This window comes from Eschrichtius robustus, chromosome 7 (genome assembly GCF_028021215.1).
Source record: "Eschrichtius robustus isolate mEscRob2 chromosome 7, mEscRob2.pri, whole genome shotgun sequence".
Lineage (NCBI taxonomy): Eukaryota > Metazoa > Chordata > Mammalia > Artiodactyla > Eschrichtiidae > Eschrichtius > Eschrichtius robustus.
The window spans coordinates 104,175,124-104,319,302 of record NC_090830.1 but is presented as its reverse complement, the minus strand read 5'-3'; the positions used below and the strand labels follow the sequence as shown (position 1 = coordinate 104,319,302).

Sequence of the window (144,179 nt, the reverse complement as noted above, 5' to 3'; positions counted from 1 at the left end):
CGGAGCAACTAGGCCCGTGAGCCACAATTACTGAGCCTGTGCGTCTGGAGCCTGTGCTCCGCAACAAGAGACGCCACGATAATGAGAGGCCCGCGCACCACGATGAAGAGTGGCCCGCACTTGCCACAACTAGAGAAAGCCCTCGCACAGAAACGAAGACCCAACACAGCCATAAATAAATAAATAAATAAATAAATAAACAAACAAACCCAAAAGTTTAAAAAAAAAATTTTACTGTTATTTGTTCTAGTTCTGTGAAAAACGTCATGGATAATTTGATAGGGATTGCATTAAGTCTGTAGATTGCTTTGGGTAGTATTTTAACAATATTCTTCCAATCCAAGAGCATGGGATGTCTCTCCATTTCTTTGAATCATGTTTAGTTTCCTTTATTAATGTTTTATAGTTCTCAGTGTGAAAGTCTTTCATCTCCTTGGTGAGGTTTATTCCTAAGTATTTTTCTGGATGCAATTTTAAAAGGGATTGTTTGTTTACATTCCCCTTCTGATATTTCAGTGTTAGTGTAAAGGAATGCAACTAATTTCTGTATGTTAATCTTGTATTCTGCTACCTTGCTGAATTCGTTTATCAGTTCTAGTAGTTTTTGTGTGGAGTCTTTAGGGTTTTCTATATATAGTATCATGTCATCTGCGTATAATGACAATTTTACCTCTTCCCTACCAATTTGAATACCTTTTATTTCTTTTTCTTTTCTGATTGCTGTGGCTATGACTTCCAATACTATGTTGAAGAGAAGTGGTGAGAGTGGGCATCCTTGTCTTGTTCCAGATTTTAATAGGAAGACTTTCAGCTTTTCACCATTGAGTATTATATTGGCTGTGGGTTTGTCATAAATAGCTTTTATTATGTTGAGATATGTTCCCTCTGTACCCATTTTTGTAAGGGTTTTTGTCATGAATCAGTGTTGAGTTTTATCAAATGCTTTTTCTGCATCTACTGAGATGATAATGTAGTTTTGTCATTTCTTTTGTTGATGTGGTGTATCACATTGATTGATTTGCATATGTTGAACCATCCTTGTGACCCTGGGATGAATCCAACTTGGTCGTGGTATATGATCATTTTTTATGTGTTGTTGGGTTTGGTCTGCTTATATTTTGTTGAGAATTTTTGCATCTAAATTCATCAGAGATATTGGCCTATAATTTTATTTTTTGGTAGTGTCTTTGTCTGGTTTTGGTATCAAGATGATGGTGGCTTCTCATTTTTATTTTTTTCTTCTGCTTGTATTTGGTTTATTTTCTTTCTCTACTAAAGTGGAAGCTTAGGTTTTGATTTTGTATCTTTTGTCATTTATAATATAAAATATTACAATATTATTATAAAACGAATAGTTGTATTTTCGTTTAGTTCAAAATATTATTTTAATTTCTCTTGAGATTTTTCCTTTGGCCCATGTGTTATTTATAAATGTGTCATTTAATCTCCAAATATTTTTAGAATTTTCCAGCTATCTTTCTTCTATTGACTTCCAGTTTAATTCCATTGTGGTCTTAGAGCATGCTTTGTATGATTTCTATTCTTTTAAGTTTGTTGAGGTGTATGTTATGGCCCAGAATGTAGTCTATCTTGGTCAGTGTTCCATGTCAGCTTGAGAAATATATATATTCTGCTGTTGGGTATTGTTCAGTTCTACTATATCCTTACTGATTTTTTGCCTGCTGGATCTGTCAATTACTGATAGAGATGTGTTGACACCTCCAACTATAACAGTGGATTTATCTATTTCTCCTTTCAGTTCTTTCAGTTTTTGCCTCAGGTATTTGCATGTTCTCTTGTTAGGTGCATATATCTTAAGGATTGTTACGTATCTCTTGGAGAATTGATCCTTTTATCATTATATAATGCCCCTTTCTATCCTGGACAATTTTCCTCGTTTTGAAGTCTGCCTTGTCTAAAATTAATGTAACTACTACAGCTTTCTTTTGATTTGCATTAGCATGATATATCTTTCTTCATCTCTACTTTAAAAAAATTTTTATTTTTAGTTGTGGTTAAAAAAAAAACACGTAACACAACAGTTACCATCTAAACCATTTCTAAGTGTACAGTTCAGTAGTATGAAGTATACTCATTGTTGTACAGTGGATATCCAGAAGTTTTTCTTCCTGCAGAACTGAAACTCTATACCCATTAAGCAACAGCTCCCCGCCTTCTTCCTCCCCAGCCCCTGGCAACCACCATTCTACTTTGTTTCTATGAAGTTAACTACTCTAGATGCTTCATTTAAGTGGACTCATACAGTATTTGTCTTTTTATGACTGGCTTGCTTCACTTGGCATGATATCCTCAAGGTTTATCCATATCGTAGCATATGTCAAAGTTTCCTTCTTTCTTTCTTTATATTTTTTTAATAGATCTTTATTACAGTATAATTGTTTCACAATACTGTGTTAGTTTCTGTTGTACAACAAAGTAAATCAGCCATATGCATACATATATCCCCATATCCCCTCCCTCTTGAGCCTCCCTCCCACCCTCCCTATCCCACCCCTCTAGGTCATTGCAAAGGACCGAGCTGATCTCCCTCTGCTATGCTGCTGCTTCCCACTTGCTAACTGTTTTACATTGGGTAGTGTATATATGTCGAAGCTACTCTCACTTTGCCCCAGCTTCCTCCTCCACCCCCGTGTCCTCAAGTCCATTTTCTATGTCTACATCTTTATTCCTGTCCTGGCACTAGGTTCATCAGTACCGTTTTTGTTTGTTTGTTTGTTTGTTTAGATTCCATATATATGTGTTAGCATATGGTATTTGTTTTTCTCTTTCTGACTTACTTCACTCTGTATGACAGACCCTAGGTCCATCCACCTCACTACAAATAACTCAACTTTGTTTCCTTTTATGGCTGAGTAATATTCCATTGTATATATGTGCCACATCTTCTTTATCCATTCATCTGTCAATGGACACTTAGGTTGCTTCCATGTCCTGGCTATTGTAAATAGTGCTGCAGTGAACATTGTGGTACATGTCTCTTTTTGAATTATGGTTTTCTCAGGGTATATGCCCAGTAGTGGGATTGCTGGGTCATATGGTAGTTTTCTTTTTAGTTTTTTTAAGGAACCTCCCTACTGTTCTCCATAGTGGTTGTATCAATTTACATTCCCACCAACAGTGCAGGGGGATTCCTTTTTCACCACACCCTTCCCAGCATTTATTGTTTCTACATTGTTTGATAATGGCCATTCTGACCGGTGTGAGGTGATACGTCATTGTAGTTTTGATTTGCGTTTCTCTGTGATGTTGAGCATCTTTTCATGTGCCTCTTGGCCATCTGTTTGTCTTTTTTGGTGAAATGTCTATTTAGGTCTTCCACCCATTTTTTAATTGAATTGTGAGTTGTTTGTATATTTTGGAGATTAATCCTTTGCCCGTTGTTTCATTTGCAAATATTTTCTCCCATTCTGAGGGTTGTCTTTTCATCTTGTTTATGGTTTCCTTTGGTGTGCAAAAGCTTTTATGTTTAATTAGGTCCCATTTGTTTATTTTTGTTTTTATTTCTGTTACTCTAGGAGGTGGGTCAAAAAAGATCTTGCTGTGGTTTATGTCAAAGAGTGTTTTTCCTGTGTTTTCCTCTAAGAGTTTTATAGTGTTTGGCCTTACATTTAGGTTTTTAAACCATTTGGAGTTTATTTTTGTGTATGGTGTTAGTGTTCTAATTTCATTCTTTTACATGTAGCTGTCCAGTTTTCCCAGCACCACTTATTGAAGAGGCTGTCTTTTCTCCATTGTATGTTCTTGCCTCCTTTATCATAAATTAGGTGACCATATGTGTGTGAGTTTATCTCTGGGCTTTCTATCCTGTACCAACAGATCTATATTTCTGTTTCTGTGCCAGTACCATACTGTCTTGATTACTGTAGCTTTGTAGTATAGTTTGAAGTCAGGGAGCCTGATTCCTCCAGCTCTGTTTTTCTTTCTCAAGATTGCTTTGGCTATTCAGGGTCTTGTGTGTTTCCATACGAATTGTAAAAATTTTTGTTCTAAGTCTGTGAAGAATGCCATTGGTAGTTTGATAGGGATTGCATTGAATCTGTAGATTGTTTTGGGTAGTATAGTCATTTTCACAATATTGATTCTTCCAATCCAAGAACATGGTTTATTTCTCCATCTGTTTATGTCGTCTTTGATTTCTTTCATCAGTGTTTTATAGTTTTCTGAGTACAGGTCTTTCACCTCCTTAGGTAGGTTTATTCCTAGGTGTTTTATTCTTTTTATTGTGATGGTAAATGGGATTGTTTCCTTAATTTCTTTCTGATTTTTCGTTGTTAGTGTATAGGAATGCCAGAGATTTCTGTGCATTAATTTTGTATCCTGCAACCTTACCACATTCATTGATTAGTTCTAGTAGTTTTCTGGTGGCATCTTTAGGATTTTCTATGTATAGTATCATGTCCTCTGCAAACAGTGACAGTTTTATTTCTTCTTTTCCAATTTGTATTCCTTTTATTTCTTTTTCTTCTCTGATTGCAATGGCTAGGACTTCCAAAATTATGTTGAATAAGAGTGGTGAGAGTGGACATCCTTGTCTCGTTCCTGATCTTAGAGGAAATGCTTTCAGTTTTTCACCATTGAGAACGATGTTGGCTGTGGGTTTGTCATATATGGCCTTTATTATGTTGAGGTAGGTTCCCTCTATGCCCATTTTCTGGAGAGTTTTTTTTTTATCATAAATGGGTGTTGAATTTTGTCAAAAGCTTTTTTTGCATCTATTGAGATGATCATATGGTTTTCATTCCTTAATTTGTTAATATGGTGTATCACATTGATTGATTTGCATATATTGAAGAATCCTTGCATCCCTGGGATAAATCCCACTTGATTGTGGTGTATGATCCTTTTAATATGCTGTTGGATTCTGTTTGCTAGTATTTTGTTGAGGATTTTTGCATCTATGTTCATCAGTGATATTGGTCTATAATTTTCTTTTTTTGTGATATCTTTTTCTGGTGTCAGTATCAGGGTGATGGTGGCTTCATAGAATGAATTTGGGAGTGTTCCTCCCTCTGCAATTTTTTGGAAGAGGTTGAGAAGGATGGGTGTTAGCTCTTCTCTAAATGTTTGATAGAATTTGCCTGTGAAGCCATCTGGTCCTGGACTTTTGTTTGTTGGAAGATTTTAAATTACAGTTTCAATTTCATTACTTGTGATAGGTCTTTTTATATTTTCTAATTCTTTCTGGTTCAGTCTTGGAAAATTGTACCTTTCCAAGAATTTGTCCATTTCTTTGTGGTTGTCCATTTTTTTGGCATATAGTTGTTTGTAGTAGTCTCTTATAATCCTTTGTATTTCTGTGGTGTCAGTTGTGATTTCTCCCTTTTCATTTCTAATTTTATTGATTTGTGCCCTCTCCCTTTTTTTCTTGATGAGTCTGGCTAAGGGTTTATCAATTTTGTTTATCTTCTCAAAGAACCAGCTTTTAGTTTTATTAATCTTTGCTATTGTTCGTTTCTATTTCATTTATTTCTGCTTTGATCTTTATTATTTTTTTCCTTCTACTGACTTTGGGTTTTCTGTGTTCTTGTTTCTCTAGTTGCTTTAGGTGTAAGGTTAGATTGCTTATTTGAGATTTTTCTTGTTTCTTGAGGTGAGACTGAATTGCTATAAACTTCCCTTTTAGAACTGTTTTTGCTGCGTCCCATAGGTTTTGGGTCATTGTGTTTTTGTTGTCATTTGCTTCTATGTATTTTTTAAATTTCTTCTTTGATTTCTTCAGTAATCTCTTGGTTATTTAGTAGTGCACTGTTTAGCCTCCATGTATTTGTGGTTTTTACAATTTTTTTCCTGTAATTGATTTCCAATCTCATAGCGTTGTGGTCAGAAAAGATGCTTGATATGATTTCAATATTTTTCTTAAATTTTCCGAGGCTTGATTTGTGACCCAAGATGTGATCTATCCTGGAGAATGTTCCATGTGCACTTGAAAAGAAAGTGTATTCTGCCACTTCTGGGTAGAATGTTCTATAAATGTCAATTAAATCTATCTGGTCTGTTGTATCATTTGAAGTTTGGGTTTCCTTATTTATTTTCTGTTTGGATGATCTGTCCATTGGTGTAAGTGGGGTGTTAAAGTCCCTTACTATTATTGTGTTGCTGTTGATTTCCCCTTTCATGGTTGTTAGCATTTGCCTTATGCATTGAGGTGCTCCCATGTTGGGTGCATAAACATTTATAATTGTTATATCTTCTTCTTGGATTGATCCCTTGATCATTATATAGTGTCCTTCCTTATCTCTTGTAACAGTCTTTATTTTAAAGTCTATTTTATCTGATACGAGTATTGCTACTCCAGCTTTCTTTTGATTTCCATTTGCATGGAATATCTTTTTCCATCCCTTCACTTTCAGTCTGTATGTGTCCCTAGGTCTGAGGTGGGTCTCTTGTAGACAGCATATATATGGGTCTTGTTTTTGTATCCATTCAGCCACTCTGTGTCTTTTGGTTGGGGCATTTAATCCATTTACACTCAAGGTTATTATCGATATGTATGTTCCTATTACCGTTTTCTTAATTGTTTTAGGTTTGTTTTTGTGGGTCTTTTTCTTCTCTTGTGTTTCCCGCCTAGAGAAGTTTCTTTAGCATTTGTTGTAAAGCTGGTTTGGTGGTGCTGAATTCTCTTAGCTTTTCCTTGTCTGAAAAGCTTTTGATTTCTCCATTGAATCTGAATGAGATCCTTGCTGGGTAGAGTAATCTTGGTTGTAAGTTTTTCTCTTTCATCATTTTAAGTATATCCTGCCCCTCCCTTCTGGCATGTAGAGTTTCTGCTGAAAAATCAGCTGATAACCTTATGGGGATTCCTTTGTGTGTTATTTTTTGTTTTTCCCTTGCTGCTTTTAATATTTTTTCTTTGAATTTAATTTTTGTTAGTTTGATTAATATGTGTGTTGGTGTGTTTCTCCTAGGGTTTATCCTCTATGGGACTCTCTGTGCTTCCTGGACTTGGGTTGACTACTTCCTTTCCCATGTTAGGGAAGTTTTCCACTATAATCTCTTCAAATATTTTCTCAGACCCTTTCTTTTTCTCTTCTTCTTCTGGGACCCCTATAATTTGAATGTTGGTGCGTTTAGTGTTGCCCCAGAGGTCTCTGAGATTGTCTTCAATTATTTTCATTCTTTTTTCTTTATTCTGCTCCTCAGCAGTTATTTCCACCATTTTGTCTTCCAGCTCACTTATTCGTTCTTCTGCCTCAGTTATTCTGTTGTTGATTCCTTCTAGTGTATTTTTCACTTCAGTTATTGTGTTGTTCATCTCTGTTTGTTCTTTAGTTCTTCTAGGTCTTTCTTAAACATTTCTTGTATTTTCTCAGTCCATGCCTCCATTCTGTTTCCAAGATTCTGGATCATCTTTACTATCATTACTCTGAATTCTTTTTCAGGTAGATTGCCTATTACCTCTTCATTTATTTGGTCTTGTAGGTTTTTACCTTGCTCCTTTTTCTGTGACGTAATTTTTTGCTGCCTCATTTTTTTTTCCCTTTTTTTTAATGAGTGGGATTGTTTTCCTGTCTTATTGGTGGTTTGGCCTGAGGCTTCCAACACTGGAGTTTGTAAGCTGTTGAGTAGAGGTGGGTCTTGGTGCTGAGATGAGGACCACCAGGAGACCTCACTCCGATGAATATTCCCTGGGGTCTGAGGTTCTCTGTTAGTCCAGTGGTTCAGACTCGGAACTCCCACCACAGGAGCTTCGGCCTGACCCCTGGCTCGTTAATGAAGATCCTGCAAGCCACACGGGGCGGAAAAAAAAAAGAACAAAAGTAAAAAATAAGATTAGACTAGGAAACTAACAGATATGTTAGAAAAAATATAAAAATAAAAATACAGATGAAACAACAACCAGAAGGACCACAATAGTAAAAAAGAGGAGGGAAAAAAAAAGGTGGAAAAGGCCTTGGATGTGGGGGGAGGGGCATAAACAGGGGTGAGGTTTGGGCGGTGGGCAGGGCCTATGCTTAGGACCCACAGGGCTGGAAAAGGCCCTGGGGGGTGTGGGGTGTAGGGCTTAGGCTCAACAGAACAGAAGGGGCCCAGGCTGCCTCCCGCCTCTGGTCTCAGAGGGTGGGGGACCCCACCCGGAGGGCCCCTCCCGCCTGCCTGATCTCCCCAGCCTCCCTCCTATGCCCCCAGGACCCATGTGGCCTGGAGGGGGCTTTGCAGGGCCTCCTTCATTTTTTAAAGCTGAGTAATATTCCAGTGTTTGTCGATACCACAATTTGTTTATCCATTTATCCATCCATTGATGCATACTTGGGTTGCTTCTACCTCCTTGGCTATTGGGAGTATTGTTTCTAGGAAAATGGGTGTGCAGAGGAACCAAGATGGTGGAGTAGAAGGACGTGCTCTCACTCCCTCTTGCGAGAACACCAGAATCACAACTAGCTGCTGGACAGTCATCGACAGGAAGACACTGGAACTCACCAAAAAAGATACCCCACATCCAAAGACAAAGGAGAAGCCACAATGAGACAGTAGGAGGGGCGCAATCACAGTAAAATCAAATCCCATAACTGCTGGGTGGGTGACTCACAGACTGGAGAACACTTATACCACAGAAGTCCACCCACTGGAGTGAAGGTTCTGAGCCCCATGTTAGGCTTCCCAACCTGGGTGTCCGTCAACGGGAGGAGGAATTCCTAGAGAATCAGACTTTGAAGCCTAGTGGGAATTGATTGCAGGACTTTGACAGGACTGGAGGAAACAGAGGATCCACTCTTGGAGGGCACACACAAAGTAGTGCGCACATCGGGACCCAGGGGAAAGAACAGTGATCCCAGGGGAGACTGAACCAGACCTACCTGCTAGTGTTGGAGGGTCTCCTGCAGAGGCAGGGTGTGGCTGTGGCTCACCGTGGGGACAAGGACACTGGCAGCAGAAGTTCTGGGAAGTACTCCTTGGCGTGAGCTCCCAAACTCATTCTATGAGGCCACCATCACCCTGATACCAAATCCAGACAAAGATACTACAAAAAAAGAAAATTACAGACCAAGATCACTGATGAATATAGATGCAAAAATCCTCAACAAAGGGCTTCCCTGGTGGCGCAGTGGTTGAGAATCTGCCTGCCAATGCAGGGGACACGGGTTCGAGCCCTGGTCTGGGAAGATCCCACATGCCGCAGAGCAACTGGGCCCGTGAGCCACAAGTACTGAGCCTGCGCGTCTGGAGCCTGTGCTCCGCAACAAGAGAGGCCGCGACAGTGAGAGGCCCGCGCACCGCGATGAAGAGTGGCCCCCGCTTGCCGCAACTACAGGAAACCCTCGCACAGAAATGAAGACCCAACACAGCCAAAAAAAATAAATAAATACAATAAAAAATTAAAAAAAAAAAGAGTCTTCCTGAGAGGAGGAAACCTTTAAAAAAAAAAAAATCCTCAACAAAGTACTAGCAAACAGAATCCAACAACACATCAAAAGGATCATACACCATGATCAAGTGGGATTTATCCCAGGGATGCAAGGAATCTTCAATATACGCAAATCAATCAATGTGATACACCATATTAACAAATTGAAGAAGAAAAACCATTTGATCATCTCGATAGATGCAGAAAAAGGTTTTGACAAAATTCAACACCCATTTATGATAAAAACTCTCCAGAAAGTGGGCATAGAGGGAACCTACCTCAACATAATAAAGGCCAAATATGACAAACCCACAGCAAGCATCATACTCAATGGTGAAAAACTGAAAGCATTTCCACTAAGATCAGGAATAAGACAAGGATGTCCACTCTCACCACTCTTATTCAACATAGTTTTGGAAGTTCTAGCCGTGGCAATCAGAGAAGAAAAAGAAATAAAAGGAATCCAAACTGGAAAAGAAGTAAAACTGTCACTGTTTGCAGATGACATGGTACTATGCATAGAGAATCCTAAAAATGCCACTAGAAAACTACCAGAGCTAATCAATGAATTTGGTATAGTTGCAGGATACAAAATTAATGCACAGAAGTCTCTTGCATTCCTATACACTAGTGATGAAAAATCTGAAAGAGAAATTAAGGAAACACTCCCATTTACAATTGCAACAAAAAGAATAAAATACCTAGGAATAAACCTACCTAGTGAGACAAAAGACCTGTATGCAGAAAACTATAAGACACAGATGAAAGAAATGAAAGATGATACCAGCAGATGGAGAGACATACCATGTTCTTGGATTGGAAGAATCAGTAATATGAAAATGACTATACTACCCATATCAATCTACAGATTCAATGCAATCCCTATCAAATTACCAATGGCATTTTTTAACAGAACTAGAACAAAAAATTTTAAAATTTGTATGGAGACAAAAAAGACCACAAATAGCCAAAGCAGTCTTGAGGGAAAAAAATAGAGCTGGAGGAATCAGACTCCCTGACTTCAGACTATACTACAAAGCTACAGTAATCAAGACAATATGGTACTGGCCCAAAAACAGAAACATAGATCAGTGGAACAAGATAGAAAGCCCAGAGATAAACCCACGCACCTATGGTCAACTAATCTATGACAAGGGAGGCAAGGATATACAATGGAGAAAAGACAGCCTCTTCAATAAGTGGTGCTGGGAAAACTGGACAGCTACATGTAAAAGAATGAAATTAGAACACTCCCTAACACCATACACAAAAATAAACTCAAAATGGTTTCCAGACCTAAATGTAAGACCGGACACTATAAAACTCTTAGAGGAAAACATAGGAAGAACACTCTTTGACGTAAAACACAGCAAGATCTTTTTTGATCCACCTCCTAAAGTAATGGAAATAAAAACAAAAATAAACAAATGGGACCTAATGAAACTTCAAAGCTTTTGCACAGCAAAGGAAACCATAAACAAGACAAAAAGACAACCCTCAGAATGGGAGAAAATATTTGCAAAGGATTAATCTCCAAACTATATAAACAGCTCATGCAGCTCAATATTAAAGAAACAAACAACCCAATCCCAAAATGGGCAGAAGACCTAAATAGACATTTCTCCAAAGAAGACATACAGATGGCCAAGAAGCACATGAAAAGCTGCTCAACATCACTAATTATTAGAGAAATGCAAATCAAAACTACAATGAGGTATCACCTCACCCCAGTTAGAATGGGCATCATCAGAAAATCTATAAACAAGAAATGCTGGAGAGGGTGTGGAGAAAAGGGAACCCTCTTGCACTGTTGGTGGGAATGTAAATTGATACAGCCACTATGGAGAACAGTATGGAGGTTCCTTAAAATACTAAAAATAGAATTACCATATGATCCAGCAATCCCACTAGTGGGCATATACCCAGAGAAAACCATAATTCAAAAAGACACATGCACCCCAATGTTCATTGAAGTGCTATTTACAATAGCCAGGTCATGGAAGCACACTAAATTCTCATCGACAGACAAATAGATAAAGAAGCTTTGGTACATATATACAATGGAATATTACTCAGCCGTAAAAAGGAACGAAATTGAGTCATTTGTTGAGACGTGGATGGATGTAGAGACTGTCATACAGAGTGAAGTAAGTCAGAAAGAGAAAAACAAATATCGTATATTAACGCATGTATGTGGAACCTAGAAAAATGGTACAGAAGAACCGGTTTGCAGGGCAGAAGTTGAGACACAGATGTAGAGAAGAAACGTATGGACACCAAGGGGGGAAAGCTGCTGGGGGGTGGGGATGGTGGTGTGCTGAATTGGGCAATTGGATTGACATGTATACACTGATGTGTATAAAATTGGTGACTAATAACCTGTATAAAAAAATAAATAAAGTAAAATTCAAAAATTTAAAAAGAAAATGGGTGTGCAAATATCTCTTTAAGATCCTGTTATCAGTTCTATTGGATACTCAGAAGTATAAATTGCTAGATCAAGTGGTAATTATATTTTTAATTTTTTGATGGATCACCATGCTGTTTTCCACAGTGACTGTACCATCTTATGCTCCCACCACAAGGGTGCGCAAAGTTTCCAATTTTTTCACATTATTGCTAACACTTGTTATTTTCTATTTTTTATTTTGTTTTGTTTTAATAATAGCTACCCTAATGGGTATGAGGTGATTCCATCCCTTTACTTCTAATCTATGTCTTTGTATTTAAAGTGGGTCTTTTGTAGATAACATATAATTGGGTCTCATTTTTTCAGTATCCTCTCAGTCTCTACCTTTTAATTGGTGTGTTTAGGTAATTTACATTTAGTGAGTATTCATATAGTTGAATTAATACCTATCATATTTATAGCTGTTTATTATACATTGCTCTCATTTTGTTTTCTTTTTAAATTTTCCCTCTTTTTCTGCCTTCTCTGGATTTATCTGAGCAAATTGTTAAGATTCTATCTTCTCTCATTTCTTTTTTTTTTAATTAATTAATTGATTTGGTTGCACCAGGTCTTAGTTGCAGCAGGCGGGCTCCTTAGTTGTGGCTCGCCGGCTCCTTAGTTGCGGTATGTGGACTCCTTTAGTTGCGGCAGGCGGGCTCCTTAGTTGTGGCTTGTGGGCTCCTTAGTTGCCACTTGCCGGCTCCTTAGTTGCGGCACGCAGGCTTCTTAGTTGTGGCATGTGAACTCTTATTGTGGCACGCATGTGAGATCTAGTTCCCTGACCAGGGATCAAACCTGGGCCTGCTGCATTGGGAGCGTGGCCTCCACTGTGCCACCAGGGAAGTTCCTTTTCTCTCATTTCTTAGAACTTCAATTATACTTCTTTAACAAATTATTTTTTACTAGAGGCCCTAGCGTTTGCAGTTTTCATTTACACTAATCTATGTCCACTTTCAAATAACACTATTCCATGCTTCATGGGTAGTGCAGATACCTTATAATAGAGTATTTCCAGTTCCTCCTTCTTGTCCCTTATAGCATGGCTGTCATTCATGTCACTTACATATAAGCTATAATCACCAAATATATTCTTGCTATTATTTTGAATAGTTACTATTAGATTAAGAATTTTGAAAGTAAAAGGTTTTATTTTATCTTCCTTCCTTTTCATGTTCTTCCTTTCTTTATGTAGATCTGAATTCCTGACCTATATCATTTTCCCTCTCTCTGAAGAATTTCTTTTAATACTCCATGCAAGGTGGTTGACTGGTGACAAATTCCCTCAGTTTTTATTTGTCTGAGAAAGTCTTTATTGCTCCATTTTTGAAGGATAGTTTTGCTTGATACAGAATTGTAGGTTGGTGGATTTTTTTCTTTCATTACTTTAAATATTTCAATCCAGTCCTTTTTTGCTTGCATGATTTGTGAAGACAAGTCTGATGTAAGTTTTATCATTGTTCCTCCATAGGTAAGGTGTTTTTTCCCTCTGGCTTCTTTCAAATATTTTTGTCTTTGATTTTCTGCAGTTTAAATATGGTATGCCTAGGTGCAAATTTGTGGGGGGGGGGGCGGATTTATTCTGCTTGGTGTTTCAGAGCTTCCTGGATCTGTGTTTTGCTCTGTGACGTTAATTTTGGAAAATTCTCAGTCATTATTACTTAAAATATTTCTTTTGCTCCTTTCTCTCTCTCTACTTCTGCTATTCCATTATGCATATGTTACGCTGTAATTCTCTCTTAATTCTTGAATAGTGTTGTCTTTTTCATTTTTTTTCTTTTCATTTCAGTTTGGGAAGTTTTTATTGACATATCTTCAAATCCACTGACTCAGTGTCAAGTCTACTGTGAGCCCATCAAAGGTATTTTTCATTTCTGTTACAGTGTTTTTGACTTTTAGCATTTCCTTTTTTAAAAAAATTGTACTGAAGTATTGTTGATTTACAATGTTGTGTTAATTTCTGCTGTACAGCAAAGTGACGAATTATACATATATATATATATATATACACATTGTTTTTCATATTCTTTTTTTAAAAAATCATTTTTTATTTATTTATTTTTGGCTGCGTCGGTTCTTAGTTGCAGCACGTGGGATCTTTCGTTGCGGTGCACAGACTCTCCGTTGAGGCACGCAGGCTTCTCTCTAGTTGTGGCGTATGAGCTCCAGAGTGCATGGGTTCCGTAGTTGCAGTGTGCAGGCTCCAGAGCACGTGGGCTCAGTAGTTGCAGCGCATGGGCTCTCTAGTTGTGGCAGGCGGGCTCCCGAGCATGTGGGGGCTTTCTCGTTGTGGTGAACAGGCTCAGTAGTTGCAGTGCACAGGCTTAGTTGCCTCATGGATTGTGGAATCTTAGCTCCTCGACCAGGGATCGAACCTGCATCCCCTGCATTGGAAGGTGAATTCTTAACCACTGGACCACCAGGGAAGTCTCTCATATTCTTTTCCATTATGGTTTATCACAGGATATTGAATATAGTTCCCTGTGCTATACAGTAGGACCTTGTTGTTTATCCATTCTATATGTAATAGTTTGCATCTACTAATCCCAAACTCCCACTCCATCCCTCCCCTACCCCGCCCTTTGCAACCACAGTTCTGTTCTCTATGTCTGTGAGTCTGTTTCTGTTTTGTAAATAAGTTCATTTGTGTCATATTTTAGATTACACATATAAGTGATATCATATGGTATTTGGCTTTTTTTTCTGACTTCATTTAGTATGATAATCTCTAGGTCCATCCATGTTGCTGCAAATGGCATTATTTCTTTCCTTTTTATGGATGAGTAGTATTCTGTTGTCTATATGTACCACATTTTCTTTATCAATTCATCTGTCAATGGACATTTAGATTGTTTCCATGTCTTGGCTATTGTAAATAGTGCTGCTGTGAACATAGGGATGTGTGTATCTTTTTGAATTATAGTTTTGTCTGGATATATGCCCAGGAATGGGATTGCTGGATCATATGGCAACTCTATTTTTCATTGTTTGAGGAACCTCCACACTGTTTTCCATAGTGACTGCACCAGTTTACATTCCCACCAACGTATAAGGGGGTTTCCTTTTCTCCACACACTCTCCAGCATTTATTATTTGTAGACTTTTTAATGATGGCCCTTCTGACTGGTGTGAGGTGGTATCTTACTGTAGTTTTTTTTTTTTTCTCTTTCTGACTTACTTCACTCTGTATGACAGTCTCTAGATCCATCCACATATCAACAAATGACCCAATTTCGTTCCTTTTTATGGCTGAGTAATATTCCACTGTATATATGTACCACATCTTCTTTATCCATTCATCTGTCGATGGGCATTTAGGTGGCTTCCATTACCTGGCTATTGTAAATAGTACTGCAATGAACATTGGGGTGCATGTGTCTTTTTGAATTATGGTTTTCTCTGGGTATATGCCCAGTAGTGGGATTGCTGGATCATATGGTAATTCTATTTTTAGTTTTTCAAGGAATCTCCATACTGTTCTCCATAGTGGCTGTATCCATTTACATTCCCACCAACAGTGCAAGAGGGTTCCCTTTTCTCCACACCCTCTCCAGCATTTCTTGTTTCTAGATTTTCTGATGATGGCCATTCTAAGTGGTGTGAGGTGATACCTCATTGTAGTTTTGATTTGTATTTCTCTAATAATTAGTGATGTTGAGCAGCTTTTCATGTGCTTCTTGGCCATCTGTATGTCTTCTTTGGAGAAATGTCTATTTAGGTCTTCTGCCCATTTTTGGATTGGGTTATTTGTTTTTTTAATAGTGAGCTGCATGAGCTGTTTATATATTTTGGAGATTAATCCTTTGTCCATTGATTCGTTTGCAAATATTTTCTCCCATTCTGAGGGTTGTCTTTTTGTCTTGTTTATGGTTTCCTTTGCTGTGCAAAAGCTTTGAAGTTTCATTAGGTCCCATTTGTTTATTTTTGCTTTTATTTCCATTACTCTAGAAGGTGAATCAAAAAAGATCTTGCTGTGATTTATGTCAAAGAGTGTTCTTCCTATGTTTTCCTCTAAGAGTTTTATAGTGTCTAGTCTTACATTTAGGTCTCTAATCCATTTTGAGTTTATTTTTGTGTATGGTGTTAGGGAGTGTTCTAATTTCATTCTTTTACACGTAGCTGTCCAGTTTTCCCAGCACCACTTACTGAAGAGACTCTCTTTTCTCCATTGTATATCCTTGCCTCCTTTGTCATAGATTAGCTGACCATAGGTGCGTGGGTTTATCTCTGGGCTTTCTATCTTGTTCCATTGATCTATATGTCTGTTTTTGTGCCAGTACCATATTGTCTTGATTACTGTAGCTTTGTAGTATAGTCTGAAGTCAGGGAGTCTGATTCCTCCAGCTCCGCTTTTTTCCCTCAAGATTGCTTTGGCTATTCGGGGTCTTTTGTGTCTCCATACACATTTTAAGATTTTTTGTTCTAGTTCTGTAAAAAATGCCATTGGTAATTTGATAGGGATTGCATTGAATCTGTAGATTGATATGGGTAGTATAGTCATTTTCATATTACTGATTCTTCCAATCCAAGAACATGGTATGTCTCTCCATCTGCTGGTATCATCTTTCATTTCTTTCATCTGTGTCTTATAGTTTTCTGCATACAGGTCTTTTGTCTCACTAGGTAGGTTTATTCCTAGATATTTTATTCTTTTTGTTGCAATGGTAAATCGGAGTGTTTCCTTAATTTCTCTTTCAGATTTTTCATCACTAGTGTATAGGAATGCAAGAGACTTCTGTGCATTAATTTTGTATCCTGCAACTTAACCAAATTCATCGATTAGCTCTAGTAGTTTTCTGGTGTCATCTTTAGGATTCTCTATGCATAGTACCATGTCATCTGCAAACAGTGACAGTTTTACTTCTTTCCAATTTGTATTCCTTTTATTTCTTTTTCTTCTCTGATTGCTGTGGCTAGGACTTCCAACACTATGTTGAATAACAGTGGTGAGAGTGGACATCCTTGTCTTGTTCCTCATCTAAGAGGAAATGCTTTCAGTTTTTCAACATTGAGAATGATGTTTGCTGTGGGTTTGTCGTATATGGCCTTTATTATGTTGAGGTAGTTTCCCTCTATGCCCACTATCTGTAGAGTTTTTATCATAAATGGGTGTTGAATTTTGTCAAAAGCTTTTTCTGCATCGATTGAGATGATCATATGGTTTTTCTTCTTCAATTTGTTAATATGGTGTATCACATTGATTGATTTTCATATATTGAAGAATCCTTGCATCCCTGGGATAAATCCCACTTGATCATGGTGTATGATCCTTTTAATGCATTGTTGGATTCTGTATGCTAGTATTTTGTTGAGGATTTTTGCATCTATATTCATCAGTGATATTGGTCTGTAATTTTCTTTTTTTGTGGTATCTTTGTCTGGTTTTGGTATCAGGGTGATGGTGGCCTCACAGAATGAGCTTGGGAGTGTTCCTCCCTCTGCTATATTTTGGAAGAATTTGAGAAGGATGGGTGTTAGCTCTTCTCTAAATGTTTGATAGAATTCACCTGTGAAGCCATCTGGTCCTGGACTTTTGTTTGTTGGAAGATTTTTAATCACAGTTTCAATTTCATTACTTGTGATTGGTCTGTTCATATTTTCTATTTCTTCCTGGGTCAGTCTTGGAAGGTTATACCTGTCTAAGAATTTGTCCATTTCTTCCAGGTTGTCCATTTTATTGGAATAGAGTTGCTTGTAGTAGTCTCTTAGGATGGTTTGTATTTCTGCAGTGTCTGTTGTAACTTCTCCTTTTCCATTTCTAATTTTATTGATTTGAGTCCTCTCCCTCTTTTACTTGATGAGTCTGGCTAATGGTTTATCAATTTTGTTTATCTTCTCAAAGAACAAGCTTTTAGTTTTATTGACCCTTGCTATTGTTTTCTTTGTTTCTATTTCATTTATTTCTGCTCTGATCTTTATGATTTCTTTCCTTCTGCTAACTTTGGGTTTTGTTCATTCTTCTTCCTCTAGTTCCTTTAGGTGTAAGCTTAGATTGTTTATTTGAGATTTTTCTTGTTTCTTGAGATCGGCTTGTATTGCTACAAACTTCTCTCTTGGAACTGCTTTTGCCGCATCCCATAGGTTTTGGACCGTCGTGTTTTCATTGTAATTTGTGTCTAGGTATTTTTTGATTTCCTCTTTGATTTCTTCAGTGATCTCTTGGTTATTTAGTAACGTATTGTTTAGCCTCCATGTGTTTCTATTTTTACAGATTTTTTGCTGTAATTGATATATACTCTTATAGTGTTGTGGTCGGAAAAGATACTTGATATGATTTCAATTTTCTTATATTTACCAAGGCTTGATTTGTGACCTAAGCTATGATCTATCCTGGAGAATGTTCCATGAGCACTTGAGAAGAAGGTGTATTCTGTTGTTTTTGGATGGAATGTCCTATATATATCAATTAAATCTATCTGGTCTATTGTGTCATTTAAAGCTTTTGTTTCCTTATTTATTTTCATTTTGGATGATCTGTCCACTGGTGTAAGTGAGATGTTAAAGTCCCTCACGATTATTGTGTTACTGTTGATTTCCTCTTTTATAGCTGTTAGCAGTTGCCTTATGTATTGAGGTGCTCCTATATTGGGTGCATATATATTTATAACTGTTATATCTTCCTCTTGGATTGATCCCTTGATCATTATGTAGTATTCTTCCTTGTCTCTTGTAACATTCTTTAAAGTCTATTTTATCTGATATGAGTATCGCTACTCCAGCTTTCTTTTGATTTCCACTTGCATGGAATATCTTTTTCCATCCCCTCACTTTCAGTCTGTATGTGTCCCTAGGTCTCAAGTGGTTCTGTTGTAGACAGCATATATATGGGTCTTGTCTTTGTCTCCATTTAGCAAGCCTGTATCTTTTGGTTGGAGCATTTAATCCATTCACTTTTAAGGTAATTATCAATATGTATGTTCCTATGACCATTTTCTTAATTGTTTTGGGTTTGTTTTTGTAGGTCCTTATCTTCTCCTCTGTTTCCTACTTAGAGAAGTTCCTTTAGCATTTGTTGTAGAGCGGGTTTGGTGGTGCTGAATTCTCTTAGCTTTTGCTTGTCTGTAAAGCTTTTGATTTCTCCATCGAATCTGAATGCGATCCTTGCCGGGTAGAGTAATCTTGGTTGTAGGTTCTTCCCTTTCATCACTTTAAGTATATCCTGCCACTCCCTTCTGGCTTCTAGAGTTTCTGCTGAGAAATCAGCTGTTAATCTTATGGGAGTTCCCTTGTATGTTATTTGTCATTTTTCCCTTGCTGCTTTCAATAATTCTTCTTTGTCTTTAATTTTTATCAATTTGATTATTATGTGTCTTGGCATGTTTCTCCTTGGGTTTATCCTGTATGGGGCTCTCTGCGCTTCCTGGACTTGGGTGGCTATTTCCTTTCCCATGTTAGGGAAGTTTTTGACTATAATCTCTTCAAATATTTTCTTGGGTCCTTTCTCTCTCTCTTCTCCTTCTGGGACCCCTAAAATGTGAATGTGGCTGTGTTTAATGTTGTCCCAGAGGTCTCTTAGGCCGTCTTCATTTCTTTTCATTCTTTTTTCTTGATTCTGTTCTGCAGCAGTGAATTCCACTATTCTGTCTTCCAGGTCACTTATCCGTTCTTCTGCCTCAGTTATTCTGCTATTGATTCCTTCTAGTGTAGTTTTCATTTCAGTTATTGTATTGTTCATCTCTGTTTGTTCTTTAATTCTTCTAGGTCTTTGTTAAACATTTCTTTCATCTTCTTGATCTTTGCCTCCATTCTTTTTCCGAGGTCCTGGATCATCTTCACTATCATTATTCTGAATTCTTTTTCTGGAAGGTTGCCTATCTCCACTCCATTTAGTTGTTTTTCTAGGGTTTTATCTTGTTCCTTCATCTGGTACATAGCCCTGTGCCTTTTCATCTTGTCTGTCTTTTTGTGAATGTGGTTTTTGTTCCACAGGCTGCAGGATTGTAGTTCTTCTTGCTTCTGCACTCTTACCGTAGTTTTGATTTACATTTCTCTAATAGTTAGCAATGTTGATCATCTTTTCACGTGCCTTTTGGCCATCTGTATGTCTTCTTTAGAGAAATGTCTATTTAGGTCTTCTGCCCATTTTTCGATTGGGTTGTTTTTGTTGTTGTTGAGTTGTATGAACTGTTTGTATATTTTGGAAATAAGCCCTTGTTGGTCGCATCATTTACAAATATTTTCTCCCAGTCCATAGGTTGTCTTTTCATTATGCTTATGGTTGTTTTTGCTGTACAAAGACTTGTAAGTTTTATTAGGTTCCATGTGTTTATTTTTGCTTTTATTTCTATTGCTTTGGGAGACTGATCTAAGAAAACATTGGTATAATTTATGTCGGATAATGTTTTGCCTATATTCTCTTCTAAGAGTTTTATGGTGTCATGTCTTATGTTTAAGTCTTTAAGCCATTTTGAGTTTGTTTTTGTGTATGGTGTGATGGTGTGGTCTAATGTCATTGATTTTCATGTGGCTGTCCAACTTTCCCAATACCACTTGCTGAAGAGACTGTCTTGTCTTCATTGTATATTCTTGCCTCCTTTGTCGAAGATTAATTGATCATAGGTGTGTGGCTTTATTTCTGGGCTCTCTATTCTGTTCCATTGATTCATATGTCTGTTTTTGTGCCAATACCACACTGTTTGATTACTGTAGCTTTGTAGTATCGTCTGAAGTCTGGGAGGGTTATGCCTCCTGCTTTGTTGTTTTTCCTCAGGATTACTTTGGCAATCCTGGGTCTTTTATGTTCCATATAAATTTTAGGATTATTTGTTTTAGTTCTGTGAAAAATGTCATGGATAATTTGATAGGAATCTCATTAAATATGTAGATTGCTTTGGGTAGTGTGGCTATTAAATTTCTAATATGATAATTCCAAAGTCTGGTAATGATGCTTGCATTGTCTCTTCAGATTGTGTCTTTTCTTGCCCTAGCTTGTTTGTAATTTTTTGTTGAAAGCTGGGCATGACATATTGGGAAATAGGTAAATAGGCCTTTAGTATGAGATTTTATGTCTATTTTGCTGTGAGTTAGGCTCTGTTTAATGTTGCTGTAATTGTAGGTGTTGGGGGCTTCAGTTTCCCCTAGTGTCCTTGTTTTTGTCTCCCTCTTTCCTTTGGCTTTCCCTAGAAACTCTTTTTTAAAAAAAATTCTTGAGATATAATTCATATACAATTTATCCATTTTCAGTGTACAATTCAATGGTTTTTGATATATTCACAGATATATGCAACCATCACCACAATTAATTTTAGAACATTTTCATCACTTCACAAAGAAATCTGAACCCTTTCCCTATCACCCACCTATACCACACTCCCAGCCTTAAGTAATCACTAATTTTCTTCCTGTCTCTATATGGTTCTCTATTCTGGATGTTTCATATGAATGTAATCGTACACTACGTGGTCTTCTGTGACTAAGTGCTTACAGTTAGCAAAATGTTTTCAAGGTTCATCCATACTGTAGCATACATCAGTACTTTATTCATTTTTATGGCCAAATAGCCATTTGTCAAATGTATCCATTTGTCAGTTAATGGACATTTGGGTGGTTTGCGTCCTTTGTCTGTTATGAATAAAGCTGCTATAAACATTTGTGTACAAGTTTTTGTGTGAACATATTTCATTACACTCAGGTAAATAACTCAGAATGGGATTGGTGGGTCATCTGGTAAGCGTATGCTTAACTTTTTAAGAAACAGCCAAACTGTTTTCCAAAGTGGCCATACCACTTTGCTCTGCATCTTCATCAGCAGTTCATATTGTCAGTTTTTAAAATTTTGAATTATTTTCATAGGTGTGTAATTGTAGTGGATATACCACTACACACTATTGGAAAAGATGTTGAACATTTTGAACATCTTTTCATGTGCTTATTTGTCTTTCATATATCTTATTTGGTGATGTATCTGTTCAAATCTTTTGCTTGTTTTTAAATTGGGTTGCTTACTGAGTTTTATAAGTTCTTTACGTATTCTTGATATGTTCAAGATATAAGCCTTTTATCAGATACGTGATTTGGAAATATTTTCTCTCATGCTGTGGCTCTTCATTCTTTCTAGTGTCTTTCAAATAGTGGAAGTTCTTAATTTTTTCCAAAGTACAACTTACATTTTTTCTTCTATGGATCATGCTTATAGTATAATTTCTAAGAAATCTTTGCCCAACCCAACATCACAAAAATTTTCTCTGATGTTTTCTGTTTCTATAGAAGTTAAACAGCTTTAGGTTTATCATGTATGTCCATGGTTAACTTTGAATTAAATTTTGCATAAGATATAAGGTATGTTTGGAGTTGTGGGTTATTATTTTTGTTTTTTAATGTATGGACACACACTTTTTGAAAAGATTATCTTCTCCATTGAGTTGCCTTAGCACCTTTGTAGAAAATCAGTTGACTTTTTGAGTGTCAATATATTTGTAGGCAATGTGTTCTGTTCCATTAATCTGTCTTTATGCCAGTACTACACTCTCTTGACTACTATACATTTATAGTAAGCTTTAAAATCTGGCAGTGTAAGTCTTAAAACTGTTTCCTTTTTCATAGTTGTCTTTGATTACTATGGTTCCTTTGCCTTTCCATATAAATTTTAGCATCAGTTTGATATGTACAAAATGTCCTCCTGGAAATTGATTGGAATTGCTTTGTGTCTATAGATCTGTATGGAGAGAACTGAAATCTTAACAATTTTGAGTTTTGAATCCATGAACATAATATGTATCTCTATTTTTTAATATCTTTTTGATTTCCTTCATCAGCATTTTTGCAGTTTTCAGCACACAAACCTTTTTACATGTTTTCTAAGACTTATTTTATGGATTTTGGTGCTATTATAAAAAGTATGTTTAAAAATTTCAGTTTCCAATTTTTTATTGCCAAGTATAAAAATACATTTGACTTTTTGTATATTGTCTTTGTATCCCGAGAACTTTCTAAACTCAATTCTGGTAGCTTTTTTGTAGATTCTTCGGAATTTTCTACATAGACAATCATTGTAAGTCAAAAGTTTTGTCTCTTATTTTCTGATGTGTGTGCTTTCCTTTTATTGCCATATTGCACAAGGAAGGACCTCAAGTATATCTTTGATCTATCTTTATGCCAATACTACACTCTCCTGAATAGGAGTGGAGAAAGTGGACACTGTATTTGTGATTTTAGTTTCTTAAAATTTGCCAGGACTTGCATTATGGCTCAGCATATGGTCAGTTTTGGTGAATGTTCCACACAAGCTTCCAAAGAATGTATTCTGGAGTTGTTGGGTATATCTAGGTATGTCAATTAAGTCACATTTGTTAACCATATTACTCAAATTGTCTATATCCTGTTGCTTTTTTTTTTTTTTTTTTTGGCCTGCTTGTTCTACTGAAAGAGGTGAGTTAAAATCTTTAACTATGACCTTGGACCTGTCCACTTCCTTTTATGTAGTTGTCTATTTTTCCTTTATGGATTTTGAGGTGTATATCAGTTTGGAGCTGTTACAACTTCCTGGTTAACTGAAATCACATTATCATTATGAGATACCCCTCTTTATTGTAAGTAATATTTTTTGCCTTGAGGTCTACTTCTTCTGAAATTAATGTAACCATATCAGCTGTTGGCTAAGGTATCCTTCCTCCTCACTGGTCTTTAAGCTTCTCCCATTGTGTTTGGTACAGAGTAGGAAGTGATCAATAAGTGTTGTGCATGTGAATGTCACTCAGTTTTTTGTTTCAAATGTGAAATAACCATATATGTGATTTGTTTGTATATCCCTAAACAGTGGTTCATTTTTACCTGTTTTTAGTCTTTATATAGACTGAAACTATACATATTTTATTTTTTTCACTCAACTTCATTTTTGAGATTTATCCATGTTTTACTATAGTCATTGATTTTTCACTGCTGTATAGTACTTCACTATATAAATAACACCGCAGGAGATCTCATTCAGTCCCATACATTCCTTAAAAATACTATCTTCCAAATTTATATCTCTAGTCTTGACCTTTCCTTTGAGCTCTAGATTCAACATCTCTCCTTTGATATAACAAGGATCTCAATTTAACGACCAAAAGACAATTCTTGATTTCCTACTCTCCCCCTTCCCAATCTGTTCCCTTTTCAGTATTCCATATCTCCCCATGACACCATTCACCAAGCTGTACAAGAACCAAAATTGAGATGGAAACACATTTGGTTTTACATTGAGGCAGTAGCAGGGGGACAGACTGACTTGACTGGGGTAAATATGGTGGGATATGATGAAAGTGAGAGAGATGGGCAGGGGCCAGAACATGTAGGGCTTGTATACCATGGTAAGGAGTTCAGATTCAGTATGAGTGTTATAAGGAAGTCATGGGAGGCTTAGCAAACAGGAAGACCAGTTAGAATACAGTAGTCCTGAAGAGTTAAGATGATGGTGGGAACTATAGCAGTAGTAGTAGAGATGGAGAATGGTGAACAGACTTGGAATATATTTTGGAGCCAGAGATGGTAGAACTTGCTGATAGACTGGATGCAGGGGTGTGTAATAATCAGAGTTAAGTCAAAGACGACTTCGTCTCTTTTCCCATATCCCATTCCTTCTGGACCCTCCTATGAACTGTATTATTAGGTGCTCTCATTCCATCTCCCATGATTTTTGCCTGCCCTTTCATAGTTTCTATCAATCCATCTCTGTATCCCATCATAGATGATTTATAAGATCAGTCTCCCAATTCACATTCTCTCTTCACCTGTGTCTAATCTGCATTGACGACTATCAAGTTTTCAATTCCAGTGACTTTTTTTCATTTATGAATGTTTCAAATTTACCTTTTAAATAATGTTTTCCTTATTTTCATATCTAATCATTATTTTATGGTCTTTCGGATTATTCTATTTGCAGTTTTTATTCTATTTTTTTAAATAACTATTTTTTTAAAGATTTATTTAATTTTTGGCTACACTGGGTCTTAGTTGCAGCATGCAGGATCTTCGCTGAGGCATGCGGGATCTTTCGTTGTGGCACGTGGGCTTTTTGTTGCGGCACGCGGGCTTCTCTCTAGTTGTGGCGTGCAGGCTCCAGGGCACGTGGGCTCTGTAGTTGTGGCTCGTGGGTTCCAGAGCACGTGGGCTCTGTAGTTTGCGGCATGCAGGCTCTCTAGTTGTGGCACTCGAGCTCAGTAGCTGTGGCGTGGGCTTAGTTGCCCCATGGCATGTAGGATCTTAGTCTCCTGATCAGGGATCAAACCCTCGTCCCCTGCATTGTAAGGTCCCCTGCATTCTTTACCACTGGACCACCAGGGAAGTCCCTATTTGCAGTTTTTAAATAACGAGTTTCCCTATTTGCATCTGCTGACTCTTCCTCCTGGCAGTTCATTGCCTCCTGTAGATTGTGTGTGAGTTTAATCTTAGAAGCTTTCCCCTGTGGTAATCCTAAGGGACCCTATCTGAAACTGTTCCTATAGGGCAGTTTTGTTTGCTTCTGCTAGGGTCCCAGAGTTGATTTGCTATTTTCTTAATTTGTGGTTCTTATAGCTATACACTTAAAATAACCCAACCTTACTTACCTTTGGTACAGGTATTCTGGGATTCTGATTTCTCATACATGACTTTGTGATTCTGGGCACTTGGACAGTTCTACTAGTCCTGTTTCAATACATGAACTCTTTGTGGCTTTATGGAGAGGATTAAGTTATAGCTCCACTTTCTCCTGTGAGCCTGAAACCATGGCTGTTGTCCCTACACAGATAATAGGATCTCAGCCCCTATATTCTTCAACAGAACTTCACCGGTTTGAGGGAATTTACTAGAGACTGGTGGGAACCCTTTCTTTATGCAGGAGGCAGTTTTTGATGTCTGACACTGACTTGTGTGACTAGCAAATATTTTGTTACTTGATACAACTCAAGTTTTTGCTTTGTAGATTCACACTGAGTACTCTGGCACTTGATAACAGATGTTCCTGCAATCAATTTCACTTAGATTCCACTGATGCCAGCATGTATTCTGGGAAATTGGGAGGTCTATCTTTAATCAGGAGGTATAAGATTGTACTGGGATTAAATATTTGGAACAGATACGTGATGCAATGCTGTTACCTTTCTGTAATTTCTATTATGCTCTTATAGTCCCCCCACTTTTGTCTCTGAGTGGTCACATCCCCAAACAGCTTCACTGTGCTATGTACAATGGATATTCTATATAAAGTCAATAATTTCCTTTTTTGTCTTCCACCAAATTTGACTATAAATCCTAAATAATGAAAAAATAGCCATTTAATTAGTAAGAAAAAAGATCTTGAGCTTTTTTAGAACATATCTAAACTAATGATCTTTTGCTTTTTCTAGTGATCATTTCCTACAAATAACACACAGTTGCACATATTTTTACAGTTAAATCTTTTTTTTATTCTCTTGTGGAATGCTATGTTTAATGTTACAGTATGGTTGTCAAAGCTACTGAAATGTGACACATCCATGTCTAAATGCTGCAGAACAGTAAAACTTTATTTTAACAAAAAGTTATTTTACAGCTGAGGTCTGATGGTTTTGAAACCAATGCCTATGTGTATGGCCAGCCACAAACCTGGGGGATGTTTATTTCCTGTACATGTATATACAAATATATCCCATACATATATATGCACACAGGCATGTATTAATTTATGTGTGAAATATATAAAATTATATACATACACATACATGCATATCTATATACATATACCCACCCTCACTATTGAGCTCACTTTTCTAACACTAATCAGCTTCATGCCCAATTATTGCTGCCCAGTATAACTACATGATTTTAGTGCCAATACCAAGCACCCTTTTGGATGCAGGATAGGTACATCTGTGCATATAGATATGTGTATTTATGTATGTTTGTGTGTATAAAGGAATCATTTCTCCCTTTTATGCTTCAGTCATGCATTACTACAATAAACAGTCTTTTCACCATAGGTTTTGAAATTCTAAACAGTGTAAAATGTACTTCTGGAAAACTGTATAGGTTCATAGTTACAAAAAATATATATTTTATATATATATATGTATATGTGTGTATATATATATATATATATACACACACACACACATATATATATATATATGATTGAAACCTATTGAGTAGATATGTTCTCAGAATCTGGCTATATCCTAGCCCTTAGATAAATTAAAAGAACACCCTCTTAATAGGATGTTATGATAGCCTTAAATAGAACATTACCTGTATTTAGAATAGTTGATATATTTTAAAAGTTGACAAAATGATGTTAAAGATTTGAACAACACTATGCCTTTGCATTAAATATATAAAGGTTTCCACCAAAAGCTTGGTTCAATTCATTGTCTAAGATTTTCATGTTCCAAGAGTAACCAGTATTGTAGTCATTATTCTTAGAATTATGGCTCATTAAAGGCTTTTATACAAAAAAAGCCCTAGTTTTAATCATTTATAAAAACAAGTTCTCTTTAAAAGGAAAAATGTACATGAACACTAAAGTACTCATGGATATTATCCTGTACAAAGTGACTACTATGTAAAGATAGATAGGAGGCTTGTTCCCAGTAAGAACACCTCATGGTAGCACATGTAAACCTGGTTTGGTTCCTCTGCTCTGCAGCTATTCAGCATGTAAAATTTAAACCATTTCACATTAACATTTAAATTTAATACAGTGCAAATGTTTGAGAATAACTTGTTCCCCCCAGTGAAACAAGAACCAGCGTTATGCTGAATATTCTTCAGATCTATTTACACATTGAGCTAAAAAGTTCACCATAAACTTTGAAATTTGCTGAATATCAGCAGAAATGTTACTGAACTAGCAGCAATTGCGTTTACAATATTTGATAGTTATTTGAGAGAATGCATGAAATTTTCCAGGCTGTACTCTGAATCGTATTGCTCTTGATCCCAAAGATCGCTCAGGTTTTCAAGAACTGATTTCATACTTGCTTTTCCAGAAGTAGAGGTGTCAGCTTTTTCTCCTTTGCCATCCTTAAGAAAAATTGGAAGAAAGATAAAAAGATTAATTTCAGAAATTTTATTTTCTTTTAAAATACCATACTTGTTTCTAACATTGCACTTTTTCAACAGAGTTAAACACTTCAAAATATGGGGAAGTTCGTGAACTCATAAGATAGCCTATTCTATTTTCCCACAGCCGTAATAATTGATCATTTTACGCTTTTTACTTGAGAAGAATTTTAAGAACACTGCAAAGAACTCACTGTTAACTATGTCACATTGGCTTTGTCATTCTTCTCCCCTGTGTGTGTGTGTGTGTGTGCGTGTGTGTGTGTGTGTGTGTGTGTATATATATATACCTGTGTATATGTTAGTATTAGATATATAGTTAAATTATCAGCCTTTCCCAAAACGATTTGAGAGTAAGTTGTACATAATTATGCCCCTTTATCCCAAGAACAAGGACATTCTCTTACATAACCAAAGTACAAAGATCAAATTAAGGAAATTTAATATTGGTATATTAAGATGATCTCATATATAGTCCATATTCAAATTTTGCCAATAAGATCCTTTATGGCAGTAGTTCTTGCTTCCTCGGAACACCCCTTGAGCCCAGTTTCTGCTCGCTGAAAGTCACCCATAAGAAAACTGTTTCAAACAGAATAAAATACATTTGAAGCAATCCATGTTTCTTTGAGCCTTTTTTCTGGGTTACACAGATCTTGTTCTTTCAACCTCCCTTACGTGACACGATTGAAGAACCTTTCTCCGTTCTGGCCATCTTTTGGGGATTCATTGATTTGTTACTGTTTAAAATGCAGCACCCAGAACCAGACAGTATTCTAAGGGTGGCTTAACACACACAGAGTAGAGTGGAACTACTTTCTCTCACATTTGGACACTATAATTCTGTTATTACAGCTAGTTTAATTGCATTATATAAGGCCATTTCTCACCCTAATTTATACTGAGTGTACAGTTGATTTTCTGAACCTACACAGGACTTTAAATCCAACCCTATTAGTTTTACATTATTAGACCAACCAATATTTCCAGCTGGTGCATCCTTTGATGATAATGGATTGTTATCTGATATATTAGTTCCATCATCCACAATAACGACAATAGCTACTATTTATTATCTTCACAACTCTGTGGTAACATAAGCATTGTCATCCTGCCAAGGCTGAAGATGCTCAGAGAAGTTAATTTGCCTAAGGTCACCAGTTAATAGGAGGCAGGGCAAGAAACGCAGACCCAGGTCTAGCTGACTCCAGAAACAGCTGTCCTTTAGCAGGTAGGGACTAAGGAAAGAAAATCTGGGGAAGACACTGGAGACATCAATCAAAAGTCAGACCTTCAAACATCCCCTAGTATCCTGGAGAGTTCTATCTGGACATCAAAAATTCCCACAAAGGGTTGTCTAGGTGATACTAAAGTGAATGACTTTTGCTCCTCCTTTTAATACTTTTACCAAGCAGTTCCAGGAAGTCTGTGAACACATTAAAAATACAACAAATTGTATAAAAGTTCTTTACCTTATCAAGAGTAAACAGATCAAGGAGTTGATCTGTCCCCATACTCTGCAAACTAGAATTCTCTTGGCTAATAACAGTATTTGCTATGTTCATCTTGAATTTCTGCAAACCCATTATTTTCTCTTCCAACGTTCCTCTGGTTATCAATCGGTACACATTAACCACACGTTTCTGAATGAGAAAAAGAAGTTAAGCAACTGTAGCATGAATAAATGGGTAAGTAAGTATTGAGATTTACCAAGTCAGAGGGCTTGCATACTTGTACTAAGTACTTAACTACTACTATTGAATTAGGATTGGGTTTTCTTTATCTGTGCCCATGACCTTAAAATGTTTGCAGACGATCACAGAATATTAGGAATGGACAGTTTCCCAGGTTTTCTTAGCCCAAGCACCTCATTTAATGCATGAGGAAATGGTGCCACGAAATTAAGTGACTTGCCTAACGTCACAACACTTACTAACGTAAGAGCAGGAACTTAAACCAAGGCTTCCTGTCTTTTGGGGGGAGTGATTTTTCCCAGGGCACAAGGTTAACACCCATGCGTGCTGACTTTTTACCTGCCCAATGCGATGGGCCCGGTCCATAGCTTGTAGATCGCGCATGGGATTCCAGTCATGCTCCACAAACACCACCGTGTCAGCGCCTGTTAAGTTAAGCCCCAGGCCACCAACGTGAGTTGTAAGTAAGAGAACATCTATGGATGGATCATTGTTAAACCTAAAAACATAGATATTAAAAAATAAAATTAGTACATTTCTTCCTAAAGTTACAGTAACAGAAACTGAACTGGTTAATAAAAGTTAAAGAGCACAAATGAGAACACTGCTTTATAATCCACGACACAGACGTTTCTGTGACCACCTGAGTTGAGACTATCAATATACATAGCATCTTTAGTAGTAGAAAGAAGGTATTCTAGAATATGTCAGAAATTTCATACCTAGCAATTAAGTCCAATTGCAAAATGGATGCAAAAATGGAACACTAATTATAATTAAGACAAAACCCAACTATGAACCTTTAACATATGGAGACAGGAGAGCGTAGAGAAAGGTTAGATCAGTCAGGGAAGGTAGAAGATTAGCGTGCTGAGGGTTGCTAAAATTGTACTAGTCCTAGAAGATATTGACAAAGGACATCTGGTAGCTTCTAGGAAAAAGAAAAACTAACGTTACTAAGCTACCATTTATTACTCACTCTGAGTCAAGCAGTGGGCTTTGTACGTTACATGCTTTATGTTATTTGTTACAACAGCTCTATAAGATATGATTATTGTTATTTGAGAGACTCTCAGGCTGTGTGGATAATAAACAGGCCCAGGAGAACACTGCCTCAGTGGTAGAGTCAGGAGTCAAACCTGGGGTTGAAGTCCCTTCGTGGGTCTCTTTTTTTTGTGCCTAAAAATCTCTTAGGGATGCTTGTTAAAAATGCTCACTCTTGAAGTCAGCAGGCCTGGGACATAACCTAGGAATATGCATTTTTAAAAACGAACCCCTGAGATTTCCAAAGCAGAGGGAGCAGACCACACGTAAGAAACACTGCACTCAGTGATTCTGCTTCCAAGCTAGGCCAGCTTCCAACTTGTTTTCAGCAGAGACAGAGGGATCAGGATAAAGAGCTTAGTTAAGCCATTTGTTTGCTTCCTCCTGCCCCAACCCCCAAAAACAGATGAGGAGAAAGTAGTTATCTCTATTTTTTGTTGATGCCTTAAATTTCTTTCATGCCCTTAGGAGTGCTTTCCTAATACAGTCACACTTTTTTTCCCCCTAACTAAACAAACTATTCAATTATATTTCTGCAGTTCTGTATTGTAAAAAGGTAAAGATTTAGCTGGGTTGAATTATACAACAAAAAAACACATTTGCAAATATCTAGGCAAAGAAGATACTTCATGAGGCAAACTTCTATGTAGGTAATAATAATAAATTGACTATAACTTGATTTGTAAGATTTTAGAAGCCACTTACCGTGAAACAATGGAATGCCTCTGACCAGGAGGTATGCTACCATCTAATCTCAGGTAAGTGACAGAGGGTAAGTGAGGTTTGAGAAGATCATGCTCTACTATATCAAGCATGCTTTTAAGCTGACAGAAGATCAGTATCCTGTGCTGGGCTACAACAGACTCCGTGCCACTCTCGGAAGTGCTGCCATTTCCCAAACCACAGTCCAACAGCAACTTGAAAAAAGAATCAATTGTTACGCAGATGTCCAATAAAAGTAGGCAGTCAGTCTCACCAAAATAAATACTTCTCTTTGTGGTGAGAAAAGGTTAACTTACCTGTGACCTGAAAAGCAGATTAGCATTTTGGGCTCTCATTTATATAACATTTTCTACACTAGCCCGTGTGAAATCTAAAATCTTCATCCATTAGTTATTCTCAATAAAATTTAAGCCAGAATAACTACAAAAAGCTAAAACAATGAAGTCCAGATTTTACAATAAGATCTTAATTTTTAAGGCTAGAAGAACTAAATGGTATTAACATTTACATTAACTTGGAATTGGTTCCTTTAATTTAACCTTTCCAAATTTCAGAATTTTTTAAAACTCCATTTTTAAAAGTTATACCAAGAGTGACATGAGCAAAATGGCAGAGCAAGCAGTTCCTAGAAAAATAAAGTCTAGTGATCCACACTGACACACATGATAATCAAACTGTTGAAAGACAAAGACAAAAAGCGAAATCTTGACAACAGCAAGAGAAAAGTGACCACCTCCCCCCACCACACGACCTGTGGGATCTTCGTCTCCCAACCAGGGATCAAACCTGGGCCCCGGCAGTGAAAGCAGCAAGTCCTAACCACTGGACTGCCAGGGAACTCCCAAAAGTGACTTCCTGTAAAAGGGATTCTCAATGAGATGAACACCTGTTTCCTCATCAGACACCATGGAGGACATGACCAAGAAAGTTAAAAGACAATCTATAGAATGGGAGAAAGTATTTGTAAATCATATATCTGATAAAGGCTTAATATCTAGAATATAAACTCCTAAAACTCAACCAAAAGACAAACAATCCAATGAAAAAACAGTCAAAGGACTTAAACAGGCATTTCTCCAAAGAAGATTATAATGTCCCAATAAGCACATGAAAAACAACGTCATTAGGAATAGCAAATCAAATCAACAATGTGATACCACTTCATACCTATTGTGATGGCTATACTTAAAAAAAGGAAAATAGTGTTGGTGAGGATGTAGGGAAATCAGAACCCTGGCACATAGCTTGGGAATGTAAATGTTGCAGCCACTGTGGAAAGCAGTTTGGCAGTCCCTAAAAAAGTTAAACATAGAATTGCTATATAATACAGCAATTCCACTCTTAGGTCTAATATTTTAAAGAACTAAAAAGAGGGACTCAAAACAGATACTTATAAGCTAATGCTCATTGCAGCATTATTCACAATAGCCAGAAGGTGGAAACAACCCAAGTGTCATCAACACATGACTGAAGAAGCAAAATGTACCGGTGGTGGTAATAACAACAACAACAAAGGACTATTATCCGGCCATAAAAAGGAATGAAGTACTGATACGTGCTCTAACATGAATGAACCTTGAAAATAAGTGAAATAAGCCAGCCACAAAAGAACAACGATATGATTCCACTTACATGAAATATTTAGAACAGGCAAATTCATACAGATAGAAAGTAGATTAGAGGTTCCCTGGGGTTACAGAAAGGGGAGTGGGAAGTTATTGCTTAATAGGTACAGAGTTTCTGTTTGGTTGATGGAAAAATTTTGGAAATAAATAGTGGTGATGGTTACATAACACTGTGGATGTTATTAATGCCATAGAATTCTACACTTAAAAATGGTTAAAACAGCATATATTATGTTATATATTTTACCACAAGTTTTTAAAAAGCTGTATCAAAAATTTAACAAACCAAATTTAAAAATAAAAGAAATAGTAAACACCTCAGTAATCTTTTGGAAAAGCAAATTTACCTACTGTTACAGACCAAGAATGTACAACACACATCTAACACTTAAAAGACCTACTTACTTGTTTCAAAGCCGAGAGTTTAGGGGCATGTTGAATATCATGGAGAGAAGAATTCTGAACTGCAAGTTTTTCACTAGTACTCTTGAACTCTGGATGTTGAGGTGTTAAGACTAATGCTGGATGGTTGCACAGTTTACGTAGGTACTGTAATGCCTTTAAGAAAGGGAAAAAAGTATATACAAGTCTCCTTCACATGCCACAAATGTTCAGATCTCAGTATCTTTCCTATGCTAGTCTATCTAAAATGCCTTTCTTCCCCCTCTCACTACTCCTGCTCATTCTTCAAGAAACAGTTCAAGTATCTCATCTGTGATGTCTTCATCTGTGCTTCTTATGCAACTTGTATTTATTTTTGTGACAGCATTTATAACTTGTATAAACTGTACTGTTTATGTCTGTCTCCCCCACTAGACAACGAGCTTCTCGTGAAAGAATGTCTTATTTATTAGCTCCTAGCTAACCCTTTCCCACTCAAAGTGCCTGATAATGCTGATAGATGATTCTAGAACTAGACATCATTTTCTAAAGAAAGGTTTCTCAAACTTCAGTGGGTATAAAAACTTCTTGAGGACCTTATAAATCTGTAAATCTCTCCCCTCTACACAGTATTTTGATTCAACATGTCTGGTGGTGGGAAGGGTAAGGTGGAACTAGGTGGTTGTGTTTGAGAATCAGAAGCCCCTCAGGTCTTTTTTTTCTTTCTCTGATTCAGCCATACCCTTTGTCTTTTGTCAATTACTTGGCTTACAGTTTGGGTCTCAACTGTATCCATAAGCACTTTAACAGAAACTGTGGGAGAGGTATAAGCCTTCAAAATCACCTTTTCCCATTTCTATCTTTAAAACTGCTACAAGTCTTTAATTTATTGGTGACAAGGGGGTTTGGAAGGTATTCTACAGTGGAATATTTCAAAAGGGAAAGAAAAAAAGTGAGTTGATACTCTCTCTTTTTTCTCAAGCACATTCATCATCTGTCTCAGGACTTCTGTGCTTTATGTACACTCTGCCTGGAATCACTCCCCCCCCCACCCCCCGCATATCTGCATGCCTCAATCTTCCTTCAGATCTTCGCTCAAATGTCACCTTCTCAGTGACATCCCTGATCACTCTATTGAAAACCACAACCTACCGTGATTCCTATACTGTATAACCCTATACTTGCCTTATTTTTTTCTTTTTTTACGTGATATATATATTTTACTTACTTAATCATATTTCACCTCTACAAGGGAAGGGGTCTGTTTTGTCCACTGCTTTAATTAACCCCTGAGGTTAGAAAAATTACTGCCTTGTGGTAGATGTTCAAATATTTTTTTGAATAGAAAATAAAAGGTTCTCTATTTTAAAACCCTTCTTTTCATGTAATATACAAACATACATTGCAGTTTTTACTTTAATTTTAATATTAAATTACTTATTAATTACTAATTATGAATATGAAAATAAATTGGTACTTTTACCTATTTTCAAGAATGTATACACAATACTGAAAAAAATTAAATAAACCCGTATTTCAGTGTTCCATGTAAAAATTGCTGCACTGAAGAACATTCTTCAACAACATTTAAAAAGTGGACTGCAATATATACCTGGAATACATGGCCTGTAGCTTTAAGCTGTGGTTTTTCAGTTTCTTCAGAAAGTGCAGCTGAAGAAACTGTTTCATCAACATCACACTTGGCACGAGACTTAGCAAAGTCCTCGTAGAGCTGAACCTGTAAAATTCCCATGAAAGCAATAAGTATATTTATTTTCAATTGTTCAAAATATAACTATATAGCAAAGGCCAATAAAAGCAGTAATTTAAATCAGCCCTCATCAAAGAAAATAAATTATGATACCTATATTTCACTACTTGATTACAGATGATCCACTGCATCTTGGTAAATTCCTTTTAAATTACATTTAGAAAACAAGTTTAACACATTGTTTGGCTGCTAAAATATTTTAAAAAGTAGTCAAATAGTCCTAGACCCAATTTTTCCACTGTGTTCAAGAAGAGAAATACATTACCAATAAAAGAGAACTTTAACCCTTACAAGTAAATGAGGAAATCTTCCTTAAGTGAACTTACGTGGTCAAGACCCTAATAGGTATATTTCAAAAGACCAAGTTTAAAAAAGGATACTAACTGCAGAACCCATACCAAGTTCAAAGTATTATCTTGGAGTCTGGGTTCCTGCCTTGTATATGCTAAAACAATGTGAAAGGGAAGAGAATCTAGAGTGCTAGAGAACAGAAGTCAGAGAATAAAAACCTGTAGGTGCAAAACGAACCCAAATGTCACTTCCCTCCCCAGCCCCCTTCCTCCAGACTACTTAAATGTGTTTTATGAGGATGTTATAATACCACCACCAGTATATCATCTCAGGTTTTTTCATATGGCACCTTTTCTTTATTATACTTTAAAAAGTCTTCATCTCATTACCTCTAAAAATTTTTCCTTCAAGAAATATTAATCCAATTTTTACAAATGAGGGATGGAGGCTCAGAGTGATGAGGTAGATAATATAAATGATCACAGAGCTCTTAGCATCTAAGTTAGTGTCCTGTCCACTAAACTCAAGTTGTATAGATAAATACTAAAAGGTTAAATGTCTATGCACTGGAGGGAAAGAAGCTATTTTCCAGGTATGTCTGTATATCTTTTATTCATTTGACCATACTAAATCAACTCTAATACTAAAACAGACTGATGCTTACTAACCTAGAACACAAAGTAAATGTTCAAACAGAAAATTCTGCTTATTGGCCATATCTTACTAAGACAAGAGATAGTTTCCCCTTACAAAAATACTGCACAAGGAAAGGCATACAATAAATTCCTTTGATAATGGTCTCTATGCACAAAATCAGAACTGTGCAGAAGCCAATACTTATTTTGAAAATTTATTGGCAATACTTTAAAAGGGACAAGGTCCCACTTCCCAACTCAGCCCCGATGTATACACCTATAATGCTGCTGTAAGGATATGACATTATAGGCAGACTTCTGGCCCTTATAAAACATTGGCTTTCTTCTTTATCATTTTAACCTTCCAACTTTTTCAATTAACTAGACATATATAACAAAGCAATTATGATACTGGATTTTGTTTTAATGCTATATTCAAAATGCACATACCCAAATGTGTACTTACATATCCAAACAGATTCATTTAGGTTTTATCTACACCTGTTTGAAACTGAATATTCCTGAAGTCTAAGGAAGTAGAAGCTAGAGTAGAGTGATAAACCAAAGGCTAAATCCCCTTTATTCAATACTTTTGTGGCTTGTTCAAAACATTCCCCTAATAAACATAGCACCAACAACCACAATTGCGATCACCAGATTCCTAACCTGGAGAGTACTAAGAGTACAGTAATAGTCTTGAATAATTTTGGGTGGTAGATCCTGCAAAACATCTTCTTTCATTCTTCTCAAAAGAAATGGCAGGACTTGGCGGTGCAGTGCATCCATCGCGAGAACACCTATTAATAATAACAGAGTTAACTTTATTCTATTTATTATTATTATTCTCTTATTAATTTCTCTTAATAATAAGATTAAATGGCTTCCCAAAAGTTAGATATAAATTATATTCACTTGCACAGAGTATATACCTGTATCTCTTTTTCATACCTGCTTCTTGTTCACGACTGGAGCTTCGAGCATCCCTACTTGCTAATATAGGTTTACCGTATCGAGCAGCAAACTGGCGTTCAGTCCCCAAAAATCCTGGCATGAGGAAATCAAATAATGACCACAGCTCCAAAACGTTGTTCTGAATATAAGAAAGGAACACCAGTTATCTTGTGTACTAGGATTATTTCCTTATACTTAAAAATGGCACATTAATGAAAGCCCACTGTGATGACATAGATTATCACCACATTTTTGGGTATGAGTCTATACATACATATATTTTAAAGATTTTTTTGATGTGGACCACTTTTAAAGTCTTTATTGAATTTGTTACAATATTGCTTCTGTTTTCTGTTTTGGTTTTTTGGCCATGAGGCATATGGGATCTTAGCTCCCCGACCAGGGATCAAACTCGCACCCCCTGCGAAGGCACAAGTCTCAACCACTGGACCGCCAGGGAAGTCTCTATGAGTCTATATTTTAACGTGTAAAATTTGGAGAAAATACTCTATCCTATTTGGAGGAAACTTTCAAGTCTCTTCCACCAGAATAAGCCTTGGTCCATGGTATTTAAATCCTACTGGTGGGTTCCATCAAGTAGTAAATAGAAGAGGAGAAAGATGAATACATGTCTGATTCTTCTAACTTTGAGACTCAGATTAACAGCAAGATTTAAGAAATTTGGCCAACACCACCATTTCTTCAACACAGGAAAACCCAGAAGAGTTTGGTTATAGGTCAAGTCTACCCAGTATTTATGGGTCATGAGGAACAGGCACAGGTTCTTTCCAATTCTGCTGGAGTTTCATGAAAAAAAAAAAAAAAAAAGAAATCAACACTTTTTCATTTTGGATGCTTTCCCAGTATGTGTGGATCCTAAGGTGCCATCCCATCTGTTTACCCCTTCCAGAAGCCCTCCTCACCATGCTCAAGCAGTGGCTCACACCATGCTGGGCTGCCATTCTATATTGAAACCCTTCTAATCCCACTTAGGCTCTGCCCCATGACTCAAGGGCTACCATGGCTGTTTGGTACAGAAACCCAGACACCTTACAGCTTCAGAGCTAAACTGTTGAGGTGTGGAAGGGGAAAAGAGAGCCTTTAAGCAAACAAATACTTCTTTTGTTGTGAAAGCTATAATCAATTTTAAAATACTGTGACGTTTTCATATAAGCAAAACAAATCTTGATATATCAAACCTGAAAGAGTGATTTTTTTTCCATCTATCTATCTATCTATCTATTTATTTATTTAGGCTGCGCCATGTGGCATGCAGGATCCTAGTTCCCAACCAGGGATCAAACCCGTGCCCCCTGCACTGGGAGGGCAGAGTCTTAACCAGTGGACCACCAGGGAAGTCCCTTTTTCCCTTTTAAATGTACTTTTTCTTACTTCCATTAAATTTTCATATGTTTGTAATTATGTTCTCTCTTGTGGTTATTAAAATATGAAGTGTTTACTTAATAGACAAAACCCTAATACTTTACTAGTCAGTCCATCACCAAAAATAAATTTAAAAGAGAAGTAACAAATACATAAAGAACCATCATTTTTTTAAGAGTCAGAAGCAATCTTAGAAGTCACTTGGTGTCTATCCTCCCACCAACTGGAGGATGATGGAGGGTATCTTCCCATCAGACTTGGCTATCCAAGCTAGATGTGAACACTTGCAACCAACTCCTCTGGAAGATAAAGAGAATCTCTCAAAAGTATCTAAGGGCATTTACATACTCAGCCATCTCCCTCCTTTTCCAAGATAAACTTTTACAATCTCTTTCCTTCAACTGCTTCCTAACCTCAGGTATTCATACCTCTCCTATATGATGAGTCACCTCTGAATCATCTTTAGCTTTTCAACGTTAAATCAGATTGTATTATACTGCAGAAGGAAAATGGCCAACGTGGAAGAAAATGTGACTAATGTCTCCCATACTTTGGACATAAGACTTAGGTTTACATAGCCTAAAATTACATTTTAAATATGAGATTTAAAACCTAGTTTGCTCCAATACTGCTACATACCAAATGAACCATTACAAAAGCAAGATAATTATTGGAAATTACCATTCCTATAAACTAAAAAAACCTCTTTAATTCACTGTCAAATGCCAAGCCTTCTCTCCACATGGCAAATATTAAAAAAAAAAAAAAAAAGGTAAATAATTACCTGGATTGGTGTTCCAGAAAGAATAATCCTATAATTAGCAGTCAGTTGTTTTACTGCTTTTGACAGTTTTGTTTTTCCATTTTTGATGACATGGCCTTCATCAAGAATACAGTAGTTAAATTTAATATTTCTGAAGAAAAACAAAAAATGTTAGCATCTTTTACTATATGTCAGGAACAATATGAAGTCTTTCAGGCAGGAAAATACTAAGTCTCTCTGAATTTGATACGAAGTCTTTCTTTAAAAAAGTTTAATTCTTACCTAAAGAAATCTATGTCGTTTCTCACAACATCATACGAAGCCACTATCAGATTGTGCCTTTTCACCTGATGCTGTAACCTGTATTTAAAAATACATAAGATTACAAAATGGGGAATCTGCAAAGTTTGTAATATGCTTTCAAAGGGAAAACCACAGATGCCATTGTATATAGTGCTTTCAATCTACCTAACTAAGCCCAATATTCCCTTCTGCTTACTCTACATCCATGACCCTGACACCTGAAGGCCATTCTTCTTATGACTTGGCCTTGCTGCCCTAACTCAGTCTGATTAGAAAAAGAGACAGGTACCTGACTCAAAATGTGGAGATCATTTTAACTTTATTTGCCAACACCTCTTCCTTGGAGGCACTCACTATTCCTTCACCATTCCATGTTGTGCTGGGGGGTAGAGGGGGAGCTATCAATCACACGTCCCCATAATCACCAAAGGGATGAAGCATTTTAATCAGGTCAAGCCATTCACAATATTTTCTCCCCTGACCACAAAGACTGGTTTGGGGGCATGACCCAATCAAGGCCAGTCAGTCATCTCAAGTACTGATATATTCATGATGGGAGAGAGAAGATTTCTGTTTATTATAGTTGCCAACCTAGGAGAATGTAGACCTAAGACTGCCCATGATCATCTTACCTACCAACAGTAGACTGAAGTCCAGTAGAGATCAACAGAACAAGTTATACGTGGGGAAGAATAGTAAATTAGATGTACCTGAAGCAAGAATTCACCCCCTGAGATTCTCAATTTAATTAATGAATTTGCTATTTGCTTAAGCTAGTCTGAGCTGAGCTTCTACCACTTGTAAATGGATTAATTCTTTTACAATAAATTCTTTAAGAGTACAAGCTGTTGAGCTGCCTGTGTTCCAATCTTCATTTAATTAGCTGAGTGACCTTCATCCCAGGCCCCATGTCATAGACTCCTCATCTGCACACTGGGAACAATAATAGTACCCATACCTCATAAGGTAATTATGAGAATACACAATTTTACATAAATGTAAATAAAACTGCTTAGAATAATGCCTAGCCAGTAAGTGCTCAATATATGTTAGCTATTATTAACAGAAGGGCAGCAAATCTATGGACTAATCAGCAATCTATGACTATCCAAGCTTTAAAAGATGAACTGAAATCAGGGCTTCCCTGGTGGCACGGTGGTTAAGAATCCGCTTGCCAATGCAGGAGACATGGGTTCGAGCCCTGGTCCGGGAAGATCCCACATGCCGCGGAGCAACTAAGCCCGTGCGCCACAACTACTGAGCCTGCGCTCTAGAGCCCGCGAGCCACAACTACTGAAGCCCGTGTGCCTACAGCCCGTGCTCTGCAACAAGAGAGGCCACCGCAATGAGAAGCCCGCGCACGGCAATGAAGAGTAGCCCCCACTCGCTGCAACTAGAGAAAAGCCCGTGTGCAGCCACGAAGACCCAGTGCAGCCAAAAATAAATAAAAAATAAAATAAATTTATAAAAAAAAAAGATGAACTGAAATCAATGATATACCACTCTTCAACATTTGTATTTAGGAACAGAGATGTACTAGTTGATAGAAAGAAGGTAAAACTAATAGAATTCTAGTGTTTCTATGGTATCAGGGCAGCTAGAGCAAGCCACTGTGGACCAAAAGCATTTTTGGGGAGAGAGAAGAAGAAAGAGGGAGCACTTAGGGAAAGTGAGTAGAAAATGAGGATACAACAGAAGCACCTAGTAGATACTATGATCAGAAGACTTCCAAGAAAGGCATAGAGGATGGTTTTGGTTCCTGACAGTTTCCTAGCTCCAAAACTTAGAAAGCCCAACTGATTGTTAACAATGGCTAAAGTCCTTGAATTTTGATGAGTCTCACTGATTATATCTTTATTATTCACTCACCTTTCTTAAATAAGTAAGTTCCTATGTCTGACAACCAAAAAAGCTAACTAGAATTCATTTTTAATCGATTTTATTCTTCCAAACTACTTAAAGCAAAAGATAAAACATTTTTTGGTTGTACAGTTCTTACCTTATTCTTTCAGTGGGAGGTCCAGTATAATGCAATGGATTGAGATATTCTCTGGAGCAAAATTTACCTACTTCATCCACCCAGTGACCTGTTAATGTTGGCGGACAAACCACTAAGGAAGGAAGTGGCATACATTCTGCCAGTTTTGATCTTGCATATTCCTGGGCCCTTTACGACAGCAAAACACAATGAATTAAACAGCTCGTTTAAACTGCTCAGCATCTGAAAGCCTTCTTTTAAAATAACATTTAAAATTACCTGTGACAATGATCTCCTGCTAGAATGCAGATGGACTGTAAAGTTTTTCCTAAACCCATGTCATCACACAGAATTCCATGAAGCTTATACTTATTAAGAAATGCTAACCAGTTCACACCATCCTGAAAGGTTGGGAGAAAAAGAAAAATGATAAATGTGAACAGAGCATAACAAATTTTTTCTTGTAAAGAACATGTTTACACAGACCAAAAAATCTGTATTTTTACAGGCAACGAGAAATAAATCGGTATAAGACACTAAACAGAAGAACTGAATTACTAAATCAATTTTTAAGCTCCTCAAGGAACATTTACAAGGAATAGTCACTATTTATAAGTATAAAACTTTACCTGCTGATATTTTCTGAGTTCAGCATTGATTGGTACTGGAATCTTGTAATTTTCTAATTTTTTCCCATCTAACAATTGCTCCAAAAAGTGTCGTTCCTTGGCTTTCAACTGGATTAATTCTTCTGACATATTTGGAGGGTCTGGAATGCCTGCCTAAAATTGTTTTTTAAAGTGTATTAAAACTATTTGCTACTATTTATTAATTTTTCCATCCTCAGATTGTGAAATCATTTCACATCTTATCAAAATACAAATGCAGAGGTAACACAATATTGTAAACCAAGTATACTTCAATTATAAAAAATACCAACGATAAAACGTATATATGTATATATATAAAAATGCAGAGAAAAAAGGCAATTCAAAAATAGTATGATTTTAAAGACTCGAAGACAAATATTTAAGAATTTGACAGGTATTAAAAGTGCTATAATGAGACTACTAAATAAACAACATTTGAGATATTTTAAAGAACACAGCTACAATTTATTTTTTCCAGTACCATGCATTACTTGATAAAGAGGCAAATAAAATTGTATAGCTTATTTTAAGTGAAATGCCGTTTCTGGAGCTTCTCAATTTTAGTGTTATGATACCCCAGGGTTATTGGTTCTCAAAAAGTGGTCTGCAGACCCCTCAGGGTCTCTAAGACCTTTTCAAAGGGTTATTGACATCAACTATTTCATAACAAAAGAAAGACATTACTTTTTTCATTGTGTTGACATTTGCTCTGATGCACAAAAATAATGGGCAAAACTGCTTGTGCCTCAGAAGGAATCAAGGCAGTGTCACCAAGTGTACTGGTAGTCACTGTAGTATTCCTCACAGCCATCCACCAGCCTTTTTTTAAAAAGTTGGTTTCACTTAAGAATGTCCTTGAAGCAGTAAAAATAATTTTATTAAACCTCAACCTTCGAATGGCACATCTTTTTAACATTCCGTGCAACAAAATATGAAGTACACATAAAGCATTTCTGCTGCATATCATACATATGGAAGTACAATATGTTTAGGAAAAGCACTTGCAAGATTTCTTAAAACTCTGAGTTGACCTAGCCATTATTTTACAGAACAACATTTTATTTGAATGGACTGACAAACTATGGTTATTCTGACTTGGGTATTTGGCTGGTATTTTCTCAAAAATAAATTTGTCACTTCAAGGAAAACAACTGACATAACTTGTTGCCAACGATAAAATTCAAGTTTTCAAAAGAGACTTAGCACTGCAGGTACTTCCCAATATTTAAAAATAACTTTCTGTTGGTGATATTAATGAGTCTTATTTGTTGCTACTGTATGATGAAATGTATCAACCTTTAAAAGATTTACACAACTCAGTGAACCAATGTTTTCCAAGTGACCAATGCATGTTACAAAACATGTACTGGTAAAAGATCTATTCAAAAGTCTAACGGATTTATTCTTTAAACGAATTAATAAATCTTTTTACATTTCTGTTTTAATTTCTATAACAGAAAATATGATAAACAAAAGCTCTTTGGGGTCTTTAATTTTTAAGAGTGTAAAGAGGTCCAGAGACCAGAAAGTTTGAGAACTACTGCCCTATGATTAAGAAATGTAAAGTGAAAGTTAAGAAATGTAAAATTCTGAGAAAAGAACTTCAATTAAATTCAATTAAAATATTGTTCCTTATAATACCAGAAATAGTATCAGGAGTGAGGTGTATACACTGAGTCTTAAAATGATTGCATGTTATATCTTCAGAAGTTTTTTTTTTTTTTTTTGCTGTGCTGCAGGGCTCGAGGGATCTTAGTTCCCCAACCAGGGATCAAACCTGTGCCCCCTGCAGTGGAAGCGTGGAGTTCTAACCACTGGGACCATCAGGGAATTCCCTCAAAAGGTTTTAGAATTAACAACTTTGTCAAGTAAGATAGAAACTAACATTTTAACACATCTAATACCATAATGACAACCATCAAAATGAAGCCTTTCTGCACAGTGCTTTATAAGGAAGTAACAAATCTTCAAACATTTATCCTCATGGACCTTTTAATAAATGACAACCAGATATAAGGCCATACAATAGGGACATTTCCTAACAACGATTAGGATTCATAAATATTGTTTAGTGCCAGGAACCCTTCCTTTGAGTATCTTCCTCACCCCAATTCCTATAAAAGCAGCAAGAGTTACTAATAGTGCAAGGAATTAAAGCTTCTATCAAAACCACTGGTTTATATTCCCTGAATCCTTGACTGAAAAGTACATGATTCTTCCTATGAAGATGGGACAGAGCAAATCAAGATAAAGTGGAACAGGAATTAACTTGCATGACATTCTTGTTCCTATTGCTGTGTCTTCAAACTCACAGCATCTAATCTGCTATTAATCCTATCCAGTGTGTTTTTATTTGTAATTATATCTTTCGACTCAAGAAGTTCAATTTGGGTTGTTCTTATATCTTCCATTTTGCTCCTCATTACACTCATGCTTTCCCTCTACCTTCTTGAACATATGGAGCATGTTTTAATGTCCTTGTATACTAATTCTATTATCTGGGTCATTTCAGGGTCTGCTTCTATTGACTGACTTTTCTCCTGGTTAACTTTTTTTTTTTCTTTTTTTTTTGGGCAGGATCTCAGTTCCCTGAGCAGGGACTGAAACCTGGCCATGGCAGTGAAAGCCTGGAATCCTAACCACTAGGCCACCAGGGAATTCCCTCTGGTTAATTTTCTGATGGGTGCTAAACAACCTAAGTTTTACGCTCTTGGGTGCTGAACTTTTGGGGGTTAAATAGTTTTTTCTTTCTGGGATATAGTTAAATTACCTGAAACCAATTTGATCCTTTTCAGGCTTGCTTTTAAGCTTTATTAAGGTGGGTTCAAATCAGTCTTTTGTCAAGGGTTAATCTGGCCCTGCTACTCAGGCGATATACTTCTAAGGACTGTACTCAGTGCCCTATATGGTAGGTCCTCTGACTCAGCTTGGGGGAAATACCTATTCTTGACCCTGTGTGAGCTCTGGGAATTGTTCCACCTACTCCTTTCTGATTCCCCCCCCCCCCCAGTCTCAAACATGTATTCTCATACATATGCCCAGATGAATGAATACTCAGCCTTTGTGTGGACCTCTGGAGCTTCCTCTCTGCGCAGCTACTTCCTCTCAGGTACTCTGCCTTGCAAATTCTACCCATCTTGTCCCCTCTGCACTCTGACTCTGCTAGCCTCTGTTTAGGTTTCACTTCCCTGTCCTATGGTCTGGAAACTCACTCCAGGCAGTAAGCTAGGGCACTTCATTTGTTCCCTTGTTGTTCAATGTCTGAAATCCGCTGTTCGATTCATTTTGTCTGGTTTTCTAAGTTAAGGTAGGAGGATAAATCTGTTTTATCATGGCTGGAAGCAAAATATGCATCACATCCTTGTAATTTTCACATCTATCAAAGGGAATCTTACCAATCTTTTCTCAATCTCTAAAGTTCAAAATCTCTTTTCTTTGCCAATTTGTTATCAAGTACTGTTATTCTCCCTTAAAAAAAAAGTAGTTTAGACTCTTTATCACCTCACAGTGGATCTGGGCTCTGTTTGGGGGCACTTACATTCTAATCCACATTCAAACAGCTATTAAACTGATTTTCCTAAAACACTGCTTTCATCATCTATTCCTTTGCTCAAAGAACACATGATGGTTTCTCATCACTCACTGATTTCAGGGCCAAAAAAGACCAAGGGGACGAAGCATAATCAACTTAGTTTACAGATAAGATGATGCAAGGCCCAAAAGTTAAAGGATATGAATAAGACCTAGGAAACACAGAGGATGGAAACAATTCAGGAAACGTCACTTGGGTCTTTTGATACAGTAGTCTAGTATTTTTTAGTCATGGTGGTTATTTTAACATATTTTATTGTGGAAAAAATATTCATGCAGAGAAACATATAAACAAACGTACAGATTAATAAATTATAAAACAAACACCTTTCTAACTATTGCCAGATTAAGAAAAACAGCCCTGCCATCATCCTACAAGATCCCATATTTCTCTCCCAGTAATAACCTGCTCTCCTTTCCTCAAGAGGTAATCATTTTACTGACTTTCATGGCAATTTCTTTTTTACCTTTCTTTATACCCTTATCACCTAATTATGCATCCCATGTACTTTTGCCTATTTTTGAACTTCATAAAAATAGAATCTTATGTTAAGGATTCACTAATTGTTGTATGTATCTGTACTTTGTTCATTCTTATTGCAGTATAATAATCCACAGTTAACATATCTACTCTACAGATAATGAACATTTGAGTGGTTTTAGACTACTATAAATAATGGTATAAATAATATTCTTGAAGGTGTTTCTTGGATGTATTATGAATTTCTCTAGGATATATACCTAGCATAGATTTGATGGGTCATTGGGATGGGAATCTTCAACTTTACCAGATATAGCCAAATTTTTTATTTTTTTTTTCAGAGATGCTATCATCCAACTTATGCTCATACTTTGCTGGCAGAAATATAAAATGGTAGAGTTACTCTGGGAAAGTAGTTTGGCAGTTTCTTAAAAAGTTAAACATACAAAAAAAAAAAAATTTAAACATGATATGACCCAGTAATTCCATTCCTAAATATCTGCTCAAAAGAAATAAAAGCAGGGACTTCCCTGGCAGTCCAGTGGTTAAGAATCCATGTTCTGGGGCTTCCCTGGTGACGCAGTGGTTAAGAATCCACCTGCCAATGCAGGGGACACAGGTTCGAGCCCTGGACCAGGGAGATCCCACATGCTGCAGAGCAACTAAGCCTGTGCACCACAACTACTGAGCCTGCATGCCACAACTACTGAAGCCTGTGTGCCTATAGCCTGTCCTCTGCAACGAGAAGCCACTGCAATGAGAAGCCTGTGCACCGCAACGAAGAGTAGCCCCTCGCTCGCCGCAACTAAAGAAAGCCTTCGCGCAGCAACAAAGACCCAGTGCAGCCAAAAATAAATAAATAAAACAAATAAAGAAAAGAAATAAAAGCATACATCCACACAAAGACTTTATAAGTGCATAAAGTGCATGTTCACAGCAGCATTACTCATAATAGCCAAAAGCTGGTAATGATCCAAATGTCCATCAGCTGGTGAACGGATAAACAAAATGTGGTGTCTCCATAAAATAGAGTATTATTTGGCCAATAATACTCTAAACACACCCAAAAGGATAATACATCCAAAAGGAACTACTGACATACTACAACACGGATGAACTGCATATATACTTACTTCCTGAATTACAAAAATCCCATAAAAATATATTAAGTGGCTAAGTGGCAGGGTCCTGGCTTTTCCCTTGCTTCAAGCCACTTCTATTTCCCGCACTGACCACATATATTATTTCTGTAGCATGAATATACTCCAAAATTCTCCAGCTTCAGCCTTCTAGTCTGCTTTCTCCATAATCCAACAGAGACATCATCTGCTTTTTACACTTTCAATTACCATCTTTCAAATTTACCTTTCACGTAAACTTCAGAACAGAATCTTTACCTAGATGTTACCAGGGATACTTAGGAACAATTCTATTTCTAGAATAGCATCAATGAATTATCATTCTTTTAGGAACCATAGTTTTTGTTTGTTTGTTTTTTAAATTTTTGGCCATGTCGTGCGGCATGTGGGATCCTAGTTCCCCGATTGAACCCATGCCCCCTGCAGTGGGGTCTTAACCACTAGACCGCCAGGGAAGTCCCAGAACCATAGTTTTATTTAAAACACTGTGTTAAAAAAAAAATTACCCATTAAAGCATAAAATTCTTAACACTTATAACATAAACATATTCAAATCTTTTTTTTAAACCTGACATGTTCTTTAAAAAGGGTTACAATTACTATGAAGTTACTGAAAACATTAAGTCCATAAACCAAGTATCTTCAACTTACCTCAAGTGGCATGAGTCTAATTAGTGTTGCAAAGCACTGTGTAGCCATGAATCTTACACTGTCCGTCTGATCACTCATTCTTCCCAACACAGGCACGACTAAAAGGACAATATATGGAACAATACCAACATCCAGTTGTTCCATTACACCTGAGTAAGTTATTAAGGAAATTTCCAACTGGTTCCAAGGTAGATGTTTTCACAAACTAAGACCATGACTTCTAAAACAGTTCCTCATTTTCTCACCTGTATTATGAAGAACTGACTGTCCCTCAAGGTCTATGATTCAACTATAACAGCATTTGTACAATGTTACTCCTTTGTAAACATTATGTAACTTTCTCATGATTAAGAAGATAAAATGATGTTTTTCATCTGAGGAAGGCTGGAGGTAACTTTACTAATAAGACTTTTTTCCATAGAGAAATTCCTACAAGTTTCTAGAATTCCCATACCAAAACTGAGTTACATTGCAAGCAAGGGAGCACAACTCAGCGTCAAAGATTAATTCCAAATTTCCCACCAATATCTTAACAATCTTAAACTGGACATAGCAGGCCCAGTGAGTTCAGTCCTCCTGACTGAAGTAATCTTCAGCATTTCTGAGCCAGAGTTTCTAACTGATTTGATCTCCACCCGTCTTTCTTGCTCTTATACCGAAATATCTTTCGGGTATTTCGAGATAAAGAATGTCAGTGGATGCCATACCCTTGGTAAAAGTTTGCCTGTATATTTCTAGTTATTTAGTATACTTAGTCATTTTCTACCCAAGTAATGAACAAAGCAAACATAATATGTTTATAAGAACTACCTATATAATATCTGATTAATATTAAAAAAATTGATTATAAACCAAATAAACAGGTTACTAGATAAATAGTTCATGAGGTACATAAAATTTTTGCCTGTAAAAAGATCTCTTAAAATTAATAGTAATTCTTCAGACTTTCTGTGTGAATATTTTCATAATCAAATGTAAATATATTTATAATGTATTATAATGTAATAAAAATACACTTCAAAATAAAATCTAAAGAAGTAGTTTTCTTTTTGGAACAAGGCAGGTTATGTGCGTATTTGTTTTTGTTCTCTTTTGTTTTGTTTTTGCTGTACCGCGTAGCTTGCGGGATCTTAGTTCCCTGACCAGGGATCAAACCCATGCCCTTAGCAGTGAAAGCATGGAGTCCTAACCACTGGACCGCCAGGGAATTCCCTGTGCATATTTGAATAAGTTTTATTTTAGTCATCCTTAAATAAAATGAATATAATTTCTGAATAGTTTGTCAAAATAAAAAAGGATACAGGCAAGTGCTTCAATTGCACCCTCTTGTTTGATATTGTCATCAATTGCTCCCAGCCATGGAAGAACCTTCTCCAAAAAAATATTCATTGTTTCCATGGTACCTATTTTGCTCATGATGCCTATACAACGAGCAGCCATGTGCCTCACTGCAGTGCTGGGGTACTGAAGGCACATATAAAGATGAGGCAAATGCTGTACCAACTAAAAAACAAGAAGTTTAAGATAATCAGAATACTCATTAGGGAATCTACTGTTTAAAATATAACTATAACGGCCCAGACTCAGAGGTTCTCAATATTCTGAGTAACTCTAAACCCGAGAATATCTCCAATCACCTCAAAACATTACTGTCAAAACATCCTCAATAAAAATTTAAATCTAAATTGTTATTATAATGCTTTTAAAAAGAATAGAAAGGTGCAGAACTTCTCCCCTGTTCAATATCCTCTTAGGCATCAGGGAACACTCAATTCTTTCCAAAATTAGTAGGGAACGCGTCAAAGGCACTTGCAAGATTCTCCTACTGAGGTTGGGAAAATGACACCACACATCATCAGCCCCCTCCCAATTTGGCTTAGTTTTAGGTACATACTTTTTTATTCACTGGGTTGAGTGATCCTGATTTTGTTCTAGGCACTATACTTTGGTAGGTATTTTCCACTTTAACTTCCTGGCTTACCAAAGGCAATATGATCACAAGAGCACAACATATCCCATTATTAAACGTCTGCTGCATGGAAGCCAGATCCAGGTACTTGCTCAACAGACTAGCCTTACAGATCAGCTGAATGCACGCTGTTGATCATGGAGGGTGAGCATGTACAGGATTCTGCCCTTCTTTACTAATGATAAACCCGCAAAATTTAACAAGTAAAAGAATATGCTTTATTACTATATAAACAGAAAAATTTCACTCTACTCTCTCCTAGATTCTCCCTCTTATATTAGATGTGAATAGAGAATTGGAGATAGCACCCTTCACAATGTTATAAATTGCAGAGAGCTTCCTATTGCAGTTATACAGAAAGAGTAATACTTTCTTCAATGGAAAAACCAGACAATTAATTCTCTAGTCTATGTTCCTCCTCCCTCTGTTCCAATTTTTTGGTAAGAGATATTTTAACAGTCAAAAAATAAACCCAGGTTCTATCTTTGCCATTGACTAGTTTCATCTCTGAGAGGTAACTTCCTTCTACCATTACATTTATCCTGGAAAGAGGTTTTATTACCTGTACTCTTCCTTTCCTAGACTATATTATTAAGATGGTATAGATGAATAGGGATGCGGCTTTCTTTCCTGTTTACACCTGGCTTCTGTGTCATCAGAGCCCTGTCCCTACTGCCCTGTATTCTAAGCTCCCAGAGTGGGTTTTCTATCATTCATGCACCCAGCTCTGCCTCAAAATCCCATAAGAGTTGAGTTGTCAGGAAAGAGGAATCTAGTTATAGCATATACAAGAAAATGCAATTATAAGGGATGACATCAAAGTTGCACTTTTCATTCAAGCCTTAAGTCTAATAAGACTACTTGTCTTACTAGAAAAAAACTACACTTGCATTAGTTAGTTACCAAGGGATGAAGCTCAGAATCCATTGACACTGCTGCTGTTTCAAAAACTTGCAGAGAATTCACCAGCTCTTGGGCAGGGCCATCTCCCTTTTCCAGGAGGGACTTTCCATCTATTAAAACATATTGATTTAAGTGCATATTACCTTGCAAATAATTCTTTAAAATCTAGAGCCCACAAAAAGTTTTAGCTCTCCCCCAGGTACTGTGGAAGAGTCTATTTTGCTTTATAATGTAAAATGAAATACCATGCCCTTAATTTAACTGCTGAGGTACTACACCTAAAGCAACTAAAGATGTTTAACATAATGATCCATTTCAAATATGTTTCTAAATATGTAATAGAAAAAGTAAAAAGCAAAAAGTATGCAAAATGACATGAAAATAAATTAAATGCTTTTTACCAACCTTCCATTTAAAAACTTACCAGCTGGCCTGGGATAAACAGGTATAGGCATTGTTATTTTATAAGGACATATGTAATGGATATACACTGAAATCTGTTTAAAATGCAACTCGGAAAATTATGTACACACCAAAATTATTTATGTCGATTGTATTCCTCAATGGACCAACCATAGCATCCCAGAGATGTGGCAACTTCACTGCCATTTCACCACCAAAATGCTTCACTATAGTTGTCAAGGCAAATTCAGCTCCTCTCCGTTGTACTAGGTAAGGCTTCTGGGCCTAAAATTAAATGTTAGTTGAAAACGAAATTTCAGAAAAAAGTAAAATGCATTTGAAATGTTATTAAGATAATTTAAAAGTCACTACCTAAGAATTCACAGTGTTACCGTTAACTAATTAAGCAATTACTGGACATATTTACCATAACTATAAACATTTCTCAATAATTAAACTTACATGGGCATAAAATCCCAAACTAGATTTTCACATCCAAAGTAAAATACTTTTTGGGGGTTGGAGATAAGGAATAGACAAATATGTGCTGTTTCTAGAGACAGTTCTAAGTAACATGTTTTTTTCTTCTTCTCTCCACCCCAAAGAAACATGTAGAGAGAGGAAAAGGATATAAAATGATGGGCCCTTATTTATATTTGCTTAAGGGATAGAATATGAGCATCTATTTAATTTAACCACAATATTAATAAACTCTTACTTAGCAGTAATTTTATAATAATTAAATACAAAAGAAACTGTCCCCCCAGAAAGATACATATATATTTTTAAGTGAAGGAACTATGTAAACCATGGAAGTATAAGTATTAAAACCACAGTAAATTTTGATTAAAATTATGGGAAGAATATAGTTAGTGAAAAAACCTTCATTCACAGAATATTTTAAAAGAAATATAGACAATAAGCTAAGATTTTGGTTTAAAAAAAAGAAACTTAGAATTGGGCGATTGGGATTGACATGTATACACTGATGTGTATAAAATTGATGACTGATTAAAAAAAAAAAAAGAAACTTAAAATAGGCCTATACGTTATAGAAATATATTAAACACATGTCTTTTAGCATTGATAGTTTATTGCTGAACTCAGGTAAAGTTCCTATGTCTTGCAACCAAAAGAGCTACCTAGAGCATTCATTCCATTGTTAATAATGTGACTGTAAGATTTTCCAAAACCAAACACTTTTTAAAATCATCTTTAAAGAAGACTGTACTGTAGAATAAGTAGACCAATGAAACAGAATAGAGAGCCCAAGGAGATCCTTATATGTACGAAGCATGACATAAAACAGAGGTGCCATTATAAACCAGGGAGGAAAAGATTCAACGGTGGGATAACTGGCTGTTCATGTGGGCAAATAAATTTAGATCCCTACCTCACATCACACAGTTAATAAATTCCAAGTTGACTAAAAGTCAGATAGGTAAAACTTTGACATGTATAAACTTATCCTCTGAATATCAACAGCAATTCCTGACATTGATAGGACTGAGAAAAGTTAGCTTTCACTATTACTTAACATCTCTGTAGTCACTGTTATAGGAGTGAATTAGTTTATATTCATGAATGACTTATGTACCCACTACTGAGAAGGTTTCTTGCCTAGGAAGATAATCATCAAGTTAAGCTGGTAAAAATAATAAGAGGCATGAGAAATTTGAAGAAGTTTTCAGTTTTTCTGGACCCGGTTGCTGCAGTACTCCAAAAAGTTATTAGCCCCAGTTCTTTCACTTAAAAATATTAAAATACAATTCTAGAAGCTGATATGACAATTTAGCTCTCAATCTGTAAGATATTTGTTTTAAAATCAGAGTATTCAAAGAAAAAAACTATTTACCTCATCAAGTTCAACAAGGATATTTCCACTACCTCCTGCAGGAAGATCTGCTATTTGAGCTTTTACTGCTTTGGGGGTAGGACCTCGCCTACTTGTGATAGCAAAAGCAGCTTTTTGATGCCTATAGAGTGTAATTATACCCCTGTGCTTGGTGACAGTATGGTGCATTCCATCTTTTTCAGAGTTGGATCCTATTAAGGAAAAAAGTTAAATAACCTTTAAAGCATAATATAGGTGACCAAATGTTTCCTGCTCCAAAAGAGATACAACACATTTTAAAATCGTCTTTTAAGCCTCAGTTTTTATAGGCCAATGATATTTTCTTTAGACAATGAAATGGTAACAAAAATCAATAATTTATAACATTGAATGTTTTAATATTTGCATAGGACCATACTTAATACAACCAAATTTGCAGCATCATGTTAACAACAAGAAATATCACATGCAAGAATGAATGTACCTTCAGTTAAAAGTACATTAATTGTTTAAAAATGAATGTTTCCAGGCATAAAAAGAAACATTAAAAAACAATGCAAGTAAGTTTTCTTTAAAAAAAAAGAAGTCCATTGTTACCATGAATTCAGAAACACCAACCACTGCAAAATATTGCTGCCTCACATAGCTCTCAGGGACAGGGATAGGGGGAATTTAGGACTAAGGCATGTGAAGAAACATTGGTCCTTCAGATTAGCCTACAAAGAGCAGTTACTTTCCATATAAATTTTCTGGATGAAAACAGAAAAGCTGTTTAAGCATTATTTGCTAAAGGTAACAGAGCCCACTTATCTCATAAGACATGTACTAAATTAGAGAAACCAGAATTTTACAGGAAGAACTTTTATTCACCACTGGATATAATTAAGTTTTCTAGCTCTGTTAACAGTAAACCCTATAATTATCGTCTTGAAAGAGAAGTTAAGGGTTAACACCTGTCTCATAGAATTCAGTCATTTTATATATCAGGTCTTTTATGAATAACTTATTTAAGTTAAGAGGGTTGTGATTTTATTAGCAATATGTGCAAATTCTCTCAAAATGGGAAAAAGCTCCAACATAAACTGGATTTGTGCTTAAATTATACCTGTAAATGACTATAAACAAATTTAAATGGTTAATTCTTTCTCTACCCCAAATAAAGCTTTAGATATATACCTTTAGAATTTTCCTGGCCACTTTGTGTTGGTACTGGACACGTGACAGAAGGAGTTAGATATGGGTCCACACAAAGTGAGCTACAGAGATTTTTAATAATTTTTGAATTGGGACAGGGCGTCCTTGTTGTGCACTGCTGAAGTAGTTTGGCTATGCACTGAGCCGCGTAGTTCTGCACTAGAGTATTCTCTTCTTTTTTAATTGTCTCCATTAATGGTTTTATAATAGGATTTAATTTCTCCGGAAGTTGCTGCAAGCTTACAACTGCACATGCAGCAAAAGTATGCACTCTCAACTGCAACACTTGCCACTCCTGGTTGGTCTCTGTAACTGTCATTTGGACCTGCTGTCGTTTACTGTCTAACTGCTGTAACACTTGAGGATTTAAATCGAAAGATGATGTGACTTCATTAAAAACAGCAGTGACCTATTAAAAAAGAGAAATTAAAAATCATTAAGGACATCAACCCCAAATAGCCTGTAAACTCCTGAAGGGCAGACAACAAACTTTCTGTTTCAATTTTAAGTTCCATGATATCTAGTACTATTTTAGTATTCAGTAAACTAAATAAATGTCTAAAACCTTCCAAGTAAACTTTATTTTAATCTGACTTAATTTAACATTAGTATTATATTGTTTAAGAAAGACAGTTTCTTATTATACCTAATAAGTTTGAGTCAAAAATCACACACAATACCCATATAGTACCCTTTGGTGAAATGAGAACGCTGTAAGCAAATATAAACCAACAGTTAAGAGAGGATGGTACAATAGTCATTAATTATTTAATTACCAAGAGCTGCTTAAAGCTGTAAGACTGTGGCATCAGACTACTTTACAAGCCCCATTAAAAGATTGTTCACTCCCTGACACCATGCACAAAAATAAACTCAAAATGGATTAAAGACCTAAGTGTAAGGCCAGACACTATCAAACTCTTAGAGGAAAACATAGGCAGAACACTCTATGACATACATCACAGCAAGATTCTTTTTGACCCAGCTCCCAGAGAAATGGAAATAAGAACACAAATAAACAAATGGGACCTAATGAAACTTAAAAGCTTTTGCACAGCAAAGGAAACCATAAACAAGACCAAAAGACAACCCTCAGAATGGGAGAAAATATTTGCAAATGAAGCAACTGACAAAGGATTAATCTCCAAGATCTACAAGCAGCTCATGCAGCTCAATAACAAAAAAACGAACAACCCAATCCAAAAATGGGCAGAAGACCTAAACAGACATTTCTCCAAAGAAGATATACAGATTGCCAACAGACACATGAAAGAATGCTCAACATCATTAATCATTAGAGAAATGCAAATCAAAACTACAATGAGATATCATCTCACACCAATCAGAATGGCCATCATCAAAAAATCTAGAAACAATAAATGCTGGAGAGGCTGTGGAGGAAAGGGAACACTCTTGCACTGTTGGTGGGAATGTAAATTGATACAGCCACTATGGAGAACAGTATGGAGGTTCCTTAAAAAACTACAAATAGAACTACCATACGACCCAGCAATCCCACTACTGGGCATATACCCTGAGAAAACCATAGTTCAAAAAGAGTCATGTACCAAAATGTTCATTGCAGCTCTATTTACAATAGCCAGGACATGGAAGCAACCTAAATGTCCATCAACAGATGAATGGATAAAGAAGATGTGGCACATATATAAAATGGAATATTACTCAGCCATAAAAAGAAATGAAATGGAGGTATTTGTAATGAGGTGGATGGAGTTAGAGTCTGTCATACAGAGTGAAGTAAGTCAGAAAGAGAAAAACAAATACAGTATGCTAACACATATATACGGAATCTAAGGAAAAAAAAAAAAAAAAAAAAAGGCCATGAAGAACCTAGTGGCAAGACGGGAATAAAGACACAGACCTACTAGAGAATGGACTTGAGGACACGGGGAGGGGAAAGGGTAAGCTGGGACAAAGTGAGAGAGTGGCATGGACATATATACACTACCAAATATAAAATAGATAGCTAGTGGGAAGCAGCCGCATAGCACAGGGAGATCAGCTCGGTGCTTTGTGACCACCTAGAGGGGTGGGATGGGGAGGGTGGGAGGGAGGGAGATGCAAGAGGGAAGAGATATGGGAACATATTGTATGTGTATAACTGATTCACTCTGTTATAAAGCAGAAGCTAACACACCATTGTAAGGCAATTATACTTCAATAAAGATGTTTAAAAAAAAAAAAAAAAGATTGTTCAATACCTCTTCTTAAAACAACTTTATGAGATATAATTCACATACAATACACTCATTTTAAGTGTACAATTCGATGGTTTTTATTATATTCAGAGTTGTACAACCATCACCACAATTTTAGAACATTTTCATCACCCCCAAAATAAAATTCAATACCTATTAGCAATCATTCCTCATTTCCTCCAAGCCCCATGTAACCACTTATATACTTTCTATCTTTATAGATTTGCCTATTCTGGACATTTCATATAAATGGACTAATATAATGTGTAATCTTTTGTGACTAGATTCTTTCATTTAGCATAATTCTTTCAAGGTTCGTTCACTGATGTTGTAGCATGTATAATTACTTCATTCCTTTTTTTGCCAAATAATATTACACTATATGGATATATCAATTGCATTTTTCCATTCATTAGTTGATGAATGGATGGGTTGGTTCCACCTTTTAGCTATTGCGAATAATGTTGCTATGAACATTTATGTACAAGTTTCTGTGTGCGCACATTTTTTAAATTATCATTTAAAGACTGTGTGGTGGATTACATAACAAAAATAGTCTTCTTGTTTGATAGGTAACTGCAATCATAAAGAGGCTCCATAAATAGATCCAATCTGATCAATGTTGGTCAGAAAAGCCTGTAACATTAAAGAACCTAACTTTTTTTTTAATGGAGAACCCAATTTTTCAGACTTAGAAATAATCAATTCCCTTATGAACAAGACTGATAATGCCAACCTCTATTATAAAAAGCAAAACAGGCACACAAATAAGATCTTCTTTTATCATTATAAAATACCAAAGACTTTAAATTGAGCTGTATCTGCTTCATCTTGATCTCTTCTCTACAAAGGAACATGATTACATACCACTTCTAGCTTATGCTCTCCACTTTGCTTTGTCTGTTTTATGTGTTCAAGCTTTGCATAAGATTATTTGAAACAGGTTTCACTACTAAAAGTTTAAAAACATTGTCCTAAATACACTAGGCTTCTGTCAATTTTCAATGATTCTAGGCAGCTTAGGAAAAGCTTTCCAATTACCCCAAATTCATTCATTCAACAAATACTTAATGAGTAATACTAAAAGATGAGTAAAACCAATGTCTTCATACACTCAAAAAATGTTGAGACTAATGTGGGAGACAGATACATTAGTAAACAATTAAGACAATGTAACATGAAACTGAGGTAAGTGCAAGTTGCTGTGGTAGCACAAGGGTAGCTTAACTCTTCTTAGGAGACAAAAGTAGTGAAGGCTTGCCAGAGGCGGTTAACACTTATGCTACGTTTTTAAACAATGGATAAGTCTGGAGTTATGGGGACATCTTGGCAAACAGAGTGAGGTAGGGAGTGCAAAGCGAGGCACTGTCCAAGGAACTGACAACAGCTTACCACAGCCTGAGCACAGGGTGATGAAGGAATGTCAAGAGATGAACTCGGGATGAGCACAGAGGCTGGAGGGTAGGGAATTTCTGGCAAAGGAAAGAGGAGCTCAGACACCAAAGTGAGAATGAGTGAAGCAAAGAAAGTGGGTGAGGGTGGTGTACTTCTGCAAAAGAAAAACTAACTAGGCTCAAGTGGAGGAAGTTTGAGAAATAATGAGGAGAAAAGAGATGGGGAATTTAGAGAAGGTGTTGAAAGTAAGAAAGAAAAAAACTAAAATCAAGGAAAAAGAAAATAATGTTTTTAAGTAGGGGAGAGATGTGTTCAGAGTGGCACTAAGAATTTTATTAGTGTGGCACAGCATGCAGGATGGAATGAACCAGAGACTGCCTGGAGCCTTAGAGATGAGTCAGGACCTAGTCATAAAGCACTAAGGCCTTTGACTGGGTTGTGGTGATGGAAACAGAGAAAGGATAAACATATGAAACTTTCTGAAAGGAAATGTTAACAAGATTGGAGACTGTGGATAGAAAGGGCTATTTTCTGTTAAAAAATAAATCCCAATTTTGGTTGTGTTAAGTTTGAAATGACAGTGAGATATCCAAGCAAAAATGCCTAATTGAAGAACATAAAAGATCAAGAGAAGATAGCACAGTACATGGATAAGAACTAAATTGTGAGAATGGTGACAGACAAAGGAAGACCTTCAGGAAATGCCTATATTTTGCAGGTGAGAATAAAACAGGGATGCAAAGAAAGTTACAAAGAGCAGTGGCTCTTAGCCAAGGCCAAGACTAATGTTTTAAAATTGCTCTTCCCTCAAATATGCTCTTCTAGAGACTCTGATATCCCAGGTCAAAAACCACTGGACTAAGGAAGCTGATGAAACAGAATAGTAGTTTCACTGGGGAGTGAGTGAGAGGTTTGAATAAGAAAAGCTTTAAGAGTCCATGTAATAGCTTTAAAAAGAAATGTTGTCAGAAACAGTAAGAAGGGAACCCAGACCTTAAAGAAAATTTGAGATTTTATTCCAGGGAGGCAAAATATGGGGGAGGGGAGGCAAAAAGGAGAAATTATAGAAAAACAACAATCAGAAAAACAACTCAGAAAAAAAATTGGAGCAATTTTAGCTTTTTTTTCACAGGTGAGAAGAAAAAAAATTTCAACTATATTATTTTTTCAATAAGAAAGGGGGATAAGAAATGAAGCACGCTCTTTCACAGGAATCAACACAAGTGAAGCAGCTGAGTTTCTGATTAACTCATAGAAGGAAGAACTCATTTACACCACCTAACCTCAGAGACTTACTAAGTACAAAGATACAGTAATCAAGACACTGGTGCTAGCATAACAGACAAACAGATTGAACAAATAGAGCCCATATACAGACACACACTTAACATTTCAACTAATTTTTGACAAAGGTGTCAAAGAAATTCCATGGGGAAAGAAAAATCTTTTCAATAAATGATGATGGAAAAATTAGATATCTATATGAAAAACAAAACGCAATCTCTACTTCACACTATATATAAACATAAATATGGATGATTAAACAAAAACTAAAACTACAATGCTTTAGAAGAAAATGTGTGTGAATAACTTCGCCACTTGGAGATAAGAAAAGGTACCTTAGGTCACAGAACACAATAACCATAAAAGAAAACAATTGATAAACTAGACTTCATCAAACTTAAAAATATCTGCTCATCCAAAGACACCATTAAGAAAATGAAAAGGCAAGCCACACACTGGGAGAAAATATTCGGAAAGCATCTATATTACAAAGGATTGGTATCCAGGATATATAAAGAACTCCTACAACTCAATAATAAAAAGACAACCTAATTAAAAACAGACAAAAGATTTGAACAGACATTTCAGAAAGGAAGATCTACAAATGGCCGATAAGACATAAAAAAGTGTTAAACATATTAGTCATCAAGGAAACACAAGTTAAAACCACAATGACACTATCACACAACCACCAGAAAGGCAAAAATTACAAGGAGTGACCATCATCAAATGTTGGTGATGATGTAGAGCAACCAGAACTCTCATATATTGCTGATTAGAAGGTAAAATGATACAGCCACTTCGGGAAAAGTGCAATTTTTTTTATAAAACTAAATAAACACCTCACCCTATGACCCAGCAATTGCACTCCTATGTATTTACCCAAGAGAAATGAAAATATGTCTTTAAAAAACTTGTACAAAAATGTTTATAGCAGCTCTGTTCATAACAGCTGAAAACTTGGAGTAGCCCAAATGTTCATCAAGCAGAGAAGGGCTTACACTAACTGTGGTATATTTATACAATGAAAGAAAACTCAGCAACAGAAAAGAATGAATTAGTGATACAACATGTATTATTTTACAAAACATCATGCTGAAAAAGATCCTTACACCAAACAGCACAGAGTATATGATTCCATGTATATGAAATTCTAGAACAGGCAAAAGTAATCTATGGTGAAGGAAAAACCAGAACAATGGTTATTTGAGGGCAGGGGATTGACTGGGAAGTGTTATGGCACTGTCTGTATCTTGATAGAGGTTTGGGTTTCATAGGTATATGCTTCTGTTAAAATTTATCATATGTTCCATTGAAGGTCTGTACAATTCATAGTACATAAGTTTTACCTCAAAAAAGAACAAATAAACATAAAAACTGAGTTATAGTTAATGACACAAAAAAAGAGAAAAAAACATAAAAACCGAATTTTAGTTTAAGTGTACTGATATCTGTCTGCAACTTACTTAAAAATGCATCAAAAATTAAGAAGGATTAATGATTGAATAGAGGGGTAGAGAGTTGCATATATATGTGACAAAGCAAATTTAGTAAAATGTTAACTGTGTAATCTAGTTGGGTAGGTATATGAGACTTCACTGTGTAATTCTCTTATGTTTGAATATTTTCATTGTAAGTTGGCAAGGGGGAGGAGAAGTACTCAGGAACTTATAAAATCAATTTTTTCTATACTCTGCCAGTCTTAAGCAAAACTGAGAAGTGACAAAAATGTAACAGTTTTTTCTAATAAAGGTATATTGGTTTGTCAAAGCTGAGATAAAAAAAAAAAAAATCCCTTCCCCATTCTCTTATTTCAAGAAAAGTCAATACAATGAAATAACCTTTCTAAAGGGTAGTGATGACAGGCTACCAAGCCATAAATAGATTAAACAAATTAGTGTTGTTGTGGTAAACATGACATGACAAAGTTCTTATCATTATTTCATGCTCTAAAATTAAGAAGGTTACTTCTTTACTCACCAGGTCATTAGCTTGATCAATTGTAAAAACATTGTTGTTTACTCTATTACCAACTTCAATATGTGCATCAGCTAATGATGAAATAAGCTGTTTACACTCATTCTGCATTCGTGTGAATGGAACGGCAATTTCATCATAATATAAATGTTCTGAAAGGATATCAAGTAAACGTGGCTGCACAGCCAGGGTAACAGCTCTACACTCCTAAAATATAACAGACAACAAATATTCAGGGCAAATATGTAAACATAATTCTAGAAATGCATAAATCTTCACTTGCAAACTACCAAGTCTAAATTTCTATTGATTTTGAATCTATATTCTGTTATCTCCCAGAACAACATAGTTATTAGTTGCACAGAGAAAAGGTATCACACCCAAACTACTCTAAAATTTTAATATGAATGACTATAGCACATGCACATGGAACTATTACAATTCCATTAAATTTTCCACTTAATTACTCTTACTTTATTCTGAATTTATTCCAAGTTTACATATATTTTACATAGCACAGATTTTAAAATATACAACTGTAAAAAGAAATCAGTCAGAAAAGAACACTTAGCATGCACTAAAAATGTTATTTAAAAACTCATTAGATTTCTTAACAGTTGAACCCATAGCTTCACATGCCATACTGTAGAAATGGATATATAATTTAAAAGCTACTTACCTGCCCCCAAATTTAACTAACCCTTCCCACTCTCTCTGGTTGTTGCCTGCCCCAACCAGAGGGGGAATGACCTCAGTGGTGAGCCATGAGGGGTTCTGTGGGATCTGGGTGATCAGCCTGGGCTTCACAGAGTAAGTCCAGAGAAGCTCTGTGAGGGTCCAGAAACCGAACTGTCAACACTTGCTGCTGAGTCTGAGAGGCACAAAAACAGAGCATCACTGCCTCTCCAGCACACCGAGTCCTGCCTAAAAACAGATGAGCCTTGCTTCTTTCCAGAGGCAAAGCTGGGGTTTCAGTTGCAATGGAGCATGGCTCAATTACTTTTAGACACAGCTTTGACAAACTGCTAAGAGGCAGTAACAAGCAGCTCTCACAGCAAGTGCAGACAGTTAAATTTCCAGAATTCCAGTCAATGGAATAAACAAAGCCAGCAGGAAGTTTCTCTGATTTACAGAAGCAAGTCTTACATAAAATCATATGTCTTACTAGAAGTTAAAAATTAAAAGGGCTGCAAGGGAATGGCTTATTTGGAAATATAAAGATTTGTGTTTAAATGTGGAGATTTTATTCTTCCTGTGACCAAAAATCTGCCCTTGCTACTACTCATAAAAATGGATTTCTATCACTCAAAGCCTCTTATCTTTTGTAGTTCTCAGGTACAAGACTGGGGGTTCTAAGAAAAAAGTCTAGGGTTAAAGGCAAATGAGAAACAATGTTGCAATATAATTTGGAATACTTTTCTATAAATGTCGGATTTTTATACAGAGACAATTTTCACTTTTCTTTTTGTAAAATATAATGAAAATAATCCTAACAGCTAATGGAAACTGGTTTAAATTGTCTTCATTTATTTTTGGGCAAAATCTTACCTTCTGTAAAGCAGCCCATTCACAGATTACCAAAGCTACACTAATTCTCTGTAAGGCAGATTTGGAGTTCAAATGGAAGAGTAGTAACTGGCCAAGGGATTCAGCTGGTTTAATTTCTTGGGTTACCACATTTACACCTGGATCACAAATACAACAACAAAGTGCTCCTAACAACCTAAGAGGGAGAAAAAAAGAAGTTACTATAGAATTGCTTGAAGTTTCCCCTATTGAAGCTATAACTTTTCCCAAGGAAGACATAACTCCTATCTTATCTTCATAAAAATATATAAGTCTTATTTTTAAAACTTCAAAAAAATTAAAAACGTTTTCTTATGCTTTGATTTTTTTCCTACTCTGTAACTAGTGTGATGGAGGAAAGACTGACAGACACATCAGAGGAATCTTTTGGTTAAATGACTTTTGAGTTTATGTATACTTACTTGGCTGCCATCATTCTAGCCCGCATAACAACAAAATCCCTGGTGGCGGGGTCTTCCATGATGGTGTCTGCACCTGCAATGTACTCCTGAAGTACTTCTTTACTCTGGCTTTGGCCTTGACGCACCTTACCACCTGTTTTTTCCTAGAGGGAATAAGGGGGAAGAAAACAATAATTAAAGATTAACCATTAAAATTTAATAGACAACATCAAAAACACTCTCATTTGTTATAATCCCAGTAAAATACAGTTCTTTTCACAAAATTTTGATGGATTAAAATTGCTATGCATTTTGTCAAGGTTCTAATGATATAATTTTTCCTTATGTTACAATAATGATATCATGCTTATAATAGAGCAATACAGATTTCTTACATGGTTACTGTATTAATAATTATGAGTTGAACATACAAATACATTATGTCCCTCTACACTTACCTTGGCTCTAGCTTTTACTTCCAGCAACATATTTAAATCAATAGGTAAATGAGAAGGCTGCATCATTAAGCAAAGCCAAGCACCCATCCACGGACAAGCAGCTGCTACCACATACTGAACTGAAGCCTTGCTCAACAATTCCATCCAAACCTGCAGAATGAAAAGGGAACAAGAATGAAAATTTTCTAGCAAGGCCTAAAAAAACCTAATATTTATTTTTAGGGATACTGAATCAAAAAAAAAAAAAAAAAGTAGGAAATAGCACAGAGATTAATTTTAAAATTCAATATAGAGGCTTATTTTTAAATACTGTTTTTGGGTAGGTAGGTTCATATACTAAAAAAAAAGTAATACAAGAGAAAGTTTTTAAAAAAAGGAATACAAAGTATTTTCCTCAGTATTTTATGAAAATCATTTTAAAAAAAAGGTACCCATAAAAATAACAGTTACCAAAATCTCAGTAAGTCTATGAAATCCTTTGTATGTATCATAAAGCTCAATATGCAGTCCTATATTCAACACTGCTTCAATATATAATAGCTCCTGATAAATAACCTCTGCTAAATTTAGAGGTAGTAATATCCTAGTATAAATTAAGAACAGTATAAGTCTTGATTCATGATCTTACTCAATAAAGCACCTTTTTTGATGCCTAGCATTAAATGGGCTAGGGCCAGCATGTAGAAATAATGCCAATGTTAACCCAAGGCTGTTAACAATGAGCCACCTCAGAGGCCAGTGATTCAAGACTAACTTAACAGGTTTTAAAGGTACAACAGTGCCACTTCCTCCCATAAATATTATTAAATACATCACATGGCTATTCTTTAAAGGTTCCAACACATATGACCAATCTTGCTAAGTAATTAAAAGGTACAAGTCTAAACTATGACAATCAGACTCTATATATTACCAATAAATCCCAAAGATACTTTGCAGGATCAATAAGCATGCTGATAAACAGCAAAATGAATGATGGAGAAAAGCAGTCTTTCCTTCATTTTATTTTGTGTATTGAGGCTATAAAGAAAGCGCTTAAAACGTTTGCCTGGTAGGTCACACAAGCAGCAGGGCTAACCAGGACTTAACTACTATATTCCATAAGAAGCCTGTTTCCTTGTCTCATTTTGCAGATCTCCAGACTATTCAAATCTCTTGGATGATTTCTAGTTTCTATTTTAAAATCCCTGATCAACAACAGTACAGAGTTATGAAAAAAATTTTAAATCTACCAAGATACTGGGAGAGGAGTACAGATATTTTCACCATATACCTTGTGAATGAGGTCCAGAATTTCCTGGCTGCTTTCTAAAACACAAAACTGAAAAATGTGTCGAAGCATATCAGGAAGGATAGGTATAAGCCAAGATGAAGAGTTCTAAAAACAAAAACAAAATCAAAATTACAGCATATAATTCTTTGGTGTTAGCTTATTTAAAAAGTTATAAGTCAAATAACAGAAGTACTACCATGAAAAGACTGTATGACTTCATCAAAAATGTTCAACTGGTGATAAATTTTGACAAGATTCTGGAGCAACAATACCGCATTTATTATTCCAATGGTTTGGAGAAATTAAATGGCACACAATCGCTAGGAAGCTGGAGAAAGTCTGATTATGATTAACAACACTGAATTTTGCTTCTAATAAATTGAAATCATCCTCTATATGGGAGCAAGCTCTAACCAGCAACAACTCTTTGTTTACATTATATATCACTGCTCAGTCAGAGAAATTTGACAAATGATCAGATTACTGCTGCTGTGCTAAACAGTTTAAGTTTTATGTGCTCACCATTAATGCAAGTAATGAATTGTAAGATGATATCCAACCTAGAAAATTCAACTTTGAGTTCACTACAAAATTAAGGCAAATGTTCTTCATCTATTTTGGGTTAGGGACCCTTTGAAAATCTGGTGAAAACTACACACAACCTTTTCTGAGAGAAATACACTTATATACACACTTAGGTATAATATTTTGCTTTCAGTTTCAGGGGGTTCAAGGATTTCCTTAAGCCCAGGTTTATAACCTCAATCTAAGGAATTTCTCAACAATTCAAAAGCCAACCCAAATCAAGCAATCAAACAGTGATTAATTAAATAACTATTGTGTGCCCAAAATTCTAAGAAAAGGAATCTCACATGTTGTCTATTGCTCAAAATTACAAGCTTGTTGGGAGCTAAAAATTCTATTAACTAGTTCACAGTACTTAACATCACCTCCTTCCACAATTTTTTTTTAAAATTTTTATTTATTTATTTATTTATGGTTGTGTTGGGTCTTCGTTTCTGTGCTAGGGCTCTCTCTAGTTGTGGCAAGTGGGGGCCACTCTTCATCGTGGTGCGCGGGCCTCTCACTATCGCGGCCTCTCTCGTTGCGGAGCACAGGCTCCAGACGCGCAAGCTCAGTAATTGTGGCTCACGGGGCCCAGCTGCTCCGCGGCATGTGGGATCTTCCCAGACCAGGGCTCAAACCCGTGTCCCGTGCATTGGCAGGCAGATTCTCAACCACTGCGCCACCAGGGAAGCCCCACAATTTTTTTTTTTAAAGCAAAAACTGTGTTGTCTGCAAGAGACTGAAGAGAAATTTGAAAAATTTAACTGAAATTCCAGAAAGCCAGAAGATCTAGGGATAATGTATAACTCAGAAAGCTACCTATAATTTTCTAGCCAGTGGAAAACTAACAACCCTGGTCCTATCTTTTACATATGTTTCTCAAAATGGTTTGAAAGAAGTTTAAAACAGACTGCAAAATCATCAGCTGGGGGAGCCTACTCACTGATTTGCTATGCCTTAACTACTTTCCATTGAAAGGGAAAGGGAAATCGGAAAGAAGAAAAGTTCTCTTTCTTTTCTCAGCAGAGAGAATTAGGGACAATCTTAATAGAATTAGGAAAGCTGTAATAGCAATAACCAAATAATTTGATATTACTCTCCCATAATTTCTTCTCATTTCTCCCCACCATATTTACCAACTCTCTTAATTCTTCCCTAACCCCATCACTGGAAATCCAAATAGTTGCTTGTAGATCCCAAAGCCACACCTATAGAGGAAGATTTTTCCCCTGTATTTACAAACAATGAATGTAATATAAATTGCAGTAGCCTTCTCAGGCTATAATCTTTGTTACTGTAGTAAATTCTACTTTGTAATTATTAAAAACAACCAGGGGAAGAAAGGGATGAAAGAGCACAGGGGGTTTTTAGGGTAGAGAAACTATTCTGTATGATACAATAATGATGGAGAGATGTCACATTTGTCAAAATCAGCAGAATGAACATACAACATCAAGGGTGAAGCCTAGGGAATTCCCTGGCAGTCCAGTGGTTAGGACTCCGCCCTTTCACCGCCAAGGGCCAGGGTTCAATCCCTGGTTGGGAAACTAAGATTCTGCAAGCTGTGTGGCGCAGCCAAAAAAAAGAGTGAAGCCTAATATAAACTATGGACTAGCTGATAATGGTATGTCAACGTTCGTTTACTGACTGTAACAAATGTACCATTCTGGTGTGGGAAGCTGATGGTGGGAGAAGGTGTGTTTGGGGGAGGGTAGGGGGTATATGGATGGGCACTCTGTACTTTGTTTAATTTTGCTCTAAAGAGTAAAGTCAGGGCTTCCCTGGTGGTGCAGTGGTTAGGAATCCGCCTGCTAATGCAGGGGACACGGGTTCGAGCCCTGGTTCAGGAAGATCCCACATGCTGCAGAGCAGCTAGGCCCATGCGCCACAACTACTGAGCCTGCGCACCTAGAGCCGGTGCTCCAAGACGACAGAGGCCACCACAATGAGAAGCCTGCGCACGGCAATGAAGAGTAGCCCCTGCTCACCGCAACTAAAAAGAAAGCCCACGCACAGCAACAAAGACCCAACGCAGCCAAAAATAAATAAATTAAAAAAAAAAAAAGTAAAGTCAATAAATAAACAGAAAAATAAAATTTAAAAAATAAAGAGAAACCAAAAACCTAACCAAACAAAAAAAAACCCAACCCAGAATATGCAGATCACCATCATCACAGGAACCAGTATTTTAAAAAACGCAGATTCTCCAGTAGCACAACATAAAGTCTGCCTAGCAGAAAATACAAGATACAAAATACAAGTTGGGAAGACAACCATAGGCCAAATTCAGTCCATCTAAACAACTGTGCAAGCATCTCCTTTTAGATACGGTTGCAAAAAGTTACAGGCTTTAGCTCACTATTAGCATTTTCTCAAAATACCGCTAAGTACCATTTGGCCCATTCAGAGTCAACTTGCCTCTTGCAAATCTGAAAGCTGGTCCACCTGCTTTCATTAATTTTGTGCCTGTCTTCCAGTAGACAGTGATTTAGGCAGGTAACCTAATGTTGTTTTTATTTATAGTTTATTAAATTAAATTGGTTGGGGAGTGGGGTACAGTGAGGGGTGTAGTACTTTCAGTCCTTTAGACATTATCCACCTTGGGATTTTCCATCCCAAAATTTTAAAAAATAGTCAATAGACTTCTAGTATGCTACTAACTTGGAGTCTACTAGTCAAAAATTTCCCTCCTAGGGCTTCTCTGGTGGCGCAGTGGTTGAGAATCTGCCTGCCAATGCAGGGGACACGGGTTCGAGCCCTGGTCTGGGAAGATCCCACATGCCGCGGAGCAACTGGGCCCGTGAGCCACAACTACTGAGCCTGCGCGTCTGGAGCCTGTGCTCCCCAACAAGAGAGACCGCGATAGTGAGAGGCCCGCGCACCGCGATGAAGAGTGGCCCCCGCTCGCTGCAGCTAGAGAAAGCCCTCGCACAGAAACGAAGACCCAACACAGCCATAAATAAATAAATAAATAAAAATTAAAAAAAAAAAAATTTCCCTCCTAATCTTAGGCAAAGTCTGGAAAGTTCTGATGACTTTAGTATTAGTCTAGCAGAGTGCAATCTAAAATACAGAAAAATTCCTACCACAGAATGTTTATTTCACTAGGTTTAAATTAACTATAACCTGGACTACTACAACTCAAGTTATAAGTAAATTCATGTTTTAAGAGGGCTTTTAAAAAAAATCTTTTGGTTTGTGTTAAATAATTAACATAATATTAGCACTTTATGTTAGTGCTAAACGTGGTCCCCAACATTTCTATAGTGAGGGTCAGATGGAGGGGAGGGCATTTATGGGAATTACTCAGGGGAATGACGGACAGTTATTTAATTTGATGAGAATGGGGCAGTCTCTTTCCAGCTCCTTTATTCAGATTGGTGTTCCCTCCTGTGTTCTGCCTTCATGGAACTAATAAGGAAAGCTGATGACAAACAAAAGCCTATCAGACATGTCATTGTACCAGAAAATCAAGGTTAAACTTCTAGCCATCTATACCCCCTTACACTCTATCCTTCAGCCGGACCAATTTCCTTTCACTTCCTCTTTAGTGCCATCATGCTCACTCCTACTCCCAGAGTTTAACACATGTTCCTTCCTCTGACTGTTACCCTGCTCTTCATCTGGTTAAATTCCACTCATCCTTCAGGTCTCAGTTTCAACTTCACTTTTAGCAAGATACTTCCCTGACCTTTACACACCTCACTAGTGAGGATCCAGTAGCACTGTCTTCTTCCCCTACCAGATACTCACCTCATTATGTATTGATAGTTTTATGAAATGACCATTATATAATTTTAAGGGCTTGTCTAGTTGTCTTCTCCTGTCTTGCTTAGTTTCCTGTCTTAAGCGCTACAGAAGGGCAGAGACCTTGCCTCTTACAAATAAGTATCTAGAAAACTGTAGGCACACGGTAGGCACTAAAATATCTGTTGAATAAATCCACCTTGCTTAGGGGAATGGTCCAAAGTCACAGGGAATAGTTGGTAATATGCAAAATTTTCCACAACTGTAGCTGGCAATAAATCCCTAACTGGCAAAATTGGTATCTTAGGTGGGATAAGATCTTGCCAGTACCATTTTGCTATGCCCCCTCTTTTATCTTCCCACAAGCACACCCACAAAGGGGGCAGATGTGGAAAAAAGCAGCAATCTGATTATCATTACCCTGAACACATGATTCCTGCCTGCAGGCAAATGCATCATCATTTCTATCTCCATATCAAATGATCTGGGGTTGCAGGGAAGAAAATCTGGAAAGAAGCTACAGCAAAGTGATCAACCATACTGAGTTCTGTGTTCTTCCACTAATTTGGTCTGAAATCCTGTTTTGGCCCACTGCCAAAAACAAAAACAAACCCAGTTCTATATTTAGACAACTTATAATGCCTTGTTTTATTTATTTGTCCAACCAATATTTACTGAAAGTCAACTAAATATATAAACTTTGCTCTCCTCTTTTCATACCTTTATAATATCTGGTCAATACCTAATTATGTTAATGTTCTCAAATGCCAAAGTCTTAGTCAGCTCTATTCTTTTGGTCTTTCTTTCCTTCTCTACATATGCATATGTTAAATTTTCTTACATCCTGGACTAAGTATGCCCCAGATTCCAACTCAATCTCATGTATGTCTTCATGCGAAATATAAGCGTCATGCTAATGCTTGCCTTTCAAACAAAAATCGATACTGTATGTATTGAAATTCTGGATTGACTCACAAAGTGACTCTGGTGCAAATGGAATGGAAAAGTTGACCCAGTCAACAAAACATGGCTAAACTAGAGATTAATGTCCAGAAGCATATTTTCCTAGATCGTGAAGTTGAGTTCTGGTTAAAACAGATAGTGGTTATCAAGACTAATTAATCTAGACATTCCAGTAAAGTAGTTCACTGATAGACATATACATTCATAGATAAACTCACATGAATAAATAGTCTATAGAAAGGAAAAACAAGTAATGACCCATATGAGAACAGAATCTAAAAAAGAGTGAATATATGGGTATGTATAACTGATTCACTTTGCTGTACAGCAGAAACTAACACAACATTGTAAATCAACTATACTCCAATAAAAAATAATTTAAAAAAAAAAGGAAAAGCAAGTGATTAATTACTTCACTTTGTCAAGCTCCTAGTTCAGCAAAAAAAAAAGTTACATCTTGATTTTAAGTCATTACCAAATGAAATTAATTTGGTTTGCTTAAGAGTTCTTATTTCATACTACCTGAGAAGCCAGGCTTGCCAATACTTTCATATGTTAACAACAGAGATAAAGGCACAGGGATTAAACAATTTATTTTCACAGATGCCAAGGTATGTCACATGGAAGTCTAATAGAAATGAGATTTCAGGAATTCCCTGGCAGTCCAGTGGTTAGAACTCTGCGCTTCCACTGCCGGGGGCCCAGATTTGATCCGTAATCAGGGAACTAAGATCCTGCAAGCTGCACGGTACAGCCAAATAAATAAATAAAAGAAATGAGAGTTTATTATTTCATAAATAACTATATTAACTGTGATATTATACAAAAACATTTTAGAGATGAGCAGGTCTGCATATGCACTTTTCTTTTCCCATCTTTACTGGAGTATAATTGCTTTACAATGTTGTTGTGTTAGTTTCTGCTGTACAACAAAGTGAATCAGCTGTATGTATACATATATCCCCATACACCCTCCCTCTTGAGCCTCCCTCCCACCCTCCTTATCCCACCCCTCTAGGTCGTCACAAAGCATCGAGCTGATCTCCCTGTGCTATGCATACACACTTATGATCGGATAAATTTTAAGATTTAGGATATCTTCCTTATAAAGTCTTCTGGTTTTACAAAGCAAAACAAAACACAAAATTACTAAAGATAATCAAAATACTTCCAATGGAACAGAGGCATCAGTCTTTATGAGGTACTGATGCACTGAGCTACAGTGAGGTTGGGCCTCACCAAATTACCTTGGAATTACTGAGGGGAAGAGGTTGAGAAGCTATAGAACTGAAACCAAAACAGAGCTAACTAGTAAATTAGCTCTGAAGTTTTTTTTCACTTTGGACTTAAGGTGACTTCATATTCAGAAATGGGAAAGTAATTCAAGAGACACATTCCATTTTGTCTTCTAAAACTAGAAGCTGAAAGTCAGCGAGAATTGGATCTAAATCTGAGCTGAGTCGCTTACTATGAGATGTGTAGCTGTGAGCTTGGGAAGGTTTCTTAATTTTTGATCATCAGTTCCCTCATCTGCAAAATAGGAATGGCAATAGCCACCCGATATATAGTGCTTACTGAAATTCACAGCATAAAGGTAAGCTCTCAATAATAGCCTGATTATTACTACAATTAAATATCATTCTTACACCCTAGAATACAAATAAGATTTTGAAATTGTTAGGAAAGATTTCCCAGAAGTACAAGTGTTAATTATTATTGTTATGTCTGTACTATTAATAATTTGTATTTGTACAGAATTAAAGCACTTTCATGTACATTATCTTACTTGGTCAATATATAACTCTGAAAAAGGATCAATAGAGATTATCACCAGAGGGTTAAATAAACTTGATCAAGGTCATAAAGCTAACAAATGGTAGAGCTAAGGTTAGAACCCAGATTCTCTGTTCAGTTAAGGGATCTTTTCATTAAACCACTGAAGAGGAAACAACAGTGATAGAAAGCAGCTCAGAAAGAAGTAAGGCAAGTTATATGAAGGCAGATTTTATTGTCACAATAGGCTTAACATCCGCAGTCCAAATTCCCTGGAGCCAAGTATGTTTTAAAATTCAGAATTTTTTCAAATTTTAGAACAGTAATGAGGTTGTATATACCCTATGTTATGTAATATCCTCAACAGAGTCTGAGGCAGCACCTGAATAAAATATATTAATAGTTCTGCAGCAAAATTTGTGAATAGGCACATTAAGTAGGATAAAGACTTATATAAATAGCCTCTATTCAGAATGGTCAGGTTTTTCTGCCAAATAAGTAGTTTTATAAGTTGACCCAACTTACAAAAGTGCTGGATTTCAAAACTGCAGGTAAGAGACCATGGGCTTGCATTACAAGAGTCTGTACATAGCTGTTAATCAATCTATAATAACTATCAGGTAATGCCATGGGAGGAACACAATAACAGATAAAAGCATCAGACATGGTTTACTCTGCTATCTTCTCAGAAAGCAAATAATGTTGCCAAAATCACAAGATTAACAATAACCATTAAATAAGTGTTTTTCACTGCATAATGACTTTATTTAAATAATGTTTTAGATAAAGAAAAATCATAGTGAGTTGCAGAAGTCAGAATAACTTTATGGCCCTAGAGATTGGACCTGTTCCCTGAAGGAAAGTTACAGAGAGGAAGAAACGGAGCTAATATTTCGGAGAGAAAATGTATGTGTGGCTGGGGGCGGGCAGTGTTGGTGATGAGCCATGTACAAAGATACGCTGATCAAAAGAACGTAACATGGTTACAACTGGGATACAGGGGTAGACGTGGACAATTTTCTTAACTCCAGGTTACATATTAGGGAATAGCAGAGGAAAAGGCTGACAAGAGCCAAATAACAGAAGAACAAGAAAGACAGGAATTTAATTCTAATGTAGTAGGCAGGCAATGACAGATTACTAACAAGTTTGCAAGTAAACGAGGTTATGGTCCCCCAAATTATCCTGACACTTAACTCAAATTCTCCCCTTTTAGAAATACTATGACTGTGTAGAAACTAAATATACAAAGACTGATTCCAAACCTTAAAGAGCCAACTATTAGGGAAAGGACAATAATATTTTTTTATAAATATACAGAAGAAAGAAAATGGGTAAATTAGAAAATAGGTGATGTTCTAAGCGGGTTACAATTTATTCTTTATATTTTTGATGACAAAAACTTGAAGCAAGTAAGAATTATAACAAATGCCAAGTATGGATAGTGGATAGATGAATGTTGTTTTATAATTCCCTCTTTTTTTCTATTTAAATAATTTCCCAAAATTAAAAAAATGAAAAAGAGGTGGTGGTAGTAAAAAAAAGTAATCTGAAAGGGTTTGGCTTTATAGTATTATTTGGGGAAAAAAACAGAACAAAAAATCAAACGAAACAGTAAAGGATATATGTGGGGGCCCAAAAGTGGAATGTACTGAGAGTGGGTGATACGCGCCATAACTACAGCCTCCAATGGTGAGGCTACTGGAGAGCAAGGCTCAGGGCAGTGACGAAGCACAAAATAATCTACATGCATCAATATTAAGTTTCACTGACAGCAACGCTTTCAGTAAAAAGACACTCTGAAGATACAGGATAGATAGTAACAATGGGAAATTTCATTAGTGACACCATTAAAAATTTTTTAAGAAGAGAAAAAGAAGAGGCATAGATAACAAACACAAAAGGACATAGGATCTTTATTCCCGTCTTACCCCTAGGTTCTTCATGACCTTTTTTTTTTTTTTCTTAGATTCCATATATATGTGTTAGCATACGGTATTTGTTTTTCTCTTTCTGACTTACTTCACTCTGTAGGACTTGAGGATATGGGGAGGGGGAGCTGTGACAAAGTGAGAGAGTGGCATGGACTTATATATACTACCAAACATAAAATAGATAGCTAGTGGGAAGCAGCCGCATAGCACAGGGAGATCAGCTCGGTGGTTTGTGACCACCTAGAGGGGTGGGATAGGGAGGGTGGGAGGGAGCGATATGCAAGAGGGAAGAGATATGGGAACATATGTATATGTATAACTGATTCACTTTGTTATAAAGTAGAAACTAACACACCATTGTAAAGCAATTATACTCCAATAAAGATGTTAAAAGAAAAAAAAAAGGACATAGGAAATACAATAAACATTAAGACCTAGAAAAATAAAGGATTGTGCACATATCAGAATAACTGGATGGAAGATATGGAAGCAGGATAGATTTAAACGTCTAAAAGGAGGAGACTGGAAAAGCTCTTTTGTTCAATACAGTCTGTATAACTTGCCTAATTTGAAACTGACATATTATTCAGAAAAATGAGACGCTTATAGAAGTATGTCTTAAAGATATTAGATGTTAAATAGGAAGAAGTAAGGGAAGATGACTTTTTTTAACCTTATCACCCAAATCCTCCTGATCTTTCAGCACTTAGTCTAGCCTTCAATGCTGCTTCCTGACACCTATCATATTCTGGTCTTCCATTATTTATTTGCAGAGGTTATTAAACTTATTACATAAGAGTCTTATCACAATCATACCATAAATTTTTTCAAGGTAAGAACCATGTAGGACTTTTTTCTTATTGATAATTTCCCGTAACACCCTGCACTGAATTTTATATAAATTTATTTAACAAATATTGAGGGCCTATGCATAAGTGACAGCTGACGTACCACAAATCACATACAAACACAATAGAGTTCTGGTATAAGAAATGACAGTCATCATCATCAATCTTTTACGTATGCTAAGGCCAAAGCATTCATTTACAAGCCAGTAAAGGCAAATTCAAATTTGGTCAAAGGACCTAAATAAATAAATAAATAAAACCCTGAATAAAAAGAAATCAACACATCACAGAACATCGTAGAGATGTTTTCACAGCCACATAATTTTAATAGCCAATATCAACAATCATTGAGGACTTCCCTGGTGGCGCAGTGGTTAAGAATCCGCCTGCCAATGCAGGGGACAAGGGTTCCAGCCCTGGTCCAGGAAGATCCCACATGCCGTGGAGCAACTAAGCCCACGCACCACAACTACTGAGCCCACGCACCACAACTACTGAGCCCACGCGCCTAGAGCCCGTGCTGTGCAACAAGAGAAGCCACCACAATGAGAAGCCCACGCACCGCAACCAAGAGTAGCCCCCACTCGCCTCAACTAGAGAAAGCCCGCGCGCAGCAACGAAGACCCAACGCAGCCATAAATAAATAAATAAATGTATTAAACAAACAAACAAACCAATCATTGAGGGGCTAAAAAAATTTAGAAGAGGATTTGGAGCAATTTTGGGATCAAAAAATTTTGAAACATGGGAGGAGGAGCCAGATTTTATTAAGACGGACAAAAGTGAGAAATCACAATTGACAGCTGAGAGGAAAAAAAAAAAAAAACCTAGGAAAAAGCAACTGAAAAAGAAGCAGTGTGACTCATGTATCTCAATATTCCCACGGTATACCGTAATAAGCAAGCACACTATTGACCAATAAGTCATATTGGTGACTCATTCATCAAAAAATATTAACTCATGTTTAATATACTTTAAGATGATAACCAGGTTTGTCAATGATTTTAATGGGTAACTATTTTTGGTGGCAAAAAAGTATGTTTCAACTATTTAGAAAACTGATTTATATGAAATACCTGATTTCCTAATAATGTAAATAAAGTTGACATTACTAAAGAAATAAAGCCATAAAAGTTAAGTTTAAAAGAGACTGCAGGTGGCTTAATCACCTTATAAAGAACAGAAAGGCTTAAAAGAACAATGAGGAACTCGTATACAAAATATACAAAGAAATCTTAAAATTCAACAATAAGAAAACAACCCAATTTAAAAATGGGGAAAAGATCTGAACACTTCATTAAAGAAGAAATATAGATGGTAAAAAGCATATGAAAAGATGTTTAACATCATATATCATTAGGGAACTGCAAATTAAAACTATAGTGAGATACCACTATACACTTATTAGAAAGGCTAAAATCCGCAACACTGACAACATCAAATGCTGGGAGAGGATGTAGAGCAACACAAACTCTCATTCAGTGCTGGTGGAAATGTAAAACGGTGCAGCCACTTTTGGAAGACACTTTCTTATAAAATTAAACATACTATATGATCCAGCAATTGTGCTCCTTGGTATTTACCCAAGTGCACTGAAAACTACGCCCGTACAAAAACCTGCACACGAATGTTTAAAACTTTGTTCGTAATGGCCCAAACAGAAAGAAACAAAAATATCCTTCAATAGGTGAATATATGAACTGTGTGACATCCATACAATGGAACATTATTCAGTGATAAAAAGAAATGAGCGATCAAGTCACAAAAAGACATGGAGGAATCTTAATTCTGTATTGCTAAATGAAAAAAAGCCTCTCTTAAAAGGCTACCTACTACATGACTCCAACTATATGACATTCTGCAAAAGGCAAAAACCATGAAGACAGTAAAAAGATCCGTGGTTGCTATGGCTCTGAAGGGAGGAAAAGTAGAAATGCATAGGTGGGACACAGGAATTTTTTAGGGCAGTGAAACTATTCTCTATGATACTCTGATGGTGGACACACATACCACTGTACATTTATCAAAACCCACAGAATCTACAATGCAAAGAGTGAACCCTAATGTAAACTGTGGGCTTTGTTAATAATATATCAATATTGGTTTATCAACTGTAACAAATGTACTACACTAATGCAAGATGTTAGCTAAAGGGGAAACTGTGTGCATGTGGGTAGGGGCATATGGGAACTATGTACTTTTTGCTGTTTTTCTGTAAACCTAAAACTGCTCCAAACAACAACAACAACAACAACATGAAGGGAAGAAATCTGATAACTTCAAGAGGTCTACCGAAAGTGAATTTAAGAATATTTACATCAAAAACATTTAGGCAAAACTCACAAAAGTAAAACAAAAATGATGTGAAAATTCAGAACAACCCATGCCGGTTTTGTCATATGAACCCATGCCTGATCAACTAAGGATTATAAAACAGACCTGATAGTTTTTCCTTAGAAGACTGTGATTAGACAAAAAAGATAATGCAAAACGAAACTTCACAAATATTGATTCATGGTAGTGCAACACAACATCATGCTGTAGATTAAAGTAGGTCTACATGGAATATTCCTAATTCACATATGAATGCATGGCTAGTGAACACAAAAGAGACATTTATCCCTACTATATTGTCTAAAAAAATTAATCACTGCTTTTTGAAGACCACCGGCTCAAACTGCAGTACCTATAAATAACAGCATGATAGAAGAATAGATTCCTTATGGTGTTTCCCTAAATTCTAGTATTTTGTTTGACCTTTAGGGCTACTTTTAAAATAGGAATGTGAAGCCTTTTACAGACAGGGCAAGGACTCCTCAGCTCATTAACAGATTCCATTCACACAGTGATATTACCTGAAGGTTCTCTGTAGGCATTTCATTGTGTTATTCCTGAAGTATACTATCCTTCGAAATATCATGCTCTTAAGATCGAGTAATCCTTAAGAGGAGGTTAAGTGCCTAGCAATTTTATTATCAGTCTTTAGAGTCATACTGCAGAGCTTCAAATGTAGCCTTCTAACCTGGGATGAGTTTTGCCAATCATCCAACTGTCAACCACACAGAGCAAGCAAAGAATGAATAACAAGTCTCTGACAAGAAGGGAATATTCAATCAATCTTTCTTTCGACAAATACTCAGTGAGGGCCACCCATGTGTTAAGCAATATTCCAAGTGCTGGGAATACAACCTACAACAAAATATTAAAATATTTCTGCCCTTATGGTGATTATATTCTTATGTGTCTACATAGTCACCATACCAATTTTACTAGGCCTAGCATTCTCCCGATCTTTATGTGAAGCAAGGGTAACCTGGTGATCAGATTTATTTTACAAAATTAATTTATATAAATTTCAAGATTACTATGGTTATTAGTTCTTACCTGGTCTTGAGTTGATAATAAAGTGAACAGAGTTTCCAATGCTGCTCTTCGAACTGATGATATAGTGTGATGCAAAAAAGGCCAGACTCGTGGAACTAAAACTGTGAGTGACTGTTGAATACTAATAAAGAAGACACAAATTAATCTTACTCATTCTCAGTTGAAGCTCTATTGATACATTATCTAAGTATCAATCCCTTGTGGACCTAGCATCTTTTCTGATGAATAAGTTCTAAAAAGACAATACAATTTTCATACGAACATTCGCTTAACACCCTCATTCAAAACCGTTATTATAGTACCAGTACAGACAGAGCAAATGCAGTCATAAAGAAGAGTAGAAATATTAACATTAGGTTGTTCTATGGCACTAATGCCATGAATTAACCTTTATCAAATTAGAACTTTCCAATATAACTGCACTTATTCTCAGTCTGTTCTTACTCAGGAAAATGGGGGCATGTATCTTAGCTCGTGGTCAGCCTACACAAAATCAGGATTGCTAATCCTTACTACTTTCCCATGGCTAACCCCAATGGGTAACCAATAGGTGCACATAACTTACAACCCCCTTTGGGGCCAACTGTATCACATATCAAAAGAAACAAGAGATGGTATGGTAGTAGATTTGAAATTTGTTATCCTGATCTAGCATTACTAAGTTAGGAAAATTCAAATTATCTTCCTTCTCACAGATTAGATTTTAAATGGGAAAGCAAGCAAAGCCACGTGTAGGCTAACAACTTGGACCATAAGATTCCTGTCACATCCGTGAGTCATTTATAAAAGTTACCTCAAATTAGGAAATTATTTATAACTAGCACTTGAAATATATACCTCTGTAGAAAAAGAAATGAGGAAAAAAGAATATGTCAGTGTAACTATTTATCTCTGTTCTTTTGGTTCCTCTCAGGAGGTCCATCTTTTAATGCTATTTTCATTACTTGCAGGTTTGTATGAACATCACTTCTTACATTTATTTACACATTTAGTAAATTTACTTATAAAATTATAACTTAAAACACATGCACACACGGACATAAAACAGAGTCAAATACGTATTATAAAAGCATTATAACAGGTCTTGTTAATAGTGTAACTGTTCATGCTCCAAATACATGCTGCATTTCTTCTTACATAAGCTGGAAAGTATCTGCCAAATATCACAACATATGAAGCAAATTTTCTAAGGCAATTTTGAAAAAAAAAAGATCAAAAACTACATTATTTCACATTGAATTAACAGAATTTTTGCTACATTCTTTCATTTTTTTTTTACATTATCTAGCTTTCCAGACACTGTCCACTTGATTATTTTTTTTTAAAGTCCAGAGTCTTTATTTAGGGCAGGTGCCAACAAACTAAGGCTCACAGTTCAAATCCACTCTACTTGGTTTTTTAAAATAAAGTTTTGGATCACAGGCATATTCATTCCTTTATGTATTATCTATGACTGCTTTTGTGCTACAATGGCAGAGTTGAGTAGTTTTGACAGAGATCCTATGGCCCACAAAGCCAAAACATCACTATCTGGGCAGAAAAAGTTTGCCAACCCCTGATATAGAGTAATTAAGAACTCTTGCATTTTGCAGCTTGAGAAGGGCTTTCATATAGATTAACTGATTTAATCCCTATACCAATGAAACCATCGGAAAATTAGGAAACGCCATATAGGCACTACCACTTCAATTTTTTTCTTCATTTTATAGGCACTTATTTTGCTACTCCAATTTGTGAGCTGTCCTACTAGCCTAAATTTAACATTGAAGGACTACCAGCAGGTCAGTATTATTTGAAACATTTTTCACACATCGATGATTTTCATTGGAAATAGACTCACTCACAGAACCAGAAATCATTTATGATCATAATCACATAAACATTCATTGAACACTCTCACTAGGCTAAGAAGAATAATTAATTTTCTCATCTGTGATTTTTTTTTTAAGTTGCATATGATTTTCTTCTTCTCTGTCTCCAAGGATACTATTAATAGAAAATAATATTCAGGAGCCAGTCTAAAAGGTAGGGAATACATTAATTAGCTGAGCTTCATTTCAAGTATCAGGATAGGAAAATAAACAACACTTTAAATTTTTGGTTTATGTTTTGGCTTCACCCAGACTCTGCCTTTGGACATTATATTACATTATTATGTATTCCCTTCCTGATGACTGATTATTGAAATAAAGAACAAGAGTTGAAGTGAACATCACAAAGAAAAAGTTTACAGAGTAGTAAGTTTTGGAAAAAGTACAACTGATGTTCAGCGATAATTCTATTAACTAAATGTCACAAAGGCTAAAATTCCATAGTCTGGGGCTAGAGGTGAAAATAACATGTAATAATTGTATTTCTAAAGTTAACTATTACAGGATGAACAAATCGAAGAATTATATAGATCAACTAACCCAAGAATATGACCTCTCTAAGTTCCTGCCCCAAAAGAGCTGGTGGCTAGACAGTCAAGAAGAAAAGTCCTCCTGGAAATAACTGTCTTTGGCATCCCCAACTTACAGTACTGTTCTAAAAGGTGCTAGACTATTTTTAGGCTTAATTATCTGGAAATGTATGTAAACACTTTTTACTTTTCTCCACTGAATAGAAATAATTACCTGCACTGTTGAACCTGAGGATAAGTTAACAAGGATGAAAGAAGAGTCATAATACTATTTGTTGAAGCTGTTAGATCATCTAGTTCCAGAAGAGCATCCCATAATGTATTTATAATCAAGGGTACCTGTAAGATTAGTTATCAAGAAAACAGTTGTTAATTTTGCAAGAAATATTCACGAGCCATGCCAAATTGTATCTCAGGAGTCACTACTGATTCAACAACATATACAATCCCAATGACCTTGGATAATGCCAGTTTTGAGCAAAGTTAAGAAGCCTTTAACAATTCTCTACCCCTCTTTTTAATGCCACTCAACTCTACTTTGGCACTGCCCTTTCTAATGAGGCTCATAATTGGATGGAGAATTCAGGAAATAAGATATCCAATACTCTATTTTATGTAAAAAACTAAACTTTGAAACCAATACAGTGTAGACACACATGTCAGGACTCTCTGAGTAAAGTAATTTTAATATATTTAATACATTCCTAATCATCATGAAAGGACAAATTTAGTTTCTGAGCTTTCAAAGTACTGCTTGCCGCACTCCCAGATACATGTGTTCCAGTTTTGATAACACAAAGGGAAGTCAGATAGATCTTAAAAGAGGCATTTCAAAGATGAAACCAGATTAAAAAACCAAAAGCCAAAACCAAAATCAAAACAAACAAAAATCTCATATGCCTAAAAACCGGGAATGAAATGAAGAAGGGATGGTTGCTTCCTTCTCAAGGAAGTTCCCTACATATTCTGTACATGAAAGGGAAAGATAAATAGACACAGTTCACTCTTCCCAAGGATAATATATAATCGAGATCCCATGCATCAGAGGGTTATTTGTCATAAGAAAAATGGAGAATGGCGAAAAAAGTCTCAATGTTTTTCCTAACATGCTACACCTCAAATGTAAACAGGCTCTACGTGAAGAAAATGCAAAAATATTTACTTTTTGTGTCTGAAGATACACAAGACTTTCTACCACAGGTACTAACGATGCTGCAGCAACAGCTCTCACATCATCATCAAGATCCTGGAGTCCTTCAATTATTCTAGTTAAAACTTTAGGCAATAAAGTATTAATTACATCCTGTAAAAGAGTACGTAAAAATAGATTAATTTTCTATAGTACAATTATTGTGCTTAAACATCTTTTATTAAATTTACATATGGAAGCACAAATTCCAATACTTATTTATTTAAAAAGAGTCATGTAAATGGAAACAAAAAATAACATCAACAGATGCCTATGTAACTAATCTCATTTCAAAAAGAACACAACAGTATCAAGTACTTCATTATTCATTGTGACTTGAAACATCAGAACATGTTTTCAAGGCAGGACTATGAATTCCCAGTGTGAATACACACACATACACACTCCTGTGCTAGAACCTTAACTTCTATTTCTCATTCAACACCACTGACAACCAAAGGGAATATGAGAGAAGAGGGAAAAGAAAGCCATCTCTTCCTGCTTCTCATTACTCCAAACTACCCTCTTTTCAATCGCCCCAATAAAGGCAGCTCCCAGAGGCTACTCCTGTGATCATACACTAGGAAACTCGCTGAGAACTGGTCTTGCTATGAAATAGAAACAGGTTTCCAAGCCTATCTTTTAATTTGTATTTAAATTCTTATTAGCATCACCTATCTCTATGATACTACCTCAACAAGGCAAATCTTGAAGGACTGGCTTACCTGTAACACTAAGAATCTAGGGCCAATTCATTTAATTAATGAAAATAAACTAAGAGGGGGAAAAAACTCTCCCATACATGCTTCAAAAACTGAAGTGTGGGGCTTCCCTGGTGGCGCAGTGGTTGAGAGTCTGCCTGCCAATGCAGGGGAGACGGGCTCGAGCCCTGGTCTGGGAAGATCCCACATGCCGCGGAGCAACTAGGCCCGTGAGCCACAACTACTGAGCCTGCGCGTCTGGAGCCTGTGCTCCGCAACAAGAGAGGCCGCGATAGTGAGAGGCCCGCGCACCGCGATGAAGAGTGGCCCCCGCTTGCCACAACTAGAGAAAGCCCTCGCACAGAAACGAAGACCCAACACAGCCAGAAATGAATAAATAAATAAATAAATTTATTAAAAAAAAAACAAAAAAACAAAAAACTGAAGTGTTTACCTGACGAACTGCCAAAGCATACTTTATTCCTAGCAGACCACCATGTCTAACTTCCCACTGTTCTTGTGTAAGTAATTTAAGCAGCACGTCCACAGTCTTATGAACTCCTGTTTCATTCATGTGTTTTAACACCACACCTAACGTCTGAGCACAAGTTTCACGAACTGGTGCCACAACCTACAAATGAAAAAGTAAGGTAACTCACATTTGCAAAAAAACATATTTTGTAAGAATCTGAAATTTGATTGGGTAAAGCCTCCCTTAGGCGATACTTACTTCATCAGAAACAAAGTCTCCAAATCTGTCTAATGCAAACACACAAAGGAGTCTAATAGCCAAGTCTTCTAACCACTCTTGATGCTGTTGAATCATCTGTTAAAATGATCACTTTTTAATAACGTATTAAAACATATTAAGGGAAACATATTAGGCCCAAAAACTAAAACTAAACTATTATAGTACAGTAAACTGAAACAAAATGCTGGGACAGATTATTTTAGCTGTAGGAACAATAACCAAAATATGGAATAGTCCCAATTACTATCTTTAATATTAACCACATCCTCTTCGATGACTATTAGATATACTGTACCAAAATCTTTAAAATTCATGAATTCTATTATTTTACTTGCACTCCAAGAGAAATTAAGAAACCACTTAAGGCTGCTCTGACATTAACTATATCTATCACGTATCTATTATCTAGCCTATTACCAGTGTCTCCATTTTAACACCAATCATATTGCTTACTGACCTTTAAACTATCCTTTCATTCATCTTACTCTACATTCGAATCCCTTATATCCTGCTCAAATACTAGTGCTTCTACATATTTTTCCACTCAATATTTCCAGACATATCTTTCCCTTGAACTCATTCTTCCTGTCTATAAATAATATAAATAAACCTCTTCCTAACCTTTTTATCTTTTTCCTTATATTCAACCTTTCCATGTTTCTTATTATTTACCTCTCATTTCTACTTCATGGCTCTGTTACTTCCCTGTCTTGGAAAAAGAGGCCACCTATTGAAACTTGGTGATAATTACTGGTTTACTACACTTACACTTACCTCTTCTAAAGTGCTGTCTCCCATTTTACCACCACTTTTCCCATGAGCTTTAAGGATTTCCCTAAGTCCAGTGCCTGCACCATGTCGAACCTAAAAAGAACCAAGATGCAAATATCAGAGGTTAAATGCTTAAGAAACAGTGTTTACCTTTGCTTCAATATGAAAAAGGGATATTAGATTTTTAAGAAATTGGAACAAACTAAGCAGTACTTCACAAGAATGTGTTTTTCTTCTATTGTCCACGAAGAATTACATATATTTATTTCACAATTTTGATTATGTGGAATTTTTTTAAAAATCAAGGCAAGAAAACAGCTATTCTAAATTCCTTCTGAGATATTAACCCACCTGGCTGTCACTCCTCTAACCTCTACTTGCATTCAGCATCATCCACAGGAAAGGAGAGAAAAGCATCATATAATGTTCTTTATAGCCCAAACACCAATATTTTAGAAATAAATACATCAATACTAAGTTCCAAAGCTACCAGTGTTAAGCATCAAAGGAAGACAATTCAAATAAAATGTCTCATGACTAATACTTTACTGTAGCCCTGTAGCCTTCTGCAGTGTCATCTGGAAGGGAGGAAACGTGCCACTGACACTGCATCCACTTATTCAAGACCCCATTTGAGTTAAGACTTGAATAGCTTTAAATAGAAGTACATCAAGGAAAAGAAAGAGTGCTGAAGGGTATTCCAAAACAGTGTTTTAAAATTACTCAGAGGCCAAATGAAGTGAAACAGAATCGTTTGAGACTACCAACCCTCAATTTCAACCAGAGGAACTTCACGTTCATCTCTTTTACATGAGACCTGTTCAAGATTTTCTTTGAAGAAATATTTCTGAGGTTAAGCTACTGCTTGGAAACTACTGGTCTTAATCATAACTGTCCACTTCCAGATGAAATTTTTACTGTCTGGAAGATATGCAACTCTTTACATACTAGCTAAAAGAATGAAAAGAAATGAACAATTCACTAAAGAAATATGTCAAAAGGGGTATGAAAGGTGAAAATCAGTCTAAAGTTTTCTATTTAAGAGGCGAGTGATATGAAGAGCCCTGACCAGTGGTTCTGAGAAGGATACAGGGCAAGAACAGGAACTCTGACAAAACAGATTGTGCTTGACATGGTTCCTATCATTAGCCAAGAAAATAGAGCTGAGAGAAACTGTAATGAAGAAATCCTACCTCCCAGGAGGGATTAAAAAGGTCATTGCAAAGTTCTTCGCAAAAGCTTTCCAAAGGCCATTCATTTGTCTGAATAAGAAAAACAGAATTACTACTAATTTAAAAGATCTATCTTATGCTAATAATTTAAGTAATAAGGTGTATTTATTTGTAGGACTAATAATAATAGTCAGGCTTTTAAATTTTTAAATAATTAACAATTTTTACTAATGAAGTAAAGATACTTAGATTTTTAATAATAAAAGTTCTCTCAAGTGACAGATTATTATACACCATCTACTAACACATTAGTATGAAAAAATTATAAATAATTTCAAAGGACACTTTAGGGCATTTCAATAGTACCTCTTCAATTAAGGGAGAACTGTCTGGAATATTATCAATCAGGACTTTGGAATCATTTGCAGACTGATTAATAACAACATTGGCTATTTTTCGTCTCTTTTCTTCTGGTTCCCCATCAGTGCTATCATTGCTAAAAAAAAAAAAAAAGTCACCATTTAAAAAAAGTGAATAAAGGATAATGTTAACCACAATGAATGTAAGAGAATCCATCATTTGAACAAATGTTTTGCCACTTTCTGCTTATATGGTTTACTTACAATTTCATGTATCAAATAACTAAGATTAACTGCTTAAAAATGTTTGAGCAAACTTTATCCTACTACTCTTACTGATAAATGTAAAACAGGTCAAAGACGTCTTACTTTCAGACTGGATCTCAAATTTAACAATGTCTTCTTTTTTCCCCTTCTCTCTACAACCAGCTCCTCTCCTTTTTATTTTAAACTCTTTTGGCCTAACAACCTAAATCTGGCCCAGCATAACTTTTTTTCTTTAGGCTTTTGTACCCTGAAAAAAACTAATATACTGAGCAACACACTATAATCTTACTAGTTCTTGAAAAATATAGAGATAAGACTATTGGAAGATGAAAAATGTGTGCAGAAAATTTGAGGAAAATTTTATGACTAAAAGAACAAAAACAGAGGTTAGACTAATAACAAAATATTACAAAGGAGAAGACAAGTAACTGCTTTATTGAATTATTAACAGAAAGAAAGAATTAGCATTGTTAAGGTATATACAGCATTATTTTCTATAGATATCCACCCAGCCCCACCTTCCACCTTAATAGTGTAATCTTGGCCAACCATTTTTTCTGTAAGGTGATGAAAGAAATCGGAGACTATTATTATTCTCCTAATACTTTCTAATTCAATCTAGTCACACTGGTTGGTCATTTTACTGTCTTTGAACTTGTTAAGCATGTTTCTACTCCCAGGCTTTTGTCCTTGCTATTCCCTCTATTTGGAATGTCTTTTTAGGATATTCACAGGGCTGGCTAGCATCCTCACTTCTTTCATATCTTTACTGAAAAGTAACCTCTGTGAATCTCTCCCTGACCATCCTATCTAAACTTTAAAACTCCCTCCCCACAAAACATTTCACTTGTTCGTTCCTTGCTTTACCTCTTTTTTCTTTCTTAACCCTTACCATTAATATAATTATTTATCTTATTCCTCATCTATCTTTCCCTCTAGAATGTAAGCTCCACGAAGACAGGAGTTCTTACCTATTTTATTCACTACTGTATCATGAGGGCCTAGAACAGTATCTGGCACATAAAAAGTATTTAATAAATATCTGTAATGAATGAGTCATGGGCTCTGAAAAATAAGGTCTATTATTTCCAATATTCAGATATTTGGGTAAAAGTCTTAAATGAACAGAAGTCAGTAAAAACACTTACTAGGTTACTACACAATCCTAATGAGCTGTTAACTTAAAAAAAAAACCTGTAGTTAAACAAGATCAATAAAGATTTTATACTTAAAAAAACAACTCCAAGTAAAAATTTATACCAAGTAGATGTTTATTGTTTACCCCACCATATGCCTAGCTTTTAAATAAATGCTGTAAACACTTAGCTTTACATGAATGGAAAGAACAACAAAAAGTTCTGTTATCTGCAACAAAACCTTATTTTCATAGGCTCTCATGTGTTTATGAATGCACCATTTCCTCAAACATTTCTTGGACACCACTAAAGATTCTGATTTAAGAGTTAAGTGGGGCCCAAGAAACTACATTTTAACAAGATTCTCAAAGTGTTTATGAAGGGAGTTGTTTTGAACCACTCCTTGAGAAATGCTGCTCCAAGCCACGCAGATATCATTCTTATGAACTCATTAAGAAAGTGAGGACAGTGATTTTATCCACAGAGTTCTTTCCTACAACAGGATTAGGTAAACAAGCCTGGATTATTACCCACTATTTGGCTTAGCCCCCAGCCAAGAGAACAGGTGATATAATACCCAGTTTATAAATGTAGTATTCTTAACTTGTAGTCCTCAGGCCATTTCTCTGACTTCATTCTCTACTACTCTTACCAGTCATACAGCCTTTCTTTCTGTTTCTTGAATATTCCATGATTAAGGCATTTACACTTGCTCCTGCTACCTGGAATGCACTCCCCTTGGAAGATCTTCAATCCTCATTCAGGGCTCATAATTATTAAGAAAAAAAATGTAGAAAAAACAATGTGCATATGTGGATTTTTCTGGGAAAGTTGTCCTAGTCCCTAATAATAGTAAATACTCTCTGACAATTGAGCAAGACAATCCAAATGGTACTCCACAGCCAAAGACAATGTCATCAAAATGTTTTTAGAAATCAAGCAGACCCAGATTTAAGCTAACCAACATTACTGTTTTAAACAGGCAGAAAAAGATTATTACCTCTTCTCATTAGTTTCCACTGCATCCCTGGATCTCTGTTTTGCAAATAACTTGGCCATTCTTTTAGCTTTGTTCTTTTGTCTATTGCTCATTCCTGTTCGAAACTCTGAGTCAATCAATTCAGCTGCCTGGAGAGTCTAAAAGAATAAAAGAATGCTGAATTTGAACTTCTGAAGTTAGAATATATACCCATAGTCTCAGCCTCAGAAGAGGCCTAAAGTCTATAAATTTCACTATATACAAACTGATTACATTCTTCTTTGACAGCTTCATTCTGTTCTGTTGTATGGCTGTACCATAATTTCACTCTCTTCTTCCTTCTCCCCTATTCTTTCAATTGCCAGGAAATGCTCATTTGTCACAGATAAGGCAAAAATGTATGATCCTGACCCCAGTGAGGGCTTTGAAGAGGTGAGACTTCAAAATAACCATCTAGGACTTCCCTGGTGGCATAGTGGTTAAGAATCCGCCTGCCAATGCAGGGGACATGGGTTTGATCCCGGGTCCGGGAAGATCCCACATGCCCACGGGGCAACTAAGCACGTGAGACAAAACTACTGAAGCCCACGTGCATAGAGCCCATGATCCGCAACAAGAGAAGCACCGCAATGAGAAGCCCACGCACCGCAACGAAGAGTAGCCCCCGCTCGCCACAGCTAGAGAAAGCCCGCACACAGCAACGAAGACCCAACGCAGGCAAAAACAAAAAAAAACCATACTACCATCCAAAAGTTATAAGAATAAAGAATGTCAATTTTTAAACAATGATAATCATCTCCTACTGAAAAAAATAAAAATAACTATAGCCATATAGTTGTAGTAACTGGGCCAGTGTCCTATAGTTAACTTAGCCTGTATGTTTTTTCCCTCTTAATCACTCACTACATACTGTTTTTGCTCTCTTTTGCATTCATGGGAGACATTATTAAGGATGTGAACAAAAATGCTTTGAGCGCAGGCCTAAAAATCCTTTCTGCCCTTAACTGATTAAGATTCAATTGAAATTTACACTTCTTCAACCAATTAGGCTCATTGGTGTGGGTGCCCTGCTACAGACTTGGTCCAGCGACCACTGGCACATACACAAGGCAATGGAGCAGTGATGACCCTATGGCAACAACTAACCTCAGTAACTCTTCCCAAAGGTCCGCGACATCTAAAGCAACCAAACTTGGATCCTGCAAACCTCAAATTTGCTGCTGCCATCCCATATCCAACTATTCTGTCTATAGCCCATTTTCTCTAAGACACCTACCCATTCATTTCCCTACACCATGTCAAAATACCACACTGTGATCACATTACATTTTTGTTTTCCTTTATTTTATTCTATTGTCTTCCTTATTTTTAAAAATTTTATTTATTTATTTATTTATTCATTTATTTTTGGCTGCATTGGGTCTTTGTTTCTGCATGCAGGCTTTCTCTAGCTGTGGTGAGTGGGGGCTACTCTTCGTTGCAGTGCATGGGCTTCTTCTCATTGCAGTGGCTTCTCTTGTTGCAGAGCACGGGCTCTAGGTGCATGGGCTTCAGTAGCTGTGGCACATGGGCTCAGTAGTTGTGGCTCACGGGCTCTAGAACACAGGCTCAGTAGTTGTGGCACACGGGCTTAGCTGCTCCGTAGCATGTGGGATCTTCCCGGACCAGAGCTCGAACCCGTGTCCCCTGCATGGGCAGGCGAATTCCTAACCATTGCGCCACCAGAGAAGTCCTGTCTTCTTTATTATTTATTTACATCTTATGCGTCCCTTTGTACCCCATTTCTTTCTATTCCTTCCTGGTTGTTATTATATTTTCTGCCTCTGTACTCCTCTCCTTTTTCCCTCCAGAATCTGCCTTTTTTTCCCCCTTGTCTGCAAAAGTTCCATCATCATCACATACCCCTCAATGCCAAAAAATTTAGTTTACAAATTCTAATGGTTTAGAGGGCAACTGGTATAAAGGCAAATAGACCCTTTCTCCTCTTAAGCAAAGGGAAAGGCCAAGGGAATGAGAAGATACAGGTTTCATGTAAAGCAGGAATTCTTAATGGGACCCACAGATCCCTAAAAGGATATTGCAGGGGCAGGAGGAAAGAACACTAAACACCCTGAAAGGTAATATCTCACATGTATGTGAATTTTTCTGAGGAGAGAGCCACAGCTTTTACTGGAGCTTAAAAAGAGTCTATGGTACAATGCTTGGTGTCAGTCTACTTATCTCTTGTAAAAATAAAATACAGTGTGTGTGTGTGGAAAAAAAAAAAAAAAAAGAATCCCTGAGAAACCAAATGATTGACAAGGAGGTTATTAAGTGGCTGTATCAAAAGCTACTTCAACTGTATAGACCTCTATGCTCTGCCTTCCCTTTTCTTACTAAGGATGAATCATCCGTGCTCTTACTGAAGGTCAACTCCACCACTTATGCTTTAGATCCCACCCCTTCACTTGCTCAAGGATATGGTTCCTGCAATTTTTCTCTTGAATCAGGAATCTTCCCTTCACTATTGGATCCCTCCCCATCGGCATTCAAACAAACAGTAGTGTCTCCCTTCTTTAAAACAAAACTTCTAGACCTCACAATGTTTTGGGCTCACACATCTCTATCCAGCTACCATGCCATTTCTCTGCTCTCGTTTACAGTAAAAAAAAAAAAACCCAAAAAACTCAAAAGTTGTTTATTCCTGTTATGTCCACTTCCTCTCTTCCCATTTGCTACTGAACCCACTCTAGTCAGGCTTTTGTACCCTACAGTAACAGCTCTCATCAAGTTCACCAATGTCCTCCATGTTCTTAAATCCAGGCAGCCGTTCTCAGTCCTCATTTTATCCATCCTCTCAGTAGCATTTGACACAATTGTTCACTCCCTCCTTCTTGAAACCCTTTCTTCATTTGGTTTTTGACATAAGAATCTCTCCTGCTTCTCATCCTATCTCACTGGCCTCTTCTCAGGCACCTTTGCTACTCTTTTTTTTTTTTCAATTGTAGCTTTATTTACCGATCTACACACAGAACAACTTTGATGGGCTACACCGCGCGGCTTGTGGGATCTTAGTTCCCTGACCAGGGATTGAACCCATGCCCTCGGCAGTGAAAGCGGGGAGTCCTAACCACTGGACCACCAAGGAATTCCCACCTTTGCCTTTCTTCCTCAACTCAGTCCAGTTTGGTCTCTGTGGGATTTTATCAAGAACGTCTCACCTGAGTGTTCTTTGGTCATATATGGTCTTTTTATTTACTTCTCCTGGGAAGCTAATCTCCGTCATGTGTGAGTTTATTAAATTAAATCTAAGGGCAGAAATTTTGTTACTTAATTTCCAAGTCTAATAATCACCTCCATTTAACGTAACTAAGAAATTCCCCCACAACTAATCCATCTAAGATTTTAGTCATAATGTATACTCATGGCCTTAGTCTGACTAATCTAAGCTCTACTCTATATACCCTCAAATGCCGAAAGATAACACTGAAAGAACGCCTGCTTAAGAAGCAAGTAGTCCTGGTTTCTGGTTCTAGCACTTATTAGTTATGCATCTGGTTAAGATACTTAATCTTTCTGAATCTCCGTTTCCACATCTTGTAAATGTGGATCATAATTGCTACAGTGCCGTTGTGAAGGTTTAATAAGACAACAAATGAGAAACCTTGGTGTCTTGGTGATTAGTATTAACACCCATCCAATTGCATTAGCCAGAATAGTTTCCATTTTTTCATTGTCATGAGAACTGCTGAGATGAAGACCCTTATATGCATTTATATATGGTAAATATATACCTATATGAACATTCTTTTTTTGGCTCTTATTTCAAAGTGTCTAATATTAAAAAAAAGAGATGGTAACATTCAAAAAAAAAAAAAAAAAAAAAAAGAAGCATACAGGCATCCATTGGGAATTGGAAAAATAGAGGAACAGGAAAAATACAGAGCAAAATTATGGTACAGCCATATAAACAGCATGAAGCTGTCAAAAAAGAATGTGCTCAATCTGTATATACTGATATATGAAGCCATATGAAGTGAGAAAAGGTGGACATGGCTTAAAAGAACTTACGTATACAGAGAAAATTTCAGGAAAAATGCACAAATAACTTAAAAAGGGTTGCTTCCTAGTGTGCCTTTTTGCATTGTTTGAAAGTTTTCACCATGTTTGTTACTTTCTCAAATAAAAGAATCATAGTTGTAAAGATTTCTAGTATCATCATATCTGACTATGATAGCCCTTACTATCTCCCACACTCGGAAATATTTTTCTTCATTGAAGAACAAAGAAAGAGCAATTGATGCAACTAGGATTTTTCAATACCAGTGTCTCCTAAAAGATGCACCATACCTTTTATCTAATAGTCCAATGTCTATGAGGTAGGTGGCAACTTCTGTCTCCTTAGAATCTATCGCTAGAAATCCAATTTATGAAGACACTAAATTATGGTGACACTAAGCAACAATGAGCAGAATTTAAAAATGCATTTTCTAAAATTCCAATTGCATAGCAAAATATAACAAACCCCCTGTATTATTACTTGCAATCAACCAACCAGAGGTTTTACCTACAGGTTGTTTGTTCACAAGGGCTGCTGACGTTGGGGTATAATCCAAATCTTCATCATTAAAGAGTTCTTCAGTGCTCATTCCAATAGCTTCTCCCATATTAAGGCCAAGTTTCTTCTGTAATAGTTTTCGTTGGCGTGCTATCCTCTCTTTAGGATCCACTTCACCTTTAAACAAAGAGGAAATACATTTTCTTCAAATCAGTTAAGCAGTTTTCTAATACGTGAAGATCAGACTCGATTAAAATTTAAAAAAAAATTTAACCATTAGAATACTTCTCTTGATAATAAAACGAACCACACTCACAATCTCTGAAGATGTCATAAACTTTATTACCTAATAGAGTAAATATTTTACTGGATCTTGGAAAACAGTGTTCTAGCTAACAAAACACTCTAGCTAACAAAAATTCACTGAGATTACCCCATTGCCCTACTGTCAATTATCAAGTATATATAAAATGAGATCTATTCCTATGAAAATAAACCAATCTTATTATTTTATAGCTAATCTCGTATATTCTCTGAGAGCTCTAACCAGGCTTTAAAAAAGAAAAATCTAGATTTTATTTTACAGAAAAAGATCTCAACAAATACATGCTTATTCCAAGTGTGGCCTTTATGTATTCTGAGATGACACAGTCCTGACAGCCCAAATAACAAAGACAAAGGCATAAAAGTAGATTTTGAATGTCCCAAGAAAAATCCCTCAATATTTCAGTGGAAAATAGATCAAAAGGTATTATTTTAAAAATAAAAATTTGGGCTTAAACTAGCTAAGCTGCAAGAGATGGTTCTATAATGATTAACTTCCAATAATAGCTGATTAAGTTCTTATTGGACTACCCCTCCACAGATAACAAATTCTAGCTAAAATATAATAAACAACCACCTGAGACACTGGAAAGAAATCAAAAGTAGGCATATACTTGGAGGAGTCATCAATACCTGGAAGAAGGACATGGCATTAGGTGAGTTTCCCATTTTTGAACGTTTTTAGCCTGAAGGTAGACCCAGTTTTTAGCCTGAAGGTAGACCCAGTCCGTGGTATGTAGGGCAGCCACGCCCTACATTTAAAAGTTGTGTAAAAACCCAGTCTGTCTGGCTTGCAGAATTAGAGGAGAGTCAGGGATCACTATAGCCACTGGAAAGTAGAGAGAAAAAACCCAGAAAGGAGAGAAAGCCCAAATTCTGTGAACTCAGCCGAATCTCTGGCTGACCTCTGAACTATGCATGCACAGGGCAGACTCCAAACATTCCAACTAAAGCTAAAAATTGAATTGGGATTTGAGTTGTTGCCCGGTACAAAGGAGACTGAGTTTGCAATTTGAGTTTCACCAAATTAAATGCTTATTAAAACAAGTAAGCAAAAACAACCAACTAAACCAAACAAATCAAAACACTCTTTGGAAGAATATAACAGAATCCAGCCTGCGGTATAAACATTTATAATGTGAGGAATACAATCCAAAATTAACTGACATACAAAGAACCAAGAAAATGTAACGCATTCCCAAAAGGAAGACAATTAATGGAGATCAACACTGAGATGACCCAGATGTTGGAATTAGAAGACAAGATTTTTTAAGCAGCTAATATAACAATGATAAATGTAAAGGAAGATATTGTCACAATGATGAAAAGATAGAATACCTCATTAGAGAAACAAACTATTAAAAAAAATAGAATCATACACTTGAAAAGGGTAAATTATAATAGTTTTATAAGTGAATTCAAAGATAAAGCTATACAAAGTTCCCTCATCTAAAGAACAGGGAGGGGGAAAAAAAGATTTAAAGAAACAAACAACTTGAATATAAAATTAAGAAAACAATTCTACTAACAATAAAATCAAAAGTAAAACTTAAAACTTATATTCTGAAAACTACAAAATACTGGTGAAAGAAATTAAAGATCTAAACTAATGGAAAAACATTCCATGTTCATGGATCATAATACCTCATAGTAAGACAGTAACACTTCTCAAATTGATATACTGATTCAAAACAATTCCTACCAAAATATCAGCTGGGGGCTTCCCTGGTGGCGCAGTGGTTGAGAATCTGCCTGCTAATGCAGGGGACACGGGTTCGAGCCCTGGTCTGGGAAGATCCCACATGCCGCGGAGTAACTAGGCCCATGAGCCACAACTACTGAGCCTGCGTGTCTGGGGCCTGTGCTCCGCAACAAGAGAGGCCGCGATAGTGAGAGGCCCGCGTACCGCGATGAAGAGTGGCCCCCGCTTGCCACAACTAGAGAAAGCCCTCGTACAGAAACGAAGACCCAACACAGCCAAAAAATAAAAATAAATTAATAATTAAAAAAAAGAAATAGCATTAAAAAAAAAAATCAGCTGGCTTTTTGCAGACACTGACAAACTGATCCTATAATTCATATAGAAATGCAAGAGACTGAGACTATCCAAAATAATCCTGAAAAAGAACAACAAAGTTGAAGGCTCATACTTCTTGATTTTATTGTTTTAGTTTTTAAATTTTTATTTATTTATTTAGTTAGTTAGTTTCTGCTTTATAACAAAGTGAATCAGCTATACATATACATATATCCCCATATCTCTTCCCTCTTGCATCTCCCTCCCTCCCATCCTCCTTCTTGATTTTAAAAATCACCAGAAAGCAATGGTGATCAAGACAATGAGGTACTGGCATAAAGAAAGACATCAACTGAATAGAATTGAGAGTCCAGAAATAAAACCATATGTCTACTGCCAACAGGTTTTCATGAAGGGTGCAAAGACAATTCAGTGGGGAAAGAAGAATCTTTTCAACAAATGGTGTTGAGACAACAGGATAGCCACATGTAAAGAATGATGTTGGATCCTTAACCTCACAACATACAAAAATGAACTCAAAACAGATCAAATACCTAAGAGTAAGAGTTAAAGCTATAAAACTCTTAGAGAAAACACAGGGGTAAATGACCTTAGATTTGGCAATAGCTTCTTACATATGACATCAAGAAGCTTGAGAAACAAAAGAAAAAGATAAATTGGACTTCATCAAAGTTAAAAACGTTTATGCTTCAAAGGTTACCATCAGGAAAGTGAAAAGATGCACAGAATGGGAGGAAATATTTGTAAATCACATATCAGATACGAGGTTTGTATAAAGAGTATATAAAGACCTCTTATATCTCATTAATAAAAGAACAAATATCCCACTTAAAAATGGGCAAAGGACCTGAATAGACAGGTCTCCAAAGAAGATACAGAAATGGTCAATAAACACATGAAAATATGTTCAACATCATTAGTCATCAGAAAAATGCAAATCAAAACTACAATGAGATATCACTTCACAGTCACTGGTATGGATATAGTCAAAGTCAGTTAATAACAAGTAAGCGTTGGCAAGGATGCGCAGAGATCGGAATCCTTGTATCCTGCTAGAGGAATGTGAAATGGTGAAGCCAGTTTGGAGAACAGTCTGGCAGTTCCTCGAATAGTAAAACATAGTTACCATATGACCCAGCAAGTCCACTCTTATGTATCTACATAGGAGAAATGAAAACATACACCCACACAAAAATCTGTACATGAACATTTATTGGCAGCATTATTCATAATAGCCAAAAAAGTGGAAACAACCCAAATGTCCTCAGCCTATGAATGAATAAACAAAATGTGATATTCATACAATGGAATGTTATTCAGCCAGAAAATAAAATAACTTCACACCTACCAATATGGCTACTACCAAAAAAGCCAGAAAATAACAAGCGTTGACAAGGTTATGTGGAGAAGATGGAAACCTCATAGATTGTTGATGGGAATGTAAAATGGAACAGCCACTATGGAACTGCCAGTATGGCAGTTCTAAAAAAAAAAATCAAAAACAGAATTACCATATGATCCTATAATTCCAATTCTTGGCATAAATCCAAAAGAACTGGAAGCAGGAATTCAAACAGATATTTGTACACCCACGTACATAGTAGCATTATTCACAATAAGCAAAAGGTAGAAGCAACCCAAGTGTCCACTGACGGATGCATGGATAAACAAAATGTGGTATAAACATACACTGGAATATTATTCAGCCTTAAAACAGAAGGAAATTCTGACACATACAACAACATAGATGAACATGAAAGATTATGTTAAGTGAAATAAGTCGGTCACAAAAGGACAAATATTTTATGATTCCATTTATATGAAGTACCTCAAGTAGTCAAATTCAGAGACAGAAAGTAAAACAGTGGTTGCCAGGGAGTGAGGGGAAAAAGGAATGGAATTGCTGTTTAATGGGTATAAAGTTTCGGTTTTGCAAGATGAAAAGAGTTCTGGAGATTGGCTGTACAACAGTATGAATGTACTTAATACTACTGAACTGTACAGTTAAAAATGATTAAGATGGTAAATTTTATGTTATCTATATTCTATCACAATTTAAAAACTGATACACCCTGTAACAGTAGTAACTACTACTTAGGAAAAAAAATGAAAACAGTACTAATATATATACTACAATATGGATAAACCTTGGGAATATTCTGCTAAGTAAAAAGAAGCCAGTCACAAAAGACTACATATTGTATGATTCAATTTATATGAAATGTCCATAGTAGGCAAATCTATAGCTACAGGAAGTAAATTAATGGTCCTTAGGGCTGAGAAGAGAAGGGAAGGATGTAGGGGGATAGGAAGGTGGTTGCTAAAGGATACAGGGTTTCTTCTTGAGACAATGTTCTAAAATTAACTACACACAATTGTGAATATACTAAAACCTACTGAATTGGACACTTTTAAAGTGGGGATTTCTATCGTATGTGAATTATATCTCTCTAAAGCTACATTAAAAAAAAAAAAAATTTAAGGCTACTCTACCCAGATGGAAAAACACTAGGCATCCAAAATGAAGGCTGCTGGATCATAAGTTCAGTACACTTACAAAGAGCCTAAAATTGGTCCTCTCATTCCAGGGAAAGTTCTACTGGGGAAAATAACCAACTGCAAAGGAAACTCAGACTGGCACCTATGCAAATCATATATGTGTCATTTATAAATATGTAGAGACCAACACAGATGAGCAGATATTTAAAGAAAACCTAATTAGAGGGTTTTAATGAGCACTCTTCAGCATACTATGACTTATCAGCATTAAAAACTAAGTTCCAAGAAAATCGGGGTTCCCAATCCTGCTTACATTATCAGTCACCTGTGGAGCTTTTTCTTTTAATACACAATTTCCCAAAACTCTCCACAGATCTATTAAACCAGAATCTCTAAGATACGACCCAAACACATATTTTTTTTTAAGTGACAAAAGTGACACTGACTTTTATCCTTAGATAAGGGCCAATGATCTCTCATGATGTCCATGGGTACACTAGTAAGATTAGTAAACTTACTAATTAGGAAACTTAGAGATAACTTTTTTTCAAATTGGAAAGTTTTTGAAGACTTCTACCTCTCTTATTAAAAAAAAAAAAACTATGCTTTTCTGGAACTTAAGCAAATTCTCCTCTTAATTCTCTCCATAAATAATTACACTAGATCTTTCAATACAAAGTATATTAGGAAAGAGGAAATGGGTATTTGACTTTTTTTTAAATGAACAAATTGAAGATCATTTCATTAACTTAGACAGATATGCTTTGACTAATGATAAATTAGCAACAAAACAAAACACTGTTCTGTTTTGGTTTTAGTCAAAAAAGCAACTTATTTACTTACAGAAATCCATTAAAAACATCAAGGTTTTTTCCACTCAAGGCATCAATCTTGAATGGCCAAAACATTTATTTATATCCAGATGGATTCTGTAAGTTTAAAGATAATGGGACAATTACCTATCTAAGATTTATTTTTCATTTTTAGTTTTTGCTTTGGTCATCAGCATAAGTAGATCCAATTATTTAAATGTTTAAAACATATGATAAAAAGGAAACTATCATAGCCTCTTAAATTTCCATAATTGTGAAAACATTACCACAATCTGTACTAATCCTGGCTTTTAAAATCTATTCAACTGAAGCTCTTGGGTACCACTTTACAATTTCTATATTGAAATACTGAAATATTAATATGTATCTATTAATGGTGCATATATATATATATATATATATAGTACATATTCAACTAAGGGAAGAAAAATATTCCTATGGTAGCTTTAGACAAAGTGCTTCTGGTTACCTTCCCCACCTGCATGCCCCACACCTCAAACTGAAAACTTCAGTGAATTTGCATTTCATGACATCTATTAGATTTTGCATGACTGATAACACAGCACGCCAAGGAACAAATTGGTCTGAACGCACGCATTTCAGACTTTTTTCTGTAGGACTACTACTACATACCTGATTTTTCATCTTGTACTTCAAATTCTGCACCAGCAGATCCCAAAAGTGATGCCCCATGTTGTAACAATCTACATATATCAAATCTGTCAAAATTCAATCGATCTGTAGTAGATGAATCTTCCATAGCACCTTCTGAAGTAGTTTCTAGATGAGGTTTAAAAACATTTAATTTGATTATATAGCCAAAGTATAGAACGAAAGAAAATAGCATCACTTCGGAAGGGCAGGGGGGAGGGTAATATTTTAAGAGAAGTAAAATGTGGAAGAAGTAGAAAAGCTACTGTGAATTTACTTATGATCAACTCTTATTTATGAAAAAATTATTTAGTAGGTGGCTCCCTTACTACAAAGTACCAGAATGTCAGTGGGTGTGTGTATAACTTTTTGACTATGAAAGCACAGTGTTATATGAAGAAATGCATCCCCATGTTGAAATATGTATGTTAAAAATCGTGCTGTTAAACAGTTAAAAAATACCAAGGTAGTTTATCATAGTGATAAATTGGAAGATAAACATATTCATAGAATATATTCATAAATAAAACTAGTGAGCATCATCGTTCCCTATACCTGAGGAATATCTAGGACATAAAGGAAGTGAAGTACTCAATCAATAGGACTCATTTCTCATAATATAAAGCAAATTACAATCTCCTGGCAAATCGCTAAAATTAAATATCCATCTGGGGTCTAAAACTATCCACAAAATGTTCTGTATTCCTCCCAAAAAGGTTATGCCATTGTAAATTTTTAAATGTACTGTAATTGTTCACTGACTTAATAGTTTGTTTAACTGGCATTTGCATATAATTCATCTGTAAACTAAAGTATAATTGCTAAACTGAAAGGGAATTGCTATGAATATCTTAAAGTTTTCTAATGATAACAAGTAACCTTACTATATATTTTAATGCTACTGTAACTACTTTAAAGTTTTTTTTTGGATTCTCTGGTGGTCCAGTGGTTAGGATTCCACGCTTTCACTGCAGGGGTTGTGAGTTCAATCCCTGGTCAGGGAACTAAGATCCCACAAGCCGCGTGGCAAGGGCAAAAAAAATTTTTTTTTTAAATTTGTTTTGAAAAGAATTTGAGTAATAGGCTGGAATGGAAAAGGCTCTTTTCTAAAACAAGTTATAACTTCTTCTGGTTATATATTTCTTTTGATGAGAGAAGACAAATTAACACAATCCCTCAAAATAATAGGTGAGGCAAATTAAAGCAAAAATTTTGGACGAGCTAAGACATATGATAAAAGTCATGTTATCAAAGTGACTTGAAAATGAAATGCATTTGCACCATATTAAATTCTCACTTAATTAAAATGTATACCTTTATCAATTTGTAAAAGCATACATTCATTTTTAAATGTCATATATAATAGGCAGTCAGAAAACAAGTAATTTCCACTAAAAGACATCTAAAAGACACATAAAAAAAACTAAAGACTGACCCCTCCAAATATCCACACATAACTGTGCTTAAATTTAGTAAACAATTACACTATTTTCCCAGCAACAAGAATAAATAGACTGTTACAAATATTTACACTGTATTGATTTCTTTTTTTAGAACATAAATCCTTGAGGTAAGTAATAATCTCTAAATCAAGCATACTGTAGAGTAATTTAAAATATATGTGAGATAATGCAACTATACTCCAATAAAAATTAATTTAAAAAATAACGAAAAATAAATAAAATATATATGAGAAAACATTTTGTTTGTCTAGTATGCTTTTTAAAACATGGTGAAAAAATCACCTTATTCAATATTATTTCCTGACAAGACTGCACCTAAAAGCATGAAAATTAAGTCTTTAAAAGTGAAATTGCTAAAATATAAAATGTGTAGTTTTTACTGCAAACTACTTTTCCACTTAAAAGCACCTTGTTTGGTTCTTGGCATTGGATTCCATTCAGGTACATTTTTCACTATAGCTTCAACAGCTTGTCCTGCTGCAATCCGAGTATCCCAATTTGTACTCCTTAAATATATCAACACCTTAAAAAATTAAAAATTACATAGTTATATAACAAAAAATTTTGTTTGTTCAAAGTGGCCAAAACAGAATGCTTAAGTGCATTTTAAAAATAACATAGTTTTTAACATTCTAAAAAGCAAAGTGCATATTATTCATTAAGTCCCATTACTTAATACAAGAGTTATAAAACTAGTAGAAAAGATGAGTTCAGCAAGAGAGCAAGATGTAACATCAATATACAAAAATCAACTGTATTTCTGTACACTTTCAACAATCTGAAAATGAAATTAAGAAAATAATCTCATTTATAATAGTATCAAAAAGTATAAAATACTTAATAAATTTAACAAAAAAAGTACAAGACTTGTACATTGAAGACTACAAAAAATTCAAAATACTACTGAAAGAAATTAAATAAGACCTAAATAAACACCTCATGTTCATGGATTGGAAGACTTAATATCGTTAAGATAGCAATACCCCCTAAATTGAATACAGACTCAACGCAATTCCTATCAAAATCCCAGCTGGATTTTTTGCAGAAATTGACAAGTTAATCCTAAAATTTATATGGAAATGTAAGGGACCCATAATCACCGAAAGAATCTTGAAAAAGAATAATAAAGTTGACAGCCTCACAGTTCTTGGTTTCAAAACTTACTACAAAGCAACAATAATCAAGACAGCGTTGTACTGGCAGAGGACAGATACATAGATCAATGGAATAGAATTTAGAGTCCAAAAATAATATTATGTGTCTATCGTCAACAGATTTCAACAACAGTGCCAAGACAATTCAATGGGAAAAAAGGTTTTTTTCAGCAAATGGTACTAGAGCAACAAAATAATGACTTAAAATCCCTACCTCACACCAGACACAAAAACTAACTCAAAATAGACCAGAAGCCTAAAAATAAGAGCTAAAACTATAAAACTGTTAGAAGAAAACATGGGGATAAACTTTTGTAAACTTGGGTTAGGCAAAGGTTTCTTAGATATGATCTCAAGAGCACACAAGTGATGTATTTAAAAAAAGAAAAAAAAGATAAATTCGGCTTCATTGAAATTAATAACTTTTGTGCTTCAAAGGATACCATCAAGAAAGTGAAAAGACAACCCACAGACTAGAAGAACATATTTGCAAACCCCATACCTGATAAGGGGCTTGTATCTAAAATATATAAAGAACTCCTACACCTCATTAATAAAAGAACAAATATCCCACTTACAAATGGGCAAAGGATCTGAACAGACAGGTCTCCAAAGAAGATATAGAAATGGTCAATAAACAAACGAAAAGATGTTCAACGTCATTAGTCATCAGGAAAACGCAAATCAAAACTACAATATCACTTCATACTCACTGGTACGGATATAAACAAAGTCAGTTAACAGTAAGTGTTGGCAAGTATGTGGAGAAATCCAACCTCTCATACATGCTGTTGGGAATGTAATATGGTGGAGCCAGTTTGGAAAGCAGTCTGGCAGTTCCTCATAAAGTTAAACACAGTTACCATATGATCCAGCAATTCTGCTCTCTGGTATACACCCATGTATGAAAACATACATCCACACAAAAACTTGCACAAAAATTTTCATAGCAGCTTTATTCATAACAGGCCAAAAAGTGGAAACAACCGAAATGTCCATCAACTGATGAAGAGATAAATAAAATGTGCTATATCCATACAGCATTATCCATATCCATACAATGGAACAATATTTGGCAATAAAAAGGAATGAAAAACAAAACATGCTACAATATGAATGAACCCTAAAAATAATACTTTAAGTGAAAAAACCAATCACAAAAGGTCACACATTTATATAAAATGTTCAAAATAAGCAAATCTATAGACAGAGAGTAGGTTAGGGGTTGCCTAGGACTGGCTACAGGAGGGGGAGTGACGGAGAGTGACTGGTAATAGGCATGAAGTTTCTTTTGGGGGTGATAGAAATGTTTTAAAATTAGATTGTGGTGATGGTTGCACATATTTGTGAATATGCTAAAAATCATTGAATTGTACACTTTATCTGGGTGAATTGTATGGTATGTAAATTATATTTCAATACAGCTGTTTTTTAAAAAATAAAACCAAAGGCAATAGGAAAACACGAGGGCAGAGAGGGCACAGGAGGTGAGAAGGTGCTAAAAACAAACTGCCTCTTTTGGAATTACTTGATGGCAGCCATATGATGGGGTCTGAGTTAAGAAGACCAGAACTCACTTAGAAGTCTGGAAACCTTTTCTCAGTTCAGCACAAGTTAGTCTTGTTCATTGTTTCCAGTTTCAGCTCATTCAGTCCTCCATCTCTTCCCTTTGATGAGAAGAAATGGGTATACCTCTCTATCCCCACACCTTTCACATGAGTATGGTATTGCCTAATACGCACCCTTCTCCATTCTGAGAATATGGAGCCTGTAGATGTCAAATCACTATCTCTTCATCGACATCTTGGTTAGAAAGTTCTGATAGTATCTAAGTGGGGAGTGCGTTGGAATGAGAGTCGCTGTTAGCCCCTATGATAGGAACAATAGAGTGCAGGTTTGTGTATGATGACAAAGGGCTTAGAACGCCTACTCATAGGAAGCAGGGAGGGACAAATCAGAATGAAAGGATGAGATAAGACTGGTGGGAACAGGGATATACTGAGTCTTCCAATATCTGGGCTATCATACTGCTTCCCACCTTATCCTCTATCCACTGCTCCCACCCCCCTAAACACAGATACAAAGCACTCCTGTTTTTACTTTGCATGCCAGAGAATAAAATACATGGAATTTGCTGCTTACTATCATACAGTCACACTTCTACAAGCCCACAGAGTTCAGTAAAAATAAAGCATTTCTTAGGGAAAGAACATGGGCTAGGATTATGAAAATACTTATCCACCAAAGCAGAAAGCCTCCACTTTCAAAGAGCTAATAGCTAAGAATGTAACAACTAGCTTCTCATATATTTCCACCATTACCCATGAGTACTCATCCATTTGAAGATCGCCAACTAGTATAATTATTAGCTGCTAAGAACAAGTTAGACCACTAAAAAACTAGATTAACAACTTACTTTGTTACCAAATTGGATCAGACTCAAATTTGTGCCACAGGCCAAAGGTTCTATATTGTCAAATCCCTTAAACAAACTTGACGCAAAAAACAAAATATTTTAAACCTTGTGACAAACAAAAACGGCAAACATTTTAAAATATTTGGAGAAATACTGAGATACTTAATGGAATTTGAAGACCACAAAGTGTCACTAATAAGACAATTTCTTTCTCTACTTTTATGTTCCTGCCCATGGATAAATTTCTACAATTGTATTATACTAAAAGAAAACAAAAAAAAGAGTTCTTACTTTAGATAAGAGATTATTTAGCTCGTGGGGATGAAGCTTCACCACTTCTCCAAGTTGCTGTGCAGCAGCTTTTCTTGTAACTGGAGTAGTGCCAGTATCCAGTAAGATAAAAAGACGGTCAAGCCTAAAATAACAAAAATATAATGCTTATTCTGAAATGTTTCTTCATATGTATACGTCTGAGTCAGTAAATGTACATATTAAGCACCTATGAAGAAAGATTTATGGTAGGGTCACAGGAGATAATCTAACCTCTACTCATAAGGAACATGCTATGGAGGTGGAGTGAATGGGTAAGGCAAATACACAATTAGAATATAGGGTTCAATACAGGTACTGTACATGCATGGACACATACAATAAGACACATGTCAGAAAAGACATACGAAGTGCTTTGAGGAGTGGGAATGGAGGCAACAAACACTACATCCCCAACTGTATACTACTGAGAAGGCGTTCTAAAAGAAATGGTGTATGAGCTGGACCTTAATGGTAGAAAAAAATTTCAATACTGGTGGAGATGAGGTGGTAAAAAGGAAAAGGGGGAGAAACATCTGGAAGAGGGAATAAGAAGAGAACAGCAATAAGAAAAAGGAGACTGTATTTAGGGAAGTGAGTAAAACAGCCTGGTTGTAATTCAGGGTACACTTAAGAGAACAGTGGAAGATACAGCTAATATTGTGGAGACCCTTGAATTATAGCTCAGCCATGAAAGTCTTGGGTCAAGAAAGTGATGGGACTGGAGCTATGCTTTAGAGAGATTAGTCTGGCAGCAGTGTGAAGCATGAAGTAAAATGGAAGAAAACTTTTAGAGAACTTTCAGACCTGAACTGCTATCTAAGACTAGAAAGAAGTTGGGGAAAATGCTGCAGAAGTAAAACACCACGGTATAGTAATTCCATGAAATGTCAAGGAAATGAAAGGATTCTGAGACTCTGAATTTTAGAAATGAAGATATCATTAAAAGATATGGGAATAACTAGTGGAAGAAATGTTATTGAGAAAAGATGACAAGTTTATTAGTGGCAGGGACAGGAAAGCTGGGGGAGGCCAAAAAGGATAGCTGAAATAGAGATCTTACGTTCAGGAGAAAGTCGAGACGAAAGGTATATAGATATATGAGTCATTTGTATAGAAGTGACAGATACAGCAATAAGATCTCTGAGGAAAGAGTTTGTAAAGGTAAATAGCATAATGGGACAAATTTCAGAGCCACAGCCTCACGATTCAAATCCCAGTTCTGCCACTTATCCAACAAACGGTTTGGAATAAAATCACAATGCCTTATACCTGGAATAAGTGGGGAGAAATGGAAAACTGTATCCCTTAGTTTCTGAGATACAGGAAAATCCTAAGATTTTAAAAAGGCAAAGAAACCAGTAACTACCACCAGCTGTCCACATGGTAGAAGGTCTAGCCCTTCCAGCACAGTACTCATCAGGCTCAATGAGGCAAATGGATGCCACAAGTAATGAAAGGAAGGCGGCTTCATATCCAGAATAAATGGGTACTTTAAACAAGATGAAGGGTGAAAAGGGGCAAGGTTATATTAATTGTGCCCAATCCTATATGAGGGGAGATTTAGAGAATACACCTTTAAATGTCACCTAATGAGGAAAAGAAAGCAAGCAAGGTCCCAAAGTTAAGCATGAGCATTAAGTATTAATAGACTGCAAAGAGGCTCATATTTTACTTCTGGGATTATTTTTCTTTCACAAAGAGCTAAAAAATTAGAAAGCAAAGCTCTAAAAACCTTTTATGAGAAAATATAAAGCTATAAGGGGGCAAAGGAAATAAGCAGGGTTTTTCCTTCTCTTCTTACTTTTTCTTTTCGAAGGGGTAGTATTTATAAAACTAGCCAGTCACCAATAAGCACAAAATCACTGTAACTGGTAAAAAATATATATATAACTAAAATAGATCTTTTTCAGTCAAGAAGGCTAAGGGTACTACGAAAACTTTTCAACTGCTTCAGAACAAAACACTAAGAGGCGAGGTTCAAATTTTACAGTTAAGTGTATGTGTAAGAAGGACATAGTTCAAGAAAAATATTTCAGGTAATTAAAGCCAGCGAAATAAAGGGGAAAAAAAGAGTAATACAACACAGTTTTTGCTTCCAATATACTGAATGGCACACAGAGTGATTTTATAGAAATTATTTCTTAAAAAACATGCAAAGATCAATTTATTTTATACACTGTGCATAGACACACCCCACCTTTTGACACAATACTTCTCCTTATCCATTCAAGGCTATCTAAATACTTGTCTTTACCCATTCACTCTTCAGGCCTTGCTGCAGGATTTGGTGAACAGTGAGTCACAGATAATGGGACAAAAGGGAGAAAAAAAAATTTTCTGACAGCTGGTTTTCTTAAAGTTCTAACACTAAGTCAGACCCCAAATCCCTTCCCCATAAAATGACTTCCCTTATACATCCCATACATAACCCTAAGAATGCTCTTTGACGTATTTTCATCTTTACAACTGATTGTGATGTTAAAGTTACTGAAACTCTCTCTGAACCTTCACAACAAATAAATGCCTATTGCCATGACTCTGATTTTGAATGCCTCTGCTCAATGAAATTTGCGAAAAGAAATTTTAAATAATTTATAAACAACTTTCTATCAAGGCAAATATTCATTTTAAATCTATATTCTATGGCAGGCAAAATTATCCAAAATTAAGTAAGTTTTATTATAAAAATTATGTCTTAGGTCAAATTTATGTAACAGTGGACTTATATTTGCATATGATGGCATGCATTCTTTATAACAATATCGGGCTCTCTTGTATGTGTACAGTTCACATAAATCCAGGACTTTCTTACAGGAAAACAGTGGTAAAATGGTAAAACAAACTAGACTGGAAGTTAGGAGACAAAGCACTACTTTTGTCACTTGTTAGACGACTTAGAGAAGCTCACTTAACTTTGCTTAATCTCTTATTTTGTAGGGTTAAACTAGATTTAGCCATATTTTATAGCTTCACATCACTGCATTTGCTTTAATAGGGTTTTTTTCCCTTATATACCATAGTGTTTGTCATATCTTTGACTTATTTCATGCAAAGTTCCCTAGACTGCACCTCTGGAAGGACTTCAACTACCTCATAATTCCCTTTTTTTTTTTTTTTTGGCTATGCTGGGTCTTCGTTGCTTCACACGGGCTTTCTCTAGTTGCGGCAAGCAGGGGCTACTCTTCGTTGTGGTGCGCGGGCACCTCATTGCAGTGGCTTCTCTTGTTGCAGAGCAAGGGCTCTAAGCACATGGGCTTCAGTAGTCGTGGCGCGCGGGCTCAGTAGTTGCAGCGCACGGGCTTAGTTGTCCTGCAGCATGTGGGATCTTCCAGACCAGGGATCGAACCCGTGTCCCCTGCATTGGCAGACAGATTCTTAACCACTGGACCACCAGGGAAGTCCCCATAATTCCTTTTTTGATGATGGAGTTTCTGCTTTTGTGACTAAAAGCAAAGCTGGCTGCAAAATGAACACTCTAAGAAGTGACAATACTAACCTGTTTATAAATGCATGTGTAAAAAAGTTAAAATAAAATTGACAGTTTTCCCCAATCATTTCCACTTTCCTCAAGTCCCAGTTGCCATTCCCTATTCCTTAAAAAGGAATGGACTGAGTAGATCTCTAGATTATGGAACAAGAACTATCTCGTTCTCTACTCATTACCTCTAAAGGTCTTTACACTTATCCTCTTTCAATTTCAGATGAAAAGACAATCCTCACTCTTCTTCAAGACTTACATAAAGTCCCACTGTTTTTTTTTGTTACCATCTCCTTCTACCCTCATTCAATTATCCTTTCTCCAATATCTTAAATCACTGCCTTAGTAATCTATTCCCTTCTATCTTCAAACATCCAGAGGTCCATCTTTAATGAGAAGATAAACTGCTTGACTTCCATCTTCTAGAACACTTTCTTTTTGCTGCCAAGCATCTTGAACAAGTGCTTAAAATCACTTCTTTTATCTCCTCACCATACACAATTTAATCCCTATAAATCAAGTTTCTATCCTTCTTTACTACTAAAATAGCACACCTGAAGGTCACCAATGAACTTCTAAGCTCTAAATCTAATGGTTTGTGTTTTTTTGTAAATCCAATTTTCATGAATCTTCTATGACATGTGATTTCAGCAAGTACCCCATTCTTAAAATATTTTCCTTCCTAAGTGTTCACAACATTCTGTTACCCTGTTCTTTTCTGAACTCTTAATTCTTTCTGTGGTTTCCCTACTCTTAACACTCTTAATATGAACATTCTCCTAGATTCAATCCTTGGCTGCCCATCTCTCACCCATTTCTCCTGTAGGAAACTGTAATTTGGTTAAACCATAACACAGTAAAAATAATCCCCAAACCTAGCCCGTCTGGGAGCTCCAGTGCCACACTTTCAACTGCCTGACGAGCGTAACTCCATACTAATATGATCTCGTTGCTAAATTTACTTCCTAAAGCACTCTTTGATCAAATTATTACCTTACGCTAAAACTTTCAATGGCTCACCCTTACCTACCAGATAGTAATCAAAAACAAAAAAGTATCTCCCAAACAGGATCCATTCTGGTTTCCACAATTTTGTCTACCCTGTTTCCTCTACTTGGAATGTCTTTCCTGGTCCAATTCTTCAGCTAGCTCCCACCCACCAAGATTCAGTTCAAGTCCTTTACCTTCTTGAAACCATCTCAGACTACTATACTATTTCATCCTTTTCTAAAATCCACAGGGATTCTCATCTTAAATAACCATTTTGGCATTTTTTGGCATTATTATGAATTCTTGTGTCTTTACATTAATTTGTCACATGTTGTCTTATGCTCGTTAGGCTTCACCTTCTTCAATGATTCTTTTTGTCCCCCACAACACTTTGCACAGTGTCTTTGCAGTGTCTTTGCACAGTAGTCAAATATTTGTTGAATACTTGGTATTTACTGTAATTAAAATTATAGATAAAGAAAAGTTCAAGTTTCTTGGGGACAGGTTTAAGCACCATTTTTAAGCAAAGAAAGAGGGTGCTATATTACAAATTTTTTTGCTTCCTTCAAGAAATATCCTTAATCTGTCATAGCTATATTACATAAAAACAAGTTATAAAAATAACAGAAGTGATGCTAAGGCAATGTTTCAGTAAGTGAAAAGACGAACACAGCAGTACTTTAGCAATCTGAACATCACGGCAGTTACACTTGCTCCAAAGAGCAAGCCGAAAAAGACCGTGCAGTAGGCACTGTATTCCTTCAATAATTTCTACCCTTCCTAAACTTTCCTTTAGTCCTCTGCTACCCAGCTTCATTACAACCATATCCTGCTCAAAGACCTTTGACTCCTCTCTAACCTAATGCTGGCTCTGCCTCACAACCACACAGTTCCTCCTGCCTCTCCTTTCTTCAACGTCTTTTATCCCAATGCCATGTCATGTCAGCTCTGCTCCCTCACCAGCCAACTGCCCTGAGGGTAGCAGATCAGCTCACCCTCTCATCCAATTCCAGGCCTGTTTATTCTCACATCTCCCACCTTTTGATAGCCAAATTTGCCTCCCTGAATAGAGGAATGGGGACCCAAGAATGCTTCTTTAGTCCTCTTGACTCAAAGCCCCTTTTGGAGTTCTCCATTCCTCTCTCCAGGACAACAGATTAGATGCCACACAAAAGGAAGAACAAAGGGATGTGCAGACCAGGATCTCACAAGAGGGCAATCTGACCTATTACTCCAAGATAGCCAGCTATGAGGCAAGCAGGGTAAGCACCAGCGCCAGGCCACAATGGAAAAGGCTGGTATAATGAACTGGTAGGGGACAGGGAAAGGGCATGAGACAGAGTCAGTATTATGTTGGAGGGCAGACAGGGCCCTTGATGAGGGAGAGGTCTGAAGGCTAGGTGATCAAAAGAAAAAGGAAGTTAAAAGAAGGGCTGACTGAGGGAACACAGTACTTACCACGATACTCCTTTCGGCTACACCTTATGTTGCATAACAGATAATAGAAAAAAATGACATTCTTCATTTGCCGAAGGATAGACAGATGGAGGGGAAAGAGGTAACAGATGTCAAGCTGAATGGAAGGTACCAAAGACTGTAGACGAATAATTTTAATAAAACATAAGGCAATTATATTTGACAGTATCCACTGGTTATGAATCTACTGATGATGATAATCTGGCCCATTTTCAATTTGGATTTTAATTCACAGAAATAACTATAAAAGATATGACTCATGTTTATTTTACAAACGTGTGATTTCAGAAAACTGCTCTAAAGGCTGCCTAGAGGGAAGAGGGAATGGGAAGACGTGTGTGGGATTAAGAGACACAAACTACTATGTACAAAATAAATAAGCAACAAGGATACATTGTACAGCACATAATAACTTTAAATGATGTATAATCTATAAAATACTGAATCACAATGTTGTACCCCTGAAACCAATACGTTGAAAATTAATTATACTTCAATTTTTTTAAAAATGTGGTTAAAAAAAAAAGACTGCCTAGAAAAAAGGAAAGTACGTGGGAGTTTGTAGAGGCCATGCTGGCAACTGCGATCTAACTTCAGCTGTTTGCATTATGATAATTCATAAAGTAAAAATATAAAAAGAAATCATATGCATTTTGAACTATAAAACGTGTCCTAGATTACTACTTCATCATTAATAAACATATATATATATTGCATTTCTACTCCTAAGCCATTTGAGGATGAAAAAAAGTATAAGATATAACTTCCTCAATCTACTTCCAATCTCAATATTCTCAGAATAAATTTAAACACTCTGAAAATTTATGGAAGGTCTACTGGCAGAATACCTCACACGGATGGCTTTGTACTCTTAACTAAAAGGGATTGGTCAGTGAGGTTTGTCCATTTTGTCATACATTTTTTACATTTACTATTTGAAGTTTTACTTTTCTGTGTTACTTACGGAATAAGAAAATAAATAGCTGATATGAACACTGTGCTTAGTCCTACATAATATCATTAAGCAAGGAAGTTATGGTCAAAAGAAACAACTTCCAAGAAATTGTCTAGACTGATGTTTTAAAATGTATGCCTTCTAGTTCCTACTGTGGGTTATTTGAAACTATGTTATGTTTTTTAAACAAGAAAGTAGATTAATCTGAAATACCACATAGGACACTAAGAACAAATATGAAGATGTGAAACCACACCAAAGCCAGGTGCAAGGGCAGGTGCATGCTAGATAATTTACATTCCCCCCACTCCCACTCTAGAACACAAACTCCATGAGAATGGGAACTCCATTTTTGTTCTTTGCTGTATCTCCAGCACCTAGAACATAAAAAGCACTCTGTAAATACTTGTTAAATGAATGCTGAAAAAGGACAACCAAGTTGCGTTATTTCCTTCAGGCCATTTTTTTTTCTAATCTCCGCCTCTTGCATGACTTTATCTTAAAGACAAAATCTAGGTTTTGCAGGAAAAATATCTGTGGTTTTAAAACTTCATTTGAAATTATACACTTTAAAACGGTGAATTTTGTTATGTGTATAGTACTTTGAGAAATAAACTAAAAGGGAGGAATTTACCACAGGGATTAAAATGGATACACTTACATAATGCCTCTTCCACCTTTCCTAGCTTTTTGTCCCTACATTTTTAAAATAACAATATATTTGATACATTACAATTTACAACAGTGCCTTCTGTCAATCTTATAATGGATAGAAATTAGCAATAATGGAGGAATAGGCCTAGCAAACATAAGCAACCTGTGCTGTCCTATAGGTAAGATTATTTTAGCATTTTCCCTGTCAAGAGCAAGGACCCACTGGAATTTGCCCCAGCATCATGAAACCTCCTTTTACTTGGCAGAATAGGCCACTGAGACAATGTTTCTCTGAAGTATCAGCAATGCAGAGAGAGAATTATCAAAACCGAGCAAAGTTCTGCTCACATGTAGCAATTTGCTTCTTCCGTAAGAGGGTATGTTCCCTTTTTTTCCCTGAATCTTTTCTGAACACTGCATCATTTTTAAATGCAAAGAATATGTGTCACAGACTTAAGGCATGACTTCTAAAACAGTCAAGTCATAATTACCGTCTCGACATTTTAGACATGAACTTTATAGCAGAGATCACTCAGGAAAAATTCTCTAAATTATATTTTTACATTTTCTCTATATGATCAAGGAAAAACTAAGTTCATAATAGCTAATCAATGCATAACAACAGTCAATCAATTGTGGCATAAACAGGCAAAGGTATCAAAAACAATCTTTTTAAAAAATCTGTATTAAGCCATGGAACCCAACATCACCACACATTCACCTACACCTTCTGTAATGAGCGTAAGTTTTAACAGCCCCTCTAAGGTTGCCTTTACTGTTGGTGAGTCAACTCCAACTAGATGACAGATAATACAGGGAGAGAGGCTCTTGTGAGCCTCTACAAAACAATATTCAAAGATTTAACAATTATAATTCAAACTGTTTGCAAACAACACTGAAAGCCTGTAATATATACTAATTTGTTTTTTTGCTGAGGGTGATTTTATGGGAGCCAGTCAAGTAGCTAGTGAGTGAGCTTGGCTGACCTTCCAGCATTCACATCTTAAGGGCAACATTGTTCTTCTACATGTGTATGCTCTCTTTTATTTAGGGTCTAAAGGAGTCATACATTTTTTAGTAGTATTTCACTGCATTTTATAGAGAACTTCAAATGCTATAATTGTATTTGCAATTTTAGAGAGTCACAAAGTTTTTTTTCGGGGGGGAGTGTTTGTTCGTGGTAAGATTTAACTTATCCATGGATCAAGAGTTAACCATACATTTCACGATTTGCTACATTCTTATAATTCAAAGTACATTAAAACTAGGCCTTCATAAAGCTAAGTGGGGTCTAAAAATTTTGATTACACAAAATGCAGGGTTACATTATATCCAATTTGCATTATAAAAGACCATGCTATCACAGAATTGTACTAGGTTATAAGCTTATAAAACTAGTTCTGACAATGTTTATTATATTTTTAAAATTATAATTCTGGCTAATAGTCAAAGCTATAAAGTTTTTCTCCTCAGGGAAAACTGTAAAACTCAGAAGCACTTATTGAAAAACACCAGAAATACTCTACTATATATAAATTACAGAAAAATCATGAGAGGAATTAAAACAAGAAACAAAAGCACTCACTTACTCGTTTTTTTTAAAACGTATTGAGCACCTACCAGGAACGAGGCACTCTCCTGGGGATATTAAGATCAAAGACATTCCCTTCTCTCACAGAGCTGATGCTCAAGCAGGGGAGAGAACAATTAAACAATCACTTACAAAGTATGATAAATATGACTGATAGGAGTACACGTTGGTGCAAAGAGCTCAGATGAAGGAAAACCAGAGAAGGTTTCCCAAACAAAGTGACATATGTATAAAAACTAAGGTTGGAATTAGCCAGACTTGGGGGGAAGTGGGGGAGGTAGGAAAAATGTTCCAGAGATAAAGACTTGGAGGTGAGAACAAAGATTCAGAATGAAGGGGAGTGGAGAAGAGAGAGAGAGATGCAGAGAACCTGAGACAAGATGAAGCTTAAAAAGGTAAAGCAGGAACCAGATCACAAATGATCTGGTAAGATGTGTTTGTTACGGAATGTGGCCTTTATCTTAAGGCAACAGAAAACTAAAGGGTTTTAAGCAGAAAAAAGGCCATATTAAAATTAGCATATTAGCAAACAATAATATAACTGAAATGAAGAATAAATTAGAAAGAGATGCCATGGGAGGCAGGAAGAGCAGAGTGGCTGCTGTTACAGGTATCTCGGATTAGAGATGATGGTGGTATGGAGGAGGACTGTGGTAATTCGTATGGAAAGAAAAAGATTGGCCAGAGAAAGATTAGAAAGGTTGAACTGACAAGATTGGATGTGGGGACTAGCTAGACTCGGGGAAAGGAAGGGAGAGCAAAGTCAAATATTATTCCTAGATTTCTGGATCTTGCAATCTGAACTTAATATTTCCCTTCTACTGGAAATACTTACAAGGTTCTAAAAACATTACAGTTTCTTTTCAGTTACACACATTGATATAAACAGTGCAAAAAATATTTTAGATTTGGTTCTAGCAAATATGATTTTTATCTCTTGAACCATCTTCCACTTTTTCTACAATAAAGTATTAAAATGAGTCTGTATTCCACACCAAAAGGAAAAAGGAAATTTAGTTAATAAAGATATGTGCTCAGTGCATGGAGAAGGCCAGCTTGAAATTAAAGTTTGCTATCCAAAGTGAATCCTCCTCAGATGAAAAAGTCAAGGACTGACAGTATCCCCAAACCAGAAAGTGTCTCAAAAGTGTTTTCTGTGAACCTATTATATTACCAAAATAAGCACAGGACTAGCTCTTTCATAAAACCATGACAGGCTTTCTTTTTACAGTAGAATTTGATAGAATTTTGGCAAGCTAAATACAAAAGATCTATAGAAAAAGAGCACCACCCTTTGAAATCCAATGTCAAGAACAAAAAGCACTTGCTTTCAAAACTCACTCATTCATGCAGAAGTTTAGGTGCTCTAAACTTCTGTAAATAGATTAACATTGGCCAAGCAGATTAGGCGCTCTTTAATCTTTCATTTTGTCTCTATAAAACTATAACCAATACTGTGAACATACACCGTCTACTCAGGAACGAAATTTCAAGAGCTACTCATTCCCTTAAACGTTGTACCACCTTATAAACAGAATACCATGTTAAGTTTATATATCAATGTATTTATAATGTATGTATTTATATATTCATATGGGGGTAACAAATTAGATGATACACCTTTCTGTATTTGAAAAAATTGAAAATACTACTTGTATACTCTCAAGGCAATTTTACATATCACAAAATAAGAATTTCCTCCCATTGAATGGATTCAACTAATCTATGAAATAAAAATTAGATGCCCCACTACAGGTATCTTAGGACCCCTTTCACCCAACTCCCATGGGTTTCTCCCACGTACTCTTTTATCAGTTATCTAGGGAGTCTGTGAGGGATGGGTTATCATTTCACTTGCAAAACAGGAATGTGTTCAACTAACTATGAAAAATGAGCAAAAACTATGTTTTTATGTCTTCCTCTTTCAGTCTATGTGGTAGAAGGACCCATTTCTCATGAAAACTAACAGTAAACTTGGCGAATCCTGACTGCTATCAGAGGGAATATCCCCTACTTACACACACATAGGTCCACTAACTTCAAGTCTCTGACAAAATATACTCCCCCCACTCTCTCATATTGGAGGAAAGGAGAACTTTCCTTCTATAGCTATACAAACAAATGTCTTGCTGGTCTTTCTACAGTTTCTTATCGATGGGCATCGCTTTAAAATAGTTTAAGATTCGCGATACATCTTTCACGCCTTAGTTAAGGAAGATGATGCTGATACAGTAATTTGCTAAAGATTACACTGACGACTGAATGTGTACTGTCAAACAAAAGGAAGAATTATACTGTAATGTAAGGAAAAAGTCCTCATACGGAACATATCCGTAAAGCCGTAAACACAAAATTTTAACATAATTAGAAGGTCATGTAGATAATATTAACTCAAAATCTCCCCGACTTCGACAGTTGCTACCAAGCTTTCCCGTGAAATGGAGGTTAGGGATCGGCCTTAAAATGCTCAGAAAAAGAAGAGACTCTCCTAAAACTGAAAGGGGGAAGAGAAACCAGAGAAGAGAAACATGGTGAGGAAAGAGAAAAACTAGCCCTAACGCGCCAAAGGATCTATTCAACGAGAAAAAAGACATTTTTGAACCGATTTACGAGGGGTAACCCGAGCCCAAACCCCCGCAGACCGAGGGGCGAATCGCGGAGTCTGGGGAGGAAGGCGCCCGAGCCCAGTGACAATGGGAACCGTTCCTTCCTAGGAGTGGGGGCTCAGAGAGGAGACCGTGCCTCGCCCGGGCCGCCTTCCCGTCCGCTCGGGAGAAGCTAGACCCACCTGGAGACCGCCATGGCCGGGCGCCGGCGGTTCGGAGCTCCCCGCGAGCGACGCGCCGCGCTGCCGAGGCGCTAGTTTCCAGGGAGCGGAGCGGCGCAGGCCCAGGCCACGGAGCAGATAGGAGCGGCCGTTGCAGCGCGGGATGTCCCGGCGCGGGCCTTCGGGCATCTGCCCCGCCGCCTACCCGAGCTCGTCCCTGCCGCGGCCCGGGAGCAGGGGTCTGAGACGGCAGCGGAGGCAGCAGTCCTCCGACCCGCACGACTTCAAACCGGGTGCCCCCAACCCCGCTCTTTGCTGACGCAGGCGTCGGCACGCCGGACTGAGCGTCAGCGCGCCGGAAGTGACGCCCGCTCACAGGCAGGGGCTCCGCTCCGCCGCTGAGTAGGAGTATGAACCCATACGGCCTGGTGGCGCGCGCCGCAAAAAAAAAAGTTGTCTGTGCTCATCTAGAGGGGGTCGGTAGTCTTCATAAGAGGCGAGAGAGGAGAAATGAGTCCACTTATTTTCTAGGGAAGGAAAAGAAGCGATCTAGCCAAGGTTCTGGGAGTTAAAACCTTTGCTTGTAATTCCTCACTGCCCCGATCCCCATCTCACCAGACTGCTTCTAGAGAAAGCAGAATCCACAGGACCATAGCATGCTCTAGTCCAGGTGGCGATGCCAGTGGGAGGGGTGAAATCCAGAAAGATCTGCAACGGCACTGAAGACACGGCTCGAATGTTTGCCATCTATCTGCCATATGTTCTGCCTAGGTATTGGAGGGAAGGTATTCTGTCAACCATTTTGCCATGTTTGATTTCTTAATTGCTTGTGTTGTTGGTGCCATCATTTTCTCAACCTTATTTGAAAACTCTCAGCCATTTATTTATGTATTTATTTATTTGCTTATGTGACTGTTCAGTCGCTTAATTTATTAGGCTTTTAAACATTCTTCTGTCACCTAGTGCAAGCCCTTATCACCTTAAACTTGATTTTAATGACAGTAGTCAAAGTAATATTTCTCCAGCTTCAACTGAGCCCATCTTTTTTTTTTTTATTATTATTAATTAATTAATTTATTTTTTGGCTGTGTTGGGTCTTCGTTTCTGTGCGAGAGCTTTCTCCAGTTGCGGTGAGCGGGGGCCACTCCTCATCGCGGCGGGCCTCTCACTGTCGCGGCCTCTCTCGTTGCGGAGCGCAGGCTCAGTAGTTGTGGCTCACGGGCCCAGTTGCTCTGCAGCATGTGGGATCTTCCCAGGCCAGGGCTCGAACCCGTGTCCCCTGCATTGGCAGGTGGATTCTTAACCACTGCGCCACCAGGGAAGCCCCTGAGCCCATCTTAAAGGCCTCCAACAGATTAATCTTCATGAAACACTGCTTTCACCGTGTCACTCCTCTGCTTATAAAACTTATCCATTGGCTTCTCATTATCTGAAGAGGCTTTGCCTCAACCCCTGAGTCTTTTTCATCTATAAAATGAGGCTAATGAGAAGTACTATAGAAATAAAATGAGGTCATGTATCTAGAAAAGCTTACAAGAGTTTATAAAGCATAAAGGGAAAGAAACTAACTTAAGAACCTATGTGCTAGGCATTTGGCATGCATAATCTCATATACTTTGTAGGCCAACCCTGTAAAGTAAGTTTTAATCTTCATTTATAGGTGAGAAAACTAAGCTCAGGAAGGTTAAGTAATTTGCCCAAGATCCAAGCTACTAATAATATTTACTGTTCATTCTTAAACAAATATTAATTTGGCCCCTGCTCTATGCCAGACACTCTGCTTGGCACTGTTTTATACTATTAGACAATATCTGATCAAGCTGATGTTCACATGTCTTCATATTTCACAGCCTCCTCCCACCTGCCTTCTCAGTTCATCTAACACCACTGAAACTAACAAGCAGGTACATTTACTGATTGTACACTACATTCATTTATTCAGCCAAAATTAAGTACCTACCACATGCTAAACTCTATACTAGAGATTAGGGCTTCTAAAGAAACCAAAAACAGATAAGGTGCCCACTCTAGTTGAACTTACATTCTAATGGGAGGAAAGAGAGTGAACAGATAAACAAGAAAATATCATGTTTGTATGCTATGGAAAGCAGAATGATGGGATAGAGAGGGTAATTAGAGACCCCAGACGGGGTGATTAGGGGGAAACGAAGGAGGAGCTTAATCTGAGGCCTGAAGGACAAGAGGGAGCCCGCTATGTGAAAACCTGGAGAGCCTTCCAGATAGAGGATACAACTAGTGTAAAAACCTAAGAGAAGCTGGCTATCTTGGGAGACAAGATGGGAGAGGTAGAAAGGGGCCATTGTAAGGTATTTGGATTTTAGTCTAGCAATAGAAAGTCATAGGAGGTTTTTAAGCATGTGAGTAAAATGATCTGATATACATTTAAAAAAATCTTACTCTTTAATATCCAAGAGGTAATTAGATATATAGTTCGAAAGGACATATAGAAGAGAGGAAAAGGCTGGTGTTACAGATTGGTAAGGCATAGTGTAATAATCAAATATACTGAAGTCAGACTGACTTGTTTTTAAATCCTTCCTTACCACACTTAACAGTTGTGTGTCCAGGGAGTTGTCTAACCTTTCTAAGCTTCAATTGCTTCTGGGAAACGGGGACAATAATAGCACCTTATAGGGTTGTGGTGAAGATTAAATGATATAATGAATATAAAGCATTTAACCCAGTGACTGAAACTTTAAGCACTCAAAAACATTATTAACTACATTGAGTGTTCTTTTTGTTAACTATGCAACCTTAAGCAAATGACTTACCTTCTATGTCTCAATTTCCTCAGCTGTGAAATGGGGATAACATTAGTACTGGTACACAACCCTTATCTGAGACCCTGGCTAGAGATGGTTTTCTGAATTTAGAATTTTTTAGATTTTGAAAGGCAATCCAGTGCCTATTATGTCACACCCTAGCAGCTTCTAGGGCAGCACTCCATAGTCAAGTACATTTATAGTTCTGCAGCAAAACATATGAATAGCCATACTAAGAGGACTAAATAAGAAACTCTAAATAGATGCATGGCAGTTTAGGTCAGGTTTTGCTGCCAGATGAATTTTTTTTAAGTATCATATTCAGACCTTTTTCAATTCCAGAATTGTAAATAATGGATCGTGAACCTGTACTTTGTAAAGTTGTTGTAAGGAGCAAATGAGTTGATACATGATACACTTAAGAAATACTAAGTGCTAAATAAATTTTAGCTATTATTTTTTTTTTTTATCACCAGAAAGGTGGCTTCAAAAATCAATGGCAGGACTTCCCTCGTGGCACAGTGGTTAAGAATCCGCCTGCCAATGCAGGAGACATGGGTTCGAGCCCTGGTCCGGGAAGATCCCACATGCAGCGGAGCAACTAAGCCCGTGCACCACAACTACTGAACCTGCGCTGTAGAGCCCACGAGCCACAACTACTGAGCCCGTGTGCCACAGCTACTGAAGCCTGCGCGCCTAGAGCCCGTGCTCTGCAACAAGAGAAGCCACGACAATGAGAAGTCCGCGCACTGCAACGAAGAGTAGCCCCTGCTCGCCGCAACTAGAGAAAGCCTGCACACAGCAACGAAGACCCAACACAGACAAAAAAAAAAAGAAAAACTATACCCAGTAGGGTGGCTATTATAAAACACACACACACACACACACACACACACACACACACACACACACACGCAAGAGAGCAAACAAAAAAAGTAAATAACAGGGGCTTCCCTGGTGGCACAGTGGTTAAGAATCCGCCTGCCAATGCAGGGGACACGGGTTCGAGCCCTGGTCCGGGAAGATCCCACATGCCGTGGAGCAACTAAGCCCATGCGCCACAACTACTGAGCCTGTGCCCTAGAGCCCACGAGCCACAACTACTGAAGCCCACGCACCTAGAGCTCATGCTCTGCAAGGAGAGAAGCCACCTCAATGAGAAGCCTGTACACCACAACGATGAGTAGCCCCCGCTCGACACAACTAGAGAAAGCCCACGCACAGCAACGAAGACCCAACGCAGCCAAAAATAAATAAATAAATTTATATTTTAAAAAAAGTAAATAACAAGTATTGGCAAGGATCTGGAGAAATTGGGACCTTTGTGCACTGTTGGTTGGAATGTAAAATGGTGCAGCCACTATGGGAAACAGCATGGAGGTGCCTCAAAAAGTTAAAAATAAAATTAGCATATGATCCAGCAATTCCACTTTTGGGTATGTGCCCAAAAGAACTGAAAGCAGCCGCGGAGCAACAGCCTGTGCGCCACAACTACTGAGCCTGCACTCTAGAGCCCACGAGCCACAACTACTGAGCCCACGTGCCATAACTACTGAAGCCCGCGTGCCTAGAGCCCACGCTCCGCAACAAGAGAAGCCACCGCAATGAGAAGCCTGCGCACTGCAACAAAGAGTAGCCCCCGCTCGCTGCAACTAGAGAAAGCCCGCGCGCAGCAACAAAGACCCAACGCAGCCAAAAATAAATAAATAAATAATAAAAATAAATTAATTATTAAAAAAAAACCTGAAAGCAGAAACTCAAATATTTATACACACATATTCATAGCAGCATTATTCAAAATAGTCAAAAGGTGGAAGCAACCCGAGTGTTCATCAACCGAAGTATGCATAAACAAAATGTGCACTATACATACAATGGATTATTATTCAGCCTTAGAAAGGAAGGAGGGGCTTCCCTGGTGGCGCAGTGGTTGAGAATCTGCCTGCCAATGCAGGGGACACGGGTTTGAGCCCTGGTCTGGGAAGATCCCACATTGCCACGGAGCAACTAGGCCCGTGAGCCACAATTACTGAGCCTGCACGTCTGGAGCCTGTGCTTCGCAACAGGAGAGGCCGCGACAGTGAGAGGCCCGCGCACCGCGATGAAGAGTGGCCCCCGCTTGCCGCAACTAGAGAAAGCCCTCGCACAGAAACGAAGACCCAACACAGCCATAAATAAATAAATAAAAATTAAAAAAAAAAAAAAGGAAGGAAAATTTGACACATGCTACAACATAGATGAGACTTGACGAAATTATACTAAGTGAAATAAGCTAGTCACAAAAGGACAAATACTGTATGATTCCACTTATATGAGGTATCCAGAGTAGTCCATTCATGGAGACAAAAAGTAGAATGGTGGTTGCCAGGGGGTGGAGGAAGGGAGGAATGAGGAGTTATTGTTTAATGGGTACAGAGTTTCAGTTTTGGAAGAAGAAAAAAGTTCTGGAGCTGGGTGGTGGTGATGGTTGCACAACAGTGTGAATGTACTTAATGTCACTGAACTGTACACCTAAAATGGTTAAAATGGTAAATTTGGGGGTGGGATGAATTGGGAGATTGGGATTGAAATCTATACACTACTGATACTATGTATAAAATAGATAACTAATGAGAACTTACTGTATAGCCCAGGGAACTCTACTCAGTGCTCTGTGGTGACCTAAATGGGAAGGAAATCCAAAAAAGAGGGGATATGTGTATACGTATAGCTGATTCACTTTGCTGTACAGCAGAAACTAACACAACATTGTAAATCAACTATACTCCAATAAAAGTTAATTTAAAAAACAAAAAAAACAAAAAAAAAGGTACAATTTATGTTTTGTGTATTTAACCACAATTTATAAAAAGTAACTTCTAGTAAGACGTTACCCCTTTCTGACATGGCATAGCACATCTGTGTGCCCTTATTTTTGTTCTGGGGGCAATGTTTCTGACAGAAAACATGGTCTCGAATGTCTCCTTTAATAATTATGACTTTCTGGTAACAAACTTTTTCATTGTAATTAGTAAAAAATGTCACAAGATGTCACTCTTTAGCTGAAAAACTATTGCAGTTTGGTTCAGTAGCCGATAACTATAAGTAATTCCAGAGCATCAGATAAAAGCCTGTATATAGTGCTTTGCTCATACAAATACGGTTTTCTGGGAAAGAGAAGGTTTCCATCTGTGAAATGTATTAATAAGCTACTCTGTTCATGAAATTTATGTTAATATTTATTAACTTCATTGGTACTAATTGTTTTTCAGTATAAATTGAGTTGGTGTAATTAAGACATAACTAACTTTGTAAGTGTTAGGGAAATACAAAGCTGAAATGTAAAGATCATTGATCATTGAAAGTCAGGTGGCTTTACCACTAAATGATGTGTGACATTGGGTAAGTCCTTTAATCCCTCTGATTTCACCAGAGTGGTAGAAACATCCTTTCTTAGGTCGATATACACTACCGTATATTTACTCTGGGCTAAAACATATTTAAGTACATTCTAATTCTAAAATATTTTGGTTTTTATAGTAGTAATCAAATTGTAACTGTTGAAATACAATACCAATGGGAGTTTAGTAATAGAAAATACTGCCCACAGGAAGACATTAGGAAATATAATGAGACTTCTTGATGTCCTGAGGGAGTATTTTAGGAAAATACTTACTTGTATTAAACAATTATAGTCAGAGGTATAAACTCTTGAAATAAAAAAGATCACATTTATTACTGAGAACAGTTTTTAAAAGATACTGGAATATCCTAAAGTGTAAAAGAAAAATTGCTTTGTTTACATGTAAAATTCTTAAGATTCAAGGACACATTAATTCTTAAAGATTAACCATTTGAATTGGTAATATTATACTATAATCAAAATAATTTTTTAAACTTCTAATTTTTGTAAGAAGTTTGTAATTGAGTTATAATACCTAAAAACAATCAAAAGACCAAATGCTCACCGCTGGATGAAATGCTGGACATTATAATGCATCAATAAATGAGGATATTACATTTTTATTAGTAGTAACAGTTATTAGGATTAAGATTATTAGGATGAGAAAAACTATCAGAAATGGTGGGTGAAAATATAGAACTCAGAATGATATAAAAAATAGAGTGTAAATAGTGTCCAGTTAAGGATATTGACAGTTGTTTTGTTTCATTTCATCTTATTTAACTCTTAAAACTTCGATCTTTCTGTTTAACTTTTATCTTCACATGATTAAATATGTAAAAGGAGAGGGGGTGTAGTAGCTAAAGGGTACAGAGTTGCTTTTCGTGGTGATGAAAGTGTTCTAAGATTAACTGTGGTGATAGTTGCACGTATGTGTGAATATATTAAAAACCATTGAATTTTACACTTTAAATGGGTGAACTGTATGGTATATGAACTATATCTCAATAAAAAGTACGTGAAGGAAGCACACTATTCAAGCTTTTTTTTCTATTACTGCAAATATAGTTATGAATGCCTATTTTTAAAAGAGCATTGAAAACAAGTGGTTTGGGGGGCACGGATAAATTAGGAGTATGGGATTAACAGATGCACACTACCATACATAAAATAGATACACAAAGATTTACTGTGGAGCACAGGGAACTATACTCAGTATCTTGTAATAAACTATAATGGAAAAGAATTTTTAAAAAAGGAATCTAGATATAGACATATATATATATGTATAACTGAGTTACTTTGCTGTACACCTGAAACTAACACAATACTGTAATTCAACTATAATTCAATTAAAATAAATAAATAAAATTCAAGTAAAGAATATGTAAAAGGAAAGAAAAGAATGATGTGTTAAAATTCGCGTGATTATTTTAAACACTGGAAGCAAAAACGATTTATATTCATGTTACATTGCCACTTCCATCATACATCTGTGTGTGTGTGTGTGTGTGTGTGTGTGTGTGTGTGGCACGGTGGTGGGAAGTCTCCCAGGGAGAGAGAGAGAAGTTTGGGAGGGGCATAGTCGGGGAGGCCCGTTCTGTTCCATTGATAACACGTTCATTCACTGGGAGCCGGCTAAAACAGACTAATCCTTCTAGCAGTCATTCCCTCTACCTTAACAAGGCTCCGCCACCTCGCCCAGAACTCGGTAAGTTCAAAGTGCAGTAAAAGTGCGTTTTTCCAAAGAATAATCTGAAATGACTTTGTAGATAATTTACTGGAGGGTGGAGAAGGGAGGGGGTGGAGGAAGGGGTGGAGGTGGTAATTATCAGGCGTCGCTTTGCTATCATATTTGCAATGGGGGGAAAAACCTCAATGCGCAAATAGTTTCAAAAAGATTAGACAGTAATTGGCTTTTTCCCAGGAAACCTTTCCAGAGGGGCCACTCGCAAGCTGCTGCTGCCCACTGAAAACCGACGCCCAGAAAGTCTGGGGAGGGGGATTGGCAGGTGCCTGTGCTTGGGCCAAGGGCTGCGCCCGACTCAGTCAGTAACCGCCTCTGCCTCTGTCCCCAGGTCCAAGGGATGCTGCTCTCCTGGCCCTGCTACCACTGAAGCGCTCAGGGGTCCCTGGAAAGCCGACCTGAGTGCAGACACCACGAGCCATGAGTCCTCTGAGGCTGCGAGCGTCTCTCTCGTTGCTGCTGCTGCTGCTGCTGGGTGCCTGCCTCCTCGAGGGCGCCGGGAGAAACCAGGGGGCGCCCGGCAGCGCGGTCGAGTCGGCCCCGGGCCCCGCGGGCGGCTCCTCCGGTCGCTTCGTCAGCCCCGAGCGGCACGCGTGCAGCTGGCAGCTCCTGCCGCCCGCCCCAGGGCCCGCGGCGGGCAGCGAGCTGGCGCTGCGTTGCCAGGGCCCGGACGGGGAGCGCCACCAGTGCGCCTACCGCGGGGAGCCGGGGCGCTGCCCGGTCTATGCCGCCCGCCGCTCGCACTTCTGGAAGCAGGTGCTAGGTGGGCTGCGCAGGAAGCGGCGGCCCTGCCACGACCCCGCGCCGCTCAAGGCCCGCCTGTGCGCGGGCAAGAAGGGCCAGGGCGCGGAGCTGCGCCTGGTGCCCCATGCGTCCCCATTCGTCAGCCCTACCGGGGCGGGCTTTCCCCGGGATACCAAGCTCCGGGCCAGGAGCCGGGGGCAGCCCCGGGACGCCGCGCGCGGCCCCGCCGCAGGGGCCCCGCCTCCCCCGAACGCGCCGCCCGAAGGGAAGCCCTCTGAGAAGAAGACCAAAGGAGGGAAGAGAAAGGCTGCCTGGGACCCAGACGAGGAGCGACCTCTGGGGACCCGGCCCGATCCCGACGAGCTGGACGAGAACGCGAAGCTCACGGAGACCTACTGTGCTGAGAAGTGGCATTCCCTCTGCAACTTCTTTGTCAATTTCTGGAATGGCTGAGGGTGCGGGCGGGTGCGGGCCTGGGGAGGGAAGGGGAGAGGGAGGGAGGGGATCTGTGCGCAGCCCGGGAGGGGAAGCTAAGGGCATCCTAGGCCACGAGATACTGGATAGAGAGTGGGGAAGAGTCCAGGTTCTAGAATGGGTCTGGGGGGGGTGGAGGTGGGGCTTGGGATGAGAGTATAAAGGCTATGGAGAGTCTCTGAGACAGCAGAGAAGTTAAAAATTATTAAGAGTCGACCCTGATTAAGAGCAGAAGAACTAGTGGAAACAGAAGTGGGCATACCCTAAATGCGCAAAAACTGTAGACTGGGGAGAGAGACGGGTACAGAGAGAGGCTGAAAAAAATAAGTGGGAAAAAGTGACTAAGAGGATGTGACTCTCGTATGGGAAGCAGGATACAATGTACACTGTTTAACACATTCCTCTTAAAATACACTCATGAGCAACTGATAACCTGAGCCAGGTTGAATTTTCAGTGTCATCTCACCTACTCAGCTGACAAGATTACCAACTTCTTTTCTCTTTAGGAATTAGCATGAACTTGGGTGCTGTCTCCTGTCATAGATGATCCCTATAGGGATCGAAGCCATTCAGAGCTCAAAATTGACTCCAGTGAAAAGGTTTTCAGGATGATTGCCTTTGAATTCTTTTAGAAGTTCTGCTTTTAAACAGAGTGATGCCTAGTGTTCTGAAACTTTTCCTATTAACCTTCCAAATTCAGAAGTGAATTATAGAAGTTGAGTGCTCCAGTAGGTTTTAAAAAACAATTCTCTTTGTATTTGATCATATTTTTTTAAAAAAGCTAAAATGTAAGTACATATCTCAGAGTCATTTGGACCATTATGGAAGTCATCTCTCTATTTTGCGTAACTAACTGTTAACATATTTCATTTTAAATAAGATGAAATGATAGACTTTGCATGTGTCAGGTGCTCAATAAAAACTGTATGGCTAGATTTAAAGAACTGGCAGGACAATGGAAATTTTGACTGCATTTGATCTAGTTCTGAGTATACCTTGAAGTTCCTAAAAACATCTTGAATTGTTGGGGAAAGACAAGAACAAGTCTGCATAAGGGAAAAATCACAAACTGACAAACCCTGGGTCCTATCATTGCTCTGTTTGGCCTGCATGCAGTTCTCTCATTTTTCCACTCTTCGTCCCTCCCTCCCAATTGGGATTTGTTGCTAGCATTTAAAAATTAGATCATTTCATATAAAAAGCCAGATTTCTGTATTCTCTTGTAAAATTAGATCTAATGACATTGGACACATCTTTCCACATTGCAACAACTGGCTGATGCTGAATATTGGCTGACCTCTTTAGATGAGATATATTTTCTTGAGTTTTCCCACTGCTGCTGCACGTCTTATAAATTGACTTTATTCATTTATATTACAGGGCTGAACCCATGAGACATTTAAGCCACCAACAGATATAAGGGTTTTTGGCTGACCTTCTGTTTTTCTCACCTCCTCTCCTTTAAAATAATGGTAAATGCAACAATCTTACAGATACTGAACATCTCCTGACCTTTTTCCTCCTTGACCAGCCCCTAGAAAATGTAAACTATCTTTTACCTATTCTGTACATTCTTCACACAATTGGCAAAACATTCAGATTGACCATAGTTTCATGCCACATTTATGAATCACCTTCTGAGTAACACTGACCATTAGATAAAATTCATCTTGGCCAAGGAAAGGAAGCTCAGAGTAGCTTGCGACCACCCCCTAAAGATAGGAATGCAAGGTTTGAGGGATCTTAATTTCCCGACCAGGGATCGAACTTGGCCCCCCCTGCAGTGGACTGCCAGGGAATTCCCAAAAGGGGTTCAGTCTTACAGGGCACTTACACAAAATGGTGATCAGAAACTCTCCATCTCAGCTGGGAGCCACATAAAAAGAAATAAGCAAGAAATGTGTGGTTGAAAAAGAAATAAGCAAGAAATTTGTGGTTGTAGAAGGGAGAATTATCTGATGAGGAGAACAAAATACAGTGCTCGCATCCCTGACGCGTAAGCACGAGGGTATGTGTGATGTCCTTCAATGACAACGACTTGAAAGGAGATGAGAATGTTTCTGGTCTTGGAGGCTTGGGGACCACAGCTGCCCTCCCAGCTCCATGGCTTTCTTACAACTTCAAAGAGCATCTCTCCTTACTTCCTGCCCGATGCTTACAGCTGCAGAGCTTTGATGAACTTACCCCAAGTTTGTCCCTCCTGTGACCTCTGGCTCACCACATTCAAACTCTTCCCCATTTCAATTTTTAAAAGCAGGCATAAAAGCAGACCAAAGCCCTCCTTTCCCTTTTGTAAAGCAAGACAGCTGCTTCAGCTATATTAAAATTATTAGGTGGTCATTATATACAGACAACAGCAGTTAGAAAAAGATAATGTAAGGTGCCATTAATAATAGCAATCCAAGGTAAAATACCTAAGAATAAATTCAATAAAAAATATACAAGAGCTATGTGAATGAACACAGAAATACTTCTGAGGGCAGAACAGAAAGACTTGAGTAAATGAAAACATATGTGGATTATGATTATGATTAAAGAGGACTTAACATTTAAAAATGTCAATCTAAAAATAAATAAATAAAAATAAAAATGTCAATCTGTAAATAATCTATACATTTAAACATGATAACAACAGACTACCAAAAGGATTTTTTGGTGTGAGAATTGGGCAAACTGATTCTAAAATTCCAAAGGAAAACCAAAACGAATTTGGGGACTGGAGGGGTGCAGGGTTGTATGTTTCAGAGAGAGAGAAAAAAAGGATGCTTTCATTAAGGTTAAGGGTACAATTTGAAATGGTTAAATATAGAATCTCCCAAAGGACTGCTGGCAGCACAGTGCGAAACAATGTAAATGATGTGAGTGGACTGTTTCTAGGTAACCACAGGGACTCTCCATAGAAGGCCAGAAGCTTCCAACCAGCACTTCAGTTGACTGTTGCTGCCTCTGAGCTGGGTGGTCATGTGATCGTGGTGGGGCTGAGGATCCTAAACCTTTGATCCATATGTTCTTTTGTTCCCTTGCATAACGATCACAATGAGAACGATTCTTCTCCAAATCGAGACAGGGAGAGGGCCCTTATGCATTGATTTTAAGATGTGGGGAGAGAGGCAAAGGGAAGGTGGCCAGTGTGGGATCCCCAGGAGGGTGAGATGTCACAGTTTATGTTTAATCATGTGTTAGTATTCCTTGGGAGTGCCACAGGATGAAATGTTTGCCAGCATTTAAAGGCAGCTCTTTGCCTTCTCTCTTTTCTCCCTTCCTATTATTACTTAAGGCTTGGGAGGTCTCTCGATTAAATTTTTAAAAAGCAAAGCAAAAGAACACACTACACAACAGAACACACACACACACACACACACACACACACCCCATACACACACACACACACACACACACATACAGAGGATTGGGGTATTTTGAAAACTTACTGCCGGCAGTGTGCCCAGAGGAAAGAATTTGGTTAGGACAGTCCCGTCTTTCATTCCTTAGCTCACACCAGCAGTCTCCACCGTGTGGGTATGCAACCAGCTTCTCAGATGGGTTTGGATGTTCCTGCAAAGCCATGTTAAAATCCACAACATAAACCCTCAGGAAAATCTGGAGGGTGAAATCACTTTGAGTAACTGTGAATGGCTGGCACCTACACTGTTATAAAAACTTTGAGTGAGTCACCGAGAATGAAGGAGGACCTCAGTGTAAGAGGACAGCACGTATGCCTAAAAGCAGGTGGGCTGCCTTAGGAAGGCTGGGGGCAGATTGAAGGCTGGAGAGCTGAAGTTATTTGCAGGAGGGATAATTAGCCTCATGGGACCAGGTGGTAGGATGTAAGAGGGGATGGGCCAGAAGGGGCCTCGACTGAGCCCCTTCGACTGCAGCCTCGAAATTTGGCTACTGTTTAATGGTAAATTTGTTCAAAATAGTAGAGGAGGCCTTCTCTTTTAATAGTCATGAAGTTTCATTTGCCGTTAAAAAATAATAATAACAACTATTGTTTAATGTCAATGATCTTCTTGAATTTTGAAAATAACTTAGAAAACCATTTAGACATGACTGGTGTGTTATTTTGGTAACGAATGCAGTTTCACAAAGTTCTATATCAATAACATAAAAGTCCCTTTGTTTACCATTCTGTTGTTTATCTCAAAGTTTGCCATTAGATCCTAATTGAAATTCATAGACTTCCTGGTCCTTGTTAAATATTGAAAGTGAGAGCTCAGATCTAAGAGTGAGAAGGGTTAATGAGCTTGTGAACTTGTGTTGGTGGCCTGTTCCCAAGTCTGAACCCCGCATGTGTTGGGGAATAATGGCTGCTTATTAACCTCCCAGGCGGAACAGCTGGTGGGGATCAAAGGCACCCTGCACTACATGGTGTTGCTCAAACTGACTCCCCACCTAACCCCCAGGAAAGCGTGCCAGGTCCCCAGGGAGGGGTGGGTTGCACTAAACCCAGGAGCACATTGAAAGAAGGTCTGTCCCACTAGAGTCTCTCTGGAAATGTACCAGGGGAGCCCATGGGAGTAAGGGATTGATTCTCAAAGCTGTAGAAATAGGGGTGGGAATACTACGATTATTTAGGCAGAGACATCACTCCAAGAAGCATTTCCCTCTTTAGGTCCTCCTCCAACATTTGCAGGGCCTGGGGCAAGAGCTCCAATGGAGGGAAGTCCACATACGGTATGTCTAAATATTAAATAATCATAACGCAAGCTAATAAATATAGTCTATCCTCCTATCTTGGCTATACCTCTGAACAACAGAATTTTAAATATATACGTATGAAAACTATAATTTTTTAAAAAATAGATTGATTTATTTATTATTTATTTTTGGCTGCATTGGGTCTTCGCTGATGCACGCGGCTCTCTCCAGTTGTGGCGAGCAGGGGCCCCTCCTCGTTGTGGTGTGCTGGCCTCCCATTGCGGTGGTTTCTCCCGTTGCGGAGCACGGGCTCCAGGCGCACGGGCTTCAGTAGTTGTGCCTCGCCGGCTCCAGAGCGCAGGCCCAGCAGCCGTGGTTCATGGGCCCAGTTGCTCTGTGGCATGTGGGATCTTCCCGGACCAGGGCTCGAACCCATGTCCCCTGCATTGGCAGGCGGATTCTTAACCACTGCACCACAAGGGAAGCCCGAAAACTATAATTTTTATACGATTGAAAGTTGGTAAAATGTCAAAGAAAATGAAATTTAATGATCATGGTGCATGTCTGGGGTCCTCTTGATGGGCCGGTGAATGATGGATGAGTAATAGTGACCTATATAATTCACAAGTTATTATATTGTAATTTTTTGTCTTCATTTCAGCAAAATTGCTAATTATGCTGTTTGGATTATAATGGCAAGGTTTGTGCCAGAAATGCCAAATTAGATAATAATTCTTGAGTCATCTTAGTTCTTAGGTGGCTTTTTATTAATTTCGATTTTGAGAAACTTCATTCCGCTGAGGCAGTAGCAACTGAATTTGTCAATGAATTTCTTAGATTCAGAAATGAACCCGAAATTTTATAAATCACATTCAAGCACTGTGTTCGAATTGCGAATGATAATTAACATTATTACAGAAAATAGCATAAAATATTTAATATATTTGTAAAACATTTTAATTTAATCCTATAAATTGCTATCACTTATACTTCAATGTTTCATCTCTTAAAGCAATATCTAGAACCATTCAATATTAAATTCAAAGTTTCCAATTTGTTCAAATCTCTCTTCAGTTGACAGGATACCTTGCTCTACAAAGGCCAGAAAATAGGCTCTATTGAAATTAGTTTAGAATCACTTATGAATAAATCTTTTCCTTCAAAGTCATGCAAACATATTCTTTTCCATTTTGATTTCCTTATGTTTTATAAGAATGTCACTTTTGTTCATATGTCACATGCGGTTTCATTCAATTTAAATAACCAATTTTCACTAAAATTAAAAAAGTATTTTTAATTTTTTAAAAAGTGAAATAGGCAATCTTGAATCTATTTGTTGTTCTTATAAGCTTTTGATAACATTATTAATAGCAAGTGATATACCAAAAATAAGTACGGAGAGAGCACATTTTAAATTAATTTCATTTTCTATCACCAACTACAATTTGTTCTTCATTTGAAGATCTGCTTCACTTAACTCATCTCACACATGTTCTGTCTTATCTAGCTTAAGTCTAATTGCTTTAGCACCATTTCATAGGCTCTCACATTGTGTGTCAGAAAGGTCAATTTTAATATGTACTTCATCAAGATGTGACATCTCTGGGCAGATCCAGAAAATATAGCATATAGTCTTTGAATTGTTCCAAAGAATGTCATTGCTACTAGCACAGTTGAGACCCTGTCTCCTGAAATAAAGTCAAACTATGCACTGCACTGCCCAATATAGCAGCTATTTAGACACATGAGGTTCTGAGCATTTGAAATGTGGCTAGTCTGAATTGAGATGGGCTGTGAGTATAAAATACATACTGGGTCTCAAAAGCTTGGTAGCCCTCCCCCTACAACACAAAAATGTAAGATGTTTCATGAAAAAAATTTATAATATTGCTTGCATGTGGAAGTGATATTTTAGAGATATTAGGTTGAAGAAAGTAAATTATTAAAATTAATTTTACCTGTTTCTTTTTATGTTTTTTTCGTGTAATTACTTGAAAATTTAAAATCACATATGTGTGGGACTTCCCTGGCAGTCCAGTAGTTAAGACTCCATGCTTCCACTGCAAGGGGCATGGGTTCAATCCCAGTCGGGGAACTATGATCATGCATGCCACATGGTGAGGCCAAAAAAAAAATTAAATTAAAAAAAAAATCACGTATGTGACTGGCATTATATTTCTATTGGACAGTGCTGGTGTAGAACACCAAGAATGCTTCTGGATTTTTGTCCAAAATTCTGGTTTGCACCTCTTTCCCTTTACCAAGATGGTATAGGCCTATTTTATTTATTTATTTATTTAGTCCTCTTGGAGCGGCATGCGGGGGGTGCGGGGTGGATCTTAGTTCCCTGACCTGGGATTGAACCCTTGTCCCCTGCAGTGGAAGCATGGAGTCTTAACCACTGGACCGCCAGGGAAGTCCCCAGCAACCTTTTAAATCAATACCTACAGTTGACATTTTTTTTTCATTCTTTCAATTCTTTACTTGAGTGAAAACCTGTGCTTTTTACAACAGGTGTGAAACTTATGAAACATTAGTTTGGACTGTTCTGGCTATAATTTTTGAAATCATTTTAATCAAATCCAGAAATTTGCTGTTATTTTCTGTAAATGTTGTGCTGTTAGTGCCATGAAAAATATCATGTCTAGCTGAATACTGGACATGTATTATTATTTTATGACTATTATGTGGATGTTTTATATTGGTGTTTAGTTGTCCTTGTGAAATACAATTTTTTTTAACATCTTTATTGGAGTATAATTGCTTTACAATGTTGTGTTAGTTTCTGCTGTATAACAGAGTGAATCAGCTATTGAAATACTATTAATTGCTGTTTATTCAGTTTTTTTTTTTTTTCAGTTCTAGGGTTTGCATGTCTGTGTGTGTCTGTGTTTTTAATGCACAAGTGACAGTCATGTTCTTCTAATAGAGAATCTAAATGTGTCCTTTCACAAGTCCCTCCATTGGTCAAAGCTAATTATGACATGATTGTGAAACATGTAAGAGGAGCTACAGAATACTTTGCATTTGTGCTTAGAATTTAAAAGTCAGTTTCTCCATCTGAAGAAATTTTTATGTACAATGAAATATTAAACTTGGATAATGATTTACTTGAACTTAACTTTTCTGGGGGGGGGGGTGGCGCTAGGAACATCCTCATGCTGGAAGGATGTGAGGGCAATCTTCCAGGACCCTTACCCCCCAAAATCGTTCCAAAGGTCTCCTCTTTTTCATCTAGCTTGCCGATTTCATGGCCTATATTTTAAATGTAATTTTCTTTATCAGCTAATAGTCCAGAGTAGCATTTGAAGTTTTGATTTGTGATTTAAAAGGAATAATTCTTTTAAAGTTTTCATTGCTTTGATTAGTCATTACTTCTCCACTTAGTAAAGATTTTGGAGACGCAGAGACCTTCATCTACTTATTCAAGCTATAGATTTGATGAGAGTAATTTTCTAGCCGGATTTCATTGTTTTGAAAAGGAGTTAAATATTCATTAAAGAATTTCTAATGTCGTATTTGCACATTTTATATGGTCATGTCCTACAGTTTGGGGTTTAAAAGATAAACAGATCACTCTGAAAGTGTTCTGTTTCCTTTTTTCCTTCAGCTTTTTTTCTGCTATGAGTTCCATTTGGGTATTTTCTATTACAATCTTGACTAGTACTCATTCTCAGTGATCTAAGGGATTAAAAAATAAAGTGTAATATGGATAAATGACAAGGTCCTACTGTATAGCACAGGGAACTATATTCAAGATCCATATTGCACTGTAGGGCACAGTGCACAAATTTAAACTCCAGAAATGTGCCAGCGAGGCTGAAAATAACAACAACAACAAAAATAATAATAACATTTAACAAAATTACTATAAAAAGAAAAAACATAACTGATGCAATGCATGAAACTTTACTGGATTCTGGATTTTTTAAAAAAATCTAGTTAAAAGGCATTTTGGGAAAAACTGAGAACATTTAAATATGGCCTATATTTTAAATGATATTTAAGCAGAGTTAATTATTCGAGGTGTGATAACAGTACTGTGTTTATGAAGAAAAACGTCCTTATGCCCAGTTCCTGAATGTGAACTATTTCAGGGCAAACTGTTATGAGATGCGCAATTTACTTGTAATTCAGGAGTAAGAAATCTCTCTATGCAGATATACGATAAAGCTAATTGCAAAATGCGTACAAGTGGTGAACGTAGATGAAGGGTAGAGGAATGTTCATCTGTCTTATTGTATTACATTTTCAACTTTTCTGTAGATTTGAATATTTCCTAAAAAGAAAGTCTGAAGAAAAACTAACTGGAAACTGATCACGCCTCTACTTAGGAATATAATAAAGTTACAGAGAAAGAGAGTAAGAGAGACAGAGCCATTGCCTCGCTGGCTTCTCTCCTGTGGGCTCTGTGCAACGGAAGCTTCCCGGGCCCCACGATTACCTTAAAATGTTTTCTACATTATTTGAATTGTAGTGAGAAAATGTGGTCCTGAGGAATGTAACCATGGTGATTAAACGGTGAGATTGAAAAAAAAAAAAAAAAGACAACACTAAAAGAGCCACGAACACGAGTATATTTTAGAGGAAAATGAATTTGGCAAGCCCTTCAAGCACTGCGCGCGATGCTCGGGAGCGGGCGGTGCTCCGCGACCCGCGTGATGCTCCACCGCGGGCGCACACAGGGTTAACTGCAGGCCGAGGGGCCCGCGCATCCTCTGCCCGCCCACATTCCGCCGCTGAATGGAGGCGATGGCCTGATGCCGGTGGGGTGATGTCGCCGCTCCGCATCCAACCTTCCCACTGGCCAAGCCCGCGCCCCTCCGGGGCCGACCCTTGCGCTCTGCAGTCACGTTACCTTCCCCACCATTCACGCGGCCCGACGGGGGTTACAAAGCGGGACATTGAGAAGTCTATGGACGTCGTCGCAGAATCTAGAAATGATGGGCTAGGAACGTGGAGACAATTACCGTGGTTCTGAAGGCCCCCGTCGTCGACTAGCCTAGTAATCTGACCCCTTTCGTGGTGTGACAGGGGGCCTGTGTTTGCAGATCTGTTCCTTTGTCTGAATTTTGGAAATAAAGCGTGGTACAACTTGAGAAATGTGTGTGTGTGTGCGTGTGCGCGCGCCCTTTCATTAAATCCCTATGAATCAAACAAAAAAGAGACACTTTTCCTGATTTGCCCTTGTCTAATCTTATAAAGCACATCTCATAAAATATAAACTTTTTTTTTTTAATAATAGAAGAACTGGGTTTTAAGTTTACAGAAACCTAAATGAAAAGAATATATTATTTTCATAAATAATGCTCCACCAAATCTAATAATTTATTCTTCTTTCTGTAAAAACCATATTTTTAAAATAGCTTCAGCTGGCAATATTTCCTAAAATATTTTATAAAATATATAAAACATAAAATAATGTAAATCCTTCATTTTAATCACCTATCCAATGACCATGAAAATTAGAGAAAGTGTGATTAAGTGGGCAATACAAAATGACATTCTCACCAGAAAAAGTAAATTGGCATCTACAGAATGAGTAAATGTCCAAATAGAAAATTAAATCACTCCTTTAACTAGTACTTAGAGAACCCACAATGCCCCAGGTGCCAGGGATTCAAGAGTGTGTGGAACACCGGTCTTGCCCTCCAGAATCTCCCAGTATTCCTGAGGAAGAGCGTTGATTGAGGTGGCCAGTATTATGAAAGAGTAAGTACCAGGTGCTGCAGGAGCCCAGGGTGCTGCAGGGATACCCGACTGGGTCAGGGTCATGGGTGTGTGTGGAGGTGACAGAGAGGGGGAATCAGGAAGGCTTCCTGAAGGAAGAAATACTGAGCTGAAACCTGAGAAAAGAAGTTAGGCCAGGGGTTCCCTAACTTCGTGGACATTAGAATCACCTGGGGAGCTTTTTAAAATCCCTGTGGCCCAGGTCACACTCCCGTACATCAGAATGTCTGGGGGTGAGAGCCTGGCAACAGTGTTATTTAAAATTATTTTAAGGGACTTCCCTGGTGGTCTGGTGGGTACCACTCCGTGCTCCCAATGCAGGGAGCCCGCGTTTGATCCCTGGCAGGGGAACCAGATCCCGCATGCATGCCAAAACTAAGAAGTCCTCATGCTGTAACTAAAAATCCCACATGCCTCGAGGAAGATGCCACATGCTGCAACTAAGACCGGGCGCAGCCAAATAAATAAATAAGTAAATGTTAAAAAATAAATAAAATTATTTAAAAACCCGGGTAATCCCAATGTATAGCAAAGTTGGGGGAATTACTAAAGCAAAGGGAGGGAAGCTGATGTTTTTTAGTTTTCTGAAGGAAAACATTTGCCCAGCAGGCATGTAGTAGTTGCTAGTCATTGTTCTTGTTTCCGTCTTCTCCTCTGCGCTGCCTGCCTCTAGTACACATTCAGGAAATGTCTATTGAAGCTGGAGAAAAAGCGAATCAAAATCCGGATGTATAAGAAAACCAGGCCCTCCTAAAGAATGCCGGTGGACTAATTGTGGTCTGAAACTTACAATGGCATGTCCTTCCTTAAAGAGAAGGTAAAATGCAACATTTTGACAACTGGGGAAAAAACGCTGTAATTTTCGCTTCATAGGCAACATAAGAACTATCGTTTCTATCTTGAAAATGGCTCCCCCCTCTTTATTAAAAAAAGCACAGCGTCTGCCAAAATTATGAGTACATTAATCATGAACAGCCTAAGGAGGAGGCCACTCGAAAGAATATTCCTTTAAGTAAGTGTAGGCAAGCTGTGCAGGGTGAAGCTAGGGCTCTCTCCACCCACGGGCCACCTTCCCTGCCTGCTCAGGGAGTGGAAGGATTTGCCCATCATGCTCTCCTAGCTAAGCCTTCTTTGAGATGCTACTCTACCTTGGCATGAAATAGCCTCTTGCAATTTACCTCTTGTCTTAAATGGTAGTTCCAAGCCTACAGGCACTTTAAAAGGGGTGGGGGGCTTCCCTGGTGGTGCAGTGGTTGAGAATCTGCCTGCCAATGCAGGGGAAATGGGTTCGAGCCCTGGTCTGGGAAGATCTCACATGCCGCGGAGCAACTAGGCCCGTGAGCCACAACTACTGAGCCTACGCGTCTGGAGCCCGCGCACCGCGATTACGAGTGGCCCCCGCTTGCCGCAACTAGAGACAGCCCTCGCATAGAAACGAAGACCCAACACAGCCAATAAATAAATAAATAAATAAATAAATAAATAAATAAATAAATAAATAAATAAAATAAGTCAGGAGCTCTTTAAAAAAAAAAAAAAAAGGGTGGGGGGTGGGGGGTGGGGAAGAAAACCTCAATCCAGGCTGAGGCAGGCTGCACTTTCAGTAGATCACAGACAAAATATGAACTCCTTTTATTGCGAGGGGCGGGGTGCTATTCTCTGATATTCTAGGAGATCCACTGTAGCCCCGAGGAAACAGCATGATGTCACACCACTCAAGGAGAGCCCCAGAGAATGAACCCCACAGTGCTCTATCTTATTAACCTCTAGGAACCTTTGCATCTCTCTGTAGGAAAGCGGGAAGTCAAAGGTAAGGCGTTTATTCCGTTTCATCGCTCCTCCTCCAAGCACCGGTTGCAACTGTGACCCCATGGGATTAACAAAGGCAATCCTGTGACCTAGATTCAAGTCACAAAGGCGCTCCTCAATCCAGGGGACTCTGAGGGGACAGGGCCAGGAGTGGTCTGGAGAGAGAGCACTCTTTTCATTAGTCCCATACCTGATGCAATAAGGGGTCCGAGCCTCTGAAACCAACCTATCAGCACAAACCCCTGCAAAATGGAAGCTGACCTAAAATGAAGCTAGTCCCAGGCAAAGCCCATGGACAAGGAAGGAGAGGATGTTTTGTAGGAAAACAAGTGTGGATTTTGCAGCAGTCTCCCCAACGGTAGCTGGGAGCTGTTGCTGAGCCCTGAAAATCAACCAGGCTCTTCCAAATATCTTTTCCTCTTGGGCACAGTGAGGTAATGCCCCTCACATGTGTATGTGGTTTATAATCTGCCAAGTGTTTTCACAGACATGACCTCATCTGAGCCCCATAGCCACCCTGTAAGGTTGGCAGGGCATGCGTGATCTTTCCCCCCAATTAACATTGTGAGAAACTGAGGCTCAGAGCGAGTGTCTTGTAGGGAAGAGCTGCCCCCTGAACCCATGTCTGACTTAAAGTGCTCTTTCTACTCAATGGCATTTCTTCAAATCTGGGCTGAACATTAGTAGTTCTTTTTAAACCACCCACAGAGCTCATGAAAAATACAGATTTCTGGACCGCACTTGGATCTTCCGAAAGTGACCATCTGGGGCAGCACTGGGGAGACTATTTTTAACCTGCAGATTGCCCAGGCGATTCTGGTAAGAATCACGTTTGGCAACTTGTTACGCAGACAAGACCCAGGAGTGTTTCACTTTGATTCGTGGTTCCTATGAGCTCTTGGGTCTAGTGTTTCCTTGGCCTTGCACCAATTAGCCCTGTGTGCTGCTGGACAGGTCAGATGTCTACCTACTGCCTCCTTCCCCCAAAGTCCTCCCAGTGGTTCTTCTGGAATGCCTAGAGTGTCCACTCTTTAGGAAGTTCTTCAGGTTTGGGTGGTGTGGTGATAACATGCACAGGTGTTATCTGGAGGAGCTGGTTAAACACTCTGCTGTCAACTTAGGACACTAGCTGTCCTGAGAAGGTGGATGAGGGTCCCGGCATGAGGAGAGAAGGATGTGGACCTTGCTTCGGAGACCCTCGTCCTGTTCCTGCATCTACCAGTTGGGTGGACTTAAATAAGTTGTTCAACCTCTCTTGGCCTCACTACCCTCTTCTGAAATCCAAGAAGGTATATCAGATCCAAATCCTTATTTCTAACAATATGTTATGCTGAAGACCAATGTGTAAAACAGGGGAAGTCTGATATGACACGTGTCCGCCAGGACTTAGAAAGTCAGAGAGTGCAGAGCACACGTGAGGCTTCATTTTAAGTTTTACCTCCTTGAATCACCTTTCTTCCCTGACACCATGGCTCACAGAGATGGAGATGCAAATAAAACCAACTCCTAAATCACACACGTCTTAAAAACAGATGTAACCTCTAAGAGTTTTTTCAACGGTATGAGAATCTCAGACTTGAGCTAAACTGCTTTCTAGCTGGATGAGAAAAGAAATTTTAAAAAAGAATGATTACAGCTGCAGCACACTGGAGTAGGATTAGAAAATTCCCCTTTAGATTGAGGGAGCACGATACTGACATAGAAGTATCTTGGAGAAATGTTGTAGGGAGAAAAGCAAGCAAGGTGTCTTGTGGTGTCAGAGGTTTTTCTTTTGTGTTCAAAAAGAAAAGAGAAACAAGGAACCCATATACATATATGGAAAAGTGATAATGCTGGTTACTTCAATGAAGGGAACTGAGTGGCAGGGAGTGGTGCGGGAGAGAGGCTTGCTTTTCATGCTATACCTTTTTTTACCTTTTGATTTTCACTACGTGCATTTTACTTTTTTAAACTACCCTTGGGTATCCCCCGTCACTCCCTTTGACCCTTTGACCAGCAATTCCACTTCTGGGAATTGATCAAACAGATATACTCACACTCCAAACATGACATGACCATATAGTTGTTCACTGAAGCTTTTTTTTTTGGTAATGGCAAATGTTTGAAACGTTGTCAATATCCACCAGTAGGAGACTGGTCAAACAGATTGTGGCACACCTACAAAATGAAAAGCCATGCATTGTGCATATTAGTACACTGAGGATGCTCTCAATGTACTAATATGCAGAGATGCACAAGATACATTGTTGAGTGAAAATAGGAAGACGCACAACAGTGTGCATAATATGAATTTTAAAAGGGGGCTAAAATGTATACATACATATATACATTCATATTTGCTTGTGTATGTATTAAAATCTCTGGTAGGGTACACTAGAGACAAATAATAGCATTTATCTAATGTGGGAGAACTGGGTGATGGGAATGGGGATAGAAGAGAGATTTTACTGAATATCTTTTTATACTTTAATATTTTTGAACCATGTAAATATAATACCTACTCAAATTAAATAATTAATGTTTTAAAACAAACATATAAAAATTACACTTTGGCTTCCCCCTCCTTTACAACCAGCATGGCCATTATGGCTTTGCTTCAGGGCCAGAACAAAACAAAACACTCTTTTAAAGAAGCCAGTCCTCAGGCCTCCCTTCATCCTTTCAAATAGCGACTTGCAGAAAATCCAAAGCAGCACCTCTTCCCTCTAGCTTCCTAGTCTTCAGAACTGCTCCATGCTAGCATTAATCCCCCCTTTTTCTTATCTGTCCCCCTTACTCAAGTCTCATCAATCTTCCCTGGGCCTCTACTCTGAACACTGCCGTAGCCACCAGCGCTCTGATTTATAGCACAACTTCGTGCTTGGAATTAAAGGAAAGCAGAAGCACGGCTCTGAACACGGGGGTGTCCCAACAGCTCCCTAGGGTTGGCCAACTCCTGTCTCTGTTGCAAGCTCTTAACTGGCGCCACATCTCAATTTCCTCATACAGCTGACGTCCCCAGGTCCTTCAAGGGATAAATAATTGCCTTTCACACTAAATCAGTCATTTCAAACGCAAGGCTAGCTGAGCCTGCCCCCAACCCTTGATAAACCCCCCACATACCCTGGTCACCCATCATGTGCTTATCTTTACCTGCTTCCCCCAGTTACCCCCAAGCTTGGCAAAAACTGGTTCTCAGAGCCTCCAGCATCCTCCCAAAAGCCACTCAGGCCTTGAATCAACGAACTCCCAAGGATATCACTGCATTCATTTCAAACACGTGTCCATGGCATTGGGCAGGATGCTGGAAGACAGTCACGAACAAGACTGACATGGTCCCTGTCTACGTGCAGCCAGTAGCCCAGTTGGAAAGGCAACCGAACAAGGGATCAAATACTGCAGCTCTCAACTCCGGCTGCACATTAGAATTTCTTGGGATCTTTTAAAAAAATGCCAATACTCTTAAGTCCCCTCTTGGCAAACTGAATCAGAATCTGGAAGTGAGGACCGTGCAGCAGTATTTTTTAAACTTCCCAGGTGATTCCAATGGCAACCAGCATTGAGAACCCCTCTCTAACACAAGAGTTACACAACTTCCTACTTGATAATACAATCTAAATGATTCCTAGATGACAGTCCAATACAATCTAAATGATTCCTAGATGACAGTCCTTAATTGAATCATAAAAATGGAATTTATTTTCTATAGATACAAGGCTAGGAACTAGGGCGCTGTTCTGAAACCCCATTTCATACCACAAACAACACTTTAATCCTGAAATAAATGACAAGAAGCCCAAATACATGCTTTAAAAAATATCGAATGGCAGGCATACAATATTAAAACATGCCATAGAGTGATCAGGGCTTATCCACGAGACAGGATGGAATACCTTGGCGGTAAGAGTCCTGGGGAATCGAGAAGTATTTTCCAAACTTCTTAAATCACAGGGTTTTCTCATAGCCTCCATCCATTCCTTACAGGGTTCCAGTGGAATTTCAAGTACACAGATACCCGCCTAGTCATTCCTTGTGTCTGTGACTGGGGGCCCAAGTGTGTGCTGCTACGATGATGACTCTTCCGTCCGTGGGCCTGACAGTGCAGAGCATGACTCCCCCCACACCCTCGCTAGTGGGCAGCTCTGAAGATTTCAGAAGGCAGCTGAAGGACCAGGAATAAGGATTTTCCTTTAAACTTTATTTGGGGGTGCGGGGATTAATGCTTTTATTATCTCTATTGGGGTCTAATCAGACCAAAAGAAAAAATAACAACACATGGGAATTAGTGTCAGAACAATGAGATACATACAGCTGACAAATATATCTATATATTTTTTAAACTAATTAATTATTTTTGGCCGTACTGGGTCTTTGTTGCTGCGCGCAGGCTTTCTCCAGTTGCGGCGAGCGGGGGCTACTCTTCGTTGCGGTGCGCGGGCTTCTCATTGCAGTGGCTTCTCTTGTTGTGGAGCACGGGCTCTAGGTGCGCGGGCTTCAGTAGTTGTGGCACGAGGGCTCAGTACTTGTGGCTCACGGGCTCCAGAGCGCAGGCTCAGTAGTTGTGGCGCACGGGCTTAGCTGCTCTGCATCATGTGGGATCTTCCCAGACCAGGGCTCGAACCCATGTCCCCTGCACTGGCAGGCAGATTCTCAACCACTGCGCCACCAGGGAAGTCCCCAGCTGACAAATGTTTAACCCCCACTTTCCTCATCTATAAAATGGGCATCATTATAGATAAAACCTCGTAGGTCTGCTATGAAAATTAATGGTTATCATTTAGGTAAAGAGTTTGATATGTAACACTACACAATAGGTCATATTTCTTTCTTTTAATCTCTGAAAAGGAAGGCTGGAAAATGCTGTTTTATGATTTACAGATTTACAAATGAATCTACAAAGGGGTTACACCAACACATTCCCACCAGCAGTTTAAGAAAATACTCATTTTTAGCACCTCCACCACAGAGTATCATTCTTAAAAAAAAAGTTGCCAATTTGATAGATAAAACTGGTGTTATTTTAACTTTCATGCATCTTATTAATTCTAGTGTTGAACTTTTTTCCTGTCATATTTCTGATCTATTTTGTATTTTTTTTGTATCTATGTATTTTTTACATATCAAATTTAAATTTAAAAATGTAATCACATCTCAATCTTTTGATTTACAACTTTTGCTTTTATGCTTCTTCATCTTGAGATTATATAAATATTCATCTTTATCATCTTTTAGTTCTATTTTTAAAAAATATTTGACTTTTAGATCCACATGGAATTTATTTTAGACTATGATGTAAACTAAAGATTTAACTTTAATTTTTCCTTAAACAATTAATTACTTCTATTAGGACCCCTTATATAATTCATTCTTTCCCTATTGACTGGAAATACCATTTTTATTCTCTTTCAATAACTTTCACTGTCCCTTCTTATAATAAGAGCACATATTTTAATTATTATAGCCTTGTAATATGTTTTAGAATCAGGTAGTGCAAATTCGGTGGGAAGAGTCTTGATACTGCATCCTGTTTGTGTGTCACACGCTTGTTCATGCACATTGTCTCCTGAAATTAAAATATATTACTTTGGGTAATGCAACCTAAGTTGAGATACATTATATGGTGGAACAGGACGCAGTCATTAAAAAGAAGCTTTTCCAAAAGGAGATATTTAGCAACATGGGAAAATGCTTTGCATATAATATTAAAAGAAAAGATTCAGGTTAAACAATATGATTTGGCTTTGCTAAAACCAACAAATTTCCTGTCTATATGCATAGAAAACAGATTGTAAATAAATACACAAAAATGTTAATGGTAAGCTGTTTCTAAGTAATGGGATGATGGGTGATTTTTACTTAGCTGTATCTTTCAGCCTTTCCCAGATTTTCTACAGTCAATGTGCTTTACTGTTGTAAGCACAACAATCAGTAATTAATATTACTGAAATGGATGTTTTAAGGCCCACCTCCAGTACTTGTCAGGATGGTTGGAGGAGTCAATCCCACCCCAGAGAAGAGACTGGCTCTCTCTCCAGAGGGAGTCGTGGACGGGTATCCAGCCCTGAAAGAGTTCAGTCCTTTTGATTGAGAGATGCTGCCATTAGAACATGTTAAATGCCAAATAACATCATCTGGAATCTCCTGGTGACCCTCTGTGTCGCCAGCTGGGAGAGGGCTGTGGGTGTCACCTCCTGCTCGCCCTCTCCAAACACCACCCAGGAGGGCTGGGAAGACACAAAGATGGTGTGCTGCCATCAGGGCGTATACAAATGCTGGCGTGTCTCCGACCTTCTAATTCTATCGGGAATGCTTAGGGTGTGAATTTGACCATCTTTCTCAGCTCATAAATCTACCTGGGGGCACAGCTGAGCTGTCAGACGCCATCAAGCAAAACTTCTTCTGAGGTTGGCAGTTTGAGTAAACAGCCGGGATCATGCCTCAGTAAAGTCCAGTAAAGAGCTTTGTACGTGGGGGCCTGGAAAGCAGCGTCTCACATTTTGATACAATAGAACAAAACAGTGGGAAATGTGAATGTCTGATTATCTGGACTGGTGGTCTCCCCTGTGCCCCGCCTGCCCACTGAGCCATGGATCCTTATTCATTCACAATTCTTTGCATGCAGATGGATCTACCTTATTCCCAAACAACTGCTTGCAGAGACTCCTGTCAGACTGGTTTATTTAATCCCTGTCTATAAATACAAATTGCCTACATTCGCTTCCACTGGAATCTGCTAGCTTTTTTACAATGAAATCTACTAAACTTCAGGCAGGTCATTTCTGCCTAGATTAGTTCTCCCTGTATTCAGTGGTCAGAACAGAAACATTCTACTCTTCCTGGGACAGAACACTCCCCCAGAAGAGTTCCCACTGTTTCCTCTTGACATAAATGCAGGGTTGAAACTATCAAAAGAAATCAGTTTCCACCTCTAGATTACAGCTCCATCCAGAATCCATCTGTTCCTCCAATTGGTCAGTTTACAACTCAGCTGATTAGAAGTTCTAAGTAAAAGCATACTTTCCAGCATCTGCTTCAAAAGGGGAGGCACTGAGGCAGGCAGTTAGATTTTCAT

The 144,179-nt window shown here is 37.4% G+C and overlaps 2 protein-coding genes across 3 annotated transcripts; one reads left to right on the top strand and one right to left on the bottom strand.

The window, feature by feature from the left end:
* Positions 1-26,155: 26,155 nt before the first annotated feature.
* Positions 26,156-124,229, bottom strand: BTAF1 (B-TFIID TATA-box binding protein associated factor 1). 2 transcript variants are annotated; one of them, XM_068548204.1, is made up of 38 exons: positions 124,129-124,229; positions 103,887-104,010; positions 100,434-100,548; positions 98,545-98,691; positions 92,231-92,394; positions 87,702-87,838; positions 85,306-85,435; positions 84,961-85,029; positions 83,771-83,860; positions 82,976-83,071; positions 82,700-82,876; positions 81,518-81,658; positions 80,570-80,694; positions 77,955-78,075; positions 64,739-64,843; positions 63,466-63,615; positions 63,029-63,171; positions 62,589-62,763; positions 61,044-61,247; positions 54,148-54,574; positions 52,993-53,183; positions 51,269-51,422; positions 50,736-50,845; positions 49,165-49,366; positions 47,864-48,012; positions 41,981-42,133; positions 41,631-41,752; positions 41,373-41,540; positions 39,353-39,430; positions 39,092-39,221; positions 36,922-37,063; positions 36,640-36,770; positions 34,889-35,014; positions 33,301-33,453; positions 31,253-31,464; positions 29,843-30,002; positions 29,282-29,452; positions 26,156-27,770 (listed from the first exon to the last, which is right to left on the bottom strand). In XM_068548204.1, the coding sequence occupies exons 3-38, from the start codon at positions 100,450-100,452 to the stop codon at positions 27,627-27,629; spliced, it is 5,316 nt and encodes a 1,771-aa protein (XP_068404305.1). In that variant the 5' UTR covers positions 100,453-100,548; positions 103,887-104,010; positions 124,129-124,229; the 3' UTR covers positions 26,156-27,626. The 2 variants fall into 2 exon arrangements, with proteins under 2 accessions (XP_068404305.1, XP_068404304.1); XM_068548203.1 differs by lacking the exon at positions 124,129-124,229 and adding an exon at positions 115,840-116,128.
* FGFBP3 (fibroblast growth factor binding protein 3) lies at positions 123,583-124,928 on the top strand. Its single transcript, XM_068548205.1, has 2 exons — positions 123,583-123,694; positions 124,062-124,928. The coding sequence occupies exon 2, from the start codon at positions 124,151-124,153 to the stop codon at positions 124,925-124,927; it is 777 nt and encodes a 258-aa protein (XP_068404306.1). The 5' UTR covers positions 123,583-123,694; positions 124,062-124,150; the 3' UTR covers position 124,928.
* The last annotated feature ends 19,251 nt before the right edge of the window (positions 124,929-144,179 follow it).

Bases quoted from the DNA above. Each gene is read 5' to 3' on its own strand.
- BTAF1 (XM_068548203.1), bottom strand. The intron at 49,367-50,735 runs GTAACTAACTAA...CTTGTTTTTTAG, and splicing joins ATTCTGAGCTTCATCCCTTG to TTGGTACAGCATTTGCCTCA. The intron at 27,771-29,281 runs GTAAAGAACTTT...ATTTTTCTTAAG, and splicing joins ATCTGTTTACTCTTGATAAG to GATGGCAAAGGAGAAAAAGC.
- FGFBP3 (XM_068548205.1), top strand. From the start codon at position 124,151: ATGAGTCCTCTGAGGCTGCGAGCGTCTCTCTCGTTGCTGCTGCTGCTG.